At 48.8% G+C, this 141,661-nt stretch overlaps 1 protein-coding gene across 1 annotated transcript; it reads right to left on the bottom strand.

Moving 5' to 3' along the window:
- Window positions 1–22,094: 22,094 nt before the first annotated feature.
- Window positions 22,095–136,608, bottom strand: LOC133358769 (receptor tyrosine-protein kinase erbB-4-like; the record flags this gene model as incomplete). The annotated part of the gene is made up of 27 exons (XM_061577213.1): window positions 136,431–136,608; window positions 83,595–83,746; window positions 79,719–79,914; window positions 77,402–77,539; window positions 73,076–73,141; window positions 70,571–70,689; window positions 68,626–68,767; window positions 66,653–66,772; window positions 65,431–65,557; window positions 63,713–63,786; window positions 63,187–63,277; window positions 60,442–60,635; window positions 58,039–58,171; window positions 55,059–55,149; window positions 45,813–45,970; window positions 43,686–43,736; window positions 40,417–40,555; window positions 38,779–38,901; window positions 37,479–37,577; window positions 32,657–32,842; window positions 31,662–31,817; window positions 30,793–30,868; window positions 29,734–29,880; window positions 27,079–27,176; window positions 26,746–26,928; window positions 24,420–24,470; window positions 22,095–22,190 (listed from the first exon to the last, which is right to left on the bottom strand). Coding segments are annotated over exons 1-27 (3,282 nt in total), but the record flags the coding sequence as incomplete, so codon positions are not given.
- Window positions 136,609–141,661: the final 5,053 nt, after the last annotated feature.

The raw sequence follows: 141,661 nt of genomic DNA, 5'->3' as shown, positions 1-141,661 counted from the left end.
CTGTAAACAGTTATTTTTTACTTTGTGAAATTTTCCTTGAATGGGCCCAAATTCTCTCCTGCTGTTCTCTAGCAGGCTGCTCAAGGATCTTTCCGCTCGTATTAGGAACTGTTTCAGGAAGATGTTCGATCGGAAGGAACCACAGAAAGTTGAATCACCAAAAACGTCAATCAGCGCAGAAAAGTACTTAAAAAAAACTAAAAACATAACTGAAGAATTTAAACTGAATAAAAACAGGAGGATTTCTCCACAGCTCTGGCTGTCGCCTGATGATGGTCATTGTAATTACTGGCGAAATGTCCTACTCGAATTGTAAATGTTGTGGGTTTACTCTCCAACACACAACCGGTGTGGTGAACTAGTAATGAATTGACACGTTTTGTTCACGTGGCATTCCTTACTCATTGGCTGCTTAACACATTCTGGCAAATTGCCGATGATGCTGGATGTAATTGCAAGCGAAACGTCGTAATCAAAAATTGTAAATGTTGTGGATTCACTCTACAACACACCGTGTCCCCCTGCAAACTCCTTGTATGAACAGATCCAAACATCAATAAGTACAAAACTTTAATAGGATTTGTAGCGGAAATGTGACATGTTTGCAGAAGTGTTTGAAAAAGTACGAGGAGGTGGTATCGATAAATAAATCAAAGATGTGTTAAGCGCGGCCATATTCAGCAACGAGCTTAGACGGAAACGCAGATGGCGCTGAGGATAAATATTCACTCAAATTAAACTCAGCAGAAGAAAGAAAAAAAGTTCATGTATTCAGTCCGGTCTTAAAAGTAGCGATTGTCAGAGCTTAGCAGACATCAGTTGGCAGAGACGGTTCCAGATTGTCCCAGGTATCAGTGTGCTCTGTGATGCACGTCCGTACGCTCATTTCAGAGTCGCAGAGAAATGTGCCCTTGTTATTGTCTTTGTTTCGTATTGTCTATGAGAACATCACTCTCAAAACTAGAGGCTCGTTTACCAAGCCCTTGGATGCATACTAGGAACATGCAAAATGCCTGAGGGAAGATGTATTTTGAACAGGAAATCAGTGACAATCAAGAGCACTCTGCGCACAGTTGAGCACAAAATGACATCATGCGATGCTGCCGGTGCAACAGCATCTACAACCACCGGTTCAAATGTCCAAAAATCAATCAGTCAACGGTCCACCCTAAACCGCATCCACTGCACAAACCATGGCAGTCGATGCGGATTACCCTGATGTACAAATGGTAAATTAAAAACTCTCTCCACGTAGTGTGTGACTGTGGTCATCCAGAACAGACCGTAACACCGTATAACGATACAATGCCCCGATCCACAAATACGAAGGAGACATCACGGCGATGACACAGCCCTGATGCATTTACCTGGCTTGACCCAACTCAATGTGAACCTGTAAGATGTCGCTCTGCATCTACACCTGCAGCCATACGACAAGAAAAAGAAGAATCAATCAATCGTTATTTGACGTGCCAATATCTCCCTCAATGAAGCAGACATCAGTGTACATCACAGCAAAACGGGAATGGTACAGGGGGGGGGGGGGGCACAGAGCAACAGGAATAAAAACATGAACCCGTCATGGCCTCAGTGGCTAACACCGACTGAGAAAAGTTTACAGGAAGTGCCGCTGCATATCCTCAGCGCTGTGTGCGCTGCTGCTGCTGCTCTTACAGATGTGCGGACGGATCACAGCGCCACGGCGGTTAATGCAGCACATCCACAGCAAGCAAAGCGAAGGATACGTGGAACCCGGCAGAATCCAGATGTACGAATTCATGGACCTCCTGCCTCTGTGAGATATTTTCAATTGCGAATAACCATGGTGTCACACCGCCCACATTTCAATTAATTATTTGTTGTTTTGCTATGAATAAAGGGCTACTGGCCAGATTGTCAGATATTTTATATAGCTTTCTTTTTTTACTTATAAGGTAGTAGTACTTTTTTTCAACATTTGAGTATAGTTAGGATCTTGCTTAATATGTTGCTTCCTTCACGTTCGTGTTGGTATAACAGCAACGCGTGGCGTCGTTGAATATTTCAAAGAACGTATAGTGAAAATAGCACGTCTTACACAATGATTCTATGTCATTGCATCATTCTAATTTAACTGTGTAGTAAACACGGAACGTTGAACCAACGTTAGTCAAACGTGTTGCCCAACGGTTCCAACCACATGCCAACATTTGGCCGACATTGAAGTGTTCATTGGGTAAACGTTTTTGCAGTGCTACTGCTAAATGTACATTTGTACCTACGGGGTATTAGCAAGCGATGCTAGGCGCCGTGGTTATGCAGGAAATTGCTCTGTTATAATCGTCAGCGCGTGCGCCCCATTAGTTGTGTTGCTCAGTCTTGGAGTTGTCCCTGGCTGGAGCAAATTGCTGTCTGCCTGCGGGATCACGCCCGGCAGTGCTGCCTCACTCACAACGGGTGTCTCTTTGTGCGTAGCTGCGTGGCTTTGGACACCATTCACCTGCACGAAGCGAGGGTTGGAACCACGGAAAAAAGCTTCAGAGGGATTTACGAGGTGAGAATCGATGTCGAGCAAAGCGAACGTGTGGCCAATACGCCACGGGCGCTTTCACGAGCAGTTGAACCCCTCTCACCAAGAACCATCTCATTTCACAAGCAGTTGAACGCCTCTCACCAAGAACCATCTCATTTCACGAGCAGTTGAACCCCTCTCACCAAGAACCATCTCATTTCACAAGCAGTTGAACGCCTCTCACCAAGAACCATCTCATTTCACGAACAGTTGAACCCCTCTCACCAAGAACCATCTCATTTCACGAGCAGTTGAACGCCTCTCACCAAGAACCATCTCATTTCACGACCTTTGTGAGGTTCGGCGAACTAAGTGTACATTGCTTTTGGCGTTCTCTGGTCTAACACTTTGATACTTGGCTCAAAAGCTGTCTCTGGTGTGGACCAATCAGTTTCAAAGACAATGCATATATTATCAGAGCATGTTCATCACAAGTACGTGTGGTTAATCCAGACAGGATTCCTTGAGTAAGGATTTTGTTTTGTGGTTTAACATCTTAACACAACTGTTTTATTTCCAATGTTAGACTCACAACGTTTAAAGGCAATGCATGTCAGGGAATCCTGCCACTATGTTAAGTATAACATAAAGAAGAGTTGTGCATTGCATTCATATTGTTACCCAAAAATAGTTCACACACACGCATATATATAATCAGGTTTTATACGCTGTTAGTATAATGTTTTTAAAAGCCAACAACCGACTCCCAAAGGCTGTGAGTGCTAAGTGCACTTTTCACAGATGGCTCCAATGCAGCCCAGCAGGCTCTCAGGTGAGTGGGGCTTATTTGGCCGTCTCAAAGATCTGCCGATGCGACAGTTTGCAGAACTGATGCCATAAACAAATTGTTTGACAGAAAAGTGTTCCTCTTCGCCAGTTTAGTCTTTTTACGGGTGAGAAGTGGCGTTCGCAGAAATAACAAACTGGATATGAAAAGTAAAGGGTGGCTTTACAGGCATGGCTTTACCCTCTATTATATATTATTTATTATAACGCGATTTTTCCATAGCGCGGTGTTCTTTAGGAACTCAAACTACCGCGTTATAGGAAAATGCCAATTCTTACGAAAGGCTAATAATTCTGGCTGCAGTCAGCGATAGTGGATGCTAGAGATGAGCTTCCAATTTCCAGATGAATCCAACACAATCCCAAAAAACCAGGCCCAGATTAAAATTTTGGATGTTTCAAAGAATATATGTTTCAGATTGATCCGAATTGAGATGTAACAGGAAGTGATGTCACTTTCATGACAGTGCTTTTACCACCAAAAAGTTCCGTCACAAAGACGCCACTTTCGTTTAAATGATGAGAACACGAACAATGTTCACATTAAAATTATTGTTTCACTCTTGGAACTTTATATGTTCAAACGCGTATGATGCAGTTATTAATGGTTGAAAAAAATAGGGGCTAAACTTCCTACACTTCGTAACTCAACAAGATGTAACGTGAAACTCGTGGCACGTGTCTACGGTGTGTTGAAATAGATTTTTTTATTATTACATGTGAATACAAAAATTGGGACTAAAATTTCAACATTTCGTTATGCACGAACATCAACGTGAAACACGTGCCGCGTGTCTACGGTGTGTTGAAAGTGAATTTTTATTATTACATGTGAATTAAAATATACAAAAATTGGGACTAAAATTTCAACATTCCGTTATGCACGAACATCAACGTGAAACACATGCCGCGTGTCTACGTGGTTGTGTTGTCCCCTGTACAGCTGGACGACATGAAGGCCCTGCTGATGACCCTCGACGCCAAGCGACTGCAGCACATGAACAAGCTGTACCGGCAGAGCAGCGAGCCCAGCGCGAGCAGCGTGGTGGAAGCGCCGCTGTCAAGACCTTCGGCGGGGCAGACGAGCCATGGAAGCAGCAGGTGTGACGAGAAGAAAAAAAAAACCAATATCTTTTATTTTTATTTTATCAGGTAATGCCCCACTGAGTTGTAAAGCTCTTTTTCAAAAGAGATCTGGCTATCGCAAATTAGAGATCATTGAAGTGCTTATCACGTGGAAATTTAGGGGAGATGTCAGCTACCTCGCCTGGTATGAATGAGGTCGCAGGTTCGATCCCGACCCTGATGCCTGCTGTATATTTGGAGTTTGCAATTTCCCCCCGTGGCCGTGTGGATTTTTCTCCGGGTTCTCCGGGTTTTCCCTACGCATTTAGAAACATGCTAGAAAATATTTGGTTGATATGAATTACCACATGATAAGCCACTTTTGGAGCTATCATTGTGGCCAGGTCACTTCTGAATGAGAGCTCAATCGCTCAGTGGGCCTTACCCAGTAAAATAAAAAGAATCGTTTTATAGCAGCCAAATACTCTAAACGCATGTTGATTCTAAATGTGGAAGGAAAACCGGAGGACCTGAATTAAAAATCACACTACCACGGGGAGAAAATGCAACTTCAAATATACACCAGGCATCAGGGTTGGAATCGAGCCCACGACCTCCTGTATAACAGGGCAAAATAGTTAACATCTTGCCACGGTGGCATAGATATGTCTCGGCCCAGTTGCATAGAAGTGTAAATCATTATTATTTCTGTTAAAGGCATCAACAATGTGTTGAGTTTTCAAGTTTATTTGCGCAACGCAGCTGAGAACTCAAGAGTGTCAAGGGACGTCTCTTTTGCAAAAGTGACGGGGCCAAGCAAACAGCATGAAACGAAGTACGAATATGAAGCAATTAGAAATCAAGAGTACAACCATCAAAGAGAAATTGGAGAGAAAAAACACAACATACGAAATTGAAAAAAGTGCAAAACCATAATCACGAAGGAAGATATAAAATACATTTACAAACTACCCTTAATGTGGAATTTCACCGCATCTACTTTCCTTAATTTGATGAGGCTGCTGCTATTCAGGTCACATCGCCTTCACGTGAGTAGCAGGTGCTGTCACCAGCTCAAAGCTTCCTATTAACTACTGCGCTTACTGTGATAACCCGGACTGTCAAGTCCCACTTATTAATACAGACGCATACAAAGATCCCCCATATAGCCTTGAACAGATTGTCGGGGCAAGTGCTGTGGACAATTTTAACTATATCATTTTCAAAGTTTTGCTTTTCAACAATTGGCATATTTGTCCACGTGACAACTTGATTTGATTGACTCTTTCGGGTGATGGAGGATTGTAGCAAAACATTTAAATTATGCCCACAGGACGATCTAACCCTAATGAATTATGAATAATGAGATTAATCATGAAAGTCTAAGTATGAAATTCATCATTTAAAATGCTTTGACTTTTCAATGATCATATTTCATTCCTCTCCCACAAGATAGAAAATTGTCGCATGGACAATCATCTTGAAGTCATCCATCACGAGTGACAACAGAGGACCCTCAGTCGGCACTGAAGCCTATTCTAGTCCTGATGATGATGAATATGAATCATAGAACAACACACAGAAGCCCCAAAGAATACACACTAAATGATGGAGTATTTAAACAAAGCAAGACTTTGTGGCAGTTAATAAATTATAGGAATAGTTCTTGGAAAACACATGCCTGCATAGCCTCAACATAATATTGAAAAAAAAATTCCTCTGGCTCATAATGCCATATGCTTGTGAAAATAATCAGAACCTACCGGACAACTGAAATAACAATTTGAAGCCTAACATCTGAGTGAGGTCAGTCTACTCGAGCACAGACATGAATGGCACAATTACTGGTGGCATGTACATTTTTAATAACCATACTTTGGTATGCTGCCATGGTGTGACGCTTAGCACAGTGGACTTGCAATCCAGAAGTCGTAGATCATAAAAAAATGGCGCAACTTTCTTAGGTTTCCCATCCCCTTCTTCTGGGTGTCAAATGGAGAGTCTATCAGTGCTGTGCTGTGTCGGTGTTGTCGTTGTACGGTGGTGCGGACGCCTGGACATTGCTTCAAGCCGATTTGGATTGGTTGCAGTCCTTCCATACGCGATGCCAAAGATGCCTCCGTGGCATCCAATGGCTCGACTTCGTCAGAAACGTCACCGCCAGCATCTGTCCCCTAGCGATCGAGAGCTCAGTTGGAGAGAGTCGGCTCTGTCACTCTGTGGACACGGTTCTCCATCTTGATGCGCAAACTCCAGCAGCGATTTGCGAAACTTCAGCTGGTGGTCGACGTTCGAAGCGGAGTACGACGCTTAAAGCAACGGCGCCACTCCCCGTGGTCGCCCATCACCCCGTGATCACCCTCCGTGGTCCCCCCCCCCCCGCCCCCCTCCGTGCTGTGTACGGCAGCGAGAGCAGTTCATGCAAACTGCTGCCGCAAGAGGTCACAAGTTTGGCGCAACGCTTCATGAATCTTCTGTCCTCCCAACAATCTAAGTGGGTGCATCACAGGTCGCCGATTGGCAGGTGGCTTGTGGTTGAGGTAAAGTGCTTGCGCTCCCAGCTTTCCAAGACGTCTGGCCAGCATGGAAGAGTAGGCCAACATACTTCGGCGAAGGCCCTTCCACCAGGCCTGGCGTAAGCAAGTAATCCCACGGCTGCACCATTTGTAAGCGATGTTATTTCAGATTTGGTCGCGTTTTGGTTTATGTCATTTATTGAAGGTGTCACTTTTTTGTTTCCTGTGAAACTTAACGCTAGATGGAGGCTGAGAAATCGCATCACCAGATGCTGAAGCAACAACTGCAACTCTCTGCTATTCAGGTAGCTAGTCACGCTTTACCAGCCACCAACTATATACAATATGTATGTACGTTGCACTTCTTTAGCACCCACAATTAATCCAGTTCTTAATTTATCCTGCTGTTTATTCATTATAACCCTAAGGGATTTTGTTTATTGACAAACTGAGCCAAATAATTGCCATTATTTTAATTAACTCAAATTAAGCATTGGCATGGTTGTGGAAAATCTAAATACCAAACTAAATAAGCAGACAATGTATCTCCTTCACATTGCCCTTCTCTCCACGTTAATAAAACGTATATCCTACACAACCCATCATCTGCACAGCCTTCTGGGAATGCGTAATTTCAGCGGCGTTCATTCAATCCAAGCAAACTCGACATGCAGTGTTTCATCAGCAGAGCCAGCCGCACTTGAATCGATGCAGAGAACTGCCGATCGTGCAGGCAAGGACCCTCCTCGCTTGACACTTTGGGGTCCTTAGTTCGACGCAAATTTCTATCAAAATGCATAATAATCATTCGTGCCGTTTTGGACAGTACAAATTACAAAATAAGTAATCCGAAGTAGAATAGCACTTTCATTTCATGGAGCGTAATTTCTGCGAATAGCATCCCATAACGCTGTACATTAATTATGTATAAGGGGACCAAATCCCATATACAGCCATTACCAAACAAATGAAAACCCTACTACTACTAGCAAGAAAAATTAAAATGAATAACATAAATAAAGAAATAGCACAAAAAAAAAGCACAAACAAGATAAAGTTTCTACACTATGGGAACCTCATTTGCCAGTAAAAATATGATAATTGGTTCTTTACCCTTCTATCTGGCAACAAAACTGACACCTTTTTACAAGGAGTCATGTTTGCATAGACCGCAATACCTGCAGTCATAATACAAACAAAAGAACATAACTCTGATAATGTGCACTGTCCTTGAAGTTATCAGAGTTATGTTCTTTTATTTGTATTATGACTGCAGGTATTGCGGTCTATGCAAACATGACTCCTTGTAAAAAGGTGTCAGTTTTGTTGCCAGATAGAAGGGTAAAGAACCAATTATCAAGATAAAGGTTATCATTACAGAAATTAGTCCATTAGGTCACATCCCAGACGTAAATACATCTACTTCATATATCCATCTCTCCACGTAAAAAACAGATGTATTCCTCTTTTAGTTTTGAATAAAATCATTAACCTCTTCAAAGCAATAATTCATCCTACAAAGGCAATGGGGTTTAATTATTCTTTGTCCGCACGTAAAGCTGAGCCCCCTTGGCCGGCACGAGCCGTTCACCCAGGGCTCGCGTGTGGCGGCTCTTGGAGGGACCGCTGCTTCGCGACACGATCTATTAACGGACCACTGTCTGGCATTTACCATAGCGCATTGCGGCACTTGAAATATTGAGTTGTTTGTAATTTCGGGTTGCCGACCCCCCTTGGGTTGACCCAACCGCTGGCCGCTTGTCCCCAGCTGCGCGGGGCGCGCACGCGCGACTCGCTCCGGACGTCGAGGCCCACGACCGCTCCGATGTTCCCGAGCCGCCCGACGAGCCACAGGAGTTTGCGAGCGTCCTCCCAGGCAGCCCGCCGGACGTGCCCTCGCAGCGCCGCCGCTGTTCACGCGACGCCCGCCCAGGAGACGCCCACGACACCCTCCGCCGAAGCCTCCGACGGCGCCACCGCTCTGGTCTCCCGGCAGGTGGTTTCTGCGTTGCTCTGCCAGACTCATTTGCAACATTGTCATTTGTGCAACACTTTTGCTTTTGCAGCCAATGGTAGCGATTCACAATAGAGGTTTTTCTGGGGGGGTTAGGCCACTTAATTATCTGGCCTGATGTGTTTTGGTAAGAACCCTCCCTCCAGGACCCGACATAGCGCGATTAGTTAAATTGTCACGTGGTGCACAGGCGTTCAACAATGTACCAATCGTTATTATTTCAGCTTGATCAACGCTGAGTTAGAACAAAATTCTCACAAATTCATTTAAAAATTAGACACGTGGCGTTTTACTTGAAGCTTGCCGAAGGATCTTCATGACAGAATTCAAGAAGTCAGAATAACTTTCTAAATTTGTCAGAATCGTTATTCAACTTACCAGTGAGCTGAAACAATCATAATTGGTGTGTTAACGGTTTACCCACGTGACAATTCATTTGTATGGCTGTGTCGAGTGGTAGAGAATCTTACGACACAAATATGGCCAGTTCATTCTGTGGCCTAACCCAACAAAATCGATTTAATTACATGCTTTTACATTACATATTGATTATAAACGATCAAATAAACCTTTTCAGCATTTTACCAATCTCTGGCATTTCTGCTCATGGCTACAGCGAGATGCTCTGACCTCTGTTTATTATTTTTCTGCAGATGACGCCAGCAACAGAAAAAAATGCATTTAAAATTTGCAGATGCTGTTAAAGATCACGTGACTTCCACGGATGAACCTACGCTGTCTGGCACTCATGACCAGGTGAGCACTTGATTGAATTGCGCAATCGTGCCTGTGGTGCAGTGGAGCTGAGCCTAGAGGTCATGATGGTGGTGGTTGTGTTCTGGGGAGCGGTAGTGTAGCAGTTCGTGCATTGCGCTATGAACTCAGGGACCTGAGTTCGATTCCCGCTCGTGGCCAACACTACTGACGATAATCTGAATTGGTTCTGGGCCTCCCCTCGGTCGACTCTACCTCAAATGAGTACCTGTAGCAGTTTGTAAACATCGCCACTCGGGAGACAAAGGCGTCCGTTTGTGGTGCTGGCCACCCACCTCGTGTGCCTTGCTGGCCTTCATAGTTGCTCGGTAACAGCACTTGCCCCAACCGTCTGTTAAGGCTATACGGGAGATCTTTGTGTTCTGGTGGTGGTGGGGATGATAATGGTGGTTTTAGTTGTTGTGGTGGCAATGGTGGTGATTAAAATGGTGTTGGAATGATTATAGTTGTGGTGGTGGTGGTATTGGCGATGGTTTTCATGGCGATGGTGAGTATGGTAATTATGTTGGAATTGCTTGTGAATCCCCAGGCTCAGAACTTACCACTGAGCGGGGGCTTAGCAGATTGGGAGTGACAGAGAGGGAGAGAGCGCTATACACTGAGACAAACCAAATAGATAGCCAGAGAGATTTAGAGATGCAAAGACGAAAAGACAGAGAGACCGGAAGCCACTTAAAATAGACATACAATCTTCTGTGTTATAGCAATCACATTATATCTGAGTAGATTGCCTCAATGTTGTTTTTCCTGATATAATTACAAAAAAAAGGATTAGATTAGTCGGTCAGGGGAGATGAGACCCCCACCACCAAACCCACTTTTCCATGCAGGAGTGGGAACTCAGCCCATGGACCCGAGGATGCTGCCACCACATTAAAAAATATGATCGCCCTTAAGACGTGGCACAAACCTTTCCACTCACTGCTGCTCCGAGCCACTGTACCCAAGCATTCTCAATCGCACGCGAGGGCACGCCGATTTCAGCAATGCCCCAAACTGTTCGCGGATGCACCCGTGTATTAATGTGCTCGTTGAATTTCTTATCTTGTTTGGTCTCAGCCAGAGAAGGGCAGATGGGCACTGAAGAAGACGCTGGGCCATCGATTTCCAGGATACAGGGACCATTCTGCCCCAAGGCCTCTCACAGGTGCCACTGACAATTGAATTTGACAACCTCATCTTTCCAACAGCATTCTGTGCACTCGGGCATATTTTAGCCAGCGTTCCAGAGCAGGGCCTGATTTTTGGTACTGAACCGATCCAATTGCCACTGATAAATATTGTCTTGAGATGTTGCGATGCCTTCTCCGCCAGAGGGACGATAAGAGCCAACAGAAGTTGTAAACTCGGTGTGCAACACGAGTGCAGACATTGTTATCAATTTCAGAGTGTGTGTGCAGAAAGACTCCATGCATAGTGCTAATTCAGAATCAGAATATTTATTTATCCTGGAGGAATCCGATGAACTCTGAAGCTCTCTTTCACAGATTTCCAGTAGGGGCGGGTCAGAACGTTACGAAAAAAAGACATAAATACGATAGCAGTGCAAAGTATAGGAAAGTTAAACAATCACACGAAAAAATTCAACTTAACTATTTTGATTTTACCAGGTGAAGTCCCCTTCTTTTTCTGTGGCGGTCTGGCCACAAATGATAGCTCAACGAAGTAGATTATAATCACGTGGACATTTAAAGCAGCCAAATTGGCTCGCCACTCACTGCCCGTGCTCTTTCCCATGTGCGTGCTGCCACATGCAGAACGCTGCGGTGCTGCAGGATCATCACGTACTGTATAATATCCACCTCTTTACCGCCCTACATGCTTCACGATGCACAGCTGAACATGCGTGCACCGACTGCCTTGCAATCTTCAGCAGCGTTCTTCATTAGCAAGACCCGCGGTGCCACTGGCTTCCCCTGGTGGCCTTTAGTGCGGCCCCTGACGTGCGGCCCCCTAAAATACACAAAAGTGAAAACACCCCCCATCATCATCATCATTGTGCTGCTGTCAAAGCCCCAATGGTTTTACATGTGTGGCGGCCCTCACACTGACGATGTCTCATTGGTGAAAGTGGCCCCCCCTCTGAAAACGAGTGAAGAAGCCTGGTCTGCAGGGTGGTCCAGGTGTCGTGTGACCCCAACTTTATTGACCTCTAACTGTTTTTTCATTCGCATATATATTTTCTGTTTTAAATAAAATGCACTTACAAAAATATTACGTTTTAGAGAATTAAATGGGAGTCACAAGACATCTGGACAATCCTTTACAGCTAAATGACGCTATTCAGAAGGGTCATTGCCCGAAACGTCGCCTATTATATATTTTTTCTTTTGAAGGCCACACAGTGTTATTGACGAATGTGTTGCGTTTTTTTTGTTCTCTGTCCTTGTGTGCCCCCGCTAATGCCACGAGTTGGATCGCCAAAATAATGTTTCCACAAATGCTGTTTTCTAACCGTTGGTGGCAGATCGACAGCCTAAACCACCACGCACATTGTGCCCCTTTTTACGTGTTAAGCAATTACGCAACAATGCGTTTCAACCAACGATCAAGTAAAACATCGGTCCGTGTCATTGCAAGCTCCTTGGCGCCTCTGATTCGCACGGGTGTCCTTTTGAATCGAAGCACCCTGCTGACCTTCCACATTTGCATTCTTGTCAGCCCCGGCAGTGACTCGCAGGGTTCGAAGCGTCAGCACCGGGAATCGCACCACAGACGCCTGGAGCGGCTGATGTCAAGCGGTAAATAGGTCGTCATCTATAATAGAGGTTTTTTCTTGGGGTTAGATTGCGTGAATATAAATGTGTCGTTAAGCCCGCTACCACCCGACGCAGCCAATTCAGTAAGGTTTGTCACGTGAACAGAACATGTCGCCTGATGAATCTAGTTGTAATTACTGGTGAAACGTGGTACTCAGATTGTAAACGTTGTGGATTTGCTCTCCAACACACCGGTGTGCTGTACTAGTAACGAATTGGCGTGTTCTGTTTACGTGACAAACCTCACTAAATTGGCTGTGTCGGACGGTGGCGGGTTTAACGACACATTTATATTTACGCTAACACATGCATGGGGGGGGGGGGGGGGTATCGTTATAAACAATAATTTTCAAGGGAAATGCCAAAGTAACATTTCTTATTATTCTTGGTTCTTTCGGTCAAGTCACGTAGAAGGGAATAAATATATTTATTATCATTTTATTATTTCCCTTCTATGTGACTTTACTGAAAGAACCAAGAATATGAATCCCTGCAGTCACGAAAGCTTTAAATCAAAAGATCTTGACTCTGATCGCTCCTTATGCGATCGCCCATTCCTACCCAAGGCAAAAACACGAGGTCACTGACACTAATTAAGTGTAAAAGCACAACGTTGCGTTAACGATGGCATTTAAACGAAGCTCGTGAACGAGGCTGTAATTAACTGTGTGTGACAGCCAGTGGAGAGATATGTAATCCCAGTTCGTGCGAGCTGTGTGTGTAATAAACACCGGTACTGTACTTTACTTAAATGGTTGTGGAAAGTGGTGAAATATGAGTAGTGACATCAAATGGATTGTGGAAGAAATAAATAAATTTAACGATTCCGCGAGACTTTGTGTGACTTGTGGGTTGTGGGTCTGCAACTTCAACGATACACAGTGCCCCCCCCCCCTGTCTCAGTGCCCCCCCTCCCTGTCTCAGTGTGTCCCCCCCCCCCTGTCTCAGTGTCCCCCCCCCCCGTCTCATTGCCCCCCCCCCGTCTCAGCCCCCCCCTGTCTCAGTGTCCCCCTCCCCGTCTCAGCCCCCCCCCCCGTCTCAGTGTCCCCCCCCTGTCTCAGCCCCCCCCGTCTCAGTGTCCCCTCCCCCCCCCCCCGTCTCAGTGTTTGCGCGACACATTTTATACTGAGTGTTGGAGGGTTGTGACACATTCATAATAACGCGATCTAACCCAAAAACCTTCATTATGAATAATACTGGTCGCGAACGTCCTCGTGTTAAACTGAAACACAATAACTCACGCACACTCCTCGTGACCATAGTCCACTTAATCAGCGCCGTAAAGAATCCCGGACTAAGATGAAGAAGCACGCACCGTGACAGCAGCGTAGCCACACCACGTGTGACCCGCACTTGTCAGACGATGAGCTCAATTACAGTGCCCCATCATTTATTCAGTTTCCTACCACTTACACATCAGGGAATATTCAGTAATGTGGCGCCGTGGTGTAATGGCACTGCAATGCAGTATTTGTGATGTTTTCTCCCCCCCCCCCCCCCCCCCATTAGACCTTTCCCTCCTCGACGATGCAGTCCTAAGAGTAGTAAGCAACTCGGGAGGATGGTGCCACGTAGAAGCCTCACTTAGTCTCAGGAGGGTCCTGGCGAGTTTCCTCAGCAAGGAGCGACGATTTTCTGCGCATAAACAAACTGAGCAATTTGCAAATCCTTTTTTTTTTATTTGGGCCATGGCCTACTCTTCCGAATAACGTCATGGGATCTTTAAACGTCAGCTTTGAGGCAGATGGAGTGGAATATTTTTGGTTAATAAACCTGCAGTATTAACCAGGGCGACCACTCGATTCGAACGGCGAAGCTCTGCAACAAGCAAGGACTTCATATTCTTAGGTTTTTTCGGTAAAGTCACGTAGGTAAAACATTAAAATTAATAAAAGTAAAATAAAATAAAAATCACGACGTTTCGGAGGCAACACAAGCTTCCGTCTTCAGGTGGAACCGTCACAGCCACGACAGCTGTATCAAGTAAATGAGAGATTGCAAGAGCTACCACTCCGTATATATAATGGTTGGAGAGGGGGGAAGGGCCAAGTACGGCACACTTTTTATTCATATGGTAAGGTGAAGCTTATGAGGGTGAGCCTTTGTTATGGAGAGGTACGGTTTGTGACTAAGCCTGGCCTACATAACAATAGTGTGAAAAAAGAAACAACTAAACATGGTAAAACAAGCCTGGCTGTCTATCAATAACCTGTAATAGTTGTCTGTCAAATAAGATTGGCCAAATAAGTGTAGTGAAATCTTTTTTGCATGGTTAATCACATCTTTTCAATGATTACTCAGTTTGTAACCATCATCACGGTTGAAATTATGTCTGTGTTTGTATATTTGTATGGCTTCGTGTACAAACCTTTGATGGTAGCCAGGAGGTTTGCAGATAACCTTGGTCTCGGAAAAGACAATTTCATGAGAGCCCACCGAGTTGTAGCAATGATCGGCAACTGCCGAAGAATCAGTTCTGCCGCGTTTCAGATCTGACTTGTGCTCGCGGACACGATAAGAAACATGACGTTTCGTTTCTCCAATGTAGCAATCACCACAAATGCAACTCAATTTGTAGACTCCAGGATACTGTAAGTCAGGAACGACATCCTTCACAGATGGAATCAGATCACGGATTTTATGCACTGTACTGAATCGGACTTGGATCTTATGTTTGTTTAGAATTTTGGAGATCTTTTTGGTCACGCCTGCTATGTATGGTAACGTGATAGTTTTGGTCGGAGTTTCATGTGGCCATACATAGCAGGCGTGACCAGAAAGATCTCCAAAATTCTAAACAAACATAAGATCCAAGTCCGATTCAGTACAGTGCATAAAATCCGTGATCTGATTCCATCTGTGAAGGATGTCGTTCCTGACTTACAGTATCCTGGAGTCTACAAACTGAGTTGCAGTTGTGGTGATTGCTACATTGGAGAAACGAAACGTCATGTTTCTGATCGTGTCTGCGAGCACAAGTCAGATCTGAAACACGGCAGAACTGATTCTTCGGCTGTTGCCGATCATTGCTACAACTCGGTGGGCTCTCATGGAATTGTCTTTTCCGAGACCAAGGTTATCTGCAAACCTCCTGGCTACCATCAAAGGTTTGTACACGAAGCCATACAAATATACAAACACAGAAATAATTTCAACCGTGATGATGGTTACAAACTGAGTAATCATTGGAAAGATGTGATTAACCATGCAAAAAATATTTAACTACACTTATTTGGCCAATCTTATTTGACAGACAGCTATTACAGGTTATTGATAGACAGCCAGGCTTGTTTTACCATGTTAAGTTGTTTCTTTTTCACACTATTGTTATGTAGGCCAAGCTTAGTCACAAACCGTACCTCTCCATAACAAAGGCTCACCCTCTTAAGCCTCACCTTACCATATGAATAAAAAGTGTGCCGTACTTGGCCCTTCCCCCCTCTCCTACCATTATATATATACGGAGTGGTAGCTCTTGCAATCTCTCATTTACTTGATACAGCTGTCGTGGCTGTGACGGTTCCACCTGAAGACGGAAGCTTGTGTTGCCTCCGAAACGTCGTGAAGTTTTATTTTATTTTTTATTAATTTTAATGTTTTACCTACGTGACTTTACCGAAAAAACCTAAGAATATGAATCCTTGCAGTCACGAAAGCTTCAAATCTAGAAGCAACGACTTCTTTATCGGTCTTAACTCCACCTTTCCATAGTGTGCCACGGGTCAAAGATTCCACAGCAGCCATTCATTGATGTGCGTGTGGTCATTTTGGGTTTAAGAGCTTTGAGTTGTGCAGGCGACTGACTTGAGTCGCAAACCCTGGCTCGAGATGATTTTGCTTTGGACTCAGGAAAAACAATGTTCTCTGCTCTGCAGCCTTGCGCTGGCCCCGTCAACAAAGAGGAGTGCTTCGTGACAGCGAACGCGGGGAGGGGAAAAAAGCAGAGCGCAACAGTTCACACAGTCATGTGTAAGTTTTATTACGTTTCTGAATAATAGATGATACATCAGTTTTGGGTCACTCTAATGGCCTCTATTTTAAGATCGCGAGCGTGATGCTGCTACATTGCAATGCGGGAGGAGTGCTCTTTCCCAAAAAGTATCCACCGGTGATATTTCAACACTGTCATTATTACTTTCACGAGTATATAACTCCCCGTCCTTCCCAATAGTGCTCGCAGACGCACGGCGCTGCCATTGTTGATGTAAAGTACCGTGACGATAAAAGCGGATTTCTCTCAAGAGAAGACGGCCCCCCCCTCAGTCAACCCCTGTCCCCCATTCACCGGTGCAGTTAAAAAACATTCTTAATTCTACATCACGGGAAAAAAGAAAATTGTACACACAAAAAAACATAATTAATTTATACAACTGTACCTGTTATCGTAAAAATTCTACTACGCGTCAATTTTAAATAGTCGCTATACAAAAACAACACATATGAGCAATGCTACAACATTTTACAATCCGAAAATCATTCACGTTTAGACACTAGCATATTAAAACTGAAACGAGAATATAATCCAGCTATATTATATTTGTGTTAAAACAACGATATTATTTGGCGTACCATACATTATCTGCCCACACTCTGATATATTATTTAAAAGTAACGCACTTTCCAGAACTAAATGTCACCACAATACTCCACTTGCTTTTTGCATTATTATTATTTAACGTAGAGGCATTTCCACATAGTTTATGATCATGATAATTAATTACAACGGAGGAGCTAAACAGGGATTAGATCATATATCTTCAGTCAAGCACATTGATCAAATATGCCAAAATCAGAAGTGCACCAACTCTAAGCCTGAACGCGAGCAAAATTAATGCTTGATAATACCCATAAACGCTGTACACACAAACACTAAATACTGCAATGTTTCCTGGAAAATAACTTAAACGGCGAGGTGTTTTCCCTTCTTCGCTTACTTTGTATAAGAGCATAATAATAAAACGACGAACTCGGTGGAGAATGACAAGACATTGCTTGTGGCTTAGCAGCTACGTTTAGTTTACAACCAGGCCGTCGCGAGTCAACTGTGATGGAGAATATGCTACATATAACCGCCCCCCCCCCCCCCCGTGTTAATATCAAATAGCTCAACACACTCGTCAACAACGCTGCCTTAAAGGCTACTGTCAGTATCTATATGTTGCTTGTGCGCGTGCACCGCTCGCCAATGCAGCAGCGTCACCAGATGATCCGTTCAACTCGTCGATATCAAACACCGCAGCATTGCCGTCAGAGCATCACTTTGCCGATCTTCGTCGCTGCAGGTCCGGTGACCTTCAAAGCCCAGTCAGGGTCATCGCCGTGGTCGAGCTCCCTCTCACACGAACAGCGACGAACAAATACAATTCCCCCACCACGTTCCGTGACTTTGAATCTAAATTGTCTTATGGTTGTTATTGTTTGACTTGCATCCCACTGGGATTTTTGCACATAGCGTTGATATGCGGTGCTTTTTCTGGAAGACTTTGCTGTTTTTTCCTGGATTCTTCTGTTTGCGTGGTCACTTTAAGATGTTTTCTTGTTCATGTTTTTGTTTGTTGCGGTTGCACCCGATTTAAGAGCCGAATGGCTCTTAAACACTGACTGCTCACCGAACTCGGTCGTGGCCTACGATTCTGGTCACCGCTCGACAAGAACTCGGTTGGCGATTGGGGACTTTGATTTAAACGAGTGGCTGTGAATCAGTACACGGAAACCCAGAGTCCGCTACACAGTCGTCACGACCCCTGCCAACGGTGGGCAGAACTTGGTAGGCAAACAGAGAGGTCAAAAAGACGTCATCGGAACTGGAGGGGAAGGCTAACCTCTCATTTTGGCTGGTACAAGTTCTCATGCATCACTCAGCTCTGGGATTTACAAAACTCTGCTTTAGAGTGTGGGCAATGTTGTCCATAACAGATTGCGATATAATGTAATCACTTCTATTCTAGTGCAATCCTCTCATCGTGGTGATTAGCGAGCACAAGGCGATGCCCCAACCTATCCACTCGCCGACTCAATCTTCCCAACGGCGGTGGTTGCGACCCCTCTTACAATTAGTGCTGCTGTCTCCCAAACACTGGGGAGACGGTAATAAAATAATGGAACCCATCATCATCAGTCGCCCACAGCGACACTTCAATAAAACCTCAATTTCATCAACGGCACCGCCACCCGAAGCCGTGGCGTGGCTCATGGCACCTTGACATTCAAGTTTAGCTTTTCACAGATAATTCCAGGCAGACACCAGAAGAAGCATTTCCACGTGTCCGAGGAGACATGGGGCAGTCCTGAGCCAGCGGCGGCCTTTCCCCATTCCTGACTTAGGGGGCTATTCTCTCCACCGGATGACCATTGCTGCCTACATCAGTAAAATGGTTCATATTGTACTCACTCTGGAGGCAAGATAGGGTGAGTTAATACCCCCACTGGTTGCAAGCTCGGGTGCTTCAAATCGCAGTGCCACACAGCACATGACACACAACACTTCATATTGCTTCCGAGCCATGCAGCTATGCTGTTCGCAATTCACCCTCGAGTGTGTGGGGGGGTGTTAATCTTAATGACCCCGTGGCTCTCTGGTTGCATTTTCTTTAATGAGAGCAGTTGTCTATGTGAGTAATCTAATGATAATAATAAACAGCATGACTGAACTACGTATGCATTTGTATGCATCGCTACCACTTACACATAGACATTCGCATATTTATGCAAGCGGTGATGTAATGTCTGTGTTAATCCAAGTGACAAGGTTTCACAGTTTCAGGTTACAATATTGGCTTTTGTTATGTGACCAGGTGTGGCGAATATAACATTTTCCTGCTGTTATATTCAAATATTACCATATACCGCAGTAAGTTTGTGTTAAAAGGCATCTGTACGACATCTGTGTGTGAAACGGAGCCAATGACAGCGGCATTAAAACTGTACGTATTTTTTTTTCTTCCAACCCTTCCCAATCGCGACGACTGCCCCCACGTAAACTGCAAAGGGTAGCCTGCGCGTCCCCTTCACAAACGTCTGAAGCCGTCGCGATCACGCGAAATCCGACAGGTACTCCAAGTTCTCCGCGGCGGAAAACTTGACATGTCGGCCGGGCTTGAACAGCGGCAGGGCGAGCGCCGTCTGCAGATAGCTTGGAGTGCCCAAGCTGTCCCTGTTCGCCTCCGTGGGAAGGCTGTCGTGGCTCCTGCTAACCGCGTGCCCATTCTCATTGGCGCCGGGGGCGTCTGCCACCCTGAAGGCGGGCTGCGGCACGGGCGGCGACAGGTACTCGGCGCTCTCGTCCGGCGATCCGTCCATTTCCATGTACTCCGCCCCCCTGAGCGCGCGCGCTTCATCCGGGTGCCCACCCACTCCCCCGGCGGCGCCGTCCAACGGCGAAGCGTCGCCCTTTGCGCCGTCTTCCGCCTCTCCGTCGCCCCGGCCCTCGGGGCCGACGTCCGAACGGGCGTCCCCCCCGGGGCTGCCGGGCACGGCGCGGGAGGGCGGCAGAGCTGGTTCACGCAGCGGAGGCACGGAGTACTCCGACGGGCCGTCTCCCAGCATCCATCGCTGGCCCGGCGGAGGCCCTGCCGGCAGAGGCCAGGAAGTTTCTGGGGGACAAAGGCACAAATTGGTCAACGAGAGGCGTGAAGGGTGCAAACCTGCAAGTGCTAGCCCATGCCGCCGCCGCTGCTGCTGCTGCTGGTAAAAGGGGCTTCGCCCAGAGCGAACGCTCGGGGGGTATTTGGTCTACTCTTCCACGTTGACCATTTGCCTCACCTCACGTGACCTGCCACTCTACTGCCTGTGGTGTTCGACGTTACGCTGCTGGGTGAACAAAGGCCGTGGGGGGGGGGGCGATAGCAGTGAACCATTGGCCTCTGGATGGTAAGTTCGGTGCGTTAACTCTTACACCAAGGCAGCTCTATTGCATCAAATACCGATTTATTGAAACTGCTGTTTGAATGTTCACGTTGGCTGTGGATGCAAGTGGAGCATGTGAAATGTGGCTGCACGGTTCAATTAGTGCACCCTACCCCAGAACACGACGTCATGACCAGTGAACTTAAAAGTTTTAAAATGTCAGACATATTTACTGATGCCGATCAAAATCATCTTGCGAAAGCCCGTCGTAAAGGTTACGGCGCATGTGTGACAGTTATGAGGACGAGTTCGCTCCCTCCAGCTGACAACTGCAGCTTCACCATTCGGCCAACAATCCTTCCAGAAGAGGATCAAGGCAGCCCACAGTGCGAGAGACGCAGACACAGTTTGCCTTCAGTGAGCCATACCCAGGTGTGGCCCCGGCCAATTAAAGCGCAGACCGTTCAACATGGGAGAAGCACGCAGAGAAACGGTGATGTGCTCGTAGGGTAACGGTGAGGAGCTCACAGACATTAACTCTGATGACTTTGGGGTTCATCCAATTAACGTCAAAAATTACCGGGAATGGTTATTCCATCAATTTGAAACAAAGTTGAAACATATTCTTGGTTCTTTCGGTAAAGTCTCGTATTTCCCTTCTACGTGACTTTACCGAAAGAACCAAGACTATGAATCCCTGCAGTCACGAAAGCTTTAAATCAAAATTTGAAACAATCTGCAAAAATAGCTTATTTTGTTGATGTATTTTTGTTAACTAAAATAGCTATTGTTTCATAAAACTAAACATATATCAAAAACAGATAGCCTCATGAAACAACGAGACCTTATCCTGGTCTCATGAGTTCTTACCTCGTTCAACAAAATAAAATAAACATTAAACGTGTACCCATGGGGCACGACGGGAAGGGGAGTAGAGGCAGCGGTATAATGAACGGGAAAAAAAACATTAAAGGAATAGGGAAGAGAGAAGAGAAAGAACGGGAAATAAGAGGAAAGGGATGGAAAAGTAACATAAAAAGTGTACAAAGGATCAGGAAAGAAGAAAATATGGAGGCAGAGGCGAGAGGAGGAGGCCCTCGGCGTCGTTGCATTGAGCAGCGTCTCTCCTCACAGGGGGTGGCGGGGAGCAGTGGAGGGATTCAGAGTGGGGGTGGCCACACAGAAGTAATGTGGTGTACGGGGAGGCGTGAGCAGATTTAGATCGATAGAGAGATATATAGATGAGAGGGGAGGGATCCAGGGTGGGGGTGGTCACATAGAAGTCACGTGATGTACGGGAGGCTTGAGAAGATCTAGATAGAGAGATAGTATGTTGAACTTCTTTCGCACCGCATGTAGTCAACCGCACTAATCGGAGGTGTGGGTGAAGGACAACAAACAGCATCCCTCCCCCTCTCACACAGATGACAGGGGTGGCCGCACAAGAGTCAGGTGATGTAAGGGGAGGGCTTCAGTTGGTTGACGCATAGAGCCGGTGGACACACGTGAAGGGGTGCAGGACCGAGTGCAGCGGGTGCAGACCTGTCTCGCGGGGCGTCTGGCCGCACGGCAAGGGCGACACGTAGCCATCGCAGTCGGGGGACTCCACCTCAGCGAAGGCATCCGTCGGGTCCCGGCTGTAGCGCAGGCTGCCGCCCTCCGCGTCTTCCGCGCCGTCCCGGCGGCCACGCTCCAGGAGGCCGCGGGAAGCCGGCCACTTGCCGAGCGCCGCGGGGTCGGCGCGTCCCGCGCCCCCCGTGGCCGCCGCCGCCGCCGCGGGGCCCGGCGTCCGTCAACGTCTCCGAGCGGCGCGACAGACTGCGCCTGATGCTCCGGTCGCACGCCGCAGGCGTCCCGCAATCCGGCTCGAAGTCAACGCTCTGTGGGATTGCACCACGTCACGGTCGCTTCGTCAGAACCCCCCCCCCCCTCCAGGTTGTTTCGCAAAAAGTCAAAACGCCCCAAAAACACTCTGCGGAGCGACGTGGCTAAACTATACTCAGCATGTGGAAATCCACGTGCTCAGCATAGCGGAGGGAAAAACCAGAGGACCCAGAGAAAAATCCATGCGACCGCGGGGAGCACATGTAAGCTCCAAATATACAGGCGTGAAGGTCGGGATCGGACCTACAACCTCCCCCATACCAGGCGAGGTAGTTAACATCTCGCCACCATGGCGCCCCATACTTTTCTTACAGTCAATGTGATGTTAACGTGCACATATTCTCTGACCCACTTGTTCCTCTTTCCATCTTTCAATGTCATTCCCAGCATGCATTTCTGTGCTTCTTTCCAATAGTTTTCAGCTGTTTATGCAAAGTTATTTGTCCATCTCCCACGTTTCCGATCCGTCCTTATAGTGACGATCTTGCACCCTCGTTCTTTCACATTCATTTTCCAGTAAATAAAATAACACTTAAATTAATAAAATGTATAAAAAAATATAAGAAATGAATATTAACCACAAAATGAATTGATAAGAGTAACGATAAGCAGACCACGTGGTGGGGCTGGATGCACGTTGATTGACAGCGGAATGTCGCATCCCATTGCGTACCGCTCCATTGGTGCATGAACATCTTACAGCCAAACTATTTTTCACATTATTTAATAATTTCTGTGAGCCTTCCCAGCATGCCCCGCATTCCACCATACCCCGAGTTCAACTTGGTGGTTTCAATATGAGTCTCCACGCGTGTATTTGTGCGCGTGTCTGGCAAAACAATCTCCACCTGCTGGCGGTGCCAGACGCTAACGCTGCCGGTGCATCGTGGGCAATGCCGCGCGGGGGAAAGGCTGATGTTAGTCGTTCGAACGCGGGCATTTTCTCGTGTTGTAAAACACCACAGGTTGTGTACCAGCCAATGCTTGCATTTCCTCTGAGAAGTTTCCACTGAACTAATGTGAGCATTAATAATGCACACCTGCACTCTTCCACTCCAAGACCTGCATGCTCCATGGTTCCTACTGCCGAACTCAGAATATCCCCATCCTGCAGAGTTTAACCTGGATAATAATGGATAATATTGGTCGCAAACGCCTACGTGTTAAACTGAGTGTAACCTGAATACATAATAACGTTTTTGGGATAGATCGCGTTATTTATAAATGTGTGTAACCCTCCACCACCGACATGGCCAATCAGCAAAAAAAAGTGTCACGTTGACAAAAGACAAATAGTTCACTACTTTAGCCCACCAGAATTCTGGCGAATTGCCCGATGATGCTGGATGCAATTATCAGCGAAACGTCGTACTGGCCTTGTCGTGTGGTGGAGGGTTACGACACATTTATAAATAACGCGATCTAACCAAAAAGCTTTATTATGAATAATATTGGTCGCGAAAGCCTACGTGTTAAACCTGAATACAGTCCGTTCTCCGATAACGCCACGTGTTGTTTTCATCACGTGAATTGGATATAACGCGATGAATGTATGAGGGAACACATTTTTTACAATGCGGATGCAAATTGGATATAACGCGATTGAGTGAACTTCGCTCGAGTAGGAATCAGCGGTCGTACGGCTGCCTCGGCGAAGCATCGCACGTGGCATTGGGATACTGCTGGATGCTTCTAGATGCTACCCACGTGCCTCAGTCTTTGTTCAGCCTGCGTACGCATCTCACGTGTTATCGCGGACTGTGCTTTAGCCCACATTATCTATTATTTATTCTAACGCGATTTTTCCATAACACGGTGCTCTTCAGGAACGCAACCACTACCGCGTTGTAAGAGAACAGGCTGTAATTTAATCGCGATACATTCAACCGTGTTCTGACATAACGATGTGATACCTTAACGGTGCAATTATCTCCACTGTCGCATCTCTTGGCTCCTGCTAGAGGACGCGAGCCAATAAAACATCGATTGTCCGGCTTCGCAATTTCGTTTAAAAGGTTTCAATAAAAAAACACAATGTGGTTTGCATCAAGGGCACAATGTGTTCCGGATTCTATGAAAAATGTCCATGTGTTGTCGATCACAACCCCATTCTTTCGCAAATATTTGCATGCGGTACGCGACACAGATAATAATCTGCGCCGCGCTCGAAAGTGGAAAATGATGCGTTTTGAGGACTTGGAAAAGGGTTCGGTGAAAGCGCATACCCCAGACATTGGCGTGTAGGGTGGCGGAGGTGAAGTCCCATCTTTGCTGCCCTGCAAACAACAAGCCGTTTGTAAAACATCACCTTGGATGAACGCGAGACGTTCTGTGATAGCCGGGCGGCGGTGGTTACGCACGTGGCTCGGAATCCAGCACAACATTAGAGGATCACACCAACGGTGTGAAACTCTCTTCCTGTGGGAGTCAAAGAGCCATACCCCGACTCGCCAGGAGAAGAAACGTGGGAAAGGAGGGGACGCGGTAAGCAGGTACCAAATCCCCCCCCCCCCCGCCCGCCAAGCTCTGCCGGTCCTTTATATATGCTATTCTGTTTGGATTTATAAAGCACCCTTCACCAAGGCGCTTTACAATGCCTACCGACTACGGTACAAAATGGCAAGATATGGGATGGGGATTGGGTAGTGACAAAGAGTGGAGGGAGCGAGGTGGAGGCTGCGGCGGTGGGGCGTTAGGGGTGTTAGGTGGTGCTGGTAGGGGTGGCGGGAGAGGACGGGAAGAGGCGAGAAGAGAAAAGAGACAGGAGCTGAGGGCATTGCGAAGAGAGGAAAGCAAGGGGTGGGGGTGAGAGTCGGATGTGGAGAGGGAGTTTGTTCCAGTGTAAGGGGGCAAGCTGAGATAAGGAGTGAAAGCGGGATTGGGCACAGGGTGGAGGAGGGACAGCCAGAAGATAAGCAGCTTGTAACCGCAGCGGATGTGATGGGACATATAAGGAAATGAGAGAAGAATAGGTAAGAGAGGGGGCAGTCCATGCAAAAGCTTTGAAAACGAAGGTGAGCGATATAAAGAGGCAGCGGTGACAGATAGGAAGCCAGTGAAGTTGTTGAAGGAGTGGGGAGCAATGAGTGGTGGAATGGGAGGTTAAGGACTGTGCATGCAGCCGAATTTTGTATTTATTGTAGAGGGGCAAGGGTGTAGCAGGGAGACTGACCAGGAGCGAGTTGCAATAATCCAGAGGAGTGAAGTCTACGGAGTGCACAAGACGTTTGGCAGCGGTGATGGTGAATTTTCCTGATATTTAAAAGATGGAAGCGGCAATGTGCGAGCGGTGTTGGCGATGTCGGAAGTGAAGGAAAATTAAGATTCAAAGGTGACGCCAAGAATTCGGACTGAAGCGATCGAAGTTAGACTGAGCGTGGGGAAGATATGGAGGGGGGAGGAGAAGGTGGAGGAGAGCGGAAGGTGGGGAAGTAGAGCACGGTGGTTCTAAATGGGTTAAGGGAGAGGAAATGTCGTGTTATCAATGCTTGGATGGCCATTAGGCAGGATGAGATACGAAATTGTTATTGGAAAATTCACGAGTGTTTACGGGTGGGCGGAAACCATTAGGGTGGGCAGGGAAATGTTTCTGCTGCTGTATTTATTCAAACACTCTTGTATTTACACCACAAGGCAGAAAAAAGACAGCTTGCACTATCTCGTGAACAAGACCCCGCGATTTGCGTGTCATTATTTCATAACCAGGCTGCTGTGACAGCCTCTTCCCAGTTCAAATTCTATATCTACAGTTTGAACGTTAATTTTAGATCATATGAAAACATTTCAGCCAATGGCCCTCGTATATCGGCCAGAGTGGGGCTCGATGACCTTCCTCTCTGGCCTCTCTGCAGAAGGGCCATTTCCCGAAATATCGCCTATTTTTCATTTTAAGACCGCAGTGTTATAAATTGATTAACGTGTTTAGTTTTTTGTGTGTTATTTGAACGTGATTTTCTGATGATTTAAGTGGCTGTTGTTAGCTCCCTACAGTCGCAAAGTCACTTTGGGGCTGTAGGTCTTGCATTAAACAGAGCTGTAAGATTTACCTGAGTTTTGAGTATTAATTGATTCGTTACATGGATGGTCCAATTTAGCCAGCTCTATGCATGACTTAAAGCTATCGTGACTGCAGGAATTCATACTGTTTGGGTCTTTCGGTAAAGTCACGTAGATAGAAAAATAATAAAGTAATTAAAAATCACGACGTTTCGATCGCAACACAAGCAATCGTCTTCAGGTGAAAAAAGTACAGCAGGCGGACTGCTGAGGCAGGAAGAAATATACGATATTATTTATCATATAACAGCTCTAGGCTGTTATACAAAGGGAGATAGGTGGCGTGTGAGCACATGAACAACAACGTCAATACCCCTCAATGCATATTGCAACACTAATAGAAACGAGGCATTTACCGCATTAGATGCTCGGTAAAAAACAAAGCCACCAATCACGACTGTGATTCATTTGTCAACGGAGAAGAGCCGGCGTTGCCACATCAGAGCTTTCCCCGGCCCCATCAGCGTAGGTGAAGCTGGGAGCCATTCTACTCACCAGTGTGGCGGTGCCATGCCGTCGGCCCGAAGGCGGAGGCATGAGGTGGAACGGGCGCGTGGAGGAGTTCAGGAAGGTCTCCTCCTGCATGGAGACGACTCCCAGCTCATCGTTGCTATCTTGCAGGAAGCTCTTGTAGAATTTGCTGTCCGTGGGGCTTGGCAAAGCCATAGGCTCATCTCCCTATAGCAGCAGCAGTGGCAGCGATAACGGCATTTTAAGGAATGTGAACATTAATGCTTGAAGCAACAGTCTGATTTACCACAAGATGTGTGTTGTGTGTGTATGTGTGTGTGTGTGTATGTGTGTGTATGTGTGTATGTGTGTAATCACCTGAATGACCAGGTATCTGGAAGGATCACGAGCCATCTTGGAAAAGTCGGTAGCCAGCTCGCTAAACCGGGGCCGGGACTCAGCATCGATCATCCAACCTGAATGGAGAAACCGTGACCAGATTTCTGAATTTGTATTTATCCTGGTGAAATCCGATGAGCTATGAAGCTATTTTTCACAAATGTCCAATAGGGGCAGGTTAGAAAGTTACAATAAAAAAATTAAAAAACAATAACAGTGCAATGTATAGAAAAGGTAAGCTAATCACTAAAATAAAATTGTAATTACTAATACATTAAGTATATAAGTAAGAATTGCATAAGTACATCAATTTCCAAGCTTGGGCAAGGCAGACAAACATCAGCAAAAACAGTCTCAGAGCACACCAAGACTGGCAAAAAGATCCCGTTGATATAACTGCTCGACCCGAGCTCGAAGCGTTCCGATACGTGTGGCATCGTCTTGTTTACTACTCGCCTCGTGGCGTTTTCTCGTCTCACATTGGTGAGACAACGACATACAGAAGGCTGATGTCTCTGGTGCAAGCCAATGCCTATATTATCAGAGAATGTGTGTTTAATGCAGACTTGATGCCTTGCAAAATGTATTTATTTGGTGTTGAAAATCCTAATATTCTTGGTTCTTTCGGTAAAGTCACGGAGATAGAAAAAAAATGTAAAAGCAAAAAGCCCACGACGTTACGATCGCAACACAAGGCGGAGAGAAAAGAGGGGCAAGCCTCCAAAAGTGGCTGCGTATAACAACTTCAGTTTTCTTGCCAGAGAGAGTCACGCTTCTTCTTGTTTTTCATCATTTCTGATACGGGCAACATTTTTTCTATAAATATTAGTCATGCTCCTTTACCCAGAAGAGTCTCGCCAGGTCCTGTCAAGTTTCCGTGGTAGGGAGGCCATCGCCTCCCTACCAACATCTTGCTGCTGGGTGTAATCCCAAATGAGCAATTTCAGCATTGGGATGTTTTGGCCAATACCAGATACATTTTGTCGTTTTAATGTTAGCTATGACAGGACACCAGAAAACCCTGATATAACCCATGCAGAAGAGGGGGGGCATACAAAATGCACTCACAAAAAAAAAAGATCCCCCCGTATAGCCTTAATAGGCTCTTGGGGAAAGTGCTGTCAGTGAGCACCTATGAAGGCCAGCACCACGCCCATTCACATTCACTCACACTCTGCAGAACAGGGGGAGAACATTGCAACTCCACGCAGAGTTTGGAATCAAACCCAGGACATTCTTTGAGTGAGGCACACGTGTTACCACGATGTCACCCTGCCATCCATTCACATGAACATGTTGTGAACAACATTAAACTGGTTCATACCTTGCACCACCAGCCAATCAATGCATATGAATATAAAATGCATATATTTGCACTCCAAAGGGCTGAAGAATGTCAAACAAATGCATGACACAAATGTATAACAAACATCGATGATTGACCGATCAGCATAAAATAAAGCATACGGATACTCAGCAAGTGCGCATGTTGCAGTGATATATCCAGCAGACAGCATTGCGATCACGCCCTCAACCAAGAAGCTATCTGACGCGGAGGATCAGGATTGTAAAAGTTAAATAAATGCATTTGGTATTTATTATCCCTTCCAAATGTTAAGGGAAAAACTGGAGAACCCAGAGAAAATCCACACGACCACGGGGAGAGAGACACACGAACTCCAAATATACAGCAGGCGACAGGGTCGGGAGCATACCCACGACCTCCTGCATACCAGGCGAGGTAGTTAACATCTCGCCACCGTGGCGTCCATGCCTAACTCAATGCCACAATTAAAACGTGACCATCTGCCAGCCTTTATCTCTTCTTTTCTGACAGCCATTTGTCCATGGCTCTGTGCACATGCGCTTGATATTATTTCATATGGCCACCATTATAACCATGAGCACTGTGTCCTCTCTTGCGTGCAATCCGCATCACCAGCTCCGTCCTTTGGGGTACCAGAGCCAATCTTGAGGAATGAATCACGTGAGGTGGAGAGTATATATACTGTTTGTATGTTCAACTTCTTTCGCACCGTACGTAGCCAACCGTGCTTATTGGAGGTGTGGGTGAACGATAACAAACTAGACACAACAGCAGTTCTAAAAACATTCGTTTTCAATGTAGCAACATCGTCCCCAACTGGCTGACGTGCTCATCTGTGAAACACAGTGCCTCTGCGATAGACTTGTGCTATAAGAATGGTGCAGATACCAAATTAAAGTAATTATTAATCTTATGAGGGGTAAAGAGGGGGAAGGATATGTGAGCAGCTGGGTTCATGAAGCCAAGCGGCCCATGGAGGATGGGAACTCAGGTCCTCGTTGTTGCCGTTCGTGGGTCAGTCCTAGAACAGCCAGGCTCATCGTGCCAGCGCTCGTGAACACGGAGCGCCGCGGTCAGCCTCACTCAGGGTGGGCTGCAGGTGACATGCTGACCTTACGGCACATCCGTGGTCTGGGGGCCCATGAGCCTGGGCCGCGTCGCGCGTTACCGACGGGTCGACGTCACGAGTCAGTTTCCGATGACGGCGATCGCCAGCGCGGAGACGTTGGCTTCCATTGCGCCGTACCCTGCTGCTCGTCGTGGAGGGGGAAGGGGGGCGGCGGAGCGGGCCGCGGGCTGCGACGTACATTTCACCATGATCATGTAGACGTCGATGGTGCACACCGGGGGCTGGGGGAGCCGCTCCCCCTTCTCCAGGAGCCCGGGGATGTCCCGCGCAGAGATCCCATCGTACGGCTTGCCTCCGAACGTCATGAGCTCCCACACGGTCACGCCTGTGACACGAGAACCACCGCCGTTGTTGTCGTCGTCATCGTCAACTCGATTCTGATGCAGTGCCCACCGTAGAATAGGATGGGCACGGAGGACCAACCGATCATATTACAACAACAAAAAATATCTATCAACAACTAGTTACGAGCAATGATGGAAACACAGTTCTTAAGCAGGGATTCGTTAATGCTGGAGGTGCACCGAATATTCGCTTTTTCTTCAAATTCAGCAAAAACACCAGCTATCCTTCTCTCTTCATATCTCGCCGGGTTAATGCCAATTATTGCTTTTGAATACCGAGGGTCACCATAGTCACGTGACCACCAGCGGGAAAAACGTTTCAAGTACATTTTTTTTTAACCAGCTGAGAACTCAAGAGACCGGGATAGTCGTCTTATATGCAAGGGTGGCCTGGGGCATTAGTCTGCCAGTCGGGGGGCGATGATTGCTGCTGTGTGTGTAATCCCAATTCAGTAATTTATCGGTCATTTTCGATTTGGGAACAATTGGACCCTGACGTCGGCTCACAAGGGCCTACTCTTGCGAATGACGTCAGGGAACATTGACGTCCACTATGAAGAATGGTTACGACATAAGGGTTTAAAATCAGTGGGCTTTACGTGGTAAAATAAAAAAGCGTTGTTGAGTAATTGAGATGACATTATCTCATTGGTATGAGTTTCACTCGCGCTATTTATATGTCCAGGCGGGGTAGCACTGAAGCACACGCAGCACGATATATCCAGGCGACCCGAGTTCGATTCCCGGTTCTGGGCGTCCACTTTGCCAACCCGTGCTGAGCTGCATGGTAAAAGTTTGGCCAAAACAACTCTCATGGTCAACATAGTGTGGGGAGGCCTTCATCCAGCAATGGGCAGTAAATTATTACGTCAAGGGGGCTTACGGGTACGTACCATAGCTCCACACGTCGCTCTGGTGGGTAAATTTTCTGTACTGTATAGATTCGAGAGCCATCCACTTTATTGGCATCTGGAAAGAGCAACACAAAGCACGATTTAACTTTTTATATTCACGGGTGCACAATGGGAGTCGAGGAGGTGCCATTCCATGGCTCGCCAGAAGGCGGTGCAGCAAGCAGAAACAAACATGGTCTGTCTCCTCTGTAAGGGATAGAGCATTGCCCCCTCGCACGTGTGGGTTTTCACCGGGTGCTCCAGTTTCTTCCCACATGCAGAAACGCTCATTAAGTGACTGAAAACATCTTAATATAAAAGAAAAACAATTCTGGGCCAAAATGAAAAAAGAGTCCTTAGACCCGGCATGTCTTCCTGGGTAAATAAGTCATTATAATTATAATATCCTTTCAGCACATTAAGTGCACGTGCTGGAGAAGGAGGCTGTCACATGGCTCTGTGGCGACGTGGGCTGATGTCCACTCACAATATAACATTGAGAAGCATATTTATTGATTTTTCTTGCATATCTGGTGCTCTAACTGTATGACAGTCACATGTAAAAGCATTCGGTAAATTAATTAATTAAAACAAATTTCTAGGATCACAATTGTAAGAACTTTATAGGTTAAAAAAAGCATCAGGAGATCAACAATGGTTGCACATAGTTACATAATCACGGTTCTAAACACATCGTTTATTCAGCTCTTGACACCGTGCAGGATCTTCTTCGAGAAGAAATTCCCCGCTGCCGATTGTCGCACTGCGGCACTGCACATTAGCGGTGGGGGGGGGGGGGGGGGAGGCAGTGCGCGGTGCTGCTCTGCGGGGAGCGACGGCGATGACGGCGACGTGTGGGGGGCACGCACCTTGCCCCCCTCGGCCTGGTACTCCTGCTCATTGACATCGAGGAGGCGTGCCAGCCCAAAGTCGGTGATCTTCACGTGGTTGGGGGCCTTGACGAGCACATTGCGCGCGGCCAGGTCGCGATGCACCAGCCGCCTCTCCTCCAGGTACATGAGACCCTGGGGGGCACAGTGGCGGCAGGTGGCGGGGGGGGGGGGGTACCCACAAACCGTGAGGATGTAGCGAGCTCGCGGCGTTACTGAGAGAAGCGATTCACGCCGCGGTCGTGCCGATGATTGCGTCGTCGATGACCGCGATCGCGCTAATAATGGGCCGTGTGCTTTGAAAGAGATTCGCGCTCGCCAAAGTTATTCGGGGCGGCGTTCGCAGCGACATCACGAGACGGACGAGATGAAAACACAAGCACGAACATAAATGCAGAGGTCGTTAACCATGTCAGATTTGCGGCTGACATAGTCACTGTAACAAGCAGTGGAGATGAACTACTGGGAACGACTGGAGAGGCAATCTTCACACTACTCACACACACGTGAAGCTGAACACGATGGGTTCCATGTTTGACCCAACCATGATCCTCCGCTCGAGCTCATGATCGACTCCCCTTTTTGCGTGCAATCACTCTCGCGCACACACACCTTCAAAGTGCATTCGCTGCCACGCGCGATCAAGCACAGGTGTGTAAACCGCTGTTTATGGCTGTCCGCTTGGAATTTCGAGCCCTTTTGTGCCAGTAGCTCGGCAAGCATTATAAGACCCATCGGCAAGGGCCTTGGATTTTGAAGCGTAACACAACGAATAGCAACTACAGCGTACATTGGCCGAGCACGAAAGCCACACAACGGCTTCAGGTGAGGCTGAACAAAGTGCCGCCACCGCTGCGGCCTCCGCTGAATTTGCGCAAGGTGGCGGCGGTTCGCAACGCGCTCCGCGGTTCGGCGCGTCGACTCCTCCCTCCCTCCCTCCCTTCACGGTCGCGTTTCCCAGCGTGGCCACTCACCTTGGCGATCTGCACGCACCAGTTGAGGATGAGCTGCGAACCGACGCGGCCACGGTGCTCGCGCACGTACTCCAGCAGGCAGCCGTGCGGCATGAGCTGCGTCACGAGCTGCGTCGTCGAGCTCATGCAGATGCCCAGCAGCCGCACCAGGTGGGGGTGGTCCACGCTCGCCATCAGGTACGCTTCCTGCCACGCGCACACCGAGCTTATTGCGCGGCCGTCGTCGAGGGCCCCCGATGACGATGGCGCTCGAGGCGCCTCGGCCGCCGAAAACGCGGGCGGAAGCGTGCGGTCGAGCGTGCGCGTGGAACGTCGTCGTCGTCGTTGTTGTGGAACGTCGTCGGGGAACGTCGTCATCGCAGAATGTCGTCGTTGTTGTGGAACGTTGTTTTGGTATATCGTCGTCGTTTCGTAATTATGTCATTTTGGAATGTCGCCATCGCGGAAGCTACAGTAGTTGTCGTTTTGGAACCTAGTCGTCAGTTTCGGAACGTCGTCATTTCGGAACGTCGTCGTTTCGGAACGTCATGGTCGTGTAAACGCTTGACCAGACAACGACCTCGAGAGCCGCGACCTCCGGCTCAACCGCTGTGTGGAGCGAGACCCGAAGAAACCCCGGATTTTCCACAGTGCCCCGAGATGCCTTCGGCATGATGTTGCGTTTCTTACTTTTAAACTTCATTGATTCAAGTGACGGGGGCACAACGGGAGGAACACGTTTTTCCCCGTGGATGGTACTCGTCAGGGGGAGCGCAGGGTGGAATGCCGACTCCTCGATTGCGACATGTTGTTTAGAGAGGGGGCTGCACCACTCTAACGCATCCTTGGCATCCCTCCTCCTAGAAGTCCCCCCCTGCTATGATGCAATGTCTCTGCTTTAACCGTTGACCACAACACAGAAACAACCATCTGGTTTTGGCTCCGTGCTCGTCATTATTATTATTTATTAGTCCGGACTGGATTTTTTCTGGAACGTAAAGTGACGGAACAATTTATTTCCATTTTGCTTGGATGAATCAAGCGAACGGCCGAACCGTGTCGGCACCTGCCGGTGAGTTTATGAAGGGCGGTGCAGCTGCAGATGTCGACCGGCGGTAACGGCAGTCGGTGCTGAACATGGGCGACGCCACGATTGGGTGATTGGGCTCAGTTACCACGGGCCACATAGTGCACATGACCCCCACATGTTATCCCTGGGGGGTCACACCACGCATTTCCGCTGTAGAGACCTCTTTCTATTCCCTTGGAGTAACGGCACCGCGGTTCCACCATGAATAAAATTACAAATGCGTGACCCTCGCAGGACGCCTGTGAATTAGAGTCAGGCGGCTTATTGGACCCTTCCTGATGAAATAAATAAGATGCAACTATCTGTCGTGAGCGAGTGCCACGACACAAATCAAGTTTGCATGCTGCACCTGGCAATAAGGACGAGCAGCAGCAGCAGCAGCACCACCACCACACGCTCTCTTCTTCGGTGCATTAAACCCGTGCTGGAAATAGGTCACCTTTCTTTTTAACCTTTTTTTTGCTGAAGCGAATCTCCCGACGCCACACACCACTCAAAACGTCCCCAGCGTTTGTGGACGAGCAGATCGCGCCCCGCGCGAGGCGCAGCCACGCGAGCCGACCTCCGAGCGCAGTTCATTCCACATGCATCTTGCTAAAGACAACGGCAAGTTGAGGGCGAATGAAATGCGAATCGTGTTTAGAGTTAAGTAATATGACGTTAATCGGGTGCAAGCTTACTGAAAAAAAAATGTTGATTCGTAAACATCATCAACATTTTGAGGGTAGTGGTGGTGGCGCAATTGTAAGTACCCTGTGCAATGAAGCCAGTGGCCAGAGTGGGATATAACTGAAATATAACTGAACCTCCCCTTCGCCAACCCCAGCATGGGCTGCCCTTCATCTTGCAGTGGATTGAAAAATGCTTAGACATTATAATTATTATAATGATTACATTTCTTGGCCTGGGATCGTTATTATGAGTATGGTACTGCGCTTGGGCTCCCATGACGCGGAGCGTGATTGTTGAACACACGGTGCGCTGGCTTGGCTTGTTAACGGAGTGCAGGCTTGGCCAGGTATAAAGAATAACTATTGAGTCAATTTTAAAGAAACACGTTCCAGAGTCGTCTTGCCAACCTCAACGGTGGAAGTAAAACATTAACGGGATTAAACTTTTAAAACAATACGATACATTGTTGGCTGGGGTGGCGGTCTACATTTGCTCTTTGCACGAGTTGATTCCATTAGCGTCGATGCTGGCGCCGGTCCCTGCAGGGCTGCCCACTTAGCAGGGCTCGCGTCGGCACGCGGCACCCGCCAGCCGCGTCCGACTCCAGCACGCAATGCGCATCGCACCCAGTCGAACTGCGGCACTTAAGGGACGCTGGGGACCCTGCGTGCCATGCTGGAAAAGCGCAGGGCAGCAGCCCAGACGGGCAACTATCACAAATAATAATTCCAACTTGCAACGTGCGGCACGGTGTTCGCTCGCTCTCGAAGAGAGAGAACGACTGCGAGGCACGAGGAGGAACCACAGACACCCCCACCAAGCTCTGCATTCCTACGTATATTAAGGGTCTATTTGTGAGAGCAGTAGTGTAGCGGTTAGCGCAATGCGCCACGAAGCCGGCGACCCGAATTTGATTCCTGCTCACGGCCAACACCGGTGACCATTATCTGAACCGGTCCTGGGCCTCACCTCGGTCGACTCAGCCTCAAATGAGTATCTGGTGTGGTGTGTTAACGTCCCCACTAGGGAGACAAAGGCGGCCTGGCGTGGTGTTGGCCACCCACCCCCTCATGTGCTGTGCCATAGGTACTCGCTAACAGCACTTGCCCCAATAGTCTGTTCAGGCTATTCGGGGGGATCTTTGTTTTTTTGGGACACCAGAGCACCTGGAGAAACCCCCTGTGTGCAAGGGGGCAACACTCTATCCCATGGGAAGAAAGGATATGGCTCCTCCTCGACACCCACGTGAAGGGGGTTCACAACATGCGTGTGATCCACCCACCCTCGCCATCCCCACACCGCTGGATTACAGGCGCGCTTAGCCGCCGCCAGGCAACCGCTTGAAACATGTTCAATATGTGCACTGTCCACGTTGAAATGAGGACAGCAAAGGGCATCGGGAGCTGCAACGTCCCACATTCGGTCATGGAAACTTATTTTAGTTGAGAGCACCATTCCCTATGGGTTAGCTTCACCCAGGATATTGAAAATGAAAAAGCAGAAGCCAATAGCTCTGCAATGCAGGCAATGTAACTTTTCCACATTTGAAGCCTTGACCAGAACCTGACCACAGCAATTGCAAAACATTCATTTCAGTCCGATTGAATGTGTTAAGGTCCGCACATTTTGACACATTGTTGGTGTCTGGACTATTAGGTAGGCAACGTTGATGGACGTGATAATTACATAACAAGTCATGCCTTATGCATTTGTCTTTGGAGTAAAAAATGCATTTTGCCCAAATATAGAGCAAATATATTTTTTACTACATTCCATTTGAGCAGCACACTGAAGATGAAAGGTGCATTAAGTATGGCATATGAACTGGACAGCATATTTCTGTTGGACATGCCAACACAAAAATCCTTGGCCAATCTGGTTTAAATTGTTCCCTGTTGTCTCCCTGCCATCCATCGCTTTGGGGTGGAGTGGCTTTGGGGTGAAAACGTGTGGCCCCTGTGAAGTTATAGCCGATTCAGGGATCTGAAACGTGTGATGAGCAAACACAAACACCTGCACAATCAGTCCCCATTCTCAAATGAGCCATGGGCTAAGTTATCACCACTCATTCACCAGGTTTTGAACTTACAAGTCATGGTTTTTAACCACAGCACCACTCAGCCGCTTGTGACAAAGCAGAAAGTCTTTGATCTGTGTGCGTGTGATTCAGCACATGCCCAATTGCTCCCCACACCCGGTATTCCACACCGCGCGGCTCGGGATGCGGTGACCGCTGTGTGTGAGCAGAGTGCCGCCATGCTCATCTCCATCAGCAGCCCTTAGCCATTGGTATAAATTCCACATTCCCGTGCCAAGGGCCAGCCTATACGTAGGACAACCACAAAAACATAGTTTAGGAATCGTTTGATGGATTCTGGAGGGATGACAAACTCGTAAACCCCGAGTTGGGCTCTCAGACTCATGAACACAACCACGAGCGGTGTCCTCTTTGCTCCACTGCCACTGGATGAGACGTTGGGGCCCAGTGTGCGAGCACTGCTATGCTGGTTTATTACCCAGGAAAGCCTCATTGAGTCTCAAGACTGTTTTCTTTCAGGAGGGTCCTGCAAATGGTTTGTAGTTGAGGATAATGTTGACGTGTAATCCCAATTGAGTAAATTGCTGGTAAATATTCAGCATTGGAATGTTTGTCCAATGCCAGTTACTATAGGAGGGCAAAGGAGATCACAGAGGAAACCCATGCAGAATGGCGAGAAAACATGCAAAACCCACACAGAAAGCCGCCCCAGTCGGGAATCAAACCCAGCCCCTTCTTGCTGTGTGACACGAGTGTTAGCACTGACCTGCCCTGCCACCCACTGGGTTACATATGCGTGGATCCGAGTTCAAATCTTAGCGAAACGCCGTTCAAATGAACATTAGTGCAACACCGTACACAATCACGCCGACAATAAACCCCAATTCAACCCACAGTCAAATATCAAGAGTGACGTTTTTTTCCCCCATTACTCAAAACAACCATGTTAATGGGGATAACCCCATCTTCAATAGTACTTAAAACGTTTGGTGCTCGTTGAAAATGTATAAACGCGTGTGTACTTGATTGCGTTAAATACGTACATCCAGAATGTCCTTGTTGGCTTTCGAGGAGGCCGAGTCCCTCAGCACCTTCACGGCCACAGCGATCTTCACTGACTCCCCCTCGGGGACCCAGATTCCCTGCAGCGGAAGCAAAGTTCTGGTCACCCTCGCAGCGGCGGCTTTTTGACTGGCCATCGAATCAAAGACGGTGATCACATCGCGCGCTTTTGTCGAATGCGTTTCTGCGGCCGTCTGGAACGCTCTCCCTTCCGATATTAGGAGGCCAAGTTGAGCTATGCACTTTTAAATCTAGGTAAAAACTCATTTCGTTAGAACTGCTCTTCGTATTTAGTTTGCTCTCCTTCCTTAGCTAGGTACGGTGCCAAAAACGTTCAACACACTAAGACACGGGGTTACCATGGCATGGCAGGCTCGCCAGTACGATACACAAGCACGCATTCCAAGCGCCACATTTTAGTTTCGTGATAATTATCCCTCATGGTTGTTTCTCCAACCATGACATTTACGCATCCGCACCAGGTACTAATTTAAGGCTGAGTCGAGCTAGGGGAGGCCAGGATCAGCTCTAATATTCGTGCTGTTAGCGAGCACCTATGAAGTCTGGCACGACCCATGAGGGCGTCAGTGGCAGCACCATATCTGGCTGCCTTTGTCTTCCTAGTGGCGATGTTTACACACTGCACCAAACACTCATTTGAGGCTAAGTTGACCTAGGGGAGACCCAGGACCGGGTCAGATAATCGCCACTGGTATTGGCCGCGAGCGGGAATCAAACTCAGGTCCCCGGGTTCGTAGCGCAGCGCGCTAACCGCTACACATACGTAGATTGACGGACATTTTACAACGGTCGTGGTTGCCACCGTCCCACAGCCCACCGCCCATCATCTCCTTCGGGTCAGAAAAATATGGCAGGTGATGTCGGGTTTTTACCGTTTTACTGAGGACCAAGCTCAGACATATTTCCCAATCAGCCTAGGTCTATCAAAACCGTCCAGTCTACTCAAATGCATTTCAACACAACACCACCAGATGGTACAAATTGCCGCCTGCCACCCAAACACATATGAGAATTCCCAGACTGGCCGGGTCAAACCCAGTGCGAAATAAGTTCAACACCTGGTGATGGACGCTTGTGTTGGGCCCGAAACGTCGTGATTTATGTTATTTTACACCTACGTGACTTTACTGAAAGAACCAAAGAGAGTATACAGAATCATGTAGCTGAGAATGAATGGGCAGCCAATGACAGCAGAGTGCCTGGTATGTTCCCAGCTGCACAAAGGAGACGTGCGAATGTTGCCGCTGTGGCTGCACTCACTTTGTAGACAGTTCCAAAGGCCCCAGAGCCGAGGACCTTCCCCTTTTTGAGCTCCGTTTCCTTGAGGATTCTCAACTGCGCTTGGTTCGGCTGCGCTCCACTTGGCGTCAGCGGCTGCACCAACTGTGGCCGAAACAAAAGGAGCAGCAGCGGCAGCCTCGTTAATTTGACGCTCACAGCAAAAAAAGGTAGACATCGTGGAACAGACGGCAGACAGCGAAACTGTGTGCTCACTTACACGAAATGCAACCTCGGACACGAATACGTGTTGTGCGATTAGCTTCTCGTGAACCGGACCTGAGCTACTGCTGGAACATGGTCCCTATTGAAGGGAGCAGTGTATCCGTAACCCAGCCTCAGCTGCCTTGTCACATATTAGTATATAAGGAGGGACTAAAGCCAGTTGCCTCTACGTGTAGTACACCGCTGTTCCAGGGAATTTCAGAGTCAGTATCCCATAATAATTCCTAAAGAGAATGATACGTAGCCTTTATGGCCTAATGACAGAGTATTTGCTCAGTCATACCTGAATATGTAAGTCTTAAAAAAGACCCACGAATGAAGTCATAAACAAGTTGAGAATCCAGTTTCTCTGAAATTGTAATTTCTGGCCAGTGAGAATAGGTGCTGGGAGAATGCTAACAACCTCACGGTAATATTGGAATATAATGTAATAAGATAACACTTAGAGCTAATGAACCAGAGGTCAGTGGTCGTAGGGAAGACCCCCAGTTGGCGAGGTGATGGACTGCCATAGCAGACCTGGGCGCATAGGGACAAGAGTTACAGGATCTGGCAAAAAGGAAGTAATGGCAAGTTGTGACCTCGTGATGTCAGTCACTCCTTGAACAGGAATAACATATTCCAGATGCACTTTTACTGTTACTCACCAGGAGACTGCACAATTTGTATTTTAACTGCAAATTTGTTTTGCAAAATTCTACCCCACTGCCTGCATCACCGCTCTTCGTGCCCCTTGGGCTGGGCACTGTAAACTTTGCGCAAAAACTCGCTCTGCCCAATTCATGATCGCAGTTACACAGAATTCCTCTAGAGAGAGGGGGGCCGTGCCAGTGTTTACTCCACAAACAGCAGCCGCTGCTGAGAACAGGGCAGCATCTCAACAGGGTGTCATGGCACCACGGATTAATGCCCTACCCTGGACAGGGCCACAAAAACAAAAGCACCGATTGGTATGACCCACAAATAATAGAACTCCTTATATCCACGGCTCAATTATCCGTGATTCCTTTTATCCACTGCGGCTGTATGATCCCCAAACTCCGATTATCTGTGGCCCTAGATTTCCTATTATCCGTGCTTATCCACGATAATCTACATCCTCTTTTCGATTATTTTTTCACGAGATAAGTAGATATCGTGTGGCCAATTCATCCCATTTCCCACTTTATACGACTCTGCCTGCTCCGACACGGCACATGTTTGAAGCGCGGTAAAAGGGTGTTTGTGAAGAATAGGATGCGTTCGCTAAATAACTCCTAATACCCGTGGGTTTAACAACTCCTACCGTCTGCTATTTTTTTTGCGGATACATGAAATCACGTGGCACGAGTGGAATAAAAAAAAGTCGATCAGTCGGCGGGGACGACCAGCGCGACATGAGACTGCTCCCCTCACCTCGTTCTCGACGTACTTGCGCAGCGTGCGCTTGCGCAGCGCGTTCTGGTGTCGCTTGTAGACGAAGAGCGCCAGCAGCAGCAGGAAGACGGCGAAGAGGCCGCTCACCACACCCGCCGCGATCACCGGCACCTTGTTGCTGCACGCACAGCAACGGCGACACGGGCGCGACCCCAGTCAGCAGCCACGCGAGTAGTCGTCACTCACGCACGGTTCTGGTAAACGATTTGCGTACGACTCACCCCGGGTGCGGGATACAAGCACGACACTGCTGGCTAAATTATCGGCGATGCCAACCTCTTCAGAGTGCTATTCATTATTTGGAGATGCTGTCGCTGCTGCTGCTTCGTCAGGAGTGGTGCACAAACACAATTAAAATAAACTCAACAATTTCGTCAAAACCACTGTGGCAATAAAAGGAAAAAGTGTATAAAAGGTGACATTTTGAGCAATGGCCCTCCTTCATAGCACGTAAAGATAAAAACATATGTTGTTTGAAGGCCACAGTGTTTTTGACAAACATGTTGAGTTTTTTTTTATATAAATGCTGATATGATCGTTTAAACAACAAGTGCGTGAATGACGTCACTAAATCATCATTATCACCACGATCCACAGGAAGATAGCCCTAAGTGTCCACTGCACCTTTCGTCACTGGTTTCCACTTTCCTCTGTCTTGTGCCAATATGCTCAAGTAGTGCCACATCTTTCTGGCACCAATCTCTGATGATTTCATTGTTCAGCCATTCTCTTGTGAGGTCTTCCTCTCTTTCATGTTCCTTCCATTTTTCCGAACAACACACTTTTAATTTCCCTGTTGTTGTCCATCCTACATGTGTCCAAATGGTGGCAGCTTCCTTCTCACCACTGCCTGCACCATCAGGTCGTCGTCTTCTATGCGCAAACTTTTCTTTACTTCTACGTTGGTCACTCTTTGGGGTCCAGTTTTAGATGCAGCAGTATCCTTCTGTAGCAATACATTTCAAGTGCCAATATCTGGAAATTGTCCATTGCGTGTTTCACGCATTAACAATAACGGTGAGATCCCAACGTTCTACTGCTGTTTCTCCCTCATCTTTATCTGGCTTAATCTCTTCATCTCCGAATAATCTTTGCACTCACCCCTGTAGTAGGTGCCCACCTACAACACCATGGCTTGCCTGCCTCAGTGGTGGAAGTTCTTCACACACGTTCGCATGTTGCCCATTGTTCTGGCTCCAATTGTCCCAGAAACGTGTCGCGAAAACTCACTCTTTCTTCATTCTCAGTCTCTTCATTTCGACATTCGTGGCATCACCCCCCCCCCCCCCCCCCCGATTAACCGAGCCTGGGCTCAGTAAAATCGTGTTGCCATCTAGCAACCACCCGCCCGGTAATCCGATATTTACAGCCACGCTTGAACAGGTAATTGTGTTAGACGCCTGTGTCACGGCGCAGTGGTTTGTCCACAATTGGCTTATCAGACGCGCAATCATCTGCCCCCTTCGGGTTTTCAAAGCTGCAATCAACCCCAGGGAGGGGGAATGGGCCTGGCCCCACCACCCTTGCTGCTGCTGCTGCTGTTGGTGCCATTGGCCCCTAGGAGGCACCCTTTGACTGGAGTTGCATTACAGAAAACCAAGGGGGCCCATTCGCCACGCAAGGTGGGGGGGGGGGGCAAAGGCAAAAACCTGCCGGCTTCCGAGCCCGCATGGATGTTGAACGTTCTTTCGCGCACTCCGAAGTAGGCCCAGCCGTGCTGATCATCGGAGATGCCGCGGTGTGTGGGGCGGGGAAAGGAGAAGAAGAGAACGGCGACTCTGTGAGGACGACTGACTGCTTCGTGACGTTAATTAGTGAGGACCACCGGCTCTCGTGTTCACGTTGCATCGCGGCTCATGAAATGTGTTTTGTTGTTTCACCGAATTCGAAAATAAACGGCGATTTTGGTTATTCATAAGGAAGGTTTTTGGGTTAGATCGCGAAAGGGGCCGTCCATAAATGACATCACACGATTTTGGACGATTTTTTACCCCCCCCCCCTAGTCACACGGCAGACCCCCCCTTAAATATGACGTCACAAAGCTCTGCCCCCCCCAAACAAAAACATGCTTCAAATCGCTTTAAACTATTGTCATTGTAGTGCGTATTTAATGTGGCGTTGCACTCTGATGTTGTAGGAGAAAACATTTAATAAAAAGTATATTTAATGAAGTAGAACGTGTTGTCTACATTTATTTAAAGTTGCGCATTTTGATGTGACGTCACATATTTCTCACCCCCCCCCTCATCGTCACACATCGTCATAAATGTCTGACCCCCCCCCCCCCCCATAGGTGCGTGACGTCATTTATGGAGGGCCCCTAAGTATAAATGTGTTGTAACCCTCCACCACCCGACAGAGCGGGCAAGGTTTGTCACGTAAACAACGCGCCCATTTGTTCTGTTTCCGTGACAAACCTTACCCGCTGTGTCGGGTGGTGGAGGGTTACGACACATATATACTGACGCCATCCAACCCAACACCCTTTAAAATGAATCTTTTGGTTATATTCGTTTTGACGACCCCCCCAGCCCTCGCTCTCCACATTCCCAACCTCCTCGTTCCCCTACCCATCGCGGCCTAGTATCTGACCCCAGTAGGGTGCACCTTTACTGGGCAGGAATCTAGGTGATGCCGGGGGGGGGGACAAGATATATACTTTTTTCTTAAAGCAAATAAGCCTACAGGCGGTACTCGTGTTCAATCCAATAATCTATCTTGCACCTGCACACCAGCTGATGTCATCGTTCCATCTCCGTGGATGACATCCTGCCAGGTGCTCGCTCTCTCCTTTGGCTGCTACTTCGTGTCGAGATGTTGACCACCTCGCCTGGTACACTGGAGATCGTGGGTTCGATCCCAACCCTGACGATGCCTGCTGCTGTATATTTTGAACTTGCCTCGCTCTCCCATCATCATCACAGTGGCTAGGACCCAAAGAGTATGAATTCCCGCAGTCACGAAAGCTTTAAGTCAAGATTTAACTGCCTCTACGGGGAGGGTTTCCACACAACTATTAGATCTTTTAACAGACTTCGAGACAAGAAGGCTCATCTGATCGATTCGCTCTTGCTATAGTAGTTTTCTCGCTATATTTGTCCTGCTTCAGCAGTTCGCCTGAGGACGATTGCTTGTGTTGCGATCGAAACGTCGTGATTTTGTATTATTTTCCTATCTACATGACTTTACCGAAAGACCCAAAGCGTATGCCTTCGGAATGTTTAGACGCTGTGTGAATTGCTGTTACCTGTGCAGGTACGATGGTCCCTTGCAATCTTCTTGAGTGGGCCCAACGCATCTGCTCGAGCACAAGCCCGTGACACGCAGACACGTCATAGAAAAGCACACACAGCAGAGGTTAGTTGGGTGATAGTTTTACGGTAAATAACACACGTTATTCAAATAATTGTTTTAATTAATCAGTCAATTTGGTTAATGTGGGAAGGGCTGGTCTCTCTATGGATATAAGATTATAGAGGGGCCTGCAACCGAAATAACAAGAAGAGCCATTTTCTTCAAATTCGGTAACAAAAAACTGAATATATGAATACAAGTCGGTCCTGAATGAATAACGTCAAAGCGTAAGTTTTGTAACCCCCTGTTTGAAGAACAGCAGACGCTGCTCTTAAAACAATGATTTGTAATGCGGCATTACAAATTATTGTTGGGCGTTTTAACGTTCACCGCTTATATCTATATAAATAAAGACCTTAATCTGCGTCTCAAAAACCTCTAGGGTGCTTCCTGACAAGGTAGAAAGCTGAACTTTAGTACATAGGTAGCTTTTAAGACACAAACAACAGGAACATTTCTGAAAATCCGAGTTTTTTCATTTTAAGGCCTCCAAATCTCCATTTTAAGTGCCCAATAGACATGTTTGTAATACGTGTCATTCAGAAACCGTTCAAAATATAACATTGCGGTGTTTTCGTTTGATAGAGTGTTAAACAGCAAATACAATTAAAGCATGAACACATTCTATATTTAATTGTTTTTGAGATATTTAGGATTCAAGCGGCTTTTAACAAAAAATACGCATTTTATGATGTTTAAATCTGAATAATTCGAAGAAAAAAAATAGGAGCTTCCCCTCATATAGTATGAATTTCAATCATTTCTGTTCTTCCTAATAAAAAAATAACGGAATCTTTCAGTTGAACGGTTACCGATGGGTACGTATTTAAATATAAGAAGTTTAATCAAGTTGTCAACAATTTTATATTTTTGTGGAAAAATACCATTTTTTGGAGTAGTAAGCGTCTGATCATAGATGAAAAATTTAAAAAAATCAGGTTAATTATATTTCTTGAACACTTTTGCCTGGCGAAGACAGGTCTCATGAAAGTCAAAAATAATTATCCACGCCAGAGAACTCCTTCCCTTCACTGTTGCCCCTCTGCAATGGCTTCCCCGAATCAATCCCTCGCAGAAAATCTCTTAAATGGTCCAGAATGCTGTGGCTGCACTTGTTACCTGAACCTGTCACCACATTGCCTCGAGATTCATCAAATTCCACTGGCTCCAAATAGAATCCTCCATGGACCTGGCCCTGCCTACCTCTCCAATCTCATCTCATATTCGTTGTCCTTCCCCCGCACCTACAATTAGCATGGTTAGCTACGTACGGTGCGAAAGAAGTTCGTCATACATCTCATGCTACTCCCTACCCTGTGCCCTTTATTTCAAGAACCAAGGCCTTCGATCAATGGGTATTTATCTCAGCCTACATCTCTCTCTAAAGATCCAGCGTCTTCATCCTCATCTACACCTTGGTTGCAAGGACTTGAACTAATACATCACTTTCCTTTGAGTGAAATGCCTCTTCATAGTCTACAAAGGCTACGTGGAATTGTATTTGATATAAATGTTGCTCTTCCGCTACATATTTGGTCGATGGTGGCAAACATTCCCTAAACACAGCTTGCTGGCTTCATTGATTGGCCATTATTCCACGGATGTAAATTTGACAGAAGGCTAATGGGTCTTTACTTTTTACGCCTGGTCATTTTTAATCAACTTTCTGTTCCCAGTTCATTGATAACATCCAAAGTTGTTCCATCTGGTTTGGAAGTTGTCCTTTTGTTATACTGCAAAGGACAGTTTACTTGTGCCGGTGTGGTACTTTATCTTCTTAATCTGATCAATTGTTCTGATCGAAGCGAATCCGCCTCATCAGCCGACTAAAACTCGATTTCTCACAAAGCCTGCTTTCCTGAATGTTGACTGCGCATGAGAGCGCTGCGATATGAAGTAATTCTGCACTGGGCTACGGAACGTGCATCTCTCTCTACATTTGGAGCCGTGAGCGTGAGTGTCCCACGTGGATGGCAAAGGAACCTCCGAGGCTCCGTCCGAGCGCGCGTCCGCTGCTCACCCTTGCGTGCAGTTGTAATGGCACGGGTGGCAGACGCCGTCCTCGTCCGGGTATTTGTAGATGAGCTCGCCCGACTCCCCTGGGACTCCCTCCGGGCAGAATCCCACGCAGTGAGGGCCCTCCCTGTAGTGCCGGCACCGCGTGCAATTGTCTGGGCCCTGCCAGGGTTCGGCGGAGCGGGGGAAAGTGGCGGCGGCGGGGTTGGGAGGAGGTCGGGATTCGGGATCGGGGTTCGGGTAAATCGAGGAGAGGGCAGTTTGGGGTGGCGAGGGTGGAAAGCGGGGGGGGGGGGGGTTTAGTGTGTGGAGAGATGACACGGAGGCAAGACAATAATGGGGGGAGGGGTAAAAGAGTTTTATGGGAGGGATTCATCCATGCGATGCCGTAAACGGTAGGGTGATGTGCATTGGAAGGGGCATTAACAAGGCAAGTAGGAAAAATACAGCGACGTGTTCAAGAGAAGAGAGAAGGGGCGTGGTGTGAGAACAAACAAGAACATCAGAGGCCAAGCACTGGAATGATCTAGCGCTCGGGTGTTCAAACATGCTCTATGTGTTTTTGTATCTTCAAAGCCAACACCATCTGGATAAAACAGGACACCCGATGTACAAAAACACTCAGAATAAACCTCTCGTCACTGACTGTATGTCCTGCGCTGCGGCTATATCGTTCAATCAAACACTGTTGTGTCTGTACGCAAACATTTACAATAAGTGTTAGAATTTGTATTCATACATTTTATCAAAGTGAGCTCCTCCAACATCAAAAAGTTGTACAAACACGTTTAATTGTATATCACCCTTGGATTGCAATTACACGTGACCTTACTTTAACACTACCTTGGTAACTGAGATGTTGTTCTCTTGTTTAATGTTCACGTCTAAATTTAACAACGCAAAAATATGTTCTGTTAGACAGCAGGAAGGCATGACTTCCATCATGCCATGCATGCATGTCACGTGACCACCACACATCATGTACAATAGTCACATCAAAGAGATGTCCTGCTTAAATGAGCATTCAGGCATTTGTGCTCATCTCCTATTCACATCCCTGAGCCAGTGGCAGAGATTCCCCATTCATATGGCGGGCCTGAGTATATCCATCGGATCATCACTGTTGACTTCCCACGAAGTGGTGACTCATTTAATCAATCCCGGAGGGATGATGGGCTGAGTCAACCCCCAACGACGATTTGAACCTTCTGATTGATTCGCTGTTTGGTTTCAGTCGTGCGAGTAAATGTCCATGAGATATATGCGCCCTCCACCACGCGACACAGCCAAACAAATATAGTCGTCACCTGCTTGTTGTTTGTCAGCGAACTGGTATGTTGAAAAAACAAGCAAAATTGTCGAATCTCCCTCGCTTTTGACAACTTCATTTGTTTGGTTGTGTCAGGTGATGGAGAGTGCACAGCTTTAATCGGCATTATCCCCACACTACCTGTCCCAAAACACAAAGTACGAATCATCATATCGGCCGTTAAAGCATACGCACGTAATGGACCTTGCCGATGGTGAGCCGCTCGCTCTTGAGCCACATGGCCGTACACCGCCCTCAGCCCCGACCGTGTCCACCTCTGCGTGTTACGCAAGTGCGAGCATAGCTAATGATTACAGCTGTGATGTCCAACCCTGCCCCCCACCCGCAAGAGATACTGCACCTTACTGAGGATTTTTGATCTGCTCATGAATAAATCGTGTGACTTGTTACATTATACGAGTTATATGTTTTGGTGGTGCAGGGTGCAGTGACTAATGCGATGTCGAACCCATTTGCTCCCAGTGTCATAATGAGCGATCTCATCATTCACTTTGAGGCAAACGTCTACCGCCGCCTTAGTTTCACATCGCGCAAGCCTCGCGCAAGAGTCAGCATTATTGATCGACCTTAAATGTAATAATGTACGGGTTTAAGCGTCGTGGTCGACCACTGCTTTCTGCGAACTTGAACCTCCGCACGATTGCTGTGTGCAGTAGAGTTACTAAGTGGCTCGTGCGCATGCGGCATACGTAGCGTGTGGCGATCGCTCGTGCAGCCAATCGTAGCTACAGGTCGTTGCAGCGTGTTCCTGGACACTTTAAAAACACATCCATAATATTTAACAACAACAAAATGAAATAAATTACATGCTGAGAAAAAGGGTCATTGCCCAAAATGTCACTTGTTTTTTTACGTACTGATGTATTATTTTGTTAATAGTGCTTGTGCACCAAAGCAACAGCAGCAACATCAACAAATAATCCGTTCCGTATGATGTAGCTTTGTCCTCTCTTTCTCCATGGTCAAAGCTGCTTGTCTGGGATGGGTAAATATTTCCCCTCGGCTTCTGAAACGAATTCCGTGTTTTTTTTATTACTCTGTGCATTTGGCACTCGACAAAATCAGCCTGTCTCACTCTGCTACCCTGGTCTCTGAATATAATACAGCTATAGAATTATTATTATTATTACCACGACATTTGTTTGTCCAGAAAAGCCTCACTCAGTCTCAATACTGTATTCTATTTCAGGGAGGAGGGTTCCTGCCAATTTTTTGCAGAAGGGCGGCAATGGTGCTGCCACACGTAATCCCTATTGGGCAATTTGCAGGGACATTTTCAGCACATTGCAATGTTTCGAGAGTACCAGGCAGTCAAGCAAGTGGACTAATCCCAATCTGTTCCCATTTATATGGGCAAAGAGTGTTGTCCCGATTTCCTCCCACGTGTAAACATTCATTAATTGGCCGAAAGCATCTTAAAATAAACACTCAATGCAGCACCCTATTCAAAAACAGTAGTACAAATTAGTGTGGCTTTCCTGGATAAATAAGTAAATTATTATACGTGTGTGGCTTTCCTGGATAATTAATTAATATTATACATACTCTTTGGTTCTTTCGGTAAAGTCACGTAGAAATAAAATAAATACAATAATAGAATACGACGTTTCGATTGCAACACAAGCAATCGTCATCAGGTAGAACTATATTTTAGAGAGAGACAAAACACAGACACGGAGACACACATGCTTGTGTGTCTGTCTGTGTGTCTCCGTGTCTGTGTTTTGTCTCTTTCTCAAATTTAGTTCCACCTGGTGACGACTGCATGTGTTGCAATTGAAACGTCGTATTCTGTTAACTTAATTTATTTTCTTTCTACGTGACTACCGAAAGAACCAAAGAGTAATTCCTGCAGTCACGGAAGCTTCAAATCAAGTTAGTACCAGGTACATTTTAACTATGGGACGAAACCGTAGAATCCCTGCAGAAACCCATGCATAGGAAGCAGGAGAACGTACAAGGGGTCCCATGATGTCGAACGGACAAACACAAAAAGCACCAGTGGGGAGTCGAACCCGGAATTTTCCTGCTATGCGGCTCATATGCTACTACGACGCCACCCTTACGCCAAGAAACAGTGTAAAAAAAACTCAATGTTACAGCCATGCTATTTTCTTTCTGATGCCACTGTGGGCAGAAGGGTTTCCGATAGAAGAGAGCTCTAGAAGGGATGGGGCCGTACAAGGCCCACGAAATCATTTGGTCTGGCCCTGCCAAGGCAACCGCAGGCGGAACTCGAAATTCAATAAATCTCGGAGCAAACCTGGAAAAGTAGTTGCGAGTAGCAACATCATCAATACCAGCTAACATCACACGCCTCACCAAAGAGAAGCAGTTCCAGCCATCGCATTCGGTGAGTTAATTAAATGTTTGACCAAATATAACAGGCACATTTTTAAGTGTTTGTTCTACCCTTCCATGCTGGCCAGACTCAGAGGTAACTCTGTCATCATCTTCTGTGGCCTGTCGTCTGTAACACAACGGGTTGCACTCCTGTGTGAGAGATCCAAATGGATGCTTGGGGTCATCACGCGAGGCTGGTAGCCCACAGGGTGAATGACGACACATTGTTTGAGAAATACATCTTAAAATCCCTCCTATTTGTCATGATCTCATACACAAATAACGTTATCCAGCGCGACCAAAGAATCCACCGATTCCCCCAAAACAGTCAAGACTATGTGGGTGATTGAGGGGAAGATTTCCAATGCAGCACAGCTGTGATATAGTCTCCAGATCTTTCATCAAGTGAAAATGGGATGGCGCACAGTGGGAAAAAAAATCGCCAAAAATAAAACGCAGGAACCCGGTGCGTGACGGAGTGGAGGTGGGGGGCACGGATTCCTACGATCGGAACGGGCCGCAATTGCAGTGACCATGAACAAATTACGATTGAACTTTCACCTCTGTTCTCTCTTCCCGTGCATTTTGTGGCCTATCGGAGCGACCGTGGCCACCCTGGGGAAGGAATGTGGAATGCCCACCGGTGGATGTGCGTTCGAACAGCGATGACCAATGAAAGCCAGAAGTGATTTCCTGCTCAGATTTGCATTGAGGCATTGGTGCTCACCACCTTTTCACGTGCCTGAGCCAAGTGGCGGAAATTCCACATTCCTATATCGGGGGCGAGCCTATTCAAAGGACAACCACTGTTGACATTCCTCCACAAAGTGGTCACCATTTTACCAACCTCAGAGAGATGATGGGCTGAGTTAACCCCCAAACGGGGTTTTTTCAACCTTCCAATTGCGAGTTGCATGCTCTACCGCATGCAGAGCGGCACATCCGAGCGATGGATGAGCAGTAGCCCACCCTCATTTAGGCACTTTAACCACGTGACTGTAACAATATATACAGGTCAATAAACGATGACAAGAAAAAATACTGTATGTCACCAGGTAAGGCCCACTGAGCTATACAGCTCTTTTCCAGAAACGACCTCGCTATCACAAATGATTGCTCAATTAAGTGGTTTATCATTATGTGGGAATTTATCGTAGCCAAATACTTGAAACGCATGGTGATGATTCTAAATGTGGAGGGAAAAACCGGAGGGCCTGGATAAAAATCCACAGCACCACGGGGAGAGAGACACGCGCAAACTCCAAATACGAAGCAGGCGATCCACTTCTGGATCAGCTACTTCCCACACCATTTAGGTCTTGTGCGCTACTCAGCCATGCTGGTGAGTGCAGCAGGCTGTCTTGGAAGGTGCTAAGAACAGACATAGGTGCATAGACTTACACAATACCTGTCAAATATTTATTTAAAGAAATAAATCTATCTAATGTGAGACTGTCTGGCACTGTAACTTCGTGTTTTTATATATGAATTACACCGCCGTGGCTGACGTAAATGCTTTTAAAATAAGCTCGGTTGCACCTAAATGAAGAAAAACCAGTCTCGCACATTTAAGGGCTCAATCCCCTAATACCGCGGCCGGCACAATTGACTGGCACATGTGGAACGGACAGTGAAGTCGAGCGACTGCTTGCAAGCGGCTGGGCCAGGGAACGAGCAGGCAACAAACTCTGAGCCCCCTTAAAGCCACCCACAACAATTGACACACCAATCGGGGTGGGCAAAAAAAAAACACCATTTTCAGTTCTCTGTATACCCACTGCTAAATAGATCACTTTCACAGCCAGTGGGGAACTGCGCTGGCTCTGTGGTGGCCACGCTTCTGCTACTCAAGCCGCGTCCCCACGACAACCAGATGAGGCCTAGCGAAGCTCAGACCCTTGGGCCCCTAGGGCTCTGCTTCTCAACCCGAGCCATACACTTAAGGCCAGTTTTAGGGTTGTCACCTGCCCGGGTTTGATCCAGACAGGTCCAGGAATTGGCCATCTGTGTTCGGGCGTCAGGAATTGATTCGTACCGAGATCTGCTACCGGTAATGAGTTTAACTTATTTTACAGTACACTGCACAGTTTCGATAGACATAGGCTGTCTGAGAAATATGTCCGGGTTAAGTCTAAGGTGGAAAAGGTGCGATGCTCGGCCAGGTATTTCACACCTGATGATGATTGCTTGTGTTGCAGTCGAAACGTCGTGAGAATTTTTATTGTTTTATATTATATTATTTTATTATTTCCCTTCTACGTGACTTTACCGAAAGAACCAAGAATATGAATCCCTGCAGTCACGAAAGCTTTAAATCAAAATTCACAACCAGTAATCGATTCACAACCAACGTCTTAAATTTATGGAATTTACTGCCCTATATTGAATAAACCAAGCCAGAAAAAAGATTCTCCCTCAGCTGCATCATGTGTATTAAGGCACTGTGGTTTGGATTAAAAAAATAGCATGTGTACCACACCTGGTGCGATTGACTGCCAATTTTGAGTGTCAAAAAAGGCGAGGGTGGGATTATTCTAAAGCAACGTTTCAGCTCTCATTTTCAACATTCCACGCTTCCATCTCCTCAAGTGCCGCCTCACCTGAGAACCGTCAGCCCAAAAAAAACTGGCACGCAATGTTTTGGAACAGTTTTTACATTCTGGGTCTCATCAGCTTGTTGTCGAAACCGGTCGAGCGTTTGCTTCCCTGAGGCAACCTATTATCCAACACCTTTCTAAAAAAAATGTGAAATATTAAGACCAACCTATGCAAATACGAGTTTGTTCCCTATGCAAAAAAATTTTTCTTAGCCCCACAGACGACTCACAGGCAGCGCGCGATCTCTTACACGCATGAAGCCACGTCTTTAATTCTCGAGAACGGTGATTATCAACTTTGTTCCCTCCACGGTGCAGTCACTTGCCGGCTCCCCCGATCTCCACGGCACACACCGTTTGCCCGACTGCGCATTCTTGACCAAGGGCGTTTATCAGAATCGGAATCAGATTATTTATCCTGGAGGAATCCGATGAGCTATAAAGCTTTTTTCACAGATGTTCAGTCGGGGCGGGTCAGAAAGTTACAACAAACAAGACAAAACATCATAGGAATGTGTAAAGTATAGGAAAGGTAAGCAAAACACTAAAATGTGTCGACATAGCTATGTTTATTTTACTAGGTAAAGCCCACTGAGCTATTAGCTTATTTTACAGAAACGACCTGGCCACAAATGATAGCACAACGACGTGGCTTATCACGTGGACATTTATAGGGCTGGGAACTGACGGGCGTCTGCTGACGGACTACGTTGGGACCGACAGAGAGGGGAGGGCGGGTGGTGACGTGAGGTCTGGATCAGCCATTGGATGTCATGGAGGAGGAGGGTTCGTCTGTCCCAGCTTTAAACAGTGACGCTCTCTGCTTTCCTATGACCCCGAAAATACTGCGACACACCTGGCCTTTAACCCTGGCAAAGTGCGAGGTGTGAGCAGTGTCTTGGACGACAACATGGGAAAAACGGCCTCCAGGCGGGTCCACAGCGAAGCGGGTGAACTGAATGCCATTGGGTTGCGTGCAACTGAATCGCTGACGTGGATGTCTCTGCAAGCACAGCTAGGGCTCCACCTGTTCCCTCTTGTATGGGATGATGTTGGCCCCCCTCGCGTGTGTGGGCTTTCTCTGAGTGCTCCGGTTTGCTCCCGCAGGTAAACATTCGTTCATTGGCTAATAACATATTTAAATATATAGAGAGGACCTCAGCCCCTGGGGGGAGGGGAGGGGGGAATTGGCACCGGCTCACTGCCTGGCTGCCTTCCTGCTCGTCTGTGGTTCCCCGTGCCACTGCGTTGTTTTCGCTCTCCCTTCCAGAGTAAGCAAACACTGTGCAGGCACATTACGAGTTGAAATTATGATGAATTATTAAGTTGCGCGATTTCAAGAGCAATTTGGGTTGCGCAACTGATAACCTAGGTGTGAGCCCGGCCTCGCACACATCAATAACCTGAGCACCATTTTATGCAAGTCAACAATGCTACACATACTATGCCTAGACCGGGCCCTGCAGCGGGAATGCTGGATTTCACCTTTCCCATGCTTGACCAGGCAACGTGCTGTCCCATCTCGTGTCCCAGAGCAAGGGAACGCGAGATACTCTAGCAAGAGGACAGCAAGAGGCTGTGGTCGCAGTCTCCCTTAAAGGAAACAATTTCCCCAGATGTGTTTATTCCACTTGATTCCTCTTGATTTAATAATCGCTCTGGTGGCCCCTCGCTGCTGCAGCCACAGAAACCGCGTGCAGTGAACACTTCTGGCTGCCAAAAGCCCCAGAGTACCGAATCATTTTGCGAACGGCCTTAATAGGCAAATTCAACAATAAAAATCTAACTGGCATGCAGAATAATTGCCGCCGTATGTATGAAAATAATTAATTTAGTAAATGTTTCACTGTGAAATAAATTAACTGGAAATCGTAGTGAGTACGTAACCCACTATCCGGGGCTAATAACGCATGGCTCAGAGGGGCTGCTCTCAAGGGCAAATGTCAATCGCTCCAATAAAGTTTTCCTTGGTTATTTAAAATCAGATTGAGTGGCACCGTCGGTGGAGTGCTTTACTGCTCACAATGAGAAGATCTCGTCATCTCCCTTCCAGCATCAATACAACTGAGTTCCAAATATGAAAAGTCAACAATGATCCCATCACGCATGCAATGGCCCCTCATCAGGGCCGTATTACCCAATAGGCACAGTAGGCACGGTGGTTGGCACAGTAGGCACTGTCCCTAGGGCCCAATAAAAACTAAAGGGTTTATGAAAGAAATACGGCCATGCTTTATTCTTTGTTCGTATATTAAAAAAAGTAACTGAGATATCTTCTTGAATAAATATATTTTGCATAGCAAGGATAGCCACAGTGTAGATATAAAGAGGCAGAGCCATGTCAATCGTTTTCTTTTTTTCAAAAAGGTGAGAGAAATTAACACCGGAGATTAACTTGTCGAGATGTTTTCATTCCAAAATTACCAAGAACATCTTCAAATGGTGTTTATCGCAAAAATCTCATTCTCAATAGAGAGTAGTGAGAGGGAAAACAAGGCGTTGTTATCCTTTGGTTGATCGGAGACAGGTTTTTTTCATCAGCTTTAGCGAGTGACAGCGGCAGTAGTAACATGGGGCAGCGGTAGGAAACGTACAGAGTTATCACTGAAGGTCTACGAAACAGAAGTGCCTAGGGCCTTACACGAACCTTAATCCGGCCCTGCCCCTCATAATGATGGTAACTTGTAGGCGAGGGTCATGGTTCACACTGATATTGTGTTGTTCAGTTTCAGGTTGAGAACTCAAGAGACCAGGATCGTCTCAATTGCAAGAGTGACCTGGGTCACAGTCGCGTGTGTGTGAGAGACACTGGACTGTGGAAGAGGCCTCACGATCCCTGTCAGGGGTACGGCAAATAGGTTTCTGCTAATTCTCCACACCGAGTCATATATGTGTAGTTCCTCCGAGCACTCTGCCATCCTGCACCGTGTGAAAATAGAGGCCCTGCGAGGAGGAGAGGTTTTGGTGCGTGGCGGCTTACCGGGCCGTGGCAGGTGAGGCTGCCGTTGATGAGCATGCACTCGGCGTGGCACGCGATGCACAGAGCGCCACTCACAAACTCTCGCTCGTCCCTGCAGCGTCACACGGGAGAGATGCATCAACACGCACACACAAAGACAAGACAATGACAAAGATCTCCCCCTGTAGAGCCCTTAACAAATTGTTGGCACAAGTGCTGTTCGTGAGCACCTGTGCAGGCCGGCACGGCACACAATAGGGTGGGTGGCCAGACCACGACTGACCACCTTTGTCTTCCCAGTGCCCATGTTTTACACACCGTGCCAGGTACTCATTTGAGGCTGAGTCCACCTAGGGGAGGCCCAGGACCGGTTCAGATGATCGTCACTGGTGTTGGCCACGAGTGGGAAACAAATCCGAGTTTCCAGGTTTGTAGTGCAGCGTGCTAACCGCTACACGACCGCTCCCCACATGCAGGCACACATGCAGATGCAACCAAGTAGGCCTACACGGCTCCATGAACAAGAACTCAAATGTGGCTTAAAGCTTTCGTGACTGCAGGAATTCATATTCTTTGGGTCTTTCGGTAAAGTCACATAGATAGGTTGAAAGAATATAACAAAAAACTACGACGTTTCGATCACAACAAAGCGATTGCTTTGTTTGATCGCTTTGTTATGATCGAAACGTCGTAGTTTTTGTTATTTTCTTTCAACCTATCAACGTGACTTTACCGAAAGACCCAAAGAATATAACTAACATGTGCACAAACACGTGCAAGTTTACAGACGACAACAACAGTTCACTGGGATTTATCCCTAACTGACCTCCCTATTCATGCGTGAAGTTGTTAATATCTTCTACCGCTTTCAAAACCAACTTTGAAAGCATTAATGCATCAACTCTGTCTATAACGTGAGGTCGTGATAACTTTCGTAAAGATGATTCAATATATAAATGTTACATTTTTCTACATATTTGTGTTGCTACTATGGGTTACTTCGTTCCTTACATATGTTATGTTGGGCAAACAGGACGAATGATCAGTACGAGAATAAAAGAACATCAGAGAAATATTAAATTCTCCCAAATGCAACTGTCAGCAGTAGCAGAACACGCGTGCCAACAAGGACCCTCAATTGATTTTGATAATGTTGAAGTTTTGTGCAAAACTAGCTACCACTGGCCAAGACTAATTAGATAATCTATCGAAATTGAAAGAAATCAAAATAACTTTAACGTTCAGATAGCTACCGTCTTAGTGCTGCATGGAAGCGAATCATCAAGTAATACATTATTTAAATGCATGCCTACTAGGGGCAGCGTACTTCAATAGGGATTACCGTTGGTAGGGCTATTTTAATAAACACAATAAACAGGAAGGACAATTTCGATTTAAAGCTTTCGTGACTGCAGGGATTCATCTTCTTGGTTCTTTCGGTAAAGTCACGTAGAAGGGAAGTAATAAAATAATAAAAATAAAACATAATAAAACAATTCTCACGACGTTTCGGCCACAACGCAAGCAGCCGTCCTCAGCCGAAACGTCGTGATAATTGTTTTATTATGTTTTATTTTTATTATTTTATTACTTCCCTTCTACGTGACTTTACCGAAAGAACCAAGAACAGGAAGGACAAGTTCAAAGGACTCGCATAATGCACATGCATCATGTACGTTGCCTCAGTAACCCCCCCCCCCATCATTGTTCAAGAGTGCAGAAGGGTGGTCACCACATCTACGCCTCTATATAAGGAACGAAACAGTAAGACTTCTCCACAAATCTGGCTGTCGCCTGATGAAGCTAATTGTAATTACTGGCGAAACGTCGTACTCAGACTGTGAATGTTGTGGCTTGGCTCTGTACTAGTGACGAATTGGCACGTTCTGTTTACGTGACAACCCTTACTAGTTGGCTGTGTTGGGTGGTGGCGGGTTTCAGCGACACATTTATATATTTATGCGATCTAACCCAAACAAACCTCTATGATGGATCCTTGATTTTTTATTAATCAAGGCTTAGTTGGGTACTGATAAATTGAAGACGTATGATGCCAAATTGAGGAATCATTGTTGAGCACAGATACGTTTCCAACGCTCTACAGGCAAGGCTTGGTGGCTCTCATAGACCGATTCAGTGCTCATCCCCTGTCTGCAGCCTTGAGCCAGTGGTGCAAATACCACATCCCTAAGGTGGGGGCGACTCCATACAAAGGGCAAGTGTCATTGACTTGAGGGGCGCCGCGGTGACGAGATGTTAACTACCTCGCCTGGTTTACAGAAGGTGGTGGAATCAACGTGCGTTTATGGTATTTGGCTGCAATACATTTCCACGTGATGAACCACTTTGTTGAGCTATCATTTGTGCCCAGTACGCTTCTATAAAGGAGCCACATAGCTCAATGGGACGTTCCTGGTAAAATAAAAATAGTTTCGTTTATACAGTGTTCTCCTATAACTCGTGTTTTCATAACACGAATTGGATATAATGCGACGAATGTATCAGGGAACAATTTTTTTTATTAAAAACTATTTATTTTATTTTATTAAAAAAAAAATTGTTCCCTGATGCACATTGGATACAACGTGATTGAGCGAAGAAAACTACATCGTGCCAGTAGGAATAAGCGGTCGTACGGCTGCCTCGGCGTAGCATCACACAAGACGGGATGCTGCTGAATGCTTCTAGATGCTACCCACGTGCCTCAGTCTTTGTTCAGCCTGCCTACGCATTTCACATATTTTATACGATTTATTATAACGCGATTTTTCCATAATGCGGTGTTCTTCAGGAAGGCAAATACGGTACCGCGTTCTAGCAGAACAGGCCGTAGTTTATTTTATCGACTTGCCCACAAAGAGGGCACTCGTTTTCATCATCGCTGGAGGGTTGATGGGCCGAGTCAACCCGCCAACCGGGATTTGAACTCGCAGCCTTGCGACTGCGAGACCCCTCGCTCGCACCACTGAGCCAACCGGCCAGTCTCCCCTCGTGACCGTACCCGTCGAGCACGCTGCAGGACTCCACGCACGTCTTCCCACGCTTGTGGAACTTGCAGCTGAGGCACTGCATGGGCCCGGGGCCCCAGCAGCCCTCTGCCGAGCACAGGGCGTCGCAGACGTAGCCCTCTTTGCCTGGCCGGTCACACGCACAGCAGTGGCGTCCATTGCTCTTTGTACAAAATAACAACAAGAATGGTTTATCCATCATAGAGGTTTCGTTTTTTGGGGGGTTAGATCGCGTAATTATAAATGTGTCATATTTAAGACCAAAACAGGAGGAAGTCTCCACAATTCTGGCTGTCACCTGATGATGCTGGTTGCAATTACCAGCGAAACGTTACGGTACTCGAATTATAAATGTTGTGGGTTTACTTTTCCAACACACCCGTGTGCTGAACTTGTATCTAACCGACACATTTCATTTATGTGACAAACCTTACTAATTGGCTGTGTTGGGTGGTGGCGGGTTTAGCGGCACATTTATATTTACGCGATCTAACCGAAGAAAAAAACCTCTATTATGGATAATAATAATAATAAGACAGCAATTGTAAAATGGCCCCGGTTTCTCGTTCACTGCTGTCATGTGAATGATTAATCATCGCAATTAGACAACAATGCAAACCTCTCTCCACTACCACTTTGTGTTTCATTAATTAAAATATTTCACTGAAAACAAAACAAAAATCCCTCGAGATGAAACATCTCGTTTGAACGGCGTGTCCAGGCTATCAACCAAGGAATTCGGCCGTAGCTCAAGCCTCTGACTCACGCAATGTACTCAACATTGAACTTCCCTGAGCATCATCGTGAACTATTTTACCCACTGTCTACCCACTGCCATGGGCACTATCAACACCCCTTCCTCTTACTATGGTGCAACCGACCCATCTCGACCTGCACGCTGACTGATGTCACCCTGCTCCATCTCGACGGTTGGTCTTATTCTCCTCGTCTCCTTTGGCTGTCACTTTGGCTGTCACTCTACAATCGTGTTTTGGTACCGTTTGTTGTTGTAGCGTTCTTACCCGCCCATACTGGACATCTGTGAACAAGAGCTTATAGTCACGTAGAAGGGAAGTACCGAACGAACCAAGAAGATGAATCCTGCAGTCACGAAAGCTTTAAATCGAAAAGAGCTTATAGCTCATCGGATTCCTCCAGTATGAATACATATTCTGATTCCAATAAAAATGGAATATGCCAAACATCCCTTTGCAAGGAGTCTTGAGATTCAATTAAGCTTTTCTGGATAAAATAAAATAAATAAAAATGCAATTTGACCACGACTTATCTACCAAGGCATCGCTAATATTCCGTAGTTATTCACGACCATTGTCACTGGCCATCCTTAAATGTGTAATTTGTAATATACCATTCACTACATACACACTGCCGTATTGTGCTTCAACTACACAAAAAACCCGAAACCAGCGTGTTTACAACTCTGCCTCGAACGTTTATAGGCTCCCCATTCCCTCACGGCATCATTGGCCAGACATTCCGTGCGACGGGTGCACGAGAGGAATTCACGGAGATGGTCCAATGCGGCAAAACGCCCGAAGCGAGCGGTGCTTAATCAATAACTCGGTGAGGTCGCTGCAGACCACGGCATGCGTGAAGGAAAATAACCAATCGGTGAACGGCATCTTTTATCAGCTGTGCTGTTGCTTTCAAATAGAACGCTGGAGGCGGCCGAAAAACAGGTCACCACATTGTACACAAACCACCAGATTGCCAAAAATGCAGATTATAAGCTCATGAAACTCTGCTGATGAGACTTAAAATGTCAAAACTGGTCCCGAGGATGTATGGGTTTTGACAGAAGGAAACAATGGCGAGATGTGATTACATCAACAGCATTGACCATGGTCAGTGGTGGATCCTCAGGGTGGAGTAGGGGGGGGAGCATGGGGGGAAAAGCCCCCCGCCTTGAGACCCCTAAAGTTGGTATTTTATTGATATTCACCACAGGAAATCAATGGAATGCTACATCACCTTTGCCAGTACCAAAATATGAGAATAGGAATGGAATGGAATGAGACGAGGCTCAAAAGAAAGCCGTCTCTGGTGTGGACCAATCAGTTTCAAGGACAATGCATAGATTATCAGAGTGTGTTTTTGTTTGCATTTTGACCACAAGTATTGTGGTTAATGCAGACATGATTCCTTGTAAAAAGGTTTCAGTTTTGTTGCCAGAAAAAAGGGGTAAAAACCCTATTATTACATTTTGGTACTGGAAAGGGAGGTCTAATGATGTGGAATGGAATGCTTTGTATTATTATTGTAGAGCCCAATGAGAAAGTGCTGGGACTGCCCCTTCCCCCTTCCTTGGGAAGTTTCTAGATCAGCCTCTGGCCACCGTGACCCCGTGACCCTCCAGCTGCAGGGGCTGCACTCACTGCAGTTGTCTTGGGGGGGGTCGTAGAGCAGGCGCGGGCGACTTGACCTCAGCAGGCGGGTCCAGTTGACCGTGTCGTGGAAGCAGAGGTTTCTGTTCCGTCGAATGTAAATGCCGCCCTCGCTGATCTCCTCCAGAGACTGGAAGCTCAGCGATTTTATGTGCGGCAGGTTGGACACCAGGAAGGAATAGCCGCTGATAAAAAAAAACAACAACTAAAATATAAAATACAGTTGCGATAAATAATCGTTTTCTGGGTCAAATCGTGCCAGTGAAATGCCAATGTGTGCCGTACACGTTGGCATGGGAGCGAGTAGCATGGTTGGCTACGTACGATGGTGCGAAAGAATTTCAACGTACATACTTATTCTACAGTGCAAGTCCAGCAAGTACACATCAAAGGGCCATTACCAGGACATAATCAATGAAATACCGATATAAATGTGTATATATATTTTGAAATACATTACGATTAAATAATCATGACATTAATAATCCTAACACAAGTGACACAATTACCAAACATTACTCGTCGAATATAAACTGGACCCAAATAATGTTGAAACAAAACAAAAAATTGGCCGCACTGTAGCAGTTACCTGTAACCTCTTCGCATACGTACAGTAACGCGTAATAACCAGAATAGTGACGCTGACAGGCGAGTCGCAGCGACACATTCCTCCGAGGGAAACCGAGTGCCGTTCACCCTCGCGCAACGTTTCTGGCCAAAGTGCATCGTGTCCGCTTTTGTCAACGATGAAGCCCGTCCCAATGGAGCGTGAATATGAAGTGGGGAGAAGTCTTGACCGCGGGTACTGGGGTCAAGGTGAATCCTTTGATGCGACCACTCCCTCCCCAATTTAACACAGTAGGCTTTCGCGACCAATATTCTTCATAATATAGGTTTTTGGGTCAGATCGCGTCATTTATAAATGTGTCGTAACCCTCCGCCACCCGACACGGCCAATCAGTAAACAATGTGTCACGTTTTTCAAAGGACAAAATAATTGACGTCTCTAGCCCACCGGTGTGTTGAAGAGAGAATCAACAGCATTTTAAATTTGAGTAGTCCGACGTTTCGCTGATAATTACTCCCTCCCCGGCGACGCTTCCTTCCCTTTTGCTCGACCTCTGAGCTGTGGCAGAGCCACGGCAGGCCTCTCACCGCCGCTATCCGGATATTCCTCTTTGGCTTTTGGATCCCATTGCAAGTGCCTGTCTCAGTGTCCTCCTCTATCCCACACACACATACACGTGACTCATCCAACGTATCCTCCTTTTCCCTGAGTATGCCGAAATAATAATGTCACATACTCAATGTTGTTCTATACCAAACCCCAACCTTATCCTTCACCGAAATCCCAAGCATTCTTCAAGTGCATACTGTTAGACCAGGCGAAAAGTCAAGAGACAAGCATTATTCTCATTTGCAAGCGCGACCTTGCATGGACAAGAGTGACTTACGGACCAGCAATATATGTAAACGCCATAATTGTTTTCTAGATGGTTCACTAAGTCCAGATGTAGCTCAGTGTGCAATGGTTAACACGCTGGACTTGCAGTCCACAGGTCAACAGTTCAATTCCATCTCAAAATAATGGTAACTACACCAAAACTTAATTCGGGTGTGCAAATTGAGTAACGTGGTGTGAGATGGTAAAACGCAGCGTGGGCAGCAAGCACACTGTGGATAGAGATGAAGACCAAGTCCGCGGTGTATGGAATTAGAGTACAAAGTTGATATAAATACAGGGACTCCTCTACTTACGAACGAGTTAGGTTCCAGGTCTGTTCGTAAGTCGATTTGTTCGTAAGTCCAACTTTACTCCCGTCGATTCCAAACATGTTGTACGGCATGTACACTAAATACGGGGAGTGCCTTTAAAAATGTTATAATCTCATTTAGAAGTAGATGCCACTGGTTCTTCTTCTTGCCAACCTCAACACTTTCACCACTCTTACGCTTCTGAGACATGATGGGGGTTGATATTGTTCTTGAAAAGAGCAGAGAACGTCGTAGTGAACCCGCGCAATGACAACGCAACAACAGACAATGATGGCGACCCTGGCAGAAATGCTGGGTAATGACACCGAACAACCACCGCCGTCTATTGCGCGGCGGTTGAACTTACGACTCTCAGTCCAATCAGGCAACTGGACGTAGGTTTGTTCGTATCTCTTAAAGTTCACAAGTCGAATATTCATAAGTAGAGGGCTCCTTGTAATAAAAAAGGCAACACCTGCCAACGTACTATATAATGGTTCAGATATTCGGTGACAAATATCTGAACCGGTCCTGGGCCTCCCCTGAGTTAACTCAGCCTCAAATGAGTACCTGGTGTGGTGTGTAAACATTGCCACTGGGGAGACAAAGGCGTTTCGTCGTGGTGCTGGCCACCTTCCCCCATGTGCACCATTCAGGCCTTCATAGGTGCTCGCTAACAGTACTTGCCCCAACAGTCTATTAAGGCTATGCGGGGGAATATTTCTCTTTATCTTTGGATGTGAGTGAGTAGGTGAGTAGATACGTTAGTGAGTGTATGATCTTGTGAGTGTGTGAGTGATCGGTTAAGTTAGTGGGCATGTTGTTATGACCTGCAGTGTGGTGAGGGTGTGTATGATCAGGTGAGTGTGTGAGTGAGCTGCAGTGTGGTGGCTGAATACAGCATGACTGAGATGAAACAGCCAGTCCAGTGAATGACCACACGTGGCTTAAAGTTATTCTGACGTGGACCAGCAGTCTCACCTTCTGGTGTCCCTGCCTCTCACCGTCCGCAGATTCTCCAAAACGCTCAGGTCTGTCCTGTTTTCTGGCCAGGCTTCAATGTTGAGGAACCCTTCAAAGCCGACAAGTGAGATCACGAGGCAACAATGAGTTTGCGTTCACTTCATCAGTGATGGTCGCATGCTGGACAACTCCTCTTACATGAACTCACTTGATTACCGTTGAACCCAAGAAAGACACATTTCTTTACGGTGAATATACCACATTAATTAGAATGAATTTTATTCTGACAAAAGTCAAGTTTAAAACCGTGTTAAAACGTGTTTTTTTACTTCATCAAGACATACTATTTAATGCAATGCCAGGCATTATACCCCGAACATTATTCACATTGTCAAGGACACAATGATATCCAGTGTGCTGTCTATAAATAGTAATTGTGTACAGGTGCACATCAGGGCCAACAGTTAACCACTGTCGAAGCATCGTCTGTCATTGGCAAAATCCTGCAGACTACGATAATGCCACAATGAGAAGCGGGTCATACCTGTGACCTCTTGCACATTGTGGAATACATCGAGGGTGTCCGGGTTCAGAGGAGGAATGTTGTAATAGCGGTCGCTGAAACACAGGACAAACCCCCGTTCATTCCAGGTTATCACGTGAACTATTGCACCATTGCACGGCGAATGAGCTTGAATGGCCTTGCGACTTCAGCAGCGATCGGCGAGAGCACAACGTGAACCCGTGTGTGGCTCCTCCCAGAGCATGCTGCCCTTGCGACTCTATACAAGCTCGATGTAGATAAGTCCACAGTGATGACATCACCATTACCCCTCTATTCAAGACCGAAGCAGGAGGACTTTCTTCACAATTCTGGATAATCGCCTCATGAAGCTGGTTGCAGCCACCAGCGCACGTCGTACTCGAATTGTAAACGTTTTGGGTTTAATCTTGATTTGAAGATTTCGTGACTGCAGGATTACATACTCTTTGGTTCTTTCGGTAAAGTCACGTAGGTAGAAAAATAAAATAAAAAATAACATTTATTTTATTTTTCTACCTATGTGACTTTACCGAAAGAACCAAAGAGTTTTGGGTTTACTCTCCAACACACAAGCAGTGTTCTCTTAACGTGACAAACCTTACTAATTGTCTGTGTCAGGTGGTGGCAGGTTTGACGACGCATTTATATGAATGAAATCTAACTCCAAAAGAACATTTATTTAAGACAGATCACATTCAACTGTCGTAGGCTTTGGCAACATCGTGGCATGACGTGAATACCATTGTGAAAGCGGCAATTACTGAAATCATAATTGCACCATTTAGGCCACTGGCTACACAGTTAGCCTATCATGTATATTTATATATTTATATTATAAGACGGTGTTACTAATGAAGATGGTGAATTAGATTTCGATTTAAAGCTTTCGTGACTGCAGGGATTCATCTTCTTGATTCTTTCGGTAAAGTCACGTAGAAGGGAAATAATAAATAATAATAAAAATACAACATAATTAAATAATTCTCACGACGTTTCGGCCACAACGCAAGCAGCTGTCCTCAGGTGAAGAAAAGGTCTGTCGGAAAGACAGCGTCTATATTATGTATTATTTTTACTATTTTATTATTTCCCTTCTACGTGACTTTACCGAAAGAACCAAGAAGATGGTGAATTAGTTTGATTTTTTTTTATAAATTCGCACCCAATATTTTGTTGGGAAGTAACAGGGTCGTGTATGTTGGGACATCCTTGCGACTTTAGAGCTGCGAGCAATCGGACTCTCACACTGGCAGAGCAAACCTGGCAAGGTAGCGGTTGTGGAGTGGTCAACTCAGCTATAAAGCAGCAAGTTCAACTCCCAGACGGGGGCGAGGGGGGTGGTGTCAACGCACATCATTATCCTCTCTCGAGTACCGTAATTTCAGATGCCAACACTGACTGCCGAATGGAGGAACTGCACTTGGCCATTAGAATGTGGAATTGCACCACTGGCTAGCTCAGGGCTAGCCAACAGTGACGAGCATACCATCCGGCGCATATTTGAGCAGAGAGACGCTGCGACCTGGACCAAGGGAGATCTCCACAGCCCAGCCAGGTGACAATCCCATGATCCGCTCCCCGCCTGTGCACCTCAATTCAGTTAGAGCCCCTTAGAAATCGTACGAGTTCAGAATAAGCAATGCACCATGGGACTGCTTCGAGGTGAGCGTACAGGTGAGCGGGAAAACATGTGAAGTCGTTTAGGAGGTGCCCATTACCCATCGAATCCATTTCGCAGGAAGATCAGGTTCCCACTGATGGTCGTGCAGTTCGAGAAGAAATGGATGTTTTTAGAGTCGACCGTTTGCGCCCCTTTCAGATTTCCGGATCCAATTCCATCGCAAACTGCAGAGAGACACAAGTGCAATGCATGGGTGGAATTAACAAGCTTGACTTTCAACAGAACTCCACGCAGAAATACGCGCAAGTTACAAGGAAACAGATGGTTAGAGATTATGAATACAAATTTGTATTTGTGTAACTGACCATTTAAAATCTGACCCCTTCTTTCTTGACCAGCCTTTAAAAAAATTGTAAATATGTGTATACTATATCATTAAATATTGCCTGAATATGCCTAGTTTGGATAATTTGCTTCATGTTCAATAACATAGAAAGGACAATTGTAATACAGAAGTATTAAAACAAAGATTTTGATACTTTATGTTATGATATTACACAGAAGTTCACATACATCGTTAATGCCACTCAGTGTAGCCAATAAACAACTTAAAGGTTTATTTTTACGGGATAAAGCAGTTCATGCTCTAAGAAACAGGGTCTTCATGTCACAAATGATTATGCATCTACAATGACGCCAGCACTCAGTCAGAAAACAAATGCGAACTATTGCCGTACACTCTCAAAATACTAAATATGCCTCCAGTGGCTTTGGCAAACGTGTTCGCAAGTGTGAATCCAGTTTCTCTTCACGATGTCTAATCACGATGAGAACATCCGAGAGGAACGCTGCAATTCTCGGGTAACAAAGGGTGACGTGGACGAGCGATAGCCCGTTTGCCGCTCGGTTCGGAAGGGTTCACGGTTCGAAACCAGTGGCAACTAAATCGGCCACCCCGGTTATAACTGTGGTGCGCATATCCATATTAGATACGGCGACACCGTCCGCTTCACGGTGGAGATGTCGTTCGCGAGAGTAGGCCATCGTATGCCAGCGACACCTTCCAAATATTGCCGAATTAATTAACCCTGCCGATGACTCTATTGCAACAAACACAAGCAATCATCTGGCAACGGCTGCAAAAAACTTGGCAGGACCCTCGTGAAAAAAAAATGTTTGTCATGAGGCTTTCCGAAGTAAACAAGCATCATCATAATATATAAAGTGCCTGCCGGGCTACTAAATGACTGTGGCGAGAGGTAGCCCAGCAGATCCCCAATAATCCGCTGCGTTGCGACGCTCGCTCATGGGTGTGTGACCTTTAGGACAGAGGTTGTCCGGGCAGGGTTTGCAGTGCTTCACTCCGCTGCCATCTTCCACCTCGGTCTTGTTGACGGGGCACGAGCGCACGCAGGAGTTGTAGTCGACAACAAAATTCCCTGCGGGGAAATCAACAACAACAACAACCAACGTCTGTGCAACGAACTTCCACATCCACACCGGGTTCTACCAATAGATCCAACGATTGCACATCCTTCATTGCCCCAACTGACAGCCCCCACGGCCATCTGCCGATCCCACCTCAACATATATACATTTGTGGTCACGGCTTACATCAGTGGCGTGCGAAATCTGAACCGGTCCCACCACCCCTCTCCACTCCCGCTTCCTCACCCACCTCTCACCAATCTGCTGCGAGCAGCGTGGTAAAGTATGGTCAAACAAAGCGTGCGAATGCCTTCATCCAACAGTGTATTGAGGAAAGTGCTAAATATATATTTTTTATACCCATATTCCCTGTACATGCAGCGCATAAGGGTACAGATGTGTACATAAGTGTACAGACGTGTACATAAGTGTACTCGTGCGTACATAAGTGTACAAATGTGTCGATACTGCTCAGGCAGTGTGCACAGAGGGCCCTACTGTGGACGCGTACAGTATGCTCCTTTGCTGCAGAATACTCGGCTCACGTGCATGATTATGAAAGCAATTTGCCCACCCCTAGATCATATGCCTATGCAAATTGCATTATTGTATACTTTGCAGGAAGTACATTTCCATATTAAACCAGTTTCATTGTAACACACATACATATAAATGTATCTTTAACTGTTCTGTTAATAGTAGCTAAGTGAATTGTTTCTTTCACAAATCCCATTAGATTATACACATATATATATAACTCGAGTGGGTGTATTATTGAACATGCAATGTAAATTAGAAATATATATCGTGGAATCCGGTTATAATTGCATTTAAACGCGAATGTTATTTAACAAAATATTTTCTCAATTCTAAAACTCAAAATTGTCTTTTAGTGCTGAAGAAATCAATCGCATTTGTGTGCATCCCTCAACAGCTTTAAACCTCCATGTTGCTTTTCAAGACCGTGGCCATAGCCGTCAATGTCACCACCGCACCTCGAAAACAGCACTTGTACCCAGTGTTCCTCATTGCAAGGCCCGCGGGCCACTGGCCACCCCTGGTGGCCTTTTGTGTGGCCCCCCGACAAGACACAAAATGTGGGAAACACCCTCCCCCCCACCATCATCATCGTGCTGCTATCAAACCCCCAATGGTTTTAAATGTGTGGCGGCCCTCACACTGACGATGTCGTATCGGCGAAAGTGACCCCCCCTCCGAAAATGTGTGAAGAGCACCGTTTGTTTTAATCTACACCTCTGCCTGATGCCACAGCTGCTACCACACAGTGACCTCCAAGATCTGCCCTGGCAGTGTCCCACCATTTGCCCTTAGGTCTTCCCCTCGGTCGGTGGACCGGCTCGGCAACCATCTTTCCGCCTTCCCCCACACGACCCACCCAGTCTAGGGTACGGCGACTTTCCCTATAGGCCTGGGGGCCTTGACAGAGCCTAGATCGGTGTTTCATAAACACCAATACTAGACCATAATATTGATGCCCTGATTCCCCCACGTCTCAGATGCCCTACATGCATCCAGAACAGACCGTAACAACATATAACGATGAAACGCACAAGCAATGCACTCCGCTGCTCCTGACACAGTTGCCCGGCTTGACCACCTGAATGTGAAGTTGTCGTCATTGCTCTGCATCTACATCAGCCGCCCTATGACGAGAAAAAGGTGTTTTCTGGAGTCCCCGATAATAACCCCTCTCCACAATCCGCCTTTGCGTGACACTTGAAAATACCGCCTCTCTGAGTAATTGCCCCTTTGACGAGTGGCCCGTCAGAGACAATGCATCGGCTCCAGCAAGCGGCCGGCGGTAGGCAGGAGTGGGAGGGGGGGCGGGGGGGGGGGCACGTACTGGGGCACTCCTTGACGCAGGATGCTCCGTAGCTGTACTTGACGTTGGGGTTGGACTCCAGCTGGAAGGTGGACGGGTTGTAGAAGACTGGAGCCGGGCAGTGATCCACGCAGGCGCCGCTGTCGTTGAATATTCTGCACGCCTTCGCGCGAACGGACACGGCGGGCACGGAGGTGTTAGAAGCTCCGTGGCGTATCAGGCAAGCCCGCGCACACCCGCAGGTGTCTCACTCAGCGGCGACGGAAGGTGAAACGTTGAGGGGGGAGCACGCTCTATGCCGTCACATCGTCCGCCGCTGTGCCTGCACGCAACTTGAGATTGCCGAGTGGGGGAGCGAGCGTGTGGGATTAACGAACTGATATTTATATTTCTGGAGAGCGCCTTCACTCGAGGCGCTTGATGACATAGCTTACGGAACGGTGACACAAAATTGAATTTTGGGAGTCGTCAAGGGCGTGCTACGTGGTATGGAGGAATGAGTGACAGCGTTAGAGGGGTACTTAGGGGATCACGAACGGGTAGGGGAGGGACGGGAAGGAGCGGAGGGGAGGGAAGAGGAAAATAATGGGCAATGGCGAAGAGGCGAGGCTTTACGGGGGGAACGGAAGGTGGTTAAGGAGGGGGGGGGGTGCTTTACGTACAGGGATATCGCACTGCAGGCCGCACGGGCTCCGGATATCTACAGTCCGGCTGCTAATTAACGACGGGCTGCGGGAATTCTAAAGCACTAAAAACGCGGACAGCATTTTCTTTTCACTGAGCACTGAGGACTTTGTAACGGTTGACCGGAACAACGCTTTGTCTGAAGCCCTTTCAGAGGAGGCAGGGAGGCAGTCAGGGTGGGGGCGCGGGAGGACAGAGCCCTGGTTTCAAAGTTGATGGAGAAGCGACCCTCCCAGGTCCAATGATACACTCGGGCAAATACCGGCTCAGTTTGCAGGAGCAGGCGCGCGTGTTTTTCTCCGGCTGCGGATGCTAATCCGGTGTCGTCACTCGCGAGGCACTGCGTGGAAGCCAACTCGCCGTTTGAGATCCATTTTTTCTCTTTTTCCCCAATCGCACTTTTACATTGCGGACAAAACAACTCCAGTTAAATATGGACAGTAGCACGGTGTCGGTTTTCACGTTTGCTCTAATCAAAGGAGCGCTGAATGTGTTTAATGGCGCAGGCATCAACGTGTCGTCGGCGTGGGCTGCGGCTCGATGCTAAAGAGCTTCACTCTGTCACCCAGGAAAACGGCCGCGTAAAGTGGGGGGTGCTTTTTTTTTAAGTCGATTGAAGGAACTTGTGTAGTTCACCAATGAAATGTTGGTGATCGCGACGTACATGTCGACTGCATGACAATGGTTGAATACGTAGTAGGCTTTCGCGACCAATATTATTAAGCATCATGGAGGCTTTTGGGCGAGAACGCCTAAGTATAAACTTTTCGTTAACCCGCCACATTTATATTTACGCGATCTAACCCAAAAAAACTTTATTTATGCTCACTACAATATATTGCCAACCAATATAACGTACTGGGGAAAAGTTTTTTTCCACAAATGTATTAACTTATAACCTTACAACTGGGCAGTGGGGGAGGACCTGAAGTAATAATCACCGAGTCTGAGTTCCAACTAAGGTTGCCTTTAATCTCTACGTGTGTAGACCATGAGTGGGATTTTCCCATGCATTTTAATTCTTCAATTTTGTGCATTTGCCCAGTGCAGTCCTAAAAGCCCCAAACCCCATCAAGCGGCCAGCAACAAACGGCACCGTCCATAAATCGTGACGGGAAAAAGAGCCCACACAACACGTTGTCTTGAATTGAGGCGCGGCTCCTCCAAGAGCTTGCTGGGGAAAGGGAGGACGATGGGAGGAAATTCCCAAGCAGTGCAGGGTTTCCCCTGGAGTGAGTGAGCGAGCGAGAGAGCGCGATGGGATGGGGAGGGGGGGGCTTACGAAGCAGTCGGTCTCGCGGGGGCCAGTGCAGCCGCTGGCGCAGTGCTTGTGGCAGCACTGGTTTGGGTCGAGGCCGTAGCAGCGCCCGTCGCACTGCTTGGCGCAGATTGTGCTCGTGACTGTGACCCCGATGGGGTTACGGGAGTGGGACAATCATGACAGCAGCGTGAGCAGAAGAAATGTATCTACAGGGGCGCAGATCCAGTTTATCAAAAGCGCGCTAATTCTAGAACTTCGCACTGCTTACCGCAAACGCTTATGCACACCACTTAGATAGTCATCGTGGGATTTTATATTTGTATTATATTTATATTTGTATTATATTTTATATTTGTATTACGCGCAGTCCCGCCTACTGACACCTTTTGTGGAGAAGGAATAAATCACATTTAATCCGTTATTCAGAATGGTTATTAAGTCAAGCGAGATGTTAACTAATATAATGGCAATTTAAATAATAATGTACAAACCTTTGTCAGTACACTGATGGATAAAAGCCTCCCCAAGCCGTTTCAGTGACGGGGTTTATGAAACTATACTTCACCAAGCCGATCAGCGTGGACCGGTGAAGCGGGATCGAATTCACCGACAGCGGTTTCGATGTCACTCACACCACCACCAACTCCAGGTCACCAGCACACCAACCGCTCCACCAGCTCTCCACCACCACCACAACAGCCGGTTAACGCTCTGACGAACGCAGCTTAATTGTACCCCCCTTGTCCATTCAAGCAAATTTAATTTGACGGCGTTTCGATATGAGGCGGTGGAACGCAATGTGTGCATTAACTCGCCCTGTGATTATCGGAGGTATTTGAAAACATGATGATACGTGGCTGTTAGCAATCTCAATGATGGTGATGACAAAAACGTATATATCAGTCCCTCCAGAAAAACGCGGAGTTTTTTGGTGATTGTTGCGGGCAAAAATCGTTGATTATGCGGCACGTTTTCTTAAAAAATGCGATGGAATATGCGGGATATTTATGCAATTTTACGCGATTAAATTGCGGGAACTTGCAAAAATTGCGGGAACTTGCAAAAACTGCGGTTTGATGAAAAAGAGAAAAAAAGTGATTCCCCCAACACCCTATTCACTAGGCTACTACTTTAATGTAAAGAGTCATTTCTTATTACTTCCTATGATAAGCAAGCATACTACATCACAGAAAGTGCTGGGAATATTTAAGTTCTCATCTTGTTTTATTTCAGACCTTAACAAACAGATGGCTCAAACTTACAAAACATTGAGTCGAACAAGTTCTGTAGCTTTACAAAATGAATATGCTACAACTTCTGTAAAAATGAATAAATAAAATATTAAAAAATAAAATGTGTGCTTCCTGTTTTACAGAGGTAGCTATACAAAACAGACATCTTCTGTTAAAATAAGTGTTTTCAGTGCACAGTACAGTCTTACAGTAATGTAAATTTACATACTACTAACAAAAAAGTGCAATCTTACAACTGTAAAGTTGCATAAACTCTTCATCATGGTTTCATTGGCATCGCGGGGTATGCAGCTTTTCAATGATGTCGCGTAATGAGTGACGTCACTTCATAACGTTCCCATGGCAACAGGGGAAATGGCTGCGCTTGTGTGAAGTAAACGCAACATTTTTCAACTTTCTGCTAAGATATATGTGACTTTTTGCAACGAAAATGCGGGGATTATGAAATCATGCAAGCCCGCATATTTTGCGCGCGGAAATCTGCAATTTATGCAGCGAAAGTGCGGCGTATTTGAAAAAACGCGCCCCCCGCATAAATATGCGGACTTTGGCTGATTTTGCGTGGAATCTTGCGATCGCATAATCGCGTTTTTCTGGAGGGACTGATATATGTATTGTCACTGTTAGTGCAGCACTCTGTCGCAGCGCTGCCGAGTCACATTCTGAATGTGCAGCGTGCGGCGGTGAGTTCGATCCCGACCCTGACGCCTGTTGTATATTTGGAGTTTGCGTGTCTCTCTCCCCGTGGTCCCGTGGGTTTTTCAGAAGATCCTCTGGCTTTTCCCTCCACATTTAGAAAAGTGCGTTTAGATTATTTGTATGCTATAAATTTCGACGTGATAAGCTGCTTTGTTGAGCTATCATTTGTGGCCAGGTCACTTCTGAAAGGGAGCCACTCCATGGCGAGATGATAACTACCTCGTCCTGGAATACAGGAGGTCGTGAGTTCGATCCTCAACCCTGACGCCTGCTGCTGTATATTTGGAATTTGCATGTTCCCTCCACATTTAGAAACATGCGCTTAGAGTACTTGAGTTGCTATAAATGTCCAAATGACAATTAGCCAGGCTACTTCTGAAAAACAGCGACTACATCGCTCAGTGGGCTTTACCTGATAAAATAAAAAAAATCTGTTTAATTTAATGCTGTGGCCAAATGCTCAGCACCGATCCTGCCCTGGTGTTGAGTTGGAGATGCGTGGCCGTGCTAGGGGCGGCCGCGACGCGTGACGAGCCGGTGGAGTGGTGATGCACAACGCGGACGCGTCACTTACATGTTTGACAGTACTGTGGTCCCGATCCCCAGCAGAAGTTCTTGCACGAAGGGTGGCACGGCTGGCCTGCAGACATCGGTTTTCACGCAGTCACTCACAGCAGGGACGTTGCCTTATGCATTTAATAACGAATTATTTTATACATATTCGTGATTTGCACGCTCGTCCGAAAAACTCCTTGGAGACAAAGTAATTTGGCGATGCTGCTGCTGCGTTGGCAGTGGTGCACAAGTACAAATAACGAAAATAACTCAATAACAAAATGCGTGGCCTTCAAAACGGGAATATAACAGCCAACGTTTTGGGCAATGGACCTTCTTCATAGCGCGTGAGTCACGTGTTATGAAGAAGGCCATGGCAATTGCCCGACAAATAGTTAATAGGTGCTGTTTTGAAACATCGTGTATAATGTTTCCTTTTGGGGTGGCGTTGTTGATGAATGTGTTGAGGATTTTATTCATGTATTATTATTTGTTGCTTATGCACCACTCACCAACGTAGCAGCATCGTCAAATAATCCGTTCAACATTTAATAAGTAGCTACGTGAACAGCATAATTTAGTTGCTCTAAATCTTTTTGGTACGGTGGCCTCTCAGTCAAGACCACCGGGCTGTCCGCCTTCACCAACTCACGGGTGCACATCGTCCGTTGTGCTTCTCCAGGTGTGAACCTCGCAACAGAAATGTTTACCGGAGAGACGGAGTGGATAGTAAGAGTTGGAGACTCCCCTCTGCACCATGGGGCCTGATGAGAATTACATTTTCTTTGTTTTTGATGCCCACTTTTTTTTAAAACTTGCCGATGAAAGTCACCCAAACGACGCCGCCAATTTCTCTGCCTCTCAACTTATGCTCAGCGCACGAACCTCGTTTTAAACATTATCTTGCGAAACGTGCCTTTATTAATATTATTAACTCTTATTTGCGGTGCTCTTCTTGTGTTATTATAACACGACGATTATTCGTGTTTTAGCGTACAATCACCATTAATCAAATTCACCAAACTGAAATTCACAAATCGCAGGGAGGTGAATAAATTCACTCTAAGTGATTGATTACTGTGAATACCATCGGGCTGCGTGCCGGTAGTTTGCAAGTGTTGCTCAGACTGGAGTGAGTATAATGATTCCCTCTCCTGTGTCTCCGTGCCACAAGTCATACGATGCCCATTGAGAGATATCCGATTTTTATTTAGCACAGGTAACGAAACGGTGAGGACTTTTCCTCCCAAATTACATTTAAAGAGCGTTGCTTTCAAAGTGCTCTGGAGAATAAATATGAGCGGTAACTTTCATTTTGCCCAGCTTTTCGGACGCACGTTAAGAGCCAAGAGCCACTCTTCGAAAATACGATTCCAATCAGCCAGACGGTCAACCGCATGCTATTTTAAGGTTTTTTCGGTAAAGTCACGTAGGTAAAAAATTTAAATTAATAAAAGTAAAATTAAAATAAATAAAAAATTCAAATCACGACGTTTCGGAGGCAACACAAGCTTCCGTCTTCAGGTGGAACCGTCACAGCACGATAGCTGTATCAAGTGAGAGAAATTCCAAGAACACAGTATTTGTATATATACTGGTTGAGGGTGGGAGGAGCCAAGGTAGGCCCTGAATATTATTTTTGTGAGGTTCGGTGCGGCTGAAGCACGCTGTTAGGAATGAGCCTTTGTTGTGTAAACTAGGTGCGGATGATGTAAAGGTGCGTGTAAAAGGGACTGAGCCTTTTTGTTATGTAGAGATGATGCGGCTGAAATCGCTGCAAGGAAATGAGTCTTTGTTGTGTAGAATGGTTAACTGAGCCTATTATTATGTAGAGGTGGTGCGGCTTAAATCGCTGTCAGGAAATGAGTCTTTGTTTTGTAGAATGGTTGACTGAGTCTATTATTATGTAGAGGTGGTGCGGCTTAAATCGCTGCCAGGAAATGAGTCTTTGTTGTGTAGAATGGTTGACTGAGCCTATTATTATGTAGGGGTGGTGCGGCTGAAATCGCTGCCAGGAATGCTCCAAATATGTGTAGTTAAATATTTTTTGCATGGTTAATAACATCTTTCCAATGATTACTAAGTTTGTACCCATCATCACGGTTGAAATTATGTCTGTGTTTGTATATTTGGATGGCCTCGTGTACAAACCTTTGATGGTAGCCAGGAGGCTTGCAGAGCACCTTAGTCTCAGAAAAGACAATTTCATGAGAGCCCACAGCGTTGTAGCAATGATCGGCAATGGCGGAAGAATCAGTTTTGCCGTGTTTCAGATCTGACTTGTGCTCGTGGACACGATCAGAGATATGACGTTTCCTTTCTCCTAAACGTCGTGATTTTGATTTTATTTTTATTTTACTTTTATTAATTTAAATTTTTTACCTACGTGACTTTACCGAAAAAACCTAAGAATATGAATCCTTGCAGTCACGAAAGCTTCAAATCTAGAACGCATGTTATTTATCAAGCACTGTGTCTGGAAGTAACAACTTCTAAAGTTATATTACTCCCAAAAGTGGTGCCTGAAAGTGTTAACTCTTTTATATAGTAACTCATTTGAATCCACAGGGCAGTGGGTAACCCAAGATCGTGCAGTGACTGCTTGTGTGAGCACTGCACATCCACTACGCGATTGTCACTGCAAGGCCCCCAGTGCCTTTGAAGTACGAAATTCACTCCAATAATCATTCCACACGAGACGAAACAGGTCTTATCATTCTGTGTTTTTTTGTGTCACGACAACTTATGATGTACACTTCTTTACCTATAGCAAAATATAAAACACGATAATAATTTCCATTGCCATTCTCCCTTTAGGTCCTCAATCAATCAACCAAATATTTTGAGTGATTATTTGCTGACATGAAACGCTATTGAAGTCACAAGCTACCACAGGCAAAAACCAAACAGCACAATCGATGTCCCCCAGTGGGTGTAATGTAACGCCTCCTGCCTGTCACCTCAATGTCCACGGACGCAAATGTGCACAGAAAATCAGGAGCCAATACATTTTCCCATGGACTTCGAGACAATCTCCAAAATGTTACGACAAATAGGCCACCCGGGAATGCCGCGTCACTCTCTCGACTGTTAGGTTGGCATGAAGAGTCCGTGGCAGGGAGAATTGTGGCTAAAATAAGATTAAAACAATTTCTGTGATCCAAAATGTATTCGTGGGTTGGGCCACAGAATGATGTGGCCAGACTTAAAGAACAATTCCAAACTTTGCAATATGCAATCTGTATCTAAATGCTAAATGTGGCTGTCCCTCAAGTCACCGGTGAGTGAGGTGAAACACGTAACAACGGCCTCTGTTGAGTGGTGGACGGGTTTCTCGACATACATACATTCGCTCGATCGTTACAAGCCCTTATGCAAACAAAAATGGCTCAAAATATCTACGTGTTAAGTTAACACACAACGTGTTCGAAAATATGCATCCTCATAAACCGGAGAAAGAAGATGTCACCAACCCCAGTAAGAACAACTAAGGACTACGTGTGGAGTTTTCATTCTGTAAATGCCCCCGTCACCTTGTCTGATGGTTATGCACAGCAGCCTGATTTTCCTTGCATAAGCACGTTCACGGGACAAAGTGACACTCACGTATTCATTCCTTATATTATGAGTCGCTCACTGACCGACCCTGACCTACACATTATTCAACAAATTATTTGGTGATGCTGATGCTGCTGCATTAGCAGCGGCGCGCAAGCACAAATAAATAAATAAATACACACTCAACACCCTTAGTCTATAACAACACTTGTGCTCTTTAAACACCAAAGTGTATAATCGGTGATGTTTGGGGCCATGGCCCTTCTTCACAGTGGGAACCGTGCGCTATGAAGACGGACCATTGCCAGAAACGTCAATCATTAAATATAATGTTTAAGATAAAAATGTTCATCTCATAAGGTCACCAGCGTCATTGACGAATGTGTTGAGTTAGTTGTTTGTTTGTTTTTTAACTTTACACAGATTATTTAAGCTTCCACACGCGAACTGGAGGATCGACTCGCGCAAATAAGTCCACATCAACAACGACGGGGCGACCCCCCCCCACCCCCTCCCCGACGCGAGTGCTTCGGTTCGCACCGCCGGTGCTTCAGACGACCCTCTCGTCGCTCGTCGCAGCGCCGACGACGACGACGGGCCGGGCGGATGGATGGACAGACGTAGAGATGGATGGACGGATGGAGAGACAGACAGACAGACAGAGAGACGGAGAGACGGAGAGACGGAGAGACGAAGAGACAGACAAATGGACGGGCAGAGAGACAAAGACGGAGAGACGGAGAAACGTAGAGACGGTCAAACGGAGGGACGCGGCGCCGCTGCTCACAGGACTGGCTGGTGGTGAAGTCGAGGCGGCTGCTGAAGTTCTCCTTGCTGTTGCGGTTGCGGATGTCGTCCCAGTTGACGGTGTTGGCGTGGCACAGGAACTCGTTGCTGCTCACGTAGACGCCTCCACGCAGGATTTCTGAGCGGTGGTGGGGCGTTGGGGGGGACAGTGGAGGGGGCGTTGGAGCGATTGTGCACGGTGCGTCGTCTCTGTTCGCGGTGCGTTAAGGTATATTGCACAGCAAAGGAGGTGGTTAATGGTCGTGAACGCAACATGCGCGCAAGTTGAAAAAAATCACAGCGCAAGCAGAGTGTGAGCGCAAGAGGAGCCAGAAAAAGCGGTACTCGTTTATCAGACCCAGCGGGAATGAAGCGACCTGGCCACAAATGATAGCTCAACAAAAGTGGCTTCTCATCACGCGGAAATACAGCAGGCGTCAGGGTCGGGGGATCGAACCCACGACCAGGCACAGGTGCATATCGTGTGAATGATTACCGTACTAACCTCACATCCTCTCACTATCACTATACAGTATTACCATGAATTTCACTGTAACAGTGCAAAGTTATCATTCCCGCTACAATACTGTTATAACTCAATTCCGTGAACCTACAGAAGGTTCAACAACCAGTTGAAACTTAAATTGTGGAATCAGTATTGTACTTGGTCGTGTGGATTTTTCTCCGGATCCTCCAGGTTTTCCCTCTACATGCGTTAGGATATATTTGGCTGCTAAAAATGTCCAGCTGATGATAAGCCACTTCGTTGAGCTCTCATTTGTGTTTGCCGGGTCGCTTGTGAAAAAGAGCTCCATAGAGCTCAGTGGACATTACTTGGTAAAATAAAAAAAATTGATGAGTTCAGTTAAGAGTTGCTGTTCGCTCTTCCAAACGCGAGAAGAAGTACAAGATGACGACGAAGAAGGTGGTGTGCTCGGCGCTCCACCGGCAACACGGCCGCAGCGGCACCGACATCATCATCATCACTTCGTTTAAATTCGAGAAAATGTGTCGGCCGCGTGCCGGTCTTCCACTTAGGAGACACATTCCTGGGCGAGGCCCTGCTCACACGATCACACGCTGGGCTCGCGTGAGCAGTTTTTAACGGTGGCCGTAAAAAAAGCCACCGTGCCTCCGAGTTAGCGTGCAGCGGCTATTCAATGGAGATTGTGAATGCACCTGTTGGGAATTTCCCATTGCCAGTGATTGAGAGGCACGATGGATTGTCTTCACTCAGCCTGTGCAGCAACAAGACACGCTACTGTCAGTCCGCACAAGTGTCACCCATGGTCATTTCTAGCCCATGGCCCCAGGCCTAAACTTTTGAATGAGATCGCAAATTTAAACTGCTGCCAATCCATTTATACTGAGGTGTTTTGTCTGCATCTCTTCGTGCATATACAGTCATCAGGATCATGGCCGTATATAGATGACATAAATCATAATCGAGTAAACATTAACACCGATTTTTAATACAATATCGAAATGCTGTTACAACAACAAATGTGTTAAAATGCCAAAACCCATGTGAGGGCCCACAAAACGATCCACACATCACCTCTACATACATTATTATAGTTCACAACCCCCTTTCGGTAGCCCGTGACTATATTCTGCGTGACAAGTCTCGCTTTGGCGCAGTCGCCAAGGAGAAAGGACGGCAATGCATCGACTTCTCCACCATTTACCATCCAGTGGCGTGGGCCTCACGACGGAGGGAGGGGGAGGGAGGTGGAATTCTCGTGGCAGAGATCCACGCGCTGACTCGACACACACACACACGCCCCCGCTGCGCGCGTGTGTGTGTCACCCCTTACAGTCACAGCTGATCTGTGCCCAATCCCTCCGACTCGTGTGGGTGACACGGTGGCTAGGATATGTTATCTAGCAGCGGTATTACCCAGCGAAGCGTTACCCGTCAGGGCGTTACCCGCGAAGACGTTGCTCATGAGGGCATTGCCGTCGAGGGAGTTATCCGGGAAGGCGTTACCCGTGATTATGTTACCTGCGAGTGGGCGCCACGCTGGTGAGATGTTAACTACATTGTCTGGTATACAGGAGGTCGTGGTTTCGATCCCGACCCTGATGTCTGTATATATGGAGTTTGCGGTGTCTCTCTCCCCGGTTTTTCCCTCCGCATTTAAAATCAACATCACGTATTCAGAGTATGTTGCTGCTATAAATGTCCACGTGATGATAAGCCACTTCGTTGGGCTATCATTTGTGACGGCCAGCTGGCTTCTGAAAAAGAGCTGTGCACAGCCCAGTAATGGGCCTTACCCCTGGCAAAATAAAAATAAAAACAGCTTTAGTTTTACCCGTGAGGCGAGTAAGCCGCAGCTCCTTGAGTCCGAGGCGCTCCTCGGGCACGGAGTCGTTGTAGTTGAGCAGCACGGTGAGGGCGTAGCGCTGGTCGTAGAGCCGGGTGCCGCGCACCACGCGGAGGTTCTCCAGCGGCACGTGGTCCACCTCGTTGAGCGCGATGAGCACGTAGCCCGACACCTCCCGGATCGTCTGGAGCACCCCCGCGCACACCGCACAGCGGCCGCGAACGGCGGAAACGACAGAGGGAGGGAGGATTTGTCCACAATTCTCTGGCTGTCACCTGATGAGCCTCGTTGTTGTTGGCGTTCTAATTACTGAACTTGAAACGAATTGACACGTTTTGTTTACGTGAAAAACCTTATTGATTAGCCATGTCGGGTGGTGGCGGGTTTAACGACACGTTTATACTTATACGATCTAACCAAAGAAACGTTCATGTCGGATGTTATCGGTCGCATAAGTCGACGACTACTACGTGATAAACAGCGATCGACAGTGACGCCGCGACTCCAGCAACTTGTGGAGAAGTCGAGGAATTTAAACGGTCAAGGTAACTAGTTCAAGACGAATTATGCAGACATATCGTCTCTTCATAAGAAAAAAACTACTTTATTATGAATTATATTGGTCACGAAAGCCTACGTGTCTACCTTATGTACATTTTGCATTAACACTGTGGCCCTAAAAGGAGGAAACAACTGCATATTCAGTATTCCCTCGTTCTTCAAGAACGTGGCTATCCGAATCGCATCTGGAACTCTACACGACTGCATCGAGAGAAATAAAGTGATGAGATAAAGTGATGAGAAATAAAGTGATGAGATAAAGTGATGAGAGAAAATGTGATGAGTTATAGTGATGAGATAAAGTGATGATATAAAGTGATGAGAGAATATGGTGAGATAAAGTGATGAGCGATAAAGTGATGAGAGATAAAGTGATGAGAGATACAGTGATGAGCGATAAAGTGATGAGAGAGAATATGATGAGATAAAGTGATGAGAGATATCGTCGATACCTTTCCTGTTTGTTTATAGATTATTTGTTTCAGGTGCGCCAATATCGTGGGAAATTCGCTCGTCACGAGCATCCCCAGAATGTATCTCGCGACAAACGAGGGAATGCTTTAATATGCAATGTTTTGGGCAATATCTCATCCATCCGAGTGCTAAGAAGAAGGGCCATTGCCTGTAACATCACCTGTTGTATCTACAATTCCTTGTAAGGCCACACTGTTATTGTTGACGAATGCGTTGTGGTGTTGTTGTTGTTGTTTTCTGTGCTTGTGCACCACTTCCAATGCAGCAGCAGCAGCGTCACCACCACAAAAATGTCATCTCATAAATCGAAAATTACTCTGAGGCACGTTTAATTTTTAAATTCAGGTATGTGCTCAGGTACTTACACGTATGTTTTTTTCCCCTGAGGGATTTTGGCAAAGTTCAGAGCAATGTGGTTACGTTTGCATGGGCATAGAAAGGCCAAAAATACAGTAAAGTACAGTCCTTATAATGCATAAAACATACTTTGATCCGTTTATTTAATTTGCAAAATATTAAGTGAATCGTATGAACCAAAGATGCTGATAACCGAGTAATTTAGAAACAATTTGTATACTAATAATGATGATGAACTTATAAAAACGAAAGTATTTTATTTCATCAGGTCAAGCTCACTCAGCTATTGGGTCTTTTTCAGCGGTAATCTGGCCACACGTGACTATGGCTCGTTGAAGTGGCTTATATCATCATTACGCGTGGGAATTTGTAGTCGCAACCAACTAATCTGAACGCACGTTGTTTCTCAATGTTTCAGTTGTTTTCAGTTTAATGTATTAGGTGTTACCCTGTGAGCCATGCGGCTCTTGACTCGGGTGCAACCGCAACAAACAAAACCATGAACAAGAAACATCTTAAAGTGACTACAAAATGTGTGAGGAGGGGGGCAAAACCGGAGGAACCCGACGAACAGCCCCCACTACGACCACCACGGGGAGAAAGAGAGACCACGCCAACTCCAAACGTACAACAACAGCCATCGCCAGGGTCCGGCTTCGAGCCCACGACCTCCTGCGCCCCAGGCGAGGGAGATGACATCTCCTCGCCACCGTGGTGTGGACTTGCATCGGACGCAATCACTATTTTTTGCCAATAAACCTTCTAACAAAGGCACAATACGTTTAAGAAACAATAATGCAGCGGCGTTGATGCAAAACCACGGACACAGTAACATTAAAATATGAATGAATGCAATAACGTGAGTGACACGTGCGAGTTATTTGTACTCACTGCACCATGATTACAGGCCAAGGCATTCTGCACATGCAGCGGGCCCGTTCTGAAACAAGGGCCTTTGACGCCTCCGACAAAGGGGAACGTTTGACCCTCGTGCGGGTGCAGGAATGGAATTCAATGTGAAGGGCCCCTGTGTCCACCAGCTCCCGAAAACCCCACGCAGCTCCACAATCCCTGCTCTTCCAGCTCGCAGCCAAGACACAAGCACTCTCTCTGTCTCTACGTATTTTTTCTCTCCCTATGCCTCTTCTCTTACACGCGTCTAACCATCGAGAAAACTATGGTCACTGCGTCGCGTGCTTTCAGATGCATTTCTGCAGCCGTCTGGAATGCTCTTCCTTCTGATATTAGGAAGCCGCTAGAGCTATAAACTTTTAAATCATCTAGATTGCAAGTTAATTTCTTTAGAACTGTTTTTGTGTTTAGCTTGTTGTCCTTCCCCCCACCCACACACTCCGATTAGCACGGTTGGCTACGTATGGTGCGAAAGATGTTCAACACACACACACATATATAGAGACGTGTCTCTTCCTCGTCTTTTTAGAGCTCTACCCATCGAGTATCTTTCTTTTACGTTGTCTCTGTGACTGCCGCTTGCCGAAATGGTTGATTTTAACGTCTCCCTGTTTATTTCCTCAACCCAGTCTATTTTAAAACTCTTTCTCTCCCCCGATCTCCCTCATGAAAAAACGTGTCTTTCATCTCAATCTCCTTCGTATGTTGAACTTCTTTCGCACCACACGTAGCCAACCGTGCTAATCGTAGGTGCGGGGTAATAACAACAAAACTAAGACACAACAACAACAAGCAATTCTAAAGAAATGAGTTTTCAATCTAGATGATTAAAAAAGTGCATAGCTCCAGTGGCTTCCTAACAACGTGTTGCCTCTTCCAACCACTCTTCTTCATCATCTCTCTCTGTGTTTCCTGGCTCTCCCTGTGTCTCTCATGGCGTTTCCTCTTGTTTCCTAGAGCCCCTCTCTTCCGCTCTCTCAACTCTCACCCAGCATCTCACCGCTGCCGGCTGTGGATCTCGCGTGGCGATTGTTGTTACTCTCTCTCTCTCTCTATACGACTGACCACATCCTGCGCTTGTGTTCCCGAGTTGGGTCTCTCCGTTCGTCTTTATTTTGATTGCCCCCTGTGCAGGTTAATGTAATCTTTCGCTGTTCAGCTTGACCGCTGGCTTCTTCCGAATTACCGACGCACGCATGTTACCGTAGTCACTATTTGTAGCTTTCAAAAAGTGGCGAGATGTCAACGACCTCGCCTTGTATGCAGTAGGTCGTGGGTTTGATCCTGATCCTGATCCTGATGCCTGCTGCTGTATATTTGGAGTTTGCATGCGTTTAGTGTATTTAGCTGTGACTTCTTTGAGCTATCATTTGTGGCCAGGTCACTTCTGAAAAAGAGCTATACAGCTCAGTGGGCCTTACCTGGTAAAATACAAAAATATATAGTTCAGTTTAGTTAAGAGTTGCTATTCGCTTTGCCAAAGAAAAAGAAGAACAAGCCATATACGTGGTCTGGGCCCGTGGCCCTAAACTATTTAGGGCCGCCGTTGGTCTGGCTCACCCGCAGGAAGGAGAGGTCGGAGCCGTTCCGGATGTAGGTGATCTCCAGGTTGCCCATGACCACCTCGCAGTTGGTGTACATGCTCCGCAGGGTGTTGTACTGCTTCTCGGCACTGCCCAGGAGGCTCATCTTGTTCTCAGTGCCCACGCAGTCTGCACAACAACAACAACAACAACACCACCACCGCATGGTTACCAACCGATGCAAACGCGCGAGGTTTCAACCGTCTGAGATACATCCCCTCCGCGTCTTCTAATCGCCGTGCGTATGTATGTGTGAGTACGATTAACTTCATCATGGGACCTCCTTTGCCAGTACCAAAATATGAGAATAGGGTTTCCCCTTTTTTCTGGCAACAAAACAGGTGTTAAGATGTTAAAACACCAAACTGAAACCTTTTTGCAAAGAATCACGTCTGCTTTAAACACAATACTTGTGAGACTAGCCTCCAAAGAAAGCTGTCTCTCAAAGACAATGCATATATTATCAGAGTGTGTTTTTTGTTTGCATTCTGACCACAGGCATTGTGGTTAATGCAGACATGATTCCTTGTAAAAGGTTTCAGTTTGGTGTTTTAACATCTAAACTCCTGTTTTGTTGGCAGAAAAAAGGGGAAAACCTATTCTCATACGATTAACTTCTTTCGCACCGTACGTAGCCAACCGTGCTAACTGGAGGTTCGGGGGGGAAGGACAACAAACTAAACACAAAAAGCGGTTCTAAAGAAATGGGTCTCTGTGTGAATCTGTGGGTCTCTATGTGAGTCTATGTATGTATGTACGCTGAACTTCTTTCGCACCGTACGTAGCCAACCGTGCTAATTGTAGGTACGGGGGTGGAAGTACAGCAGCACTAAAGCACAAAAAGCAGTTCTGAAGAAATTAGTTTCCAATCCACTTACAAAAAAAATCCCAATCAATGACTCAGAGGTATCTATTTTTAAACCGAACAAATGTCGTCAATCGCCGCGTCTGATAACGAACAGAGTCAATTTATATCGAATCAGGTTAAGACCCCTTGCAACGGTGCGATTACGCAAAGCCGTCAATGCGGCGGGGGTCACGTTACACATTCCCATGAGCTCCGCAAGCAGGTGGAGGGATCGTTTTTTTAAAGAGAAAAAATGCCGCCAGCGCGCCTGACACAGCCCATTAACGCGACAAGACAGCGAACACGGCGGGGTTAAGCGCCGCTTAAACACTTTGACGATGGCGACGAACGCCCCGAGGGGCGTTGTCCCGAGCCGTTTGACGACGTCCGTCTCGTCGGAGCAACGGGCCACTGGGTAACGCACACGCACGGAGCTCCGGGGGCGGTGGGGGCGGTCAGGGGAGAGGAGGAAGCCGGCGGACGGCGTTCGCGCAGCCAGACGCGGCTCCTTCGGGGAGCTCGCCCCCTCCGCGTTGCAGCGCGCACACCGCGAGGACACGGCGGGAATTCCCGACGCACGCCGCGATTGTGGACACGGACGTCGTCGGCACGCGTCGCACGTTCGAACTCAGTGGGAGTATTATTTTTATTTTTCCAGGTCAGGCCCACCGAGCTACGTAACTCTTTTTGTCAGAAGCGACCGCTGGCTATCACAGGTCAACCAAGTGGCTCATCATCATCACATTCAATTTTATCGCAGCTAAACACTCGAAACGCGTGATGTTGATTCTAAATGTGGAGGGGAAAACCGGAGGACCCAGAGAAAATCCACGCGACCACGGGGAGAGAGAAACACGCAAACTCCAACATATAGCAGGCGTCAGGGGTAGGGATCGAACCCAAGTCCTGCTGTATAACAGGCGAGGTAGTTAACATCTCGCCACCACGGCGCCCCCAAAATTATTTCTCCCCCAACAAAGAGCTCGTCTTGAATCCGTCCGCGTGCTGTCACGTGTATGTCTTTCTTTCTTAATTTAATATTTTCAACCGGTGCAAAATCCCTTGAGACGACGGAGCATCCCGTTTTGAGGGAAACTGTTGGGTAATATTTCTCGGAGCTGGTTCACAGTGATGGTAAAGCATTCACATGTTAAGACTCTTTGCAGCGAATGGACAGAAAGGAATGAGTCTGGCTTAGTCATCCGTCACAAACACAGGGGCCACAAATGAGAAGTCATGAAACTTTTTTCGCGTTTTGAACTATGATTCATTTCTAAGCAGCAAGCCTGACTCGCGTGTGAGTGTAAAGGCAGTTTCTGCTGAAATCTGAATACACAAAACACTGCGATTTCTGCCTGTTATTGTCATTATTATAAAATCCTTGTATCAACTCTGTTTGCACCAAGACATTCGTCAGGTGCAGACTCTCATTTATTAGAACTTGAACCCAAGCACAACACTTGTTTTCGTCAACTCCATCTCACTAACATCCTCTGCACATAATCTCACACAGCAGGGAATATGGTCATATATATATTGCATTGTATCGTCATTGGTTACACCCATACGGAACGTGTTCGTGTTACAAGCAGGTCGTGAGTGGGGTGGCACTCACGCAGTGGCGTAGTACTCATTGATGGCCCTGAGCGAGGAAAGTGCAAATTCCACATTCTTATGGCAGGGACAGTCACAATCAAAGGACATCCAATGTCGACTTCCCACAAAGGATTAATTGCCTCGTTGAGATTGTAGGGGGACCAGTTGGCCCCTCGATTGTGATACGATTGTGAAAGTGCATTCGGTGCTGTGCTCATAATGATTAAAGTGTAGGCTTATAGTGTACGCAGGATTCACGCGGTGAGCCGCTAACACGCGTCAGAGGTGCGAAGCGAAGCCGGAGCGTCGCCCGAGGCCTCTTCCGCACACGACGGCGTCTCCAGCTGCTTCTTGACGAGCCGACCTGGCTCGCTCATTGCGTACAACACGCGGGGAGCGGGGACGGCCGAGCGAGGCTTGCGCCAACGACGCGACGACGCGGGATGAGCTCGGAGTCCAGTGTGAAGCCTCATTGTAGAGCAGGCAGTCCTCCCACGGCATGAGGCGACAGAGGCCAGAGACACACGGTGGAGAACACTCCAGAGGTCGACCTCAAGACGCCTCTCACGCCAGAGCCACATGCAAGATGACCCTGCAGCTGCAGAGGTGAGTTGCTCACCACGGTAGTTTGTGCGAGGCAAGATGAAGGGAATTAAGGCTAAACCGAAAATTGAGGTTTTGTGGAAGCGCTGAAACGCATTCTTTCGCAGCTCGTCATCGTTCGCGTTGGAGCCAACTGGTCCAAAAGGGGAAATGACTTCACGAGCCTGGTGGCATGCCGGCGCACGCTTAGTACGGAGTGCGCTCTGTGGCCCTAAACGATCCCACATCCATCCGCTAAGCGAGCATGACCACGTGGTGACTCCAACCAGGTAGGCTGTGGTGGTCACATTAACTCGTGGTGCTAAAGACAAAACCATATCCTGTGCCTCCGGAGTGCATTCTCGCAGCATTTCAAATGACTGCACGAAACGACCATCACATAAATGAAGGCTTCTTTTTTTGTTGTTTAAGAGGTAACAGTTTTGTCAGGTCCAATGTTTGTTACTCCCACCTGAGAAGCACGGACTCTTTGCGTACGTTTACTATGCCTGCCTGGCTCTCCCTGTGAAGGGGAGAATTCGTAAATGCTCCCATTTGCATAATCCAGCTGGGTGGTGACACAGCGGTGGGGCACTTGGGCTGCAATCGGAGACCTGCACCGGCTGAGGCAAACTCGGTCACTTTTGGCTCGTCATCGAACAAAGACAATGGTCACCGCATCGCGTGCTTTCAGATGCGCTTCTGCGACCGTCTGGAACGCTCTTCCCTCCGATATTTGGAAGCCGCTGGAGCTATGCGCTTTCAAATCATCTAGATGGAAGCCTAATTTCTTTAGGACTGCTTTTTGTATTTAGTTTGTTGTCCTTCACCTGCACCTCCGATGAGCGTGCGTATGGTGTGAAAGAAGTTCAACATACCATTTTTTGAAAGGTGACCAGCAGCTGTCTGTTTATATACTGCCAAAGGAATGTGAAGTTTCCAGTCAAAGCTCAGGGCTGTAATCTGGAGATGAGCCCCTAATTGCTGTGAGCGCAAGAGGGAAGCCGCTGACCTCTTCGTGTTTACCGTCTCTCTACGGGGTGAGAAGCAGTGCTACCGTGGGTCAGACAACACGGAAATATTGACACGACACCAGAAATGGGTTTGTTCAGGAATGGGTGAAAATAAATTAGGGTAGAGCTCCCACCACAGCAGTGCACCAGTTCAGCATTCACCGTAACAGTGCCAAACGCACACAATCCATGCCCTTTGGAAATTCATTTAAAATAGTACATTGTTAAAGAAAGCATCGCCGTCTCAAAACTCTTTTCAGAAAGTTTCAGCATTGAAATGTGTGGGGGTTTTGGGCGATGGCCCTCCTCCTTCACAGCACTAAAATGGAGAGGCCAGAAGAGAGGCACAGTGGATTGGGCCGTATGGGAATTTACATGATAATAACATCTTTTCTGATGACCACATTTTTTTAATTGGCCATATCAACGGTTGCCTGGGCCACAGACAAAAGCCTTGTCCGTGCACCGCTGCCACAACGCAGCGTCACCAAACGATCCGTCGCAGGTTTACGCGCGGCGCTTCGCACGCGCGAAGCGAAACAGAGGCGCGGCGTGACGAAAACACCCAGGGAACCTACTTGCTGTACTCCCCATCTGCTGGACCACCCCCGCAGCTCGAGCGGGTTATGGGGGAGTCAAGCTGCACGGCGGCCCCCACGCCGCGGCTTGGGGGGTCAATTGTCGTTAGCTCGCAGTCACGGCCGGGCCCCGTTTAAAACTTCAAAGCGGGAATCCACGCTACCAGCAGCCTCGCCGCTGGTGCCGCTCGAGTCCAAGACGATTTACGTTTCTCGAGGTGCAGAGACACGGCTTCTCCCCCAATAACCTATTTTTATTTTATTTTACCAGGTGAGGCCCACTGAGCTATATAGCTCTCTTTCAGAAGCGACCTGGCCACTAATAAGAATTAGAATATGTATTTATAATGAAGGAATCTGATGAGCTATGAGTCTCTTTTTCACAGACGTCCAGCAGTTTTCAAAGATGTCCCAATGATAGTTCAACGCAGTGGCTTATCACGTGGACAATTATAGCATCCCAAGACACGTTGATTCTAAATCTGGAGGGAAAAACCGGAGAAAAATCCACGTGACCAAGGGGAGAGAGGCACGCAGATACCAAATATACAACAGGTGTCAGGGTCGGCATTGAACCCACGACCTCCTGCATACCAGGTGAGGTAGTTAACATTTCTGAGTGGCTTGCACCGTCACGGGGCGCCGTACGCGCTCCCACGCTGACCTCACCACCCACACCCTGCCTGCGCCAAACGCACGTGCTCGCGTCACTGCAGGGAGCGCAGCAGTTAGAGCGCCACGTACCCGGAGTTTGATTCCCCGCTCACGACCAACAACAGTGGTACTGGGTCCTCCCCTAGATCATTTCAGCCTTAAATAAATACCTGTTGCGGTGTGTAAAAATCAGCACTGCGGAGACAAAGGGTGGGTGCGGGCCACCCACCCCCTCGTGTGCCGTCAATACCTTAATAGGTGCCCGCTAACAAGTCTGTTAAGGCTATACGGGGGATCTTTGTCTTTGTTATGCCGTTATATCTCCCATCTAACTTTCTAGTGTCGCTGCAACAGCCTCAGTGAGTGTATATCCTCGCCAAATGTATCTTCTGAGTTGTAGACCGTTGCCTTCATGCCATCTCAGTGTGGCCGTCCCGGTGTTCTTCAGGAACGCAACTACCACCGTCACGTTTTTACACGCAACGGTGGCACGGAATGTGTTCACTTTGCGGGCGGCAGGGTGGCACGGTAGACTTGTGCATCGCCGCAAAGAGCACCTGGGTCGGATCGCTGGCCGGTGCCTGCTCTGTGTGGCGTTTGAATGTTCTTCCCCTGTTCCGCGTCGGGTTTTCCTCTGGGCACCTCCGGTGTTGTCCTCCCATAGTTAAAACATCGCACAATGTCACTAGTATCGGACGCACATCCCAATATAACAGGGCCCTGCTGAAAAAATGGTCTTCAAACTCAACGTGGCTTACTGGGTATGTAAGTCATCATTATTATTATAATCGGCCTGGCTATTGGCCCAGAAGCACCAACAAACAGGGTCAAGTGGCAGTGAGGCGAATGACAAATGGATGCTTCGCAACTTCCTCGCATTGTGTTCCTTTGCAGGACAGCAACACGCAGTGCAGCCCACAGCCCACCCACACACCCACCCACCCACCCACACACAAACCGCCCCCCCCCTGTGGGTCTTCCGTTGGCAAATTTGTATTCCAGAGAGGATGAGCAACTTGGCTCCGGGGACGCATAAATCACCCTTGAAACTGCCCATTGTTGAGAGGTGTCTCCGCAATGCACTTCACCGTTGTTCCCGCGAATCGTCTTTCGGTTTTAATGATCAAACGCAAACCGTGGTGGGTTGAGCGTGGCAAAACAAGAAACACCGGGGCTATAACGACAATGACCAACGTTAGTTTAAGTCGATGCGCTGCTGCTGCTACTGCGCTCGCTGTCCAGTGATGGAGGTCTTTCCCCCTCTCGTCCCAGTCAATGTGGCGGTGGTCCGGACAGTGCTTTCACCGGCGCTGGTCACCGTGCGTTGCTGCGATATTTCTCCCAGCACCGGTTCAGATGTCACTCGCCGATTGGCCTACACCAGAGACAGTCTTCTCCATGGCCTTGTCTCAGCACCAATGTTTGACCAGAGAAGAACGCCAAACGACGGTCCAGGCCGGTTATTATTTGTAAGGCGCCTTCCACTAACGTCTCATGCGGGAGAAACCCGCAACAGCCAGAGACAACCCACGCATACAAAGGCAATCCTCCATCCCATAGAGATGAGTCAGATGGAGGCCACATTCTGCTGTAAAAAAAAATACACCCACCGAAAAGGAAGTTTCACAAAATCTTTTCGTAATCCACCAACCCTCGCATCCAACCGCTGCTGAATCATAGGCGTGGCATAGCCACCCACCGCCAGGCACCACGGTCCGTGATGTCCATGCTTTCTAGACTCTAAACAGCATGCACGATGTGGTCAATGTCAATATTGGCAACAGGGCTTCCCCTCGCGGTCCCTTGCCCTCTACAGAAGGGCCCGCAGGGTTTCCGCTGCGTCCTTCGTGTTTATACCCCAACCATCCCCGGCTCTTGCAGGCCGGGCGATTTGTGTTTAGCAAGCCACAGCGCAGTTTACCGCGCCCCAACTGGCATGTACACACGGCGGTGACGTGCACGGCACGCGTGTGCAGACAGGCGGAAAACACCTTCATATATAGGGGACCGCAGAGATTTGGGGAGGAGTTTGGTGCCGCTGACCGCTGGCTCGCTCGCTCGCTCTCGAAGGTGGAAAACCGTTACTGGAGTTGGTAGCTGTGAACAGGAATTGAACTCGGGTCGCCGGGTTCGTTGGACAGCGCCCTGACCACTGCACCACCGCATTGTCACAGAGACCAGACAGACGCGAGACGCAGCCTGGCTGCCAGGCCGGGAGCTGCACAACTACAGCCCGAGTTTTTACAATAGCGGAGGGAAGGGATTACATATCAGTTGACAGGACAATACTCCAGATGAGCCTCCAAAACGATGTTCCATCACCGGTGGAAAGCATTCCTCTCTCTCCCCCCAAGGTGTGCTGCACAGAGGAAACAGAATGGTAGGCGTTCTCCGGCATTGTAGAGCAAGGCTCGTGGATCCACATTGAGACGGCACTTTCATAACTGTACTCGTAACTTTAGGGTAACAAAAAAAACTGACTTGTCTTCGTGATTTGGGAAATTCATTTGACAAAACTGCAATCGCGCGGCCTTAAACAAAAAGTCTGCAAATTCCTTCCGATGGCCAGAGTGGGAGTAAGAAACAAAGTATTGATTGAGTGCTGCGGCTGTTTTCTGTGCGGGAAGCCAAATGCATGAATGCTCCCTTTTCACAGCCACGCTCAAAGGCTGAGCGTTTCTATCCCCAAAATGCCATCAAAGATGGATGGGGAAAATGGCAACCACATTGAGCAAGCCTGAGATTCACTCCCCCCCCAACTCCCCCTCCCCTACACCGTACCAAAATCAATATTCCTTCCCCGTGCTAGCAGTTCAGTTGCGATGTTTGTGAGCGAGAAGGTTCTGCAGTCACAATCAGAATCGGAATATTTTATTTACCCCTGAGGAATCCGATGAGCCGTAAAGCTCTTTTTTAAAGCATAAGTCCAGTAGGAGCGGGTAAAACGTCACAACGACAAACAGTACAAAAACACGATAGTCGTGCAAAGTACAAGAAAGATAAACAAATCACCCAAAAACATACAAACACAACTAAAATGTTATTTTACTTATTTATTATTTTTTAGAAGCAACGTGGCTGGCCACAAATGATAGCCGCTCAACAAAAGTGGCCCATCGTTGGGACATGTATAGCAACAAAATAATCAAAAGAATCTAAATGCATGCTTCTAAATGTCAAGGGGGGAAAACCAGAGAACCAGGAGATAAAATCTACACGACCACGGAGAGAGAGAGAGACAGGGACACGCTCAGACTCGGGCGCGAGCGCAGAGCCGCCAGCGAATCGCGATCACATTCGCGGCGCCGCGTTCTGGGTGCGCAACCCCGGAGTCAGACTCCAGTGAGCGCCGGGGCCCCTCCGCTCCCGACCGTCAACGGCCCCCTGCGCGGCACCATAATTAGGCGATTGTGCGGTCTGACGCGCGAGCGTTCCCATCCCCTGAGTCGGCCGGGCAGAGCCAGCGCACAAAGGGGGGCATTCTTGGGCGGCCGCTGGCTTCCTCGCTCGGCAACCGCCTGGGAGGACAGAGGCGGTGGTGGTGATGGCGGTGGTGGTAGTGGTGGCGGTGGTGGTAGTGGTGGCGGTTGTGGTAGTGGTGGCGGTGGTGGTAGTGGTGGCAGTGTGGGCAGTGGCAGTGGTGATGGCAGTGGCGGTGGTGATGACGGTGGTGGTAGCGGTGGTGGCATTGGAGGTGGCACTAGGAGTGGAGGTGGCAGTGGTGGTGGTGGTGGTGGTGATGGCGTGGTGGTGGTAGTAGCGGTGGTAGTGGCGGTGGTGGTAATTGCCCAGCGATCATAACACAGCAGCAGCGGGGGGGGGGGGGGGGGGTAACATGTCGCCACAGTCCAGCAACACCGCAGCGTACACTTTGTGAAATCGGACTTGTTATTTATTTAGTTAATCAGCGGGTCCTGTTACCTGTACGGGAGCACACGTGCAGCGAATACTGCGGCAGCGCATTGTCCGCCGTGTTTGTGTCAATCGCTGGCTCACAGTGCAGAACTGCAGTTACAGTTTAAACAACTATGTCACGTCTTGAGGTTGTAGTGACATGCAAAGCATGGAAAAAGCTACATTCAATGTCAATTACATGCCACCAGTGCAGTATGCTGTTTAATACACGCGTAATTATAATCAGCATTTGTATATAAATGGTGTTTTTTTACCATAATTTCTCATACTCCGTATGTGCTTCACATTTGACGCAAAGTGACACGAAAATTGATGCTAAATTATGAATAGAGCCGTTAACAATGCTCCACTATGCGTATAAAAATAACATTGCTTTAAATGTCAAATGCAATCTGAATGTTTTCGTACTTTGAAAATAAATAGAAATTGATTTGCCAGAGTTTAATTTGGGAAACAGGAAAACCCACCCCGTTCTGGAATTCGTGTACAGTCGCGTAAAGTTTAGGGAGAGGGGTGGCACAGTGGCTAGCGCACTGGCGCTACAAACCAAGTGACATGGGGGTTCGATTCACAGATATGACTAATGTCAGCGGCGAGTGCTATCTGACTGTGTCCTGTGGGCCCTCTTTAAGCAACCCACACTGAATGGTGAAGAATGGTCCAACAATCCCCGTGATGACACCGAGTGGTGAGGCTTTGATCCTGCAGTGGATTGACAAAGGACGTCTGTGTTTGTATTTTTTGGTGGAGCGGTAGCACAGAGGTTAACTCATTGGTTAACTCGAACAGGACGAACATCAGTGGACGGTGATTCCAAAGGCGGTGCAGGCCCGCATTGACAAAGGGCTGTAAATCTTGATTATTTTATTATTGTGCCACTGGGACTTGATCTCTTGTGCACACGCGGAGATGGAACATGCTGCACCCGCTTGTCTCTTCACATGTACACTTTGCCACCAGGACTGGGGTCGTGTGGTATTATTGTTTCTGTTACACTAGTCCCTCGTTGAACTTTTTTAATCCGTTTCCACGAAAGGTACTGTTAACCAAAATAACTCTTAATCGAATTCACTTGTAAGTTGAAAAATACGTTTAAAGAAATCACTGAGTCTGCAAGAGAGCTGTTTCCACTGCCAAAACATACACGTAATGTAAACCAAGGCAGTAGAGGTCTAAAAGGTCATGAATGGGCGTCGCTGATTGGCTGAGGACATGGCTCAGCCCCACTTACGAGCAGTCATATTGGCCAAAATTGGCGCCCGCGTGCATAACGTAAAAACGTTACCAGTCAGAATGTTAACGTTAGTCGAAACCATGGGGTCACTATGGGAGGCGAAACGTTCACCGAAAAACCATGAACCGATGTCACTGTTAACCGGGGGACTACTGTGCTCCCACGACTATGCCGGTCTACCCTGGACAACCTCACCGAGCCTCACTGGCTCTTTTTAAGTGAGGATCCTGCCAAGTGTTCGCAGTCCGGGAGCGATGATCGCTGTGGAGATTCCTAATCGAGCAATCTGTGGGTAGTCATTCAAATGCAGACACCATGATGCTGGGGCACAGTGGCGCCACGGGATCGTTAACGTCCACTGCGGCACAGTATTGTACGGTTACCACACGTACGTATGTATAATGTTTTGGAGGTGCGGGGGGGAAGGACAACAAACTACACACAATAACAGGTACTGCTATTTTAGTGCACACGATCGACAGGAGGTGCAAGAAGAATGGGCTTGCATAATGCGCATGCATAATGAACGTTTATTACCATATAAATAACCCAACCGGCAATGGATACCCATTGTCATTTATATGCATTCATGAATCCCCCCCCCCCCCCACTTGGCTCAATAAGTGCTCACAAGTGATGCCATCACATCTTCCCCTCTATTTAAGGAACTAAACAGGAGGATTTCTCCACAAATCTGGCTGTCGCCTGATGAAGCTAGTTGTAATTGGTGTGCTGTACTAGTGTAGTGTCAACGATTCAGAGACAGAGTTTCTAGGAGGCACTTTCTTCATTAACAACTTTCACGGTCTCGTCCGCACAATCTCCACAGTAGCTCAACTCAGCCTGTACACAACACGAGCCGTCCAACACTGACGGCGCTGACTGAGATAGCCAACTGCTATCCTTCGTAGCGCAATATCTAGCGGAGACGTTTAGCGACGACAGCGACGAGACGACAGCAACGAGTCCACTCCCAGAACCGGCAGCCTCGAGCCCTCGGCTCCTTTTATTCTCCCAGCGCGGCCTGGCTCCGCCCTGACTGCGCTTCCCTTCTCGAACACACCAGTAGGTCCAGGGGCTTCCAGATGGGGTCCTCCGTGACCCTTGCCCGAGTTCCTCCGCTCTGCCGACACCCACGTGCTCACGCTCACCGGCGTGTGCACTGTCTGTCCACCACAGCTGCCGCTGTTGTCCAACAGCCGGCGCTATTACACTGCACTAGTAACGAATAGGCACGTTCTGTTCACGTAACAAACCTTATTAATTGGCTGTGTCGGGTGGTGGCGGGTTTAACGACACATATTTACGTGATCTAACCCAAAAAAACCTGTATTATGGATGATATTGGTCGCGAAAGCCTACGTGTTAAACTAAACATAAAAACCAGTTCTGAAGAAGTAAGTTTTACAATCAAAATGATGGAACAAACACGTAGCTCCAGTGGCTTCCTAATGTCGGAAGGAAGAGCGTTCCAAAAATAAGAATAGGTTTTACCCTTTCTGGCAATAAAACAGGAGGTGTTAAGATGCTCAAACACCAAATAGATATATTTTGCAAGGAGTTAAGTCTGCATTAGCCACACATATACTTGTGGTGAACATGAAAACAAACTCTGGTAATAGATCGCATTGTCTTTGAAACGGATTGCCCTACACCAGAGACAGCGCTCTTCATGGCCTAGTCGCATCAGTGTCCGACCAACGGACGCATAAGCGCATGTGGAAGTGGCGTGCGATGCAGCGGCCGTTTAAGTTCGATGGCCGTATTAATCAGGGGCAGCCGCTGGAATCGAACCGCGAACCCCTCCTCACCCCTCCCCCCACTGCAACAAGCCGGCGAGCTGGACCCGCGTTAGCTGATTCGCCGGTCCTACACACCATGTCCGTCTCCCCACATGCCCAGGACCGGTTCAAATAATCATCACTCGTGTTGGCAGTGAGCGGGAATCAAACTCGGGTCGTATCTCAGCGTGCTAACCGCTACGCTACCGCTCCCCACTACACACATACATGCACGGGAACACACGCACACACAAAGACAAAGATCCCCCATATCGCCTAAACAGACTGTTGGGGCAAGTGCTGTTAGCGAGCACCTATGAAGGCCGACAGTCCACACAAGGGGGTGGGTGGCCAACACCACGCCCGACCGCCTTTGTCTCCCCAGTGTCCATGTTTACACACTGCACCAGGTACTCATTTGAGGCTGAGTCGACCTAGGGGTGGCCCAGGACCGGTTCAGACTATCATCACTGATGTTGGCCGTGAGCGGGAATCGAACTCGGGTCGGCGGGTTCGTAGCACGGTGCGCTAACCGCTACACCACCGCTCCCCACACGTCGCACGCACATCCACACACACGCACGGTGTTTGGTCTTCTTAACAATGACAATTGTCGTGCCTTTTCATGAATAAAGCGACTTTCTACAAGACGCTCACAGCGCCGTTACTGTACACCTCAAAACAAATAAACTCGACGATTGTTGGTTGAGGGGAGGAAACACGAAGGGGTCTCGGAACTGAGTGAGAAAAAGGAAAGTGAGAGAAAATAAATGCACACTGAGAACAGATTTCCAGGAGTAATTTCACGGTTTCCTGAGCACGGGACCAAACGCCCAAAACATCGAATGGCCAGCAACAAACTGCACTTTGAAGGTTGTAGTAGAGAAGAGTGCCACACTTTTTCGCTTATTGTTTTCCGCGCTTGGGAAAAGAGGGGATTCCATAGTGGAGCAGTGCGAGGGAAGAAGCAGGAGGAAAAGTGTTTAACATGCAGTGTGGTGAGTGGGTGGGCGGGTGAGTGGGTGGGTGAGCAAGTGCGTGGGTAACTGAGTGTGTTGCTGTGACCTGCCATGGTGGTGGTTGAAGATGACACAGTCAGTCTGCTAGGCCGAGTTCCTCAGCACGGCTGAAAGAATCAGCGATGTGAAGTTCACGGCAACAGCGACCAGGGTAGTAGCGACAGAAGAGTGATACGGAGGTGACTGACTGCCGGTGAGTGAGTGGCGGGAGTGCGGCCATAGGCAGCGATGCGTTCTGCGGTGCAGAACAGTTCCGCACCGTTGCACCGCATCACCCATCTCAGCACGTTTAAATCCTCTAGATTAAAAACGAATTTTTTTAGAACTGCGTTTTGTGCTTTGATAGGCTATGCGTTGTATTTAAAACGGATTGGCCTACACCAGAGACAGCCTCTTTTATCGTCTTGCCTCACCAGTGTTAGACCAGAGAACGCCAAACGTAAAGAACACAAAGGCAAAGCAAGTCTCAAAGCATGAATAGCTCGTATTGAGCAGTCATATCTATTATTTTAGTTCAACATCGTTTTATGTTTAATTGTTGTTCTTCCCTCCGCACCTCCGATTAGCACGGTTAGCTACGTACGGTGCGAAATAAGTTCAGCGTACATGCAGAGGCATCAGGTGCGGCGGTTGCCGAGTCGGGAACGCAACTCAAGAGAGCCGGCCTGGTGCTCCCACAGTTCTCTGCTTCTTAGTTGTCGCGCGCGTTCCGCGCTCTCGCAGAGTAACGCTCATTGTTTCTGGTGTGGGAATTTTAAACAGAACACCAAACTCCATTGCCCAGTACCCTGCGTGCGTGTCCTACGCCGTGCGTGTCCTACGCCGTGCGTGTCCTACGCCGCTGCACTCGAAACACGCGTGGCTCGGGACTCGCATCTCCGATTAGCCGCGGCTGGCTACGTACGGGTGCGAAAGAAGTGCAAAATATGTACGTGCGTACGTACATGTATACACACACACACGACCCACGCAAACCAAGGTAGGGCGTCTCTCTAGGTGCGGGCCACAAGGTCTCCCAACCACAAATTCGCCCTCGGATTCCCTCCGGACAGCTCTGACATTCATACGAAGCAGCACCCGCAACGCGAGCCCTCTCCGGTCAGATCTCGGACGCTAAGCAGGTTTTTTGTTTGAGCCTGACAGGTGCTTGGATGGGTGACCACCACGTACGTACGCACGTACCAAGATCCAGCGGTCACTGTGGGTAACAGAGGGCACGGGATCCAAGTCCACTGTTGTTCTGTGCTCACCCTCGTTTTCCACCAAGCCCCACTGACCAGCGTGGTGAAGTATGGTCAAAAAACCCTCGCAGCCCGCACGCCGTGGGGAAGCCCTCACCTGGCAGTGGATCTGCCAAACGGGCCGCACGCGTGCACTGTTTGGCTGCTTGAAACGCTCCGTGACGAGACAAAATCAATCGCTTTTGACAGGACGGACCATAATCTCCAGACGTGTTACGTGACGCTTCGACTCAACTGGCTTAACGTCGTTTCATAAAGGTGACCTACAATCTGATACGTTATCTGTGGCACGGCACAAGCCGCCTGTTTAGAATGTACACAATTCAGGTTGGCCGGTTTACATTTCTGTACATCGGTCGCGGGGCACCACGGATAGCCGTTGTTGAAAATTCTCCCCAACTGGACATCTTTAGATTCCTCTTCTTCTACTTCTTCGAGTGGCTGATGTTGATGTCGAGCAAGAGTTGTAATTGTACATTGAGGCGGTTGGGCCACGTGATTGGGTCAGGGGTTGTGGAGTGGTGCACCAACGCTGCTGTGACGACACATTGCCCTTCATCTTAGCATGGTTGGTTACGTACGGTGCCAAAGAAGTTCAACATACACACATGCATATTTGCCAATCACGCGTCAAGTCGTTGCATGCTTCACGGTTCTCCCTCTGGGTGACCGCAGTCTCTCTGCACACCGCCGGAGAGTTTTTTGTTGAGTGAGTGGGTAACCTGTGCTTCACGTGACAGCATCTGCTGCTGCTGCTGTTCGCGTGGACGCGGATTCCTCCTGCGACCTGCGGCGTGTCGCTTGAACGCAGATGGCGTGGATTAGACGACGCAGTCAGCGGCCGTTAGACCCGAGTCCTCAACACGGCCGGAGGAACCGGCGAGGTTGCCGCTCCCGGGGGGCAGCAACCGCGGCAAGCCACGAGCGGCGACGACGCCGCCGCTCTGTGCTGTGCAGCAACGCGGCCGTGCGCGGAATCCGCGAGTTTCAAGGACTCGGCGTTTGTCACGAGCCGGGCGCACTCCGGTCCTGGCCAGGGACGGCCGTCCCCTCTCTCACTCACTCGCCTCGCCGGGGCTCTGCTCTGTTCTGGCCCAGCAGCTTGGATCTGGTTTGCTGCTTGTGCGTGCCGGCGAGCGAACATGCGGGGCGAGAGGATCCAGTGGCATTCCAGCGGTCGCTCTGCTGGAGTGTAAACATGTTGTGGTCACACCCTCGCGGGCAGCACCCCCCTCCTCCTCAAGGCTCTCTTCTCTCTCTTCTCTCTAACCCCGACAGGGAATCTCTCCAGCGGGGTGAGCGACACAGGCTGCGCCTCACAATGTCGCTTCCCCGTGTCCCCATTAATCGCGATCGTTCCTTCACAAGCGTCACGGGCGTCTTTGCCAATGAGACACTGAATGTCGAAACCGGTCCAGGGATTGCGTGCTTGCTTGCGTGCTTGCTTGCGTGCGTGCTTGCGTGCGTGCTTGGTTGCTTGTGTTGAACCGATGCTGCTGAAATGATGCACTCCGAGAAGGCTGTGCAGCTCCTGGGAATGTGTCAATAATACTATTTTTGAGGGACAGATAAATGAAGGAGGCAAATTATTGTCTGTCTATCTATTTTGTTTGCTTATATTCTTTAAAAAAATGCAAATGTACATTTTGTTGCTAATATATTAGTCTTCTGAGTTTTAACTTCGAGGAACATTTCACGTACACGTAATGCTATTGTAGTGAGTCACTCGGAGACACTAATGGTAGGAGGCGCTATATTTACTAGAGCCTCCACAGCTACGAGGAGTAACCACACTCGGGTCAGGACAGCTAACAGGATGCCTGGCCAGCAACGCCAAGGAGGTGAAGGCGGTGACGAAGACTCCAGCAGCACGGCGATTCCACTCCGTCCAACAGCCCCGAACCCCGCCTCGGGGCCCCCCTTTTATCCACCCAGCGTGGCCTCGCTCCACACGACCCCCTCTGCCCCCCTTGCCTCACATCGCTCTCTCCGGCTCATCGCATCCTGCTGGCAACCAGGGCTGCTACACCGGCCCCGATGATCCCCTTCTGTGCCAGCAACCAGCACAGTGACACATTCCATGTCACTACACGATGATAACGTTTCTCGACCTGAACAATCTGACGAACACAATTTGATTACGACCAAACGATAAGTGCATGGCACGTAACCCTCACGAACAGATAACCTCGCAGATCAGTAAGAGAGCAGAGAGGGGGGCTACGCAGTATGAAGCACCAAGATGAGTACTTTGTTTGTGAACAACATCAGCAGCCATCCACTGCTGGATGGAGGCGACCCCAAGCTGGAACCACCTCTCACGGATCCCGCGATCCACCCGGCATCAGCACACAAACTAATTTCATCGCTCCATCTCCCCGACGGACGTGTAACGGGTCAGCTGGTTATTCCCTTCACATTTAGAATCGACATCACGCGTTCAGAGTATTTGGCTGCTTATACATGTCCACGCGCTGAGCCCACTTTCTCTGAGCCGTCATTTGTGAATGGTCAGGTCGCTTCTGAAAGAGAGCTACATTAGCTCAGTGGGCCATACCTGGTGAAATAAAAATAAAGTGACACTCTCCAACGCACGCATGCCGTACCTCGGATGCCACCATGTTATTATTTTGAACCCGATAAACTCTTTGTTTTTGTTCAGGCTTCTTGGTGAAGGGGGGGGGGGTTATTTTGGCAGCTCAGGCACCCACGTGCAGACGCCGCATGCGGGCGAGCGCCAGAGTGGGTCGCGACTGCCGGTGTCACGAACAGCGTGCTCCAACCGCACCCGGGTGTCATTCTTTAATAACGCTGCAAAGGGATATTGGATTTCTGTGCGGGGGGAGCGAGCGCTCGTACTCATGAACCTGCTGCTTAGCCAACGGGTGCCGCGTAAACAACATCTTGCGGGCACGTGGCGGCTCCTCGCGCGTAACCTCTGGCGACGAATAGATCATCGGTGGTTCCCTTCGCAATGCAGTGCAGTCCATCCATTCACATGCACACAGTATACCTGCACAATGAATGCATCGAATCGTGCCGAGGAAAATTGATTGTAACAATTCCTAAATGAGATTTTTTTAAACTTACCTGTGACACAACGCGGGAAGGGCGAGGAGAGTAAACGGTAAAATGCACGGAGAATTTTTTTTATAGGAATAGGAAGCGGAGAAAGAAGATAAATAATGGGGAGAGGAAACGGATGGAAGAGAAAGTGCCAAGATGTCGGGGTTGAGAGGGTGATCGTGATGATGATGATGAGAGGGCAGGGAAGAGAGATGGAAGGAGCGAGCAGAAGTCAGCTGCACGGAGGAGCGGCGTCTGTTTCCACAGAGGGTGGAGAGAGCAGAGGGGTTTAGAGTGGGAGTGGCCACACACAAGGCACGTGATGTACAGGAGGCTTGAGCTGATTGTAATTGAGAGATATGCTGATATGGATCCCAGAGGGATGATTGGCCGAGTCAATCCCCAAAGCAGGATTTGAACTCGCAGCCTTAGGATTGCGAAATCTGCTCGCTCCACCACTGAGCCACGTGGCCGGGTGTGTTTAATAGCGAGCTTAAATATCATCGCCATCTCGCCGCGTGCACATTGACCCACGAAGACAAAGATCACCCGTATAGCCTTTAATTGACTGTCGGGACAAGTGCTGTTAGCAAGCACCTATTGAAGGCCAGTACAGAATCACACGAGGGGGTGGGCGGCCAGCACCATCGGCCGCCTTTGTCTCCCTAGTGGCAGTATTTTAACACATTGCACGGTACTCATTTGAGACTGAGTCGACCTAGGGGAGGAGGCCCAGGACCGGTTCAGATAATCGTCACCGGCATTGCCCCTGAGCAGAAATCAAACTCGGGTCGCGAGGTTCGTAGCGCAGTGTGCTAACCGCTACACGACCACTCACCACACACACATCCGCAGACTGTAATGTCCGTCGGTATGAGTGCTCGTGCACACACAGACACACGCACGCTCATTCCCCGGGTGGAACAATGTGCAAGCGGCAACGGCCCCGAGCGCGAGGGGGGGGGGGGCCCACGGTAACCTGTGGATGAATGAGTCGTCATCGTTTAATAACGTCTCGAGAGTACAGCTGCCCCCAGAGAGGCTCACGCATTCCCAAGGGCCACGCGCGCTCCCTCCACACGACCACAAGTGGTGGATCTGTCGCTCACATTTTAAGAAGCGCCAACGGCATATTATTCATTGTTAGGTTTGGAAATGATCCAGACTGACTAAATCTCAACGGGGCATAACTGCTGCAGTGTGTATTGTGCAGTCCGTGGCCTATTTCGTGTAATCAGCCCCAATTGCCCTCGGGCACTCCGGTCTTTTAGGGCTGTGAGTCACGACACTTCAGAGACGGAAGACCAGAAGCACTGCGATTACACAGGTGCCTGGGGACTCATTGAAAGTTGAGGGGGGGGGGCTAGCAACCATGGGGGGCCCTGCCGGGTAGTCGGGGGAGGGGGGCATAAAGACAAATGACAGCCCAACGAAGTGGCTGATCGTTACGTGCTGTTGCTTCTAAATGTGGAGGGAAAAACGGGAGGAGCCTAAGAAAAATCCACGACACCACAGGGAGAGAGAGAGACGCCGCAAACTCGAGATATACAGGCGTCAGGTTCGGGATCGAACTCACAACCTCCTCCATACTAGGCAAGGAAGATAGCATCTCGCCACCACGGCGCCCCCATTCCTGAGAATGTAATATCGCAGTGGTTTAACGTATACAGCAGCAATAATAAACATCCTCATAGATGGGGGTCCAAATCGGATCATGTGACCACTCCGAGTTAACTTCAGACAAATAATGGAATGCATCTCCTGGCAAACACAGCAGAGCGATGGCTCCAGCGACGCAACCTGCATTGAAGGGGCGAATGAACGTGGCCCCTGGACACGCGACTACGCAACCTCTGCCCTTGTCCTGCCGTGCCAAGATTTGAGGACGACAATCGCCTCGGCCATGTCAAAGGGCGATCGGTGACGGAGGTGCGGCGGTGGGCTGTCGCAAATCAACTATTTATTCTTTTCTACTTACCAGGTAAGGCCCCCTGAGCTGTGATGCTCGATTTCAGGAGCAACCTGGTCATCCACGGATGATAGCCCAACGAAGTGGCTCATCATGTGGAAACGTATAGCGAACAAAATACTCTAAACTCGTCACTTTTGATTCTAAATGTGTGAGGGGGGGGGGGGGGAAACCAGAGGACCCGGAGAAAAATCCACGCGACCATGGGTAGAGAGACACGCAAACTCTAAATATACAACAGGCGTCAGGGTCGGGATCAAACCCACGAACTCCTGCACACCAGGCGAGGTAGTTCACAAATCTCGCCGCCCTGGATACAAGAGTCGCAACTACAACAGTACAACAGTGTGCGGCGCCCATCCTAGGGGGGAGGGATGACATGACAGGGAGCGGTGGCTTACAAGGTTTAAATCTAGCAGGGCCATGATTCTCACGAATTTACAAAGTGCCCTCTTCCCCAAGCGCCAATGCAGCGCGGGGTGGGGGGGGGGGAGAGCTCCACGATTCGTCAGCAAGGGCTGAGCTCGGGTGAAAGTTTCCGCGTTCACATCGCAAAGGGCCCCCCCCCCCCCCCGCTCCTCTCCCAACACAGCACAGCCCCGCTGCTGACCTCCCATAGAGCAGCACTTTAGTTTTCCGATTGACCCCCAAAGGGTCAATGGGATGAGCGACCCTTCCAGCAGCAGACGTGGGATACATCGGCAGGAGCAGCAGCAGCAGCAGCCACGGTCAATCCACTGTTGGATGAAGGCCTCCACAGGCCATCGTCATACCCGGCAGGTCTCGCACGAGCCGATTTCGTCGCTCCGTCTCTCCCCCGATGTGGCGGCGCTCTCGCGGGGGGCGCGCGTCCACTCTCCCTGCTGGTGCCTCCTCCACGGCCGTTCTGGAGAGCTCCGAGGGCCGAACTTGATCATGAAGCGGGGCGCCGCCAGGGGGTACGGCTCACGGAGCGGCGACTTTCATCGAGCGACTGGCTAATTTGCCGGTTCTGATTTGCACGAATTGCTACTTTAGTCCATTATCTATTCCTCACGCGAGTTTAAGCAGAATTACCCTGCGAGGAGGATGATGCATAACGGCCCCTCCCACCCCCCGCGGTCCCCTGCACATGGCGGGACGTCACTGATCCAGACACAAAGACACAATGCTGCCATTCTATGAACCTGTGAGCACCATGGGAAGAAATCAGTGGTTAAGCTGCAGCCCAACATTTCCTACCCTCCCACCCCACCCCCCGCTCTAGACCCCCCACTCTCCACGCCGCGTACTCCCCCCCCCCTTCTGAATCACCCTCCCCCCCCCCAGACGTCCTTTAAAAAGGACGCATTGCTAAGCATTTTGATGGAAGTGAGCCCCTTTGCAGTTTTCTGCGTGAAACAAACAGGCACCCACGCCGCCGGGTGATGAGACGGCCACTGCGTGTAGTGGTGAGAACCGCTCTGTCCGTCTCCCCCATCCCCACTGCTTCTGCGGCCAGGACTGTGCACAGCAAAGTCTGTTGGTTGCTGCTGCACCTCGTGCTAAGAATGTAAACCGCTGGTTCGGTCCCGAACCAGCGCAAGCGAGCGTGGCTAAACAAAGGCAAAGCTCCCCCATACAGCCTTAGCAGACTGTTGGGGAAAGTGCTGTTAGCGAGCACCTATGAAGGCCGGCACGGCACACGAGGGGGTGGGTGGCCAGGACGACGCCCGGCCGCCTTTGTCTCCACAGTGGCGATGTTTACTACACACCGCACCAGGTGCTCATTTGAGGCTGAGTTGACCTAGGGGAGGACCAGGACCGGTTCTGATAATCGTCACTGCTATTGGCCGTGAGCGGGAATCGAACTCGGGTATCCGCCGGGTTCGTAGCGCGACGCGCTAACTACTACACTTCCGGCTAACCACAGACAGACAGACACAATATGATCCACTCATTTGTGGATGACAGCGCACTTCGTGCGTCGCACTCGTTTCAGATCACACAGCCGAAAGAAATTGACATTTAGCTCCCCAACGCGCAGATACTTCACTCTCAATCACCGCTGACTCGAAATACAATTCTTCAACTGAAAGAACACCCAGTCAGTGGTAAGGCCAGAAATGCCACTGACTCGTATTGTCAATGGAAGATGATACGTCGCTAATAAAGAGCAGCAATCGTGTTGAAGACAAACAGAGCCTTGCGGAACCCCAGAGTTAATGGTGAAGGTTTTCAGAGTGGCTACCAAGAACTCCCGCATATATTGACCCATCCATTAGAAAGCTAGAGATACGAGCTTGCAGAATAGAGTGGGCTCGAATTTATATGACGACATCATGACGTATGTACGTTGAACTTCTTTCGTACCGTACGTAGCCAACCCAGTCAATGGTGAGGCCAGAAATACCAGGGTTTCTCCCATCATATGTTACAATGTTAGTATGAGCCATCGTGAAGCACATTCTCCCGCTTGGCACAGCAATCCCATCTGGAATGACTACGTCGCTCGTCTGGCAAGGGGAGGGATCGATGAAGAGTGCTTTTGCTTTTCTTTACCAAGAGTCGTCTTTAATTTAACGACAACAAAAATCATTACAGCTGCTGCTGCTGTACACACCACAAATTCAGCCAAAGCTGGAATCTTGCTGTCATATCCTGGAGCGCAAGCACCCAGCTCCGACCTCACGTATTGACTTCAACGTAACGTAGTTTAGTGTACGAATCGCCGATCCACTCCAGTCACAGGTTCACCAGTGGTCAGTCGTCTCCTTATCACTCTTCCATCGCTACGATCATGTCGTGATAGGACTCTTGAGGACACGGTCTATTTATGCACCTATGTATGTTGAACTTATTTCGCACCGTACGTAGCCAACTGCGCTAATCAGACGATGAGACTGGGTCTTCTCTCCATGCTGTATTATGTGTCCGACCACCGTTATGCAGGTCGCAACATTTCTCTTTCTGCTTCTCTCCTCGCACTGCTGGACATCAAAACCATGAATTTACATTCCAATTAACAGAGGTTGCTGCATGCTGTAGAAGAGTAGAAACACCCGCAGCGAGAGTCCTTTTCTCCACGAGCCGATCATCTGCGACTCCTATGACCCACAGTAACAAAGTGGCACACAACAACAACTCCTCCTAAGGGTTTCCACAATCGGAGTGCGGCATGTCGCGTTATAATCGGTACGCGTCCTAAGACATATCTGAGTCTCAACGCTGATTCTCATCATTCCTGCTTGGGATGTTCGGACAGTTCCTCTTTCGTTTCTTTGGGCATGGCAGGAAACCTCTGCCGCCCAGAGAGACATTGCGCATGCCAGCGAGAAAAGACAAAAACACGCTCAATCAGCCGCACATACAGGCAGAAGCCTACTTGCTGTGCTGCCACCCTACTGGCACCGCTGTGTCCCCCGCAGGTGGAAGTTCGATGATCCCCGCACGAATCATCGATGCAGTTTCTGACGCCGTCGTCATTGGTGCGTGTTGCGTGGGCAGAGGTTCGTGACCACCACGGCGCGCACCAGCGATCACGCGGATTGCGTAGCGCGGCATTCTGGGAGAAAAAAAACCCTGAGCGCTTATGGGAAAATTGCAGTGCTAAGAACAGCAATGGGAGATAGCAAGAAGGAGCACTTCCGCAGTCCACGCTGACATCACCTTCCACGCAAGGTGCGGATGCCCTCTTAGACTGTCGTGCTAAAAAGCACAACACAGAAGCCGAATATGCTGGGCCGGTTGCACCTTTAATTAGGGAGTAAATTGCTGCCACGATTGTCCTTTGCTTCGTGACAGAGTACAGCCCTGTCTGGTGCTTTGAAAAGGAGGCCAACAAACTTGTAAGAGAAAGATAACATCCTCCCACGGGTCACTGTTATTCCATCAGATCAATGTAGGCAGGAATCCCTGGGTTTGGTCTTCCACGAAGCTCGTGGTCCACCCGAAACCGCAACCACTGCACGAACCATGGCAGATGCACAAATGGAACATTCAAATCTCTGCAGCAGTGTGCGACTGTGGTCATCCAGAACAGACCGTGACAAAGTATGCCGACATAATGCCCTGATCCACAATTATGAGGGAGACGTCACGGCGACACACTCTGCTGCCCCTGACGTGGTTATCTGGCCTGACCACGTGAGTTTAAAATGACAGATATTGCTCTGCATCGACACCGGCCGTATACAATAATAAGAAGCAGGGTAGTGGCAAGAAGTCTGTGATTGTACACTCCGTGTGTGGGCTGTAGTCGACTCAAGCACCACACGTGGAATTGCCAGATCATGTCTCTGAGGGCTCTTGTCAGGAATTATTCTTCATTTCGAACCATTGGAAGCAAGCCCAAGGTGCATTACGTGACGATGCCCGATGTTTGCAGGAGCTGCGTCTATGGCAAAACAGTGTCTGCTACGGGCCTTTGTTCATGTGTACAGATTTTTTTTTTATTTAAATGCAAAGAAACGTCGTCTCGCAACAACCGGCATCTCTCTCCGCAAGTTTTTGCCACTGAAGGTGAAGTCCACGTTGACAGCGGGTACAATGCCACCCGACTTCCTTCCCGTGCCCGACGGAATGCAATGCCAACTCGAGGGGAAATGCGTGGTGGATTAAACCGACTTCTGTGGACGGGACCCAGTAAACCTCCAGTGAAGGTTCTCCAAAATCCGGCGAAATGTTGGGATTGTGGTCTGGGGTATGGAGAGCGAGCATATTTATTTATTATTTATTTTCTCTGCGATGATTTTTTTTTTCTTGTTGCGTGTATTTCTTCTCTCTCGTTATTTATATATTCTTTTTTTTCAAAGTAGTGGGGTTTTACTGTTGTATTTTTGTACGGAACTGGATCATTGATGTGCAGCGTTGTGGGATGCAGCTTCCATGAATGACGCAATATAAAATGAAATTATTATCTCTCCTGCGGTTGTCTCGCTAACACTCATCCCCAGTGAACAAGGCCAAGGTTGGTCCAACGTTGGATCAACGTTGGACCGACGTTGGGTCAAAGTTGGACCAACGTTGGTACTAACGTTGGGTCAACATTGAACGTTATCGGGGGAATTCGTGTTCACATCGGATGTCTGTGGGCACCAAGAGAAACATCGTCGTCGTCACGATGGAGATGCATTTCCACAACTGGGCACGATTCGCGGTCTAGAAGTCGCAATTCGGGGAAGCACTCAGCGTCAATGTCACTTTGATTGTTTACGGGTAAAGCTACGTACGGTAAATGTTAAATAAAAAAACGCAACAACAGACGCACCGTGAAGGTCTAACAACAGACCTTCGTCGCAGCTGAAGGACACTTTAGCAGCACGCGCCGCATGACCACGAGCAGCCGTTCGGCTCTAACCTTGCGCGACTGTGGTCGGTGCAGCACTTCGCTGTTAAAAGTCCCCGCAAGCCCGTCATCATTGCCTTCCTATTTAGAGGGACCTGGCCGATGTGCCACTGTCAAGAATAAAATAAACCTGCCGGGCCACTGGCGTGGGCTTCAGGCTGCTGCTGCAGAGCTGCCTCAGTCGCCCGAGCCGTCCGGCTCGGTCTTGTCGGGCCGGCCGGCCAAGCCCCGCTGGCCCTGCCCCCACGGAATTCCGCACAGCTGCAACGATCGCAGCAGCCGCTGGACGCTCCGTGACGGTCGCGGGTGATGCAAAACGACCGCCGTTGTGACCTTGGCTTGCTGATAGCGCAGCGCAGCGTGGAACTGGACCGCTCTGCACATTTGTCAGGCGCGGTCTGCCCGAGGGCTGCGCGCCCACCCCCCCGCTCCCCCCCAGCCCCCCGCCTAACCCAGCACCCCCCCCCGCCCTTCCCCAGCCCCCCCCCCCGCCCTCCCCCGCCCCCCGCGCGAGCACGCCGAGCTGTGGTGCGGCGACGGGGCCCCGCGATGAAGGCGACGCATCGCAATGCTGCCGGGCCGGCTTGAACCGCGTGCGTGCGCGTTACCGCAAAATCGCCAATGTCACGTAGCTTGTTTGCGATCATAAATAAATAAATCAGATATTTTAAAATAGCCTGGGGGAGGGCAATTTACATTATTTAGCATACTGGCACATCAGCCACTTTACTTGAGAGTCGTATTATTATTATTGTGCAGTTATTAAATGTGATAAAACAAACTGATTGCAAGCAGTAAAAGGTCTTCATGCGTTCCATATGGCACAGGTGATAGTCACGTGTAAGTGTGACTATTACCTGTGCTCTATATGGCACCTCCGATTAGCACGCTTGGCTACGTATGGTGCAAAAGAAGTTCAACATACATACAGCTGATAGTCACATGCAAGTGTTACGATCACCTGTGCTCTGCATGACACAGGTGATATCCACACTTTCCTGTAACTCATGGAAACTGTTCTCGTATGCCTCAGCTACCGCTGTACAGTTGCCATCATACCACTCAAGTATTGTATTTTCAGTTGGTTTATGAAGTGTATTTTTATTAGGATGAACGTGGCTCCTCGTCTACACAGGGGCCATCAAAGGTTTCAACGTGCCACCCTTGCTTAGTTCACATTTCGATACGTTCACCATCAGCAAACTAATGCTCATTCGGTGATCAGTGCCAATTACGTGGTTTACAAAGAAATACTTTCGGGACAATTTTGATTGCAAAACGTTGCGTTGTCTTCACCGCCGTGAGTCTGAACACGTGTTGATGGGCGCAGGCGAATCACGAATGCGCCGCGCTGTTCACACATTGCAAGCTCTGTGGAATAACAACACTGTGGGGGGGTTAAGTCTGTTGCAAAACTGCTTCAGACTCAAGGACAAATCCCGAATACATCTGCCGTTAACTGGTTCCAAAAACATTAGTGTCTTAATGACGATTGCCGTGCCAGTCGTTTATCTTTTATTCATGGGGGAAGGCATATTTGTTTGTGTGAATACGTCCACGGAAATCATGAGCGGTACGTCAAGTGAATTGTTGCCTTGACCTACGTACGACCTTATCTGTGCGCTCGAAAGTTATTTGAGCCCAAAACATCGCAAAAATGTAAAAGTGTAAACGAAATCAGGATTTTACATCCCGTGAGCAGAGGCGGTACAAAGTTGTTCGGAACTCATCTCTCTGCAATAAATATTTTGAGTTTCAACGCCGCGATCATGGGGAACAGGATGTTTGGACAGCGTTCTACCATTAGTGTCGACAATTCTGGCCACAAAATTTATTTTGGAGCAAGAACAATTACAGTAGTGACTTAGAGAAATGACAATGGCTATTACTATTTACGTTACAAATGTTAATGTTAACACAAAACAGAAACGATTCATGGGGACGGGAAAACCCCATTCTGCGTTTAAAAACAAACAACAAAAATTACATTCAAGAAAGTGCGTTTCTCTTTTACGTGACAAACATGACAACTTGTGATGCACGCGCTTTCTCGTCACATTACCCTGAGCGGAAGCGGTCAGGGTATACGACGTGAGCGGTGGAACGTTGCTTGTTCTACACCGCTGCGCGGAAAACTCGCGTGGCTTGGAGTGTCTCTCCAGGAGCGGCCCACGAGGGCTCCCACTACCATTTGCATCCCCGCAGCAGCAGCAGCGGCTTCTGGCTGGCCATCGAACAAAGACGGTGGTGGTCACCGCATCGCGCGCTTTGCGCTTCTGCGGCCGTCTGGAATGCTCTTCCTTCCGATATTAGGAAGCCACTGTGAGCTATGCACTTCTAAATGAAATATTTTGATTGACAATTATTTTTTTTCAGAACTGCTTTATGTGTTTAGTGATATTGTCCTTCCTACCACACCTCCGATTCGCACGGCTGACTACGTACGGTGTGAAAGAAGTTCAACGAACAGTACATACATCGGCACATTCCCCTCGGCTTTACCCCCGGACAGCTCTCTGACATTCATACGAAGCAACACCCGCAACGCGCACCCTCCAATCAGATCTCGCAAGCTAAGCGGGATTGATCCTGGTCGGTGGTCGCATGGGTGAGAACCATGCACCACAAGTTGCTATAGGCGGCTACGCGGTGGGCAGCAGACTGTAGTGCAGAAAAAAAATCCATTGTTGTACTGTAACCCTATGCTCCTTGCCTTCACCAACCAGCGATGACTAGCGTGGTGAAGTATGGCCAAAAAACCCCCATGACCCGCACGTGTTTTTGTATTGTTTGTCAATGTGACGTTCTTACCCACCCCAACCGGACAACTGCGATAAAAGGTGCTTGATAGCTCATGACATTCCCCCAGTATATAAATATATAATCGTGATTCTGAACAGTGGCCTGACAGACGGACTGCGCTTGTACTTGTAGTCTGGCTTTGTCAGAATAGTGGTAGAGCGACTTAGCCGGTACCAACTCTCCGCCGAGCCGCCCGACCACCTACAACAATGTGCTCTGAAGAAGGGCCACTGGCCGAAACGTCGCCTATTTTATATATTAATCATTTTCAGGCCACACGGTGTTATTGACGGATGTGTTGAGGTTTTTTTTATGTATTTATTTGTGCATGTGTACCAATGCCAATGCTGCAGTAGCAGCATCACGGCCGCATCATTAGTTGCACCTACGACAATAAGTCAACAAATGTAATTGTTGTTTAGCAGTTGCTAGAATTTGCCTGCGTTATTAATTGCTAAAACAGTTACGTTCGTGATCGCCAATCAGTGTATTCCCCAGGCGCAATGCTACTTGTATGTCTGTGTGCATGCTGAACTTATTTAGAACCGTCCATAGCCAACTGGAGGTGCTTGCCAGAGAGGTGGCAGCGATGATAAAACAGAAAGAGAGAGGGAGGGAGAGAGAGAGATCGTTCCGCGTCGATGAGGCATTGCATTCACGCTTACATGTTCCACGCTCGGAATACGACACAGCGATTGTGAGGCGGCAAGTCTCAGATTGCAGGGCGCGGGAGGGGGCTTCCCTTTGCGAGGAGCAACTCGCCGTTTGAAATCCGGCGGACGCTACGGGCACTGCCTTGGACGAGTCAGCGTCTGAGATGAAGGCCTTTCCCCTTGGGACAGACGGCCGTGTCTGCCAGTCTACACACGGCGTTGTTCTCATTGTTTGCTACCTCAACAATCGTGCAGCTATCAGCGGTATTCTCAGCGTTGTATCGAATCTATTTACACTAAGTTCACAATGCGTATTTTTTCGTCGTTTTAAGATATATATTCATTTTCCTATTCCCAAATGCCCTGTCGCCAGAGTGCCTCGAGTGCCCTACGCATCAGCGAACGGCTGCAGATGAGATTTGTCACAGAAATTATCCCTTTAAATGATCGTTTACGCAGCAAAAAAGGACTCAACACAATTACCAAATAACACTGTGGAATTAAATAGAATAAAACAACGCAACGTTTCGGGCAATGGCCCTTGTTCGTAGCAATTTACACAGAAGGCGCCACAATGTCACATATACTCCGCTGCAAGACGATTTTGTCTCATCGCCGTGAAACTAAGATTTTAAATTCTGATCGCGGGATGTTTCTGCTATCAATCGAGAGACGCACTGGAGAACCCGGTTTTATTACAGCCAGCTGCTCGGATTCGAACTGTCAGGATCTCAGCGGCGCTCGCTCTGACCTCTGACCCACCTGGCTCCTCATCTCAAAGTGTGTTTGGTGGTTCAATTGTCAGGCCGTGCGCTGGGGGATAATAAAACACAACACCGCACACACCAAGTGTGAGAGTCCCTCTTCTCGGGCGGCAATTGAACGTGATGCTTGTGACGAACAGCAAGAATGCCGAGTGCCAGGTCATCGTAAGATTCCTTTACGCAAAATTTCACGGAGGTTGACAGCCAACGACCCCCCCCCCCACCGCTATCCCTCCTCGTCGCAACTTCCCCCAACCGCACGCCGCTCCAGCAGCCAAGCGCTGCTGTTAAGCATGGGGCAGGTGTGGGGGGTGTTGACCGGTTGGTGCCACGAGCAGCCCACTAGGAGGGGATTGTTTCATCCGTGAACGACAACGGGCCAACCCCGCACCCCCCTTCGTCTTCTTCTTTCGTATAGCGGCTGATGTCGATGGCAGAGCAAACGACTACAAGTTCACGTTCAGGTGGGTCAAGGAGTAAAGCAGCGGAAGGGTGTACCATCGGCGTGATGTCTCCTTCGTATTTGTAGATCGGGGCATTATTGCGCCGTTATTAGTTGTTACGGTCTGGTCTGGGTGACCATAGTCGCAACACTACTGCAAAGTTTTTAATTTAATTTACGAAACAATTTTTATTTTACGAGGTAAGGACCACCGAGCGCTACAGCTTTTATTCAGAAGCCACCTGGTCACAGATGGTATCTTGATTAAGTGGATAATCGTGTGGAAATGTATATCAGCCAAATACTCGAAACGCATGATTCCACAAGTGGAGGGAAAAAGCGGATGACCCGGAGACAAAACCACGCGACCACGGGGAGAGAGAGACACCGCAAACTCCAAATACACAGCAGCAGGCATCAGAATCGGGAAGGAACCCACGACCTCCTGTATACCAGGCGAGGTAGTTAACATCTCGCCACCCGTGGCCATTGGCACATCAGATATCCAAATCTGGAATATCAGAACCACAGCGACCGTCCCGTTCGCTAGTGCGAGTGCGTGACAGCTGCTGCCCACGACGATGCCACTCGCGCCTCCCCGTCACGTTCCACTCGTCCGTGTTCAATCAAGGACCAAACATCAACGGCGTCCCTGAACTGGTCCGACTCGCAGTCATAAACCTACATTTAGTTCACTGTCCCTTTGTCAAGCTACCGCTCCATGGTGACTCGCTCCACTGCTGGATGGTAACTCAATCCCTCTTTGCTAAGACTGCCGGGAACCGGGACGTGCTGGCCCAGCAGAGGCAGCACGGAAGCCGACCCCTTCCTTACCTGGCATGCAACGGAGGCTCTGTGAGCCTCAAGCCCCCCGGCTCTGTGAGCCTGAAACTCCCGGCTCTGTGAGCCTGAAACTCCCGGCTCTGTGAGCCTGAAACTCCCGGCTCTGTGAGCCTGAAACTCCCGGCTCTGCTCACCAGGTGACCCAGCTCACACCCCTGGCCCCGTGATCGATGGTCTTGGATTATAAATCGATCTCACAGCTGCTATTTAAAAAATAAATTGATCCAAAAATAAAATTCATCACGGGCGTGCATTACGCGTTCCAATATTTTCAGACGACACGTAACTTCTTGGTAAATGCCTGGGACCTGGAACGTGGAACGCGTCTCGTTCTCTGCGAGGTTGAACTCCCACGCGAGTGACAACAGGTGGAGGTGATGGCAGCAGCAGCAGCGCGCCCCGCAAGAGCGAGCCGCTTCCCCAGCGGGGACACACGGGAGCTCCCGCACGGCGTGGTAACGAGACGTGAGTGGGGACGGGCAAACACACTCCAGCGAGCCGGTGTGAGTGTGTGTCTGTGTGTGTGTGTCTGTGTGTCGGGAGCGGTAGTGTGGTGTCGCGAGTTCGTATCCCGTCCACGGCACACACCAGTCACGATTATCAGAACCGGTCCTGGACCTCCCCTAGGTCGACTCATTCTCAAATGAGCACCTGGTGCGGTGTGTAAACTTCGCAACTAGTGAAACAAAGGCGACCGGGCGTGGTGTTGGCCTCTTACCCCCTCGTGTGCCGCTCCAGCCTTCATAGGTACTCGCTAACAGCACTTGCCCCAACAGTCTGTTTAGGCTATACTGGGGGATCTTTGTCTTTGTGCCTGTGTGTGTGCCTGTGTGTGTATGTGAGGCTGGGTCATGTAGCCCGCATACCCGGTCACCGCATGCCTCAAACAGCTATATTCTTCTTTGGTTCTTTCGGTAAAGTCACGTATAAATAAAAAATTAAAAAATTCTGGTTAGATTTTATGTCGCTATTTCATTATACCTGATGATGATTGCTTGTGTCGCAATCGAAACGTCGTATGCTATTTTTTTTTTCTTTATACGTGACTTTACCGAAAGAACCAAAGAATAATTCCTGCAGTCACGAAAGCTCCGAAGTTAAGATTGAACCACTTCTACGGGGAAGTTCCAAGTTTACCTTTTTTCTCTCTCTCTGGGTTTTTTATTATCTCTCTCTGCCTGTTTATTTAGTGTAATTTTTTCTGTCTACACTCGTTTTTTGTCGTTCTTAGGTTCTGCTCTGTCTGTGTGTCTCCGTTCCTCTTGTTTTTATGTTTTGTCTTTCTTTGAAATTTTCACACTTAAATTCTAACTTAGCAATCTTTGAAATACGTAATCGACCAGGCTATGCGTTAATTGTGTGTTGACCGACTCTCTGTGTCGTTTTACATAACATTTCGATACTTTGCGAGGTTATTTAATTTTAGTGTGTTTCTTTCTCCCTTTAAGCCTGCTCACTTCTTTTTGCACTCATTGATATGCAAATGTTTTCTCTAACCCCCTCCCTCTCGCTGCCTCCGCCCCCCTCTGTCTATTTAAGGCCACCCCACAGAGACGATCACCCCTTTCTGTACCTGTGTTGCTCCCTCTGTGTATCTTGGTGATATCTGTCTGCTTATATGTCTGTCTATAATTTTTTTCTGGTTAGATTTTATGTCGCTATTTCATTATACCTGATGATGATTGCTTGTGTTGCAATCGAAACGTCGTATGCTATTATTTAATTTATTATTTTTTCTTTATACGTGACTTTACCGAAAGAACCAAAGAATAATTCCTGCAGTCACGAAAGCTCCAAAGTTAAGATCAAACAGCTTTATTTGGCCGGATAGAGGGGGCGAAACTGGCGCGGCATGGGCTAGAGAAGAGATGGAGTGATGTGGTACAGGAAGGACTGTGGAGCTGAGTGGACTTGCCGATGACTGGTACCAGCGGTGTCAAGATCGGCCTCAGTGGAGGAGGCTCGTGAAGGACGCTACTGGGCAGTTGTAGGCAGTCGCCCTACAACAACAACGGAGGGCGGAGGAGCGACGCTCACAACAACGAGCAGAGCGCTGGGCGGTTAAATACAGCAAGTTGCCACAGTAGGGGGCACAGGTGGTGCATCGGCCACTCATCTCAGTCAGTCGACCCATGGCACCTGGGTCTGCCCCGTGACCTCATACCAGCCAGGGTTCGACACTTCACGTGGTCTTAACGTGCACATAGCCTGGCACAAGCGCCGTAGTGACGTCACCGCCACTTATTGCTGTGTGTGCGTCACGAACCCGGCGACCTCGGTTCGATTCCCGCTCACGGCCAACCCCAGTGACGATTATCTTAACCGGTCCCGGGCCTCCCCTAGGTCGACTCAGCCTCAAGTGAGCACCTGGTGCGGTGCATAATAACATCGCCACTGGGGAGACAAAGGCGGCCGGGCGTGGTGCTGGCCATCCACCCCCTCGTGTGCCGTGCCGGCCTTCATAGGTGTTACTCGTTAACAGCATTTGCCCCTACAGTCTGTTAAGGGCTATTCGGGGGCTCTTTGCCTTTGTCGGTTAAACACTTTAATCCTTGCACCCAATTGGTAATGCCGCGCAGAGAACGCATTGCCACCGAAGCACGCCGTGAGCTTGCGACGGCCACACACCCGCTGACGAGGGCGTGTTGCGTTGGCCACGACGTCTCTACAAGGCACAATCTAAATCCCGACATTTCGCAGAATGTCTCTGACAAACTTCGGTAAAGATCGGGCACTTCGCATGGCACCCCGAGTCTCTTGTCACGCGTCACGGACTCTCCCGTGGCCCAAAGAGAGATCAGCAGACGAAGCTAAAGTGGTTCGCAGACGATGGGGTATCGAGCGACTTCTCGTTCATCAGCGTCCAATAAGCACAGCAGAGTTGCTCTCGTAATTCGGGATACGTTCAACTACCGTTACCCCTCAACACATTCTGTGAAAACCGACCCCCCCCCCCTAGCGTAGCCGCGGAGAGTGGGGGATTAGACATTAGATGAGGGCAGGAATTCCAAACATCTCTAGAGTTGCTCTCCCTTATCCCTCGTGTCCCATCCGGGCCGAAACAAACACGCTAATATCTCACCAAGTGCATACCCTGTGCACGAAGCAGGACACAGGGACCCGCTACCATGCACGTGAAGCTCTACTCGTGTTCTCGCGGGGAGAAATTACAAACAATAGGTCTGACCTAGCCGAGTAGTTCACGTATCGCGGCGGTTGCGAGATGTTAACTACCTCGCTTGGTACACAGGAGATCGTGGGTTCGACCCCGACCCCTGACGCCTGCTGTATATTTGGAGTTTGCGAGTTCTGCCCTTTTAGAAACATGCGTCTAGAGCTCGACATTTCCACGTGATAAGCCACTCCGTTGAGCTATCACTTGTGGGCAGGTCGCTCCTGTACGCCAGGCGAGGCAGTTAACATCCCTCCCCCATCGATGGGTGCCCATCGACGGGCTGAGCCGACCGCCGATAGAGATCGGGGAGGCACGGCCTTGCTGTGGAGAACGGAGCACCCAACCCACCCAGCCTTCCAGTCACCCAGCCGAGCTGAGCAACGACTTCTTCAAGCTCGACGGCGTCTCCCTTGCTCGCGGAAGCCAGAGGCTGCTCCCAACGCCAAAGCACTGAGCCGAGCAGCTGTCAATGCTCAGCGTTCCTACACCGCAGGATCACCGCCACGCAGGTCTCGCACCACGCGAAGACCAACGGCTCAGGCGACGGCGAACCAAGAGGCACTTTGAGCGCGCGAGCTTCCAACGGCTCGCGAGTCGTGCGCTCCCTTTACCCGCAAGTGGCACGCGACTGCTTCATTGTGATTATAAATCAAACTTTGCGCAGCCGGCACGTGAGAAAAAACGCCGTCCGCGACATCCAAAACATAACACGGCACTCACGAGACCACGCACGACGGTCGAGCGAAACCAAATCAGCCGGCCGCAGACTGAGCGAGGGCTCATCGTGTGTGTGTGTGCGTGTCTGTGGTGAACTTCGTTCGCACCGTAGCAGCGGCTGCCCAAACCGGGCTGCCGCCGGAGAGAGGGAAGCCCCCCTCTGTGTGGGGGGCGGCGGGGGAGGGATAAAGCGGAGTGCCTAAAATTGTGAAGGATGAAAGACTTATTTTGATTGCGAATGGGGTAGGCGAAAACCAAAAACAACTCTGCAGACCAGCCGATAAAGAGGACATTTAAACTCAATGCTACACATTGACACAAAATAACAGGGACGCACATGGCACGGGTGGGGGGGGGGGTGCTGGTGAACACGCCGCTGCCGCACTGCTTTGTGAGCGCAATAAAGGAAACCTGCACTTGCAGACAAATGTCAAGTGCATTATATTACCACGTGCGGAGAGATATCAGCAAACAAACCGCTGGCAACACACCGTGCGGCAAACAAAATACAAGCTGGCTTTTCTCAAGCGACGATAGTGCAGGACCAAGTAAGAGCAGCGTTTAGACATCATAACCGCAGAGTACCTGTTGACAAATTACTCATCTTCAGCGGAATGACAGTGTGTGTGGACGGAACACACTTACACAAGCACACGAAATGAATATTACCCCATCACGTTCTTCATTCACGCTGCACGATAACAGAACGGTGGGCGCAGTGGTTAGCGCACTGTGTAATGAACTCGGTGACCTCAGTATTGATGCCTGGCCACGGCTAACATCAGTGGCGAGTGATATTTGAACCAGAGACTTGGGTCTCGCCCTCGCCAAACCTTTCGTGACCAACGTGGTTAAGTATAAACTAAACTATTTTAAAACAATTGTTTTTTTATTTTACCAGGCAAGGCCCACTGAGCTATATATCTCATTTCAGAAGCAACCTCGCCACAAATAATAGCTCAACGTAGTGGCTTATCATGTGTACAGTTATAGCAGCCAAATCGTCTAAACGCATGGTTCTAGATGTGGAGAAAAACCCGAAGGACCCTTCGAAAAATGCACACGACCGCGGGGAGAGAGACACGCAAACTCCAAATATACACCAGGCGTCAGGGTCGGGATCGAACCCATGGCCCCCTGTGTGACCAGGCGAGGTAGTTAACATCTCGCCACCTTTGCAAACGACTCCCATTATCGATACGGCGTGGGGAGGGAGTAATCCAGCAGTGCGTCTACAAATGTCTTATCCACGTGAATGAAAGACAAAATCTTGCACGCAAAAATTAATCCATCCGACCAGACGTGGCCCCCTTCTAAAATTGCGGAGCCACTACTAAAACGTGAACACCAACTTTGGGTCGTGCTCTTTATTTGTTGACCAAAGTACACGAGTAATCAATCCATTTCCTTTTTTTTCAATCTGAAATACTCGTACGGCATCTGGACCGGCTCAGAATCGGAGTGTATCAAACCAGAACTACGCACCCCAAGGTGCATTACAGCGGTGTGTCGGAGTGGCGGTCCGCTGTCCGTGAAGAAGCACATTTGTGGACGCCAGCTGACGGCATTGTTCGTCGCCTCTCAGCCTTCACCTCCACCTACGACCCTGTACATCGCTTTGATTTGCATCGTTTCGATATTCGTCGTCGCACCTTTCGCACCATACGTAGCCAACCACGCTCATTGGAGGTGCGGGAATGCATACCCTGATGTAAACCGGGGTATTACAGTATGTTCTCCTACAACGCTGTGCGTTTTCACAACGGAGAATTGGATATAGGGCGATTCATGTATCAGGGAATACATTATTCGTAACGCGGATTGTCCTATGGATATAACACGATTGAGTGAACAGAACTGCGTCACGCGGGAGTAGGAATAAGTGCTCGTACGGCTGCCTCGGTGTAGCATCGCACAAGGCATTGGGATGCTGCTGGATGCTTCTCGGTGCTACCCACGCGCCTCGGTCTTTGTCCAGCCTGCGTACGCATCTCACGTGTTATCGCGGACTGTGCTTTACTCTACGTTCTATGTTATCGATTACGCGATTTTTCCATAACGCGGTGTTCTTCAGGAACGCAACTATACTACCATGTTCTAGGAGAACGCACTGGGCTGTACAAGGATTGCCAATGCTGTCTTTGCCACGGCGGGGAGGCAGTGACATCGTGGATCTTGCACGGTGAAACCGGAAACCCGAAGTTCAATCCCAGGCCGTGGCTGACGTCAGTGGTGACCGTCAAATTGAAAAGAGCTTTATAGTTCATCGGATTCCTCCAGTATAAAGATTCTGACCTGGATTCTAAAATAGTTCGGGAGGTCTTCATAAAGCAGATTTATATTCAAGGTTCTTTCGGTAAAGTCACGTAGAAGAGAAATAATAATAATAATAAATATATAAAATAATGTTTTTATTGTTTTATATGTTTATGTGACTTTACCGAAAGAACCAAGAATATGAATCCCTGTAGTCAGTCACGAAAGCTTTAAAGCAGATTTATATTATTACCATTATTATTACACGTAGGCTATCACGAACAATACTATTTATGATATAGTTTAATGAAACATATCACTAAATGCAATCTAGCCCAATAAAAAAAGCTTCACCATGGATTATTGTGTGCAATTGTCCAATCCAGCCTCTTCCCTTACAAACCGATTGTTTTGTTGTTGGATGTTTTGTCAGATTGAAGTCAGCGATGTGACGACACGTAGAAATGAAAACACGAAGAAAAACTGAATGCACAATCAAAAAGAATAATGATGAAAAGTGTACACAAATGTAACTTTGAAAAACGCACGGCGTGTTATGAGTCGCTATGACTGCTTTTCATTTCGAATGTCTGGCGATGGGCCAAAAGTTCAGTGCCAACCCCACAATTAAAAAGATGCAGCTAATTGGAATCATAATGAGCAGGCACAATGGCCGCAGAGAATAAAAGACCCAGGCAAGTGCAGACAACCGGAGGGAACAAACACAAAGTTGGGTGGCGAAACGCGCGCGGAGAGAGCGTGGGGAGAGAGTGTGGGGACAGAGCGTGGGGAGAGTGTGGGGAGAGAGTGTGGGGAGAGAGTGTGGGGAGAGAGCGTGGGGAGAGCGTGGGGAGAGAGCGTGGGGACAGGGCGTGGGGAGAGCGTGGGGAGAGTGTGGGGAGAGAGATGAAATAGAATGGGCCCACAATGGGCTCTCAGTGCGCGCTGCGTGCCAGACGCCTCCATGACACGGACACAAACAACTCGCTCGGACCCCCCCCCCCCTGCCACTGATCCCCCCCCCCCCCCCTCAACCCCCCTTAACTCCCCCCCCCCCCCACTCTTTAGCGGTGTTCTCTACCGCCAATCGCGGGCGCGTGTTTCTGTGCGCGCTTCCAGATCGGGGCGCGTGTTTGTGACCGCTTCTCTCTTTGCGTTTGTGGCGCAAAGCGCACGCGTTGCTCCGCGCGGTCGTAATGCGCGTGGCGGGGAGGCGGTAATGTAGTCGCGGTCCTGGGCATCCCCTTGGTGCCATGCGTAGCAATCATCGCCACTCGGGATACAAAGGCGGCCCTGGCGTGGTGCTGGCCACCCCACCCCACTTCACACCTCGTGCCAGCCTTCGTAGGCGCTGCTACCCGCTAACAGCACTTGCCCCAACAGTCTGTGAAGGTTACACGGGGCATCTTTGTCTGCGTGTCTTTGTTGCGTGCCAACATCAGTGACAATTATTTGAACCGTTCCTGGGCCTCCCCTAGGTCGACTCAGCCTCAAATAATTACCTTGTACGGTGTGTAAACATCGCCACTGGGGAGACAAAGGCGGCCGGGCGTGGTGCTGGCCACCCCACCCCCTCGTGTGCCACAGTGCCGGCCTTCGTAGGCTGCTCACTTAACAGCACTTTGTCGCGTGTACGTGGGTGCGCGCTGTTCCGCCGGCGTACAAAGGGGTCGTCCATAAATGGCGTCACGCGATTTTGGACGATTTTTGACCCCCCCCCTCGTCACACGGCGTCACAAAAAGTCAGACCCCCCCTTAAAAAACATATTTAAATTTTGAAAATAAAACTCGCTTCAAATCGCTTAAAACTATTGTCATTGTAGTGCGTATTTAATGTGGCGCTGCACTCTGATGTTGTAGGAGAAAACATTTATTAAAAAGTCTATTTAATTAAGTAGAGCGTGTTGTCTATATTGACTTAAAGTTGCGCATTTTGATGTGACGTCACATTTCTCACACCCCCCCCCCCCCATCGTCACAAACGTCTGACCCCCCCCAAGGATGCGTGACGTCATTTATGGACGGGGGGGGGGTCGCTTAGGATGTAAAACCATCGCACACCCTCGCGTGCGGCGAGAGTGAAGAGACTTCGCCACTGCCAGGCCGTGGCCACATGAGTGCACATTGGGGAAGACGCGACACGTGGGGAGGAGGAACGGCGTTCAAGGTCGTTGAGAGCACGTGGTTACGTCAGCTCTTGAAGCGTTCGAAGATTATTTAGATGTTTTTTTACCTTGATTTTGTTGTTTAATGTTTAAGTCAGATCGCCCGCTCTGATGTGGATCTCTGGTGGGGCTGAACATCAAGATGTTAAACTTCTTTCGCGCCGTACGTAGCCAAACGCGCTAATCGGAGGTGCGGGGAAAGGACAACAAACTAACATACACAACATCAACAACAACAAGCGGATGTAAAGAAATTACTTTTTGCAAAGGTAATTCTCCTGTGATAATTTACCATGAAATATACACGAAAAAACCAACAAACGCAGAAACACACACACGAACAACCACAGGAAAAGCGGCGTTTTTGTCGTTTGAGCGACCTTGCACTGAGCGTGATACCAGAGCCGTCAAACAGATCTCGCGTTGCTCAAACACCGTCTGGTGACGACGCATTGTTGTTGTTGTTGTCCTTCCCCCGCACCTCCGATCAGCGCCGCTGGCTACGTGCGGTGCGAAAGAAGTTAAACAGACACACAAAGACCGCCTTTGTCTTCCTATTGACCATGTTAACGACACACCGCACCAGGTACTCATTTGAGGCTGAGTCGACCGAGGGGAGGAAGCTCAGGACCCGGTTCAGATAATCGTCACTGGTGTTGGCTGTGAGCGGGAATCGAACCCGGGTCGCCGGGTTCATAGCGCAGCGCGCTAACCGCTACACTACCGCTCTCCATTCACACAGTGACACACACTCACACACACACTCACACACACTCATACACTCATTCACACACGTACACACACTCATTCACACACACGTACACACTCAATCACACTCACACACACTCATTCACACACACGTACACACTCATTCACACACACGTACACACTAATTCACACACGCGTACACACTAATTCACACACACGTACACACTCATTCACACACGTACACACTCATTCACACACACGTACACACTAATTCACACACGCGTACACACTAATTCACACACACGTACACACTCATTCACACACACGTACACACTCATTCACACACACGTACACACTCATTCACACACACGTACACACTCATTCACTCACACACACACGTACACACACACAAGGGGTGCACCATGAACAACAGAACTCGACACACTCGTCTACGACGCCGTGGCGTTGCGTGTGATGAGATCGTTGCGTCCTCAAACACTTGCAAACGCGATCATATACAGGACGTTCTACGGTATTGCCCTACAACGTCAACTCAAGTTTCACGTTGTAGGCTTTCGCGACCAATATTAATCCACAATATAGCTTCATGGGTGAATCATCCACCTGATAACAGATATCCATTGTAATTTATATGAACACATTTACCCAACCCCCCCAACTCTATTAAAGACCAAAGCAGGAGGATTTCTCCACAACTGTGGCTGTCGCCTGATGATGTTGGTTGTAATTCCCGGCAAAAACTCACGGGACTCGAATTGTCAACGTTGTGGGTTCACTCTCCAACACACAACCGGGGTGCTGTACCAGTAAATAACACTACGGGGTGCTGTACCAGTAAATAACACTACGGGGTGCTGTACGAGTTGCTAATTGTCACGTTCTGTTTACGTGACAAACCTTACTAATTGACTGTGTCGGGTGGTGGCGAGTTTAACGACACATTTAACCGTTCATCTCTTCTTCTTCTTCCGGCACAGGGTACGAATCAACGTAAACAGCTGGACATGCAAACAACTCAAATACATTCCCAAGCGACGCTTCCTCGTGCAACGGACCGCGAACAGACTCTCCTTGAGTCGCGGTTTTAGTTTTGTCTCATTGTGCAGCGCTCAAAGAATATCGCTATGGCGATAACTTGCGTTGCGCAACAATGGCTGTGGTCAGCAGAATGTTGCTTTGGGGGGGTGAGACTTAGACCCCCCCCCCCATTCTCCTCGATTAGTCACCACCACGATGCTCACAGAGGGGGGGGGGGGGGGAGTTCCATTGTGGCACCGTAGGGGATCCTGAGAAAATGTTCCTTTTGCTCAATCGAGGGACTGATCCCTCAAACATCCATCCCCTGTTGGTGGCACGGCTCAATGGAGCGTGCGAGCCAATGGGAGCAGGAGGTGGGGGTTTTAATCAGCCTCCGAGCGCACAATGGATCGCAAGGCACTCACGCTTTGAAGTCGCGCTTATAGGCATATATGAACACGTGCAATATAAAGCAAATGTATATATATATGTGATCGACACGACATCAGTCTCGCAGACGGCGCCATCGTTTCTGCGGCGATAGCAGCTAAAGCGCATCCGCGCTTGGCCAATTCTTGTTTTGTCAAACCGATTATTTCTGTTCCCCCCTCCTCCCCCGTTACCTACGGGTCGCAACGCGGCGCACACGCTCGGAAGACGCGGAAACACGACGAGCGTGAGCCGGCTGGCACCGGGAGGGGGACACAGCGCTCACGGCACACCCCCCCCCCGCCCACTGTGGGTCTCGAGCCGGGCCGCCAGCGCGCTGGGAGAGTGACGTGTCCAGAACGCATGCCGGAGCTCACCGAGGCGGCTTTCATCCGTCAATCGAGCAACTGACTGTCGAAGATTGGCTTCTTTTTGTCCTTCTGTCCGTTTTGTTTTTCATCTTGTTATAGCCGTGCTATAACAAATAGAAACAATGTATATCATTTCGATGCAGCGAATTTATATTTCTCTTTCACAAACGCCTAAGGATATTGCCATGCGGTGACTTTCAAAGTGTATTGAAATGACCGGTACTTTGGACTTGTTAAAAAAGAGGTGCGTAGTGTTTCTCGCGTAGTAATGAACTCTCGCTCACGGGAAACATTTCCAAGTCTTTCTTATTTGTATGACGGCACTTTATTCATTCATCTAGGATCCGAACAGGTGGCTCAGTGGTAGAGCCAGGGGCTCGCAATCGGAATGTTCTGAGTTCACATCCTGGCTGGGGGTTGACTAAGCCCATCATGCTTCTGGTATTGATAAAAATGAGTACCACTTTGCGGGAGAAGCCAGCAGTGGGTGTCCTATGGATAGACATGGCCCTGCCACAGGAATGAGGAATCTCCACGACGAGCTCAGGGATGTAAACAGGAGATGAGCACCGTTCCAATGCTAGTTTGAGCAGCAGGAAGTCACTTTGACTTGTTATCTAGGAAAGCGCCAGTGAGTGTCAAGTCTTGTTTCAGAGGGTCCCGCAATGAGACGTCGCATGAATCCCTTCCTGCGCATTTAGCACGTGCGAGGAACCCGGAGTAACCAGAAAAAAACAACGAGTCCAAGCAGCGACCACTCATGAAGCCATACAGAGAGCACATGAGCCTACCGCCTGCTGCCCACCTGCATACCAGGCGAGGTATGCAGGTAGCCACCGTGGCACCCCAACAACGCTGGTGCCCCCTGAGCCACGCGCATGGATGGCTCGGCACGGCCCCAGTGCCGGTCGAGAAGGGGCATCTGACACGTCAGCTGGCTGCGACGGCTCCGGAACGTGGTTACATTGCGCGGCGCATCGTGTACCGTAAGCGCGCGGCGTCTCTTGGTTTCGCGATATTGTGGACCGGAGGGGGAGCCGTCAGTGCTTTCTATTTCTCTCCCGTGTCACCATGCGGCAAAGATGACAATCGAATAACCGGACAATGCCCAGGAAGCGCGGCCCCACGCACAGCACCGGTTCCCTTCGCGTGATTTATTTGGCCCTTTCTCCGTTATTCACGTTACGCCGTTCCAGTTCCCAAGTGGCCAAGCTTCATCGTTGCAGGCCAATCAGTCCCGCATATATTTTTTTCTAACATTTCTATTTAAATTTATTATCATATTTATATTTTAAAGATATTTTTTTGCTTTTATCAAAACAAAACAGCACGCCGCATGGTTCACTCAACCGGGTGTCACAATTCACGGGAGACAGTCCCCGGCGCAACTGAGGCCACACAAAAGAGACGGGGCAGGTGAGAGAGGTGGGGAAATGAGCCCACTGACCCCATACATGGGGGGAGGGGGTAACTGGTGAAAGAGGGGTATGACGCGAACCTGACGAGGGAAACCTGGGGATGGAGGGGGGGGAGCCCACACTTGTGTTTTAATCAATTGTGCGTCACTTCCCACACCTACCCATGCCTCCACCGATGGAACGACTCGTGAATAGGGGGTCGGAGATCAGAGGAACTCGACCGCAATTGGCTATTCACCGCCTGAAATGTTTCAACACATCCGTCATTAACGCTGCGGTCTTAAAGGGAAAACATATATAAGCGACGTTTGTTCACGTGACAACTTCATTAATTGGCTGCGTCAGGTGGAAGGAGGGTGAACTAAACACGCGTTTTGCTTATGCGATCTGACCCAGCAAATCGATTATGGATCGTGACGGTGTGCCCGTGGGTCAACTGGGATCCGGTCAACCCTACGGATGAGCATGGACGAGCACGGACGAGACGATTGATCTGTCACCCGCGACAACAACCGCCGGGTGTATCCAAACTGTGGGGGAACAGGTGACGATCATCACCGCCACCGCCATCACCACCAACTACCAACGATAAACTCCACCATCACCACCACTGATACCCCCTCCACCGCCAACTACCACCACTCATACCGCCTCCACCATCATCACCACCACTCATACCGCCTCTGCCACCAACTACCACCAACGATACCACAAACACCATCACTACTACCGTCCAAACCACCACCATCACGACCACCATTGCTCACACCGCCATCATCAACTAGCACCAACCGGACTGCCACCACCACCAACACCACTATCACCACGACCACCACTCCCACCGCAACCATCATCTACCACTACCGATACCACCAACAGCAGCATCACCATCACCACTACCAAAAGACACCATCACGAACTACAAACTACCACCATCACAACCGCCACCAATATCGGTACCACCACTGCCACCACCAACCACCATCATCAGCAGCAGCAACCACCACCACCACCGTCACCAAATCCCGAGTAACACTGCCACCAAAGACAAAGATTCCCCATACATCCTTAACATACTTTTGGGGCAAGTGCTGTTAGCGAGCCCCTGTGAAGGCTGGCACAACACACAAGAAGGGGTGGATGGCCAGCACCACGCCCGGGCCGCCTTTGTCTCCCCAGTGGCGATGTTTACGCACAGCACCAGATACTCATTTGAGGCTGAGTCGACCGAACTGCCAACACCGCAATATCACCGCCATCGCCACCCACAGAGCATTACAGTGATGTCTCACCGTCCCAATCAACAGGTGCACTACGCGTTCGGTGAGGGATACAGCTTCGCTGTATTTGTCTGCAATAAAAAATACACAACTGATAATTTACGGAAATAAAATGCACAGCAGAGTATTCTGGGAGGCATACGGGCGCGATGTTATGTAACCGTAGAAATTACACAACTCCTCTCCGCGTGAGGGATAATGTCAAATTCACACAATTGTTACCCATGTTGCCCCCCCAGAGGCAATGTTTGTCACGCGTTTTGACACACGTTGCCTGTAAGACGATACGCTTATACGACGTGCCAGGAACATTGCAATAATCGTACTAATAATAATAATGATTCCTATTGCCTTCTCAAATTCAGTTCGCAGTGCACAAAACGCGATGCTAAACACAAACACTTATGACGTTGCCTTCATAGCAACCGCAAAGTTAGCACAGCGCGGGACTAAAATAGTCTCCGGATCTACTGAACAGTGGAAAAGAAGAATAAAAAAAACTCAACGCATTCGTCAATAACGCGGTGTTTGTGTGGCCCTAAAAGAAAATAAATATATAGCAGGCAACGCTTTGGGTAATGGCCTTGTTCATAGCACACGAGAGTGAGTGCAGGGTAGTCGAATTATTGGGGAAAATACCAAATTGGCATTTAAATCTCTCCGAGTCTCAACGTGTATTAATCCCCAGGTAACACTCTTTGGCGCAACGTCTGAGATCTTCTACAGCTACCGGGTGCATCGCACGAAAACCAGCGGCGTGCAAGCGCGCTCCACTTATTCCACGCATCTATTTATGTTTCTGACTGGGCGCGGCATTGATTGGCGTAAACACAAACTGCATTCGCTATAGGCAAGCCGCTGGCAGCCTGCGCTGCCTCAACGGAGCAGGAACGGCAGAACGGCGCGAAGTCCCCCTCCTGCAGCCCTCTGGTCGTGGCCAGCAGACCTCGACATCGCCGAATTAACCCCTGAAACACACATTGCTGCCATCGTGCGCAAGAAGAGAACCGCGTGTTTGTTGACGTCTGTGGCCGTTGATTTCCTGGACATTCTGGCAAGCGAGTTGTGCCGTCTGATCGGACTTTCCAGGTGCAATGTTTTATATTTTAAAAATTGCATTTAATCTTGGCAGTAAACTTGCATATTATGGCTTAAAACAGTTACTATTTAAACTAACACACTGTTTCATTTTACCAGAAAAGGCCCAACTGAGCTTTGTAGCTGTTTTTCAGAAGCGACCTGGCCACAAATGATAGCCCAACGAAGTGGCTTATCACGTGGAAATTTATAGCAGCCAAATACTCTTAAACGCGTGTTTCTAAATGTGAAGGGAAACCCCGAATCACGCGACCACAGGGAGAACGTGCAAACTCCATATCGACAGCAGGCATCAGGGTCGGGATCAAACTGCCCGCGGTGATATGATGAACCAATATCACGGATCCTATTATCCGTGGGGATATCTGCAATTTTGCCCCTCTTGTCGTGGGTAACCGCGGATAACAGGAGTAATTTGTTACGTAACCCCTCTTATCTGCAAAAAATTGTGATTACTAGGAAGTCACTTCACTGTGCATTATGGATAAAATCTCGGATTACCTCGGATAACAGGAAGAAAGCTGCCGTGCATAATAGGAATCATGTATAATAGGGCCGCGGATAAGAGGAGTTCTCGTGTATAACCAACCCATCCGTCTGGTCCAATCAAGATCGAGTTGTATTCGGTTTCATCTCGTACTCCGACCTGCGTGTAGCAGTGTCCACTGCTCAGTACCTGTTCACAATCAATCGCTCGGGACACGACAGTTGTGCTGATGTTGCTGATACGTCTGTTCTAGGCAGCGCAGATGTGAGCATGTTGTTCAGTCCAAACTGTCAGCTCTTGTGACAATGTTTAATAAATGTTGGCAAGATCTTGCTACGCGTGTACCTTTAGGAAAACATCGCTAGAGTTATATTTCTTGGAATATTAGCGCTACTTTTCCATGCACGCGGCCCCGAGCACAAATGTGGCTTTGAGTTCAGGGTCAATAGTTCATCACAGCCATTGCCAGTAACCTCAGCACAGCCATTGAATCCCAGACTCTGTATCTGTTCCACAGGTAACACTTGATCCTCCAAGATCCGCAGCTATCGTCACCCCGCATATATCTGTGTAACCCACCCAACTTTATTTTGTGTCACTTACCCTTGTACCCATGGCAATCTCATCTCATAGGTTAACCAAGTAAGCATGCCAACGTTGGACCAACGTTGGCATATGGTTAGACCAATGTTGGACCAATGCTGCTCCAACGTTCCAAATTTACTGAGTATCTCCACCATGCTTTCTTGCCATGCCCTATCTTCCAAGTTGATTATCATATACGGTGTTGTCACAAAATCAATAAACATGTCCCTCCACATTAACAAAAATTACGCGTGAAATTTTACACATCAGCCACATTGCCTTCATAGAAGTGCATAATTTCAGCATCGTTGGTTCAAACACAAGCACACTCTGGACCGGTTTCGATTTCGGTGTCTCCTCAGAGTCAGGCTTACTTGAACCAACCAATGAATGCTGGTGAACTGCCTGATGTGTATAGGTGAGGGATCCTCTGTTCGATATGGGTCCTGTGCTGGTGAATGTATGCACTCCCAGAAGGCGGTCAGGCGTGGTGCTGGCCACCACTACCCCCCTCCCCCCTTGGGCCGTGCTGTCCTTTATAGGTGCTCGCGAACAGCACTTGCCGCAAAAAGCTATACGGGGGATCTTTGTTTGGACGTGTGTGTTCATGTGTGTGTTCATGTGTATGGGGAGTGTTGGCACAGTAGTTCACGTGCTGCACTACGAACCTGGCCACCTGAGTTCGATTCCCGCTCACGGCCAACACCAGTGACGATTATTTGAACCGGTTCTGGGCCTCCCCTAGGTCGAGTCAATATCAACTGAGTACCTGGTGCGGTGTGTAAACATCGCCACTGAGGAGACAAAGACGACCGGGCGTGTTGCTGGCAACCCACCCCTCGTGGGCCATGCCGGCCTTCATAAGTCCTCGCTCACTGCACTTGCCCCAAAAGTCTGTAAAGGCTATACGGGGGATCTTTGTTGTGTGTGTGTACGTGCCGCTGTTGCACGGAGTTCCCACGTGCCAGTAGTGAACTTCGTGCCATTGCGCACTTGATGCACCAGTGAACACTGTTGGGCTCATCCGTGCCTCTTTGCCTCCGCCAATCAAAGGTGAAAATAAATGTTGCTAGCCGCAAATATTTTACAAACAAAATGCAGAAATGACTCTGCGTATTCGGTTCAAATGCGTATTCGTATATAAGTTGCGTACCGTTCGCTCCTCCAAAAGGGAACGGGTTCTCGAGTGGCCACTCTTGACGTATTGCACGCGTTATGTTTTAGTTAATAGCAGTGTCCTGATTGTAATAGTCCACGTGGCCAGATGAGTCCTCTCACTCGTCGGTACCACCTGGGGTCGCATGATTTGAGTGGTTCCTACTTGACGAGGTTGGCTGTAATTACCGGCGAAACGTCGAACTCGAATTGTAAATGTTGTGCTGAAATTGGAACCAATTGGCTGTGTCAGGTGGTGGTGGGTTTAACGACACATTCATATTTACACAGTCTAACCATCAAAAAAACCTCTATTATGGATAATATTGGTCGCAAAAGTCTACGTGTTGAACTGGCTCCTACTTCTTTGAGCAGTCAAAAACGGTGAATTACTGTGTGATAAGCGTTTAAACTGAGTGAGGTTACCAATGAATTCACTCAGCCGTATAAGTAAATCGGTACGACTAAAGTCTAACACAAAGATAAAGATCCCCCGTATAGCCTTAACAGACTGTAGGGGCAAGTGCTGTTAGCGAGCACCTATAAAGGCTGGCACAGCACACAAGGGGGTGGGTGGCCAACACCACGCCCGGCCGCCTTTGTCTCCCTAGCGGCGATGTTTACACATCGCACCAGGTACTCATTTGAGGCTTAGTCGTCCTAGGGGAGGCCCAGGACCGGTTCAGATAATCGTCACTGGTGTTTGCCGTAAGCGGGAATACGAACCCGGGTCGCCAGGTTTGTAGTGCAGGTCGCTAACCGCTACACTACCGCTCCCCACTACACTACCGCTCCCCACTACACTACCGCTCCCCACTACACTACCGCTCCCCACTACACTACCGCTCCCCACTACACTACCGCTCCCCACTACACTACCGCTCCCCACCCTCTCCCCTCCACCCGACAAGTCTAACACACCCACACACACTAACACACACTAACACACACACACATTAACACAACACACTAACACACACACACACTAACACACTAACACACACACTAACACACAGATACTAACACACACACACTAACACACACACACTAACACACACACACTAACACACCCACACACACTAACACACACACTAACACACACACACACTAACACACACACACACTAACACACACACACACACTAACACACACACTAACACACACACTAACACACCCACACACACTAACACACACACTAACACACACACACAAACACACTAACACACACACTAACACACACACACTAACACACACACACTAACACACACTAACACACACTAACACACACACACTAACACACACACACACTAACACACACACACTAACACACACACACTACACACACACTAACACACACACACTAACACACACACACTACACACACACACACACTAACACACACACACTAACACACACACTAACACACACACTAACACACACACTAACACACACACTAACACACACACTAACACACACACTAACACACCCACACACACTAACACACACACACAACACACTAACACACACACTAACACACACACACTAACACACACACACACTAACACACACACACTAACACACCACACACACTAACACTACACACACTAACACACACACTAACACACACTAACACACACTAACACACACACTAACACCCACACACTAACACACACACTAACACACACACTAACACCCACCACACTAACACCCACACACTAACACCCACACACTAACACCCACACACTAACACCCGCACACTAACACCCACACACTAACACCCACACACTACCACACACTAACACACACTACACTCACACCTACACACTAACACACACTAACACACACACACACACAACACACTAACACACACACACTAACACACACACACACTAACACACACACACTAACACACACACACACTAACACACACACACTAACACACACACACTAACACACACACACTAACACACACACACACTAACACACACACACTAACCCACACACAAGGGGGCACGAGCGGTCTCCAGCCACGGGACTGGCACCGGGGGTGAGCAGCTGGCAGGGGCCGCCGTGGCTCATTGGCCAACGCAGCCGCGAGTCTCCCCGCGGGGACTTTCACTCAGAATGGCACCGCGCGTCTCGCATCCTCTGCGCAACAGACAAGCACCATTGATTGCTTCCGATCTATAATCGATGGGGGGGGGGGGGGGGTTGCGTCGCCTCGCGTGAGTGGTGTGTGTCGTGGCACCCTCTCCCCTCCATCCGACATAGTGGCGAGCAACATTGAAAAAAAAATCCCGATGTTTGTCGCGGGACGACCAAACCCGCGCCCGTCGTTCCACCCTCTCACGGCAGCGCCTGCCGGCGCGATGCCGGAGAGCGAAGACAGCGCGCAGAACTCTGAACGATCGCGGTGGGTGTGGGGTGGGGTGAGTGTGAGTGGGTGGAGATGTTGGTGTGGTGTGGGTGGGGATGTTGGCGCGGGTGCCCCCTCCGCTGCCAAGTTTGCCACCAGTGGCCACAGGCGTCTGCCAGCCGCCGCAGAAGAAGAAGCGCGGGGCTGATTGGTGCCTCGCCGCCGATCGCTTTGCGTTGCTCGCGACCCGGCGGAGAGAAACAGCGCCGACTCCGCCACGACGGAGTGTTGCACTCCCATCGTGGGGTTTTGTTTGGTTTGTTTGTCGTTGTTACGTTCCTACCCCGTGCCCCGACTGCGCATCTGTGGGGATAAAAGAGCTTTATAGCTCATCGGATTCCTCCGGTATAAATATAGATTCTGATTCTGCGTACGAGGCGTGGAACACGGAGTGGTGGAGTGGGGTCATGGAGCAGCGGTTGGGAAGCTTTTGCTATCAACGAAACTGCGCAAAAGTGTAGTTTATATTTTACCAGGTAAGGGTGCACTGAGCTCTCTGTAGTAATGTTTTCAGAAGCGACCACTGGCTATCACAAATGATAGCTCAACGAAGTGGCTTGTCGTCGTTTGGACATTTGTAGCAAGACCCAAACGCTCTAAACGTACGATGTTCATTCTAAATGTGGAGGGGAAAATCCACACGACCACGGGGAGAACACGCAAACTCCAAATATACAGCTGCAGGCATCGTCAGGGTCGGGATCGACCCCACGACCTCCTGTACACCAGGCGAGGTAGTCAACATCTCCTAGCCACCGCGGGACCCTATGAACCCTTACGACGCGAGTCCCACTCTGTTCACGGTTCACATGAAGTGGCGACTTAGTGAGTCGGCGCCGAATCACCCCCAAAGCTCTGCTGTCCTCTATATATGAAGGTGTCAAGGTGCATAAACCATCACGCGAACTCTAGTCATCCAGCAGCGGCTTCTGGCTGCCCATCGTACAAAGACGGCCACCGCATCGCGCGCTTTCACATGCGCTTCTGCGGCCATCGAGAACGCTCTTCCTTCCCATACTAGAAATCCACTGGAGCAGCACACTTTAAAATCTCGATTGAAAACTCATTTCTTTAGAACTGCTTTTTATGTTTAGTTTGTTGCCCTTCCACCACCACCTCCGATTCGCACGGTTGGCTACGTACGGTGCAAACGAAGTCCAAGATTAATTCATACGGTGCGAAAGAAGTTATACATTCGGTGCGAAAGAAGTGCAACGTACAGACTTGTTATTGGCCAATGAATGACTGTATTGTTTAAACGTGGGAGAAAACCGGGGCACGCAGAAAAAATTGAGGCGTGCGAGGGAGCAACACTCCATCCCATACAGGTGGAGCAATTGAAGTCCAAATTTTTGCTGTACCTCATTCTCCTGGCAAGCCAGGGTTACAGGTCCTCCTCGACCCGCACGAGAAGGGAGTTTCACAACCACCTGTGGCGGTGGTCCACCAACCCCTCGCTGCTGCCTCCACAGCCACGGGTGATTGCAGGCCGCCACGTGCGTCGAATTTGCTATTCGTGGCGTGGTGAATCGGCTCGCGAGCTCGTTACACGGACGCAAGCACGACGAGAGCTCCCTTCTGCCTGAACGCAGGGAAGGGGTCGAGCAGCAGCAGCAGCAACAACAACAACGGATGTCTCGGGGAAATTCGGGAAATCCGCCCCGAGTGGCAGAGGATTTATATATATAGGCACGCAGCTCTCCACGGGTGGCGCTGCGGGTCAGACGTGAACCTCACAGGGCAAGGCTCTCTCAAGCGCCGGGCTGCACGCAGCCTGCGGTGACTGTTGCGTAACGCAGTACGTGCCGCGGCTTCTACACGCCGCACACGGCTGCATACACTGCACGCCAGCCAGCGGGGTCCTGGGCGGCAGGTCTCGTTCCGCGAGTGGAACTCAATGGGGGATTGCACCCAAGAAGTTCGTATTTTGCGTAGCGCGGTGCCAGCCTGACTGGCACAGCTGACTGGCACGAGCTGGCAGACACCAGCTGGTAGTCAGTGATAGCCGACAAGAGCTGGCAGACCAAACCTGCGTTACCTCTGCGTGTCTGGAGGGAGCGGTGGTGGAGCGGTTAGCACACTGCGCTCCGAATCCAGCGACCCGAGTTCCCGATTCCATCTTTCTCGGCTAACACCGGTGACGAATATCCGAACCTGTCCCAGGTATCTCCTCGGTCAACACATCCTTAAATAATTACCTGGTGCTCCTCCGAAAATCGCGGTTGGGCTACGTACGGTGCGAAAGAAGTTCAACACGCGGAACATACAAACATCAGCACAGGGGGAGACTAAGGCGACCGAGCGTGGTGCTGGCCCACCCCCGACTCCCTTCGTGCACCGTTCACACATAGAGGTGCTTGCCAACAGCACTTGCTCCCAACAGTCTGTTGAGGCTACGCGGGCGACCTTTGCTTTTGTTTGTGCCAAGCAGCGCGCGCGCACCGCACACCCCCCGAGCATCCCGTCCTGTGCCCACGTCAACTCGACAGCACCAGCGGCGATGTGCTCCTGCTGCCCGTATGGTGACCACGGTGTTGTTGTGCCACTCTTCGGCTTTCAATGTACAAGTTCGAGAGCGCACACTTGTTCTCTGAGAATTGTTACTTACCCTGACTTGAAGCATTCGAACAACAACAGCAGCAACAACAACGCGTGCGGTGTTTATTGATCTCGCGTTTACGTGAAAAATATCCCACGCAAAGGGATGAAGTTGAATAATAAAAAATAGAATCTCCGAGATGAGCCGAGTGCTGAGCAAATCAATCGCGCGCCACGCTTCCACGCGTCCGGACGTCCACGTGTTTCATTTGTGACACCTGGAGCTTCTATTTGAGTCTGGTGAGTGTGGGTGAGAGCGTGGTGAGTGTGTGTGAGTGTGATTGTGGGTGAGTGTGGGTGAGTGTAAGTGAGTGTGTGGGTGAGTGTGGGTGAGTGTGTGTGGGTGAGTGTGGGTGAATGTGGGTGAGTGTGTGTGGGTGAGTGAGTGTGGGTGAGTGTGGGTGAGTGTGGGTGAGAGCGTGGTGAGTGTGAGTGAGTCTGGGTGAGTGTGGGTGAGTTTGGGTGAGTGTGGGTGAGTGAGGGTGAGTGCGTGGTGAGTGTGGGCGAGTGAGTGAGTGTGGGTGAGTGTGGGTGAGTGAGTGAGTGTGGGTGAGTGGGGGTGAGTGTGTGTGAGTGTGGGTGAGTGTGGGTGAGTTTGGGTGTGCGCACTCACCCCTCTGCTTGCCGCGCACGGCGCTCATTCCCAGCCCCAGCAGGAGGCACAGCAGGGCCGGGACCCGCATCGCCATCGCCAGCACCCCTCGGTGTCTCCTCCGCCTGCCTCTCCCGTGACTCCAGCAGCAAGTCCCGTGCGTGGCGCTGGAGAGGAGTTGAGTGGACGCCGCTCTCTCTCTCTCGCAGGTCGCGCGCTCTGCCCGTCCTCTACAGCCACCCCCGTCCCCACCCTCTCGTGCTGCGTGCCCTCAGGGGGTCTTCACCCCCACCCACCTACCTCCGTCTGAGTTGCGAGTGTCACGCCAGCGCTGCCAAACTCTACCTCCACGCGTGGCGGGACCCAGAAGAGGCTCGCGTCCGCCCTCTCGTGGGCACGAATGCGCTCCTCGGCTTGCAGAATTACGGTAGTTCTCGTGCCAGCAGCAGCAGCCAGCAGCAGCAGCCAGCAGCAGCAGCCAACAGCAGCAGCCAGCAGCAGCAGCCAACAGCAGCAGCAGCCAGCAGCAGCCAGCAGCAGCAGCAGCAGCAGCAGCCAGCAGCAGCAGTAGCCAGCAGCCAACAGCAGCAGCAGCAGCCAACAGCAGCAGCCAGCAGCAGCAGCCAACAGCAGCAGCAGCAGCCAGCAGCAGCAGCCAACAGCAGCAGCAGCCAACAGCAGCAGCAGCAGCCAACAGCAGCAGCAGCAGCCAGCAGCAGCCAGCAGCAGCAGCAGCAGCAGCAGCAGCCAACAGCAGCAGCAGCCAGCAGCAGCAGCCAGCAGCAGCAGCCAATAGCAGCAGCCAGCAGCAGCAGCCAACAGCAGCAGCCAACAGCAGCAGCCAGCAGCAGCAGCCAGCAGCAGCAGCAGCAGCCAGCAGCAGCAGCCAGCAGCAGCAGCCAACAGCAGCAGCCAACAGCAGCAGCCAGCAGCAGCAGCCAGCAGCAGCAGCCAACAGCAGCAGCAGCAGCCAGCAGCAGCAGCCAGCAGCAGCCAGCAGCAGCAGCCAACAGCAGCAGCAGCAGCCAACAGCAGCAGCAGCAGCCAGCAGCAGCAGGCAGCAGCAGCCAGCAGCATCAGCCAACAGCAGCAGCCAGCAGCAGCAGCCAGCAGCAGCAGCCAACAGCAGCAGCAGCCAGCAGCAGCAGCAGCCAACAGCAGCAGCCAGCAGCAGCAGCCAGCAGCAGCAGCAGCCAGCAGCAGCAGCCAGCAGCAGCAGCAGCGAGCCCGCGACGGCCGTGCGTGGCCTCCCTGGGGAGGGTTCACATTCTGGGGGCATTGCGGTCCAGCGACTGAGTAGCTAAGACCGCTTACAGATGTGTCAAAAATATATGTTTCAAATCGTCTTCTTCTTTCGTATGGCCGCTGATGTAGTAGATGCAGAGCAATAACGAGAAGCTCACATTCAGTTGGGTCAAGCCAGATAACCGCGTCAGGAGCAGCGGTCTGTATCATCGCCGTGATGTCTCCTTCGTGTTTCGGGCATTGCGTCGCTAAACGTTGTTACGCAGTTGCACACTGCCGGAGAGTTATTTATTTATTTTTCATTTATGCATCAGGTATCGGAAAATACTGCCGTGCTTTATGATGCTGTTTAGGGTGGAAGATGAGCTTCGTGGAAGACCAAACCCAGTGGATCTTCTGCCTTGGGCCCTCTTTTTTTGATGAGACATGGACAGACAGATACCGGGAGAGGGCGTATTGTCAGCGTATGTGTTAATAAAGAAAACAACTATAATAGAGGTTTGTTTTGGGGCTTTACGCAATCTAACCCACATAAACCCCTCTATTATGGATGATATTGGTCGCGAAAGTCTACGTGTTAAAAAACACAACTCTTCTCTGTTGATTTTTCTCTTTCACTGCCTCCACCCCTACCGGTTCCTTCAACCGCCCCTAATCCAGTCGCCACGTCTTCTTCCTCCGACGACTAATTCCTAACTCGGCTCTCACGTCTCGCTTTCTCTATGTGCACATCTCTTCCCTCAATCTCCGCCGTGCTCCTCAATCAGCCCAACTATCCGGCCACCAGACCTCTGCCCCTACCACCCTTCACCTAACCTCATTCATGCCCGGCCATAGCACCCTATCTATCTTAACATTTCACGCATGTGCCGCATACCTCGATGCCTCTCATCCACGTTGCACCCATCTGTTACCCTCATTCACCGTCACCCTCCACCTTATTCCTCCTTCCCTAACCCTGCAACATTATGGCTCCATTCCCAGCCCCTGTCCCTCCATCCCTTCCATCACCTCCCTCACCGACAGCCATTCTACCCCACCCGTTCATCCCCTTCTGCCCCTTTGTGTACCGCCGTCGACTTGCGTTGTCATGTGCCCTGACAAGGGCGCTATATTATTTTTAAATAGAATCGAATGTATTTTACCACTTGCACGTCCTATGAAGAAACGCGTCCCTGCCATGGGAACGTGGATTTAACGCAACGCAGGATGTAGCGCACTACCCCACGCCCATGAGTGTTGGAACACAATTTGACGCTCAAGAAAACCTTTCTTCTACACCTAAATATTCGTTTAGTAGCGTAAAAAAACCAACGATAAAATAACTGTCGATAACAAACACTATTTTCTTGTAAACAACCTAGTAAATATGGAATGGTGTGCCAACGTTGTGTCAATGTTGGCACAAACGTTGCATGTGTAGTGATGCACTTTAGAGACACTAGTATTTGGGAGGCACTCTGTTTATTATAGCCTTCACCAGCATAGGGTCAGGACAGCAACAGGCTGCCTGACCAACAACAATGAGGACGATGTCGAAGGCGATGACGAAGACTTGCAGCTCCACGGGTTCCACTCCAAACAACAGCAACGAGTCCTCTCCGGGGTCTCCCTTTTATCCCCCCAGCGTAGCCTCGCTCCCCCCTCGGCCACACCCCCTTCTAGAACCTACTAGAAGGTTCCCGGCATACTTCACCTGCCCCCTCTGTCATTCTTTCCCCACATTCCTTCCTCCAGCCTATCCCCTGACCTGCTGACCGACAGGGCTGCTTCAACAGCAGGTCCCCTTTTTGCCAGCAACTAGCGCTACACGCCATAGTGACCTATTCCATGTCACTACATCACCCCCCCTGTGAAAAAAAAACAGCTGTCCCAGCTGAGCTCCATACCCCGCACAGCGGAACAACGAACACAACAACAACCGTTATCCCACTTGCGAGGCAACAAGAACAATACATGAATAATAAAACCATCGCGAACGCACGGTAATAACCCAGCTCCCATGAATATACAACCACCGACAACCGTCCACGTGGCGCAGCCACAGGCCGGGTCGTGTCTGCGACCACCCGCCAGACGGCATCGGAATAAATAGGAGAATGGGAAGGGCGGGTTATCTTAATCGAACAGTTTTTGAACGGGTCCTCGTCTCCGGGCCCCCAGGCAGGACAAGAATGTGATTCCTGGGGACCCCGGGGACGATTTGTAAATGGCCTAATGGGCGCAGCCCCTCCAGGGAAGAAGAAAAAGGGGAATAAGAGGAAGCGGGTGGCGGTCGTTCCGTCCTCCCTGGCCCTCCTGTGGACTGCGCCGCTGGTGGTTCCGTGGTTGTCAGGCGCTGGAATCCTGTGGGTGGAAGAATAGAATCCCGCTGAGGCGCGACCTTCTTAACTGAACGCCCGGACTCGCTGAACCTCAGCCAATCGGCCTACAGGTAATGGGGATGAAACGACCTCGCAAGGTGGAAAATAGGGTTTCAGTCGTGAAGGGTGCATATACCAACGTCTGCGACAGACCTGGATTTGTACGCACTGTGGCCTCCTGACCTCAATCACCTCCACCGGGCCCTGCCATGGCTTATGTGGTTAAGGGGACGTACCCAGGGGTACCTGGGGGCAATGCAGCCATACCTTGTCCCCAGGTTTCGAGGGGTTTCCGGATCCCCAAAGTCCCACCAACTTTTCATTTGCAGCCTGCCGTTTCGCCAAATTACCCCGAGATTCTTCCCAAGCTTACGTCAATCGTTTAAGGGTAAGGGGCATGAGCATAGGCACAATAACCTTCTTCCTGGTCGGCTCTATGTCTAACTGAGCCTCCACGGGGGGGGGGGGGGGTTGTATTCCCTCCCCGTACATGAGGAAAAAGGGGGAAACACCGGTGGAAACGTGAGGGGCCATTATGTATGCAGCAAGAACACTCGGAACGTGCAAGTCCCAATCGGACTGCGCCTCGTTGACCTGTTGGCACAACATGGACGTGAGAGTCCTGTGCACACGCTCTACCATCCCGTCAGTCTGGGGGTGGTAGGGTGTCGTCCGGATCTTTTTAGCACCGAGGGAGTCGCACACCTCTTTTAATAAATTAGAGAATAAATTCCGTCCTTGGTCCGTAAGGAGACGCTCAAGGGGTCCCTTTGTCCAAAACATACCCGTGTAGGAACGCGTCCGTGATGGACGTGGCCGACTGATCTGGCAAGGGCCAAGCCACCGGCCACTGTGACAGGAACTCCACCCCGACGAGCAAAAAATAAATCCCCTCGGAGTGGTGGGACATGGCCCGAGGATATCGAGGACAACGAGCTCACTAATACGTGACACCTCTATGGACTGCAACGGCGGCCGGTTCTGCCTCAGCGGGGGCTTGCGGCGAGCGCACTCAACACACCCCTTCAGCATATGATTGACATCCTCCGACATCCCGGGCCAAAAGAAATCGCGTTTTAGGGTCAACAAAGTTTTACGCATCCCGAGGTGCATAAATCGCACATGAACAAACCGTGTTGTCCTACCCCGCCGAGCAGTCGCTACGACGATGCAGTAACCCTGCAACTCCCCGTCCCACATCATCAGCAGCCTCTCGCGGAGGACCATAAGGGGCATACTCGCTGGCCCTATTCTACCACCCGTCGCTCCGATACGCCGCCGCATTTTCAAGAGGGATGCATCCTCCACTTGGGTGTGTTTGAGGGTTAGAGCATGGGTTACGGGGGAACGGTAGCGTAGTTGTTAGCGCACTGCACGACGAACCAGGAGATCCAAGTTCGAATCCCGCTTAGGGCCAACACCAGTGACGATTATCAGAATCCGTCCTGGGCCTTCCTCTCCTTGGTCGACTCCGCCTCAAAATGAGTACCTGGTGCGGTGTGTAAACATGGCCACTGGGGGAAATAAAGGCGGTCGGGCGTGGTGCTGGCCAATCACCCCCTCGTGTATCGCTACCAGCACTTGCCCCAACAGCCTATTAAGGCAATACGGGGGATATTTGTCTTTGTTGTTTAGGATATAACA

Source organism: Lethenteron reissneri, chromosome 7 (assembly GCF_015708825.2).
Source record: "Lethenteron reissneri isolate LAM-NWPU_2019-01 chromosome 7, ASM1570882v1, whole genome shotgun sequence".
In the NCBI taxonomy this organism is placed as follows: Eukaryota; Metazoa; Chordata; class Hyperoartia; order Petromyzontiformes; family Petromyzontidae; genus Lethenteron; species Lethenteron reissneri.
Note: the sequence above shows the minus strand (reverse complement) of the source record. Positions and strands in the feature narration are given on the sequence as shown.